General features: G+C 40.2%; 9 protein-coding genes across 17 annotated transcripts; 4 read left to right on the forward strand and 5 right to left on the reverse strand.

Annotated features, from left to right (window-relative positions):
• Positions 1-1,716: 1,716 nt before the first annotated feature.
• Positions 1,717-12,416, reverse strand: mettl4 (methyltransferase 4, N6-adenosine; the record flags this gene model as incomplete). The annotated part of the gene is made up of 8 exons (XM_080514826.1): positions 12,178-12,416; positions 10,498-10,563; positions 10,065-10,419; positions 8,105-8,174; positions 7,353-7,527; positions 7,169-7,275; positions 6,334-6,425; positions 1,717-1,898 (listed from the first exon to the last, which is right to left on the reverse strand). Exons 1-8 carry the CDS (start codon positions 12,394-12,396, stop codon positions 1,717-1,719), a joined length of 1,266 nt encoding a protein of 421 aa, XP_080370952.1. The 5' UTR covers positions 12,397-12,416.
• Positions 12,417-12,545: 129 nt separating this feature from the next.
• smchd1 (structural maintenance of chromosomes flexible hinge domain containing 1) lies at positions 12,546-33,528 on the forward strand. Of its 4 annotated transcripts, XM_080514753.1 has the most exons (47): positions 12,549-12,765; positions 14,773-14,848; positions 15,508-15,666; positions 15,754-15,836; positions 15,913-16,046; positions 16,153-16,267; positions 16,356-16,475; positions 16,548-16,714; positions 16,800-16,893; positions 17,013-17,226; positions 17,320-17,437; positions 17,836-18,019; positions 18,470-18,667; positions 18,747-18,860; positions 19,314-19,420; positions 19,537-19,619; positions 19,717-19,830; positions 20,886-20,957; positions 21,054-21,170; positions 21,260-21,404; positions 23,058-23,160; positions 23,302-23,365; positions 24,005-24,144; positions 24,330-24,458; positions 24,585-24,809; positions 24,947-25,086; positions 25,479-25,564; positions 25,642-25,760; positions 26,268-26,429; positions 26,523-26,651; positions 26,739-26,818; positions 27,270-27,427; positions 27,513-27,628; positions 27,721-27,782; positions 28,500-28,587; positions 28,695-28,826; positions 28,940-29,095; positions 29,184-29,304; positions 30,005-30,124; positions 30,355-30,440; positions 30,548-30,670; positions 30,756-30,937; positions 31,723-31,832; positions 32,315-32,385; positions 32,816-32,984; positions 33,068-33,220; positions 33,305-33,528. In XM_080514753.1, exons 1-47 carry the CDS (start codon positions 12,610-12,612, stop codon positions 33,388-33,390), a joined length of 5,880 nt encoding a protein of 1,959 aa, XP_080370879.1. In that variant the 5' UTR covers positions 12,549-12,609; the 3' UTR covers positions 33,391-33,528. The 4 variants fall into 4 exon arrangements, 2 of the variants coding, with proteins under 2 accessions (XP_080370879.1, XP_080370878.1); XM_080514752.1 differs by having other exon boundaries at positions 15,508-15,836; XR_013937035.1 differs by lacking the exon at positions 33,305-33,528 and having other exon boundaries at positions 12,548-12,765; positions 15,508-15,836; positions 32,857-32,984; positions 33,068-33,204.
• A 384-nt stretch (positions 33,529-33,912) lies between these two features.
• Positions 33,913-45,747, forward strand: emilin2b (elastin microfibril interfacer 2b). Of its 2 annotated transcripts, XM_080514794.1 has the most exons (9): positions 33,913-34,092; positions 34,269-34,394; positions 35,465-35,646; positions 35,747-37,525; positions 43,142-43,351; positions 43,439-43,492; positions 43,573-43,623; positions 43,697-43,813; positions 44,288-45,746. In XM_080514794.1, the coding sequence occupies exons 1-9, from the start codon at positions 33,971-33,973 to the stop codon at positions 44,617-44,619; spliced, it is 2,973 nt and encodes a 990-aa protein (XP_080370920.1). In that variant the 5' UTR covers positions 33,913-33,970; the 3' UTR covers positions 44,620-45,746. The 2 variants fall into 2 exon arrangements, with proteins under 2 accessions (XP_080370920.1, XP_080370921.1); XM_080514795.1 differs by lacking the exon at positions 43,439-43,492 and having other exon boundaries at positions 44,288-45,747.
• Positions 45,649-55,399, reverse strand: LOC308143858 (phosphatidate phosphatase LPIN2-like). Its single transcript, XM_080514796.1, has 19 exons — positions 55,205-55,399; positions 53,863-53,958; positions 53,401-53,699; positions 53,211-53,327; positions 52,944-53,067; positions 52,436-52,856; positions 51,858-51,957; positions 51,503-51,690; positions 51,104-51,197; positions 50,926-50,995; positions 50,752-50,835; positions 50,442-50,521; positions 49,629-49,785; positions 48,709-48,857; positions 47,639-47,725; positions 47,378-47,530; positions 46,233-46,347; positions 46,013-46,116; positions 45,649-45,927 (listed from the first exon to the last, which is right to left on the reverse strand). Exons 1-19 carry the CDS (start codon positions 55,394-55,396, stop codon positions 45,783-45,785), a joined length of 2,775 nt encoding a protein of 924 aa, XP_080370922.1. The 5' UTR covers positions 55,397-55,399; the 3' UTR covers positions 45,649-45,782.
• A 10,602-nt stretch (positions 55,400-66,001) lies between these two features.
• On the reverse strand, positions 66,002-90,431 carry myom1b (myomesin 1b). Of its 4 annotated transcripts, none has more exons than XM_080515418.1 (37): positions 90,290-90,429; positions 89,747-89,947; positions 87,880-88,014; positions 87,583-87,757; positions 85,949-86,106; positions 85,719-85,811; positions 84,339-84,427; positions 84,035-84,076; positions 81,954-82,115; positions 81,684-81,845; positions 80,459-80,600; positions 79,892-80,091; positions 79,058-79,111; positions 78,812-78,936; positions 78,502-78,685; positions 78,128-78,302; positions 77,928-78,049; positions 73,272-73,468; positions 73,059-73,185; positions 72,103-72,287; positions 71,895-72,009; positions 71,655-71,811; positions 71,468-71,574; positions 71,301-71,345; positions 71,047-71,183; positions 70,782-70,926; positions 69,844-69,903; positions 69,554-69,621; positions 69,346-69,459; positions 68,856-68,943; positions 68,731-68,769; positions 68,530-68,635; positions 68,105-68,268; positions 67,954-67,990; positions 67,792-67,814; positions 67,554-67,609; positions 66,002-67,208 (listed from the first exon to the last, which is right to left on the reverse strand). In XM_080515418.1, the coding sequence occupies exons 2-37, from the start codon at positions 89,896-89,898 to the stop codon at positions 66,948-66,950; spliced, it is 4,401 nt and encodes a 1,466-aa protein (XP_080371544.1). In that variant the 5' UTR covers positions 89,899-89,947; positions 90,290-90,429; the 3' UTR covers positions 66,002-66,947. The 4 variants fall into 4 exon arrangements, with proteins under 4 accessions (XP_080371544.1, XP_080371546.1, XP_080371545.1 ...); XM_080515420.1 differs by having other exon boundaries at positions 89,747-89,943; positions 90,290-90,423; XM_080515419.1 differs by lacking the exon at positions 89,747-89,947 and having other exon boundaries at positions 90,290-90,431.
• Positions 90,432-95,500: 5,069 nt separating this feature from the next.
• myl12.1 (myosin, light chain 12-1) lies at positions 95,501-98,645 on the forward strand. The gene is made up of 4 exons (XM_080515447.1): positions 95,501-95,602; positions 96,966-97,168; positions 97,681-97,842; positions 98,082-98,645. The coding sequence occupies exons 2-4, from the start codon at positions 96,985-96,987 to the stop codon at positions 98,252-98,254; spliced, it is 519 nt and encodes a 172-aa protein (XP_080371573.1). The 5' UTR covers positions 95,501-95,602; positions 96,966-96,984; the 3' UTR covers positions 98,255-98,645.
• A 1,826-nt stretch (positions 98,646-100,471) lies between these two features.
• fastkd3 (FAST kinase domains 3) lies at positions 100,472-103,441 on the forward strand. 2 transcript variants are annotated; one of them, XM_080515413.1, is made up of 7 exons: positions 100,472-100,540; positions 100,817-102,311; positions 102,397-102,482; positions 102,631-102,805; positions 102,878-102,947; positions 103,037-103,151; positions 103,281-103,441. In XM_080515413.1, the coding sequence occupies exons 2-7, from the start codon at positions 100,847-100,849 to the stop codon at positions 103,377-103,379; spliced, it is 2,010 nt and encodes a 669-aa protein (XP_080371539.1). In that variant the 5' UTR covers positions 100,472-100,540; positions 100,817-100,846; the 3' UTR covers positions 103,380-103,441. The 2 variants fall into 2 exon arrangements, with proteins under 2 accessions (XP_080371539.1, XP_080371540.1); XM_080515414.1 differs by lacking the exon at positions 100,472-100,540 and adding an exon at positions 100,543-100,695.
• Positions 103,442-103,569: 128 nt separating this feature from the next.
• LOC308144149 (charged multivesicular body protein 5-like) lies at positions 103,570-106,728 on the reverse strand. Its single transcript, XM_080515207.1, has 8 exons — positions 106,579-106,728; positions 105,744-105,848; positions 105,329-105,375; positions 105,126-105,219; positions 104,983-105,054; positions 104,697-104,805; positions 104,015-104,130; positions 103,570-103,923 (listed from the first exon to the last, which is right to left on the reverse strand). The coding sequence occupies exons 1-8, from the start codon at positions 106,645-106,647 to the stop codon at positions 103,876-103,878; spliced, it is 660 nt and encodes a 219-aa protein (XP_080371333.1). The 5' UTR covers positions 106,648-106,728; the 3' UTR covers positions 103,570-103,875.
• Positions 106,729-109,770: 3,042 nt separating this feature from the next.
• On the reverse strand, positions 109,771-113,006 carry LOC308144233 (kappa-type opioid receptor-like; the record flags this gene model as incomplete). The annotated part of the gene is made up of 3 exons (XM_080515291.1): positions 109,771-110,297; positions 110,578-110,930; positions 112,912-113,006. 3 exons carry the CDS (start codon positions 113,004-113,006, stop codon positions 109,771-109,773), a joined length of 975 nt encoding a protein of 324 aa, XP_080371417.1.
• Positions 113,007-142,562: the final 29,556 nt, after the last annotated feature.

Genomic DNA, 142,562 nt, shown 5'->3' on the forward strand with positions numbered 1-142,562 from the left:
TACAGAAATGACCAAACCTGTATACTGTGAACTAAATTTGAGAAAATTAATCGGCTACTAATTCATCATGTTGGACAGTAACTTTGATTTCAGTTCTGTTCTTCACTTGAATGATTTTTTTTAACAGCTTTTCACATTTACTTATCTCATTCAAATTAGGGACCTTCATACTTTGACATGCCCACGTCTCAAACCGATGATGCAGATTTTTTTTAGATTTTGATCCGAAAGGTATTGAAATTGTTCCACAACATAGCATGCCGTTTTCTACTGCACACATTGAGTGGTACAGCAGATGTCTGAAATGACATTGCTATTTATAGATAAAGGGTGAGAGGAGAAAAATAGCGTACTGTGCAAAGATCAAAACATGTTTCTAAAAATATTTGATTCAGTTTGAAGTTAACCGTGTGTGGTTTCAAAAAGACAAATTGTGGGAATAACTGAATGATGTGCATCTTCAAAGAGACATTGGAGCCATGACCTCCTTTGTCATCACGCAAGTTTAATTCCACACATATACAGTATATATCCTCGGAGTTACCAATACGGCGTCTCCATGACAACTTGACAACGTAATGATGAAGGTCAACAGATGTTTCATAAAGCAGTGGGAGAAAAAAAATGAGGAACGACACTGAGGGGTTTGTCAGGAATGAAGAAAGAAAAAAAAAACAGTGGAGCTGTGTTCGGTTTATCAGTTTATTCCAATTTTTGATTAAATTTGAAAGACTAAAAGACAGTCATCAATGAGAATGGTGGGGTCAAAGTCTATCTCTCTATCTATCTATTTATCCCCAATATATAAAATTCATGCATAACGTGCATGCTTAAGAGAGGGAGACAGAGAGCAGACGAGGTAACGTGTAAGAGATCCTGCTGGAGTCATGCTCTGGCTTCATTAGCTGTGATGTGTACCGTGCTGCAGTGGCCATAACTCATCCTCCACATCCACACAACACCTCCAGACTCATTAGAGAGGCCCCACCCAACGGGACATGGCAGGTTAGCCAGCTAGAGGTGTGGCACTGGAAAAGTTCGTCTTTCGGTGTGAACAAAGGAAATTCGGAGACGAATGGAAGGACAGGACTGGGTGTCCTTGATCACACAAAAGCAGAAAAGAAGCTACATCAATGTGTTGTCCAAATGGAAAACCTTAGAAAAACTTCTTAAAAAAAAAAAAAAAAATGGATAAGATATCCAAAATGGATTTTTATATCAAAGTATTTCTTTCATTAGGATTGGGGAACATTTTGTAACTCAGCTCGAAAGAGCATAAAGTAAATAAAAATAGAAATACTTTGATCATCCTTAAGACGCATGTTGTGCCAAAGATTACTCAAAAGGCAAGTTTAGAAAAAAAACAAAAAAAAAACCTCGAGTGTTGTTTATGTGATTGCAGTGTGGGAAGTTGGGTTAAGAACGGCTGCACAGAAATGCACTTTCATCTCTCCAAGTGCATCATCAGACTTGTGTTTCAACCTTAGTGAATGTGCCCAGACCCTAGGAAGAAATCAAAGGTCTCACATGCATGAAAAGTACAGATCAAAAGAAGCTTGTGAAGAAATATTTCAGAGCCGAATCATTATTAAAAGGAAAGAAGTAAAATAGTTGCAGGTGTCAGAGTTCAGTTATTGGTAGAGAGTGGAGGGGCGGCAATGAGGAGGTCAGGTTTTCCCGGGTCAGCTGAGTATCCGTGGAACTGTGGATTGACAATCAGCTTTTGCTGTTGTCTTGCGAGACGTCTGCTTGATCATCTGCAGGCGCCGCCAAAGTAAAATAGCTTGTGTGCTGAAATTTGAGCACTTCATTGCCCCAGCTGGTCCATCCAGGTTGAAGACTCCGTGCAAACAGCTCCAAGCACTTGGCTTCAGTGCCGACGTATGGTTTCAAGACGTCTGAGAAGAAAGCAAAGGAGGGAGAGAAATGTTTTTTTTTTTCAAAACTGAGGGTGTGTGTGTTCTGTCATATATTTATACATCTTAAATAAAGTTGGTACTTGCAACAACTGAGCTGGATCTTTCTAAAGTAAGTCCATTAAATCAACTAGCATGCATGTAATCAATCTGCATTAAACCTACTTAAAATGACGGCTCTTCTATAAAACCGGCCTTTAAAAACTATGTGCTTATTTCCAAAGATCTGCCCAGAAAGAATGAAAGTCTCAGGTTTTTCAGGTCTCAGCTAGAATGTCTCAAAACACCATCGATCAGGGACAAATGGGCGGTATGAGACATGATGGGGCTGTGACTTATTGATTATCGCAAGTCAACCTATGAGTCACCCTTTTTTTTTGTGGTTCATCTGGCAGATTAAGAAGCATCTAAAATATCATGCACCACTAGGTGACACTGTGCGACAATATAATGCTACTTGACTGAATTCGCAAGAAGTGCAAATGTTTAAATACGCTATATGTTTAAGACCTTGGAGTGTTTGACAAAACCTGCAAAGAATTGGCCAAAAGACAAAGACGAAGATAAACAAAGAAGGCCAATCGTGGGTTAAAAGCTGAATGACCAGAGCTGTGATTCACAGATGAGTTCTCAAACAGCTGCTGGCCAAAGTTTATCAAAGGCGCAGTTAGGTATGCTCTTGGGAAAATAAACACATCTTAAACATCATTTATATGTGCTTTTTTTTCCCTCTTTGCGGCATATTTTGTACTGTGACTTATATTCAAGTGGGAATTGTAATGCAAAAAAAAAACACAATAGGTGAATTATTTCAGTTACTGGCTATGCAGCAGGGAGGATAGACACTGCAGAGATGATTCATGATTCACACCCCCAGTTACACAATAACCACTTCAACACATATATATTCAGAAATTTCTTCTTTTTTTTTAAATACTAAAAACAGTTAAAATTTAAATGATTGAAATCATATTGATTTTAGTGAAGACATTTAGATCTTGCAGTGAGAAGTTTATTATACTATCAGTCTTACAACCTGAATCAATGTGTGTTTGACCTGCCTTTCATATAATAGGTTGGATAAAGCGGGTATAGAAAGGTGCGGCTCTTTGAACAACAACAAAAACACACTGAATGTTTAAACGGACTCAAAGTTAGGCTGTAGCATTATTCATCCAAGTCTTCAGCGAGCACTTGGCTTGCTACCCTGTAATAAGCAGAGAGACGGCGTTGGCAGCTGCCCAGCTCCTTCACACCACAGCAGAGATTTTTCTGTGTGGAGACTGGCAGTGACCTTGGCTTTATAAGTGATGATATTCCAGGAGAGGCCCACCTGACAAGGTACGTTTCACTTTCTCTGCCCTTCTGCTGCTCCATCTCTACTCTTGTGCGCGCTCAAGCCACCCTGACACTCGTCTCAGCCAACACTTGGAGATTTAATGAGCTCAAAAGCCTGCACCTCAAAACAATCCAACCTGCACAAACCCCCCCCCACTTTTTTTTTTTAATGTGAACGTCAGTGAGACACAGCCATGGTGTGGAAAGGCCAAACACGCATCTCTTCCACTAATTCAGTCCCAACTGGTGAGTCAGCTCTCAAAGTTGGATAGAGAATAAAAGGTCTAATTGTCTCCTTAACTTTGAAACGGGACAGCGAACCAGACTCCTGTCAAGAAACACTGGAGGCAAAGGAAGGTGCTATTTAACTACTCTCTGGACAAGTCACAGGCCCCGCTCGAGTCCCAGCCTTACAGGCTCTTCAGATTCTCTGCAGGTTTATTCAAGTCAGAGCAAACTCATTTGATTCCACCATCTCAATTACAGTTCAGCAAACAAATTAACATAGAAACTTTTTCATGACACACTCATCGGAATGCAACACTTCTGTATTAGTTTTCCATTTAAAATGGGCACTTTAACCACAAAGGACACGTTTATAGCTTTTGAATTACAGCACACCATATATCTCGGTAGAGTTGGTTCTATAAAACTATCTTATTTTGAATACTTATGGATACATGAACACTACTGCACTGATGCTATACACTTCTTAAGTGCAAATGTTTGCTTTTCACCTTGCGTCCTTAAATGTGCCAATTCTTAATTCCATTAAGTGAGAGTATAAAAAAAACCTATAGACGTTCTGAAATGTACTCAAATACAAAGGTGAAAAGTTCTAATAAATTACTCATGTCCAGGATGTACCCTGATTTCTCTTTTAATTAGACGGACTGGCTGCAGTGCCCTCCCACCCTAAGCGGCATGGTGCATGGATGGATGCATGATAGAAAGCATAATTTTTTCTAATTAAAGCAAACTTGCCTGGAGAATATGTATATATAAAAGAAAACACAAATTTTGCTCAAAACTTTACTCATTTAGAACTTTATAAAAACAGGAAGTCTTGGCATCAAATCACTATTGATTAAACTGTCACTGTGGAATTTCTCACCTTTTGCAGCTATTGGATCGATAACCGTTAACATCAGTTGCTTTGGGTCCTTTAGTCGAACTCTGACTCATCCTCATAAAGGTAAATACTCAGGTACGATATGGAGACCTTAAAAAGTCCTTTGACAAAGTACACCATGTGAACGTAAAGGAGGATTTAGCAGCAAGGGGATTTATTTTCCTCAAAACAACATAACCACTGCAAATTTTGCAGAATAAGGTGTTTATCTGATGATCCTGCTGAGTTAGCTGGTCTTCCTTATTATTTATACACAACAGGTGAACATATTAATAATTTTTTTTTAAAAGACACTGTGACAATTTTTCAATTAGCCTGCAACAATTACATCATTTTTAGACCATCCTTAAATGTGGAGTTGATCCTGAGAGTTCAAACAATCCACAAGCAGCCTCTAGTGGCTGTGCTGCAACTTGCACCCAAATACAATTGAAACAAAAGGCTAAAAACAAAAGGTAGCTCCACCAATGATGATCCAGAGAAAACACTTCTGTTTTAAAGCGCTAAAACTTTATTGCATCTGCAAGCGACAATCTCTGTAAGGACCCAAGTATCTGCTATATGGAGACCCTTTATCCTTCCATAGCAACCAAGCATGTCAGTGACAGGAGCCCCATCTGAGAGAGGAAGTGAAGTGGGTCAGAGTTCACTGCTGCCGTGGGCTTGAGGGCTGCAGCTTCACGCCACCGTGGCTGCCCACTGACTCGAGAAGCCCTGACACGTTCAATAAGAAAAAAACAAAAAAACAAAAAGAAAGAAAGTAGCTTCACGCTTAAAAGGGATGATGGCTTGGAATGAAAGAAAGAAACGTCAGGATGGATGATGCCAAAGGTCTCGGGGAAACATTTGAAATTCCCATCAGTTGCATCTATTACTGGATTGAAGTAGCAGTTGCAAAACTCACAGAAGGAGAGGAGGAAAAGAAAAGCACATCCTCCAGGTATTAAATCATCATCTGAAATGAATTGTTGTGAATTTATGACATCTCTGCAAGAGTTGTGTCAGTGGCCTCTAATATGTCACGACAGACTGCGGTTTATACAGCAGTCAAACGACAAATAAATACTTAATGTGTGCATTGTAAGCAAATTGTAGACAAAACTCCAAGTCCAAAGTCTTTTGTTTGAATAAACCAGTTCAGGTTAAACCAACTACGAGGATTTAATGTGGACAAAAGAGTCACATACGACAACTGCACATGATCTGCATCTTAATCTGCTTCATCTCTATAGTATCACAGCTCTGCAATGGAGGCATTACGATTTCAATCAATGTATCCTGCTTCTTCCATATTCTTCACACCAACAAACACTGGCTGCGTTTCGCTCCCCATACTGCACAATAAATCGCGTTCCCCTGAGAGCAAGTGAAATGACGTCAAGACTCTCTTCTTCATAGTCCCTGCATATTCATTGTCAGTGTCTTACACTGATTCAAGAAGCGGAGTGGATGTTGGGAGTCAAGGCTTGTTAAACTGCAATCAGTGCAAATAGGACAAATTTGACATTTGAGCAAAACTGGTCTCTAGTCTGACAACTTAAACTCATTATGGTTTGAGGATTCAGCTCCTTCTATTATAAAGAGAAATAGAACTGATGCATGTTGTACTTAAGCAGTTTCTTTTGTCTTCAAAAAATCATTTATATGTGTGAAATAAGTAAAGTATGTTTAATGAATTCACACGACTATTTCAGTGCTTAATCTTGAACTAAAACAAAGTATAGTCATATATATCAGATAAATGAACCGTCATCTTCCATAAGATCAGGGCAAAGCTGTTAAGACCGTCATTCATATAAACTTCAGAAACTTCAACACCATAATGCCTTTGACAGCAGAATGTGAGACGATTTCAAGGTTGTCAGCCAAAGTTTGACAAGATAAAAATCTCTAGTGTTGCAGCATTGCCCTCTGGTGGCAGATTATAACACTGCTCTCAATGTTTACCTGACAGTGAAGGCTTCTGGGAGTGCAGTGCTGAAGGGACGCTGACGATCAAACGCTGGTCCTCCACAAATACCTCTGATGTCCCCGATGGGCTGGAAACCGTTGGGATGAAGGAGTCAAAAGATTCAGTCACGTGCATTATTTTTCCTTTGATCTAGTCCTTTATTTAGTTAATTTATTTCGAACAAGCTAGATAATATTCTCTTTATCTCTAACACACACACACACACACACACACACACACACACACACACACACACACACACACACACACACACACACACACACACACACACACACACACACACACACACACACACACACACACACACACACACACACACGGGACAGAATGCAGTGAAAATAAATAGAAAATCTAGAATAGTTGGTTAAAGTCCTTTAAGGCAAGGGTGTAAAACATATGTGGCCCAACAGGCCAAAACCCACCTCCTACTGGGTCTAATCCAACCTGCTGCATAATCTGTTCAACATGTAAAAATATCAAAGACATCAAACTGAATTTTTCTTCTCATAAAATTAACGGTGTTTCCTGATTTGTGAACTTGAAGATGGACCATTGAATTAACAGTGGTGATTGCAAGACATGACTTAAACAGACCTGACCAGCAGATGGCAGCACTGCTTGTAAACAAAACGATCAATCCTTTTAGTGTTTTCAAATAGTACTACTTCAAGTGTGATTGTTCTCACATTTTAATGCTCAGGCCCAGCTGAGACTGAATTTTGCTCCTAAATGTGTTTGACACCCCGGCGTTAAGGGCTCGCTCACGAAGGGTGTGCATAGTGGCACATGGAGAACTGAAACAACCCCTACCTTGCTGGGGTACCTGCAGTGGAACGATATCGGCCAAGCACGAGCACTTCATACGGCTTCTTGTGCTGTGAATCCAGTGGAAACACAAACTGCCCAGATGTGGTGACCTGGGAGGGGCAAAGAGCAAACCTGTGAAAAGTCTGAAACGAACACAGCAGGTGACGCTCCTGGACAAGTTCTTCACCTTGACCCAGAACCATTCGGCCAACACTTCCACCCCCCAGTGTGGATAGAGCTCGTCGCGGACGAAACGCCGATGGCTGGGCCGGTTCGTTACCCAGGTGACCACTAAACAGTTTGGAGATGCCAGGAGGGGCACTGGCAGTCGTTTCAGCTGGGATGATGGCAATGAACTGTACCTTCATTGGGGAAACATTTGATTAGCATGAATGCAATAACGATCAATCTTTTTACTGTTATCAAATAGTTCTGAAAGTGTTGATTGTTCATAGTGAATTATCTGAATGCCCAGAGGAGAAAATCTAATATGGATACTCAGGATAAACAGAGGAGAATAAAATGAATCTCCCTGATTGAACTACTTCAACAGATCAGATCTAAATTCCTCAAATCGTATCTTAAGAAACAATATAGAGCAATGATGTCTCCTCTCACACATTCAAAAGAGTTTCAGTTTTCACACTTGGAAAACCTTTAATCAAATTATTCTATGTATGAAATTCAAAAGCAATAGCAGATAGGTGAAAGCACCTGGACCACAATGATAAGACACTCCCTATCCTGAACAGTTAGAAGGACACAGAGACACAATTCAAAATATTACATTAAGTCTATTGTGCAACACTGCTCAGGGTAAACTTGGTCTTTTAATATCCGACATGTTACATATTATCTGCTGTTAATGGAGATTACGAGTGATCCAAAATACAACTTATTGCATCCTGTTATTCATAACTTGTACTTTTTGTAGTTTACCTGCGACTCCTTTTCACAGACTTGTTTTCCCACGGTGGATCCAGAACTATGAGATCAAACGTTGCTCCACCTGGGTGAGAAATAAAACAAACATTTCAGGTCAATCAAAACAAATGAGCACGTTCAAACTTGCTTTTATAAAAGTTGTGACAGAGTCATGCTTGAACAGCACCAAGTCCAGGGAGGGACACCATGTTAATGTCAATTCAAGGCCTATTGTTATCACAAACCAGTTTTACCATGAATGAATTGAACAGCAACGTATCTGGGACATCGCTTCCTCCTATCTGAATTCAGATCTTTGGTCCATGCTTCCCCAATTTGTTCTGAGGACACTAAAATTGAAAAAACATTTACAAAATGTGTTGCCAATTGCGTGGAATCTGGAGAGAGCAGGAGATTCTCAATAAAAGAGTGAATAGTGGGTGAGGCCTCATAATGTGGACAATTTTGTTTAACATAGTGTCAAGCCTGAAGGTAACAATAAAAATGTGACTTATGGATATTAAACTTAGCGCTTAACTGCTGAAATGAGACAAACTGGCCATTAATGTACAAGTCTACAAAGGTTTTAATGCCACTCTCTCTCCAGACTGTGAACACTGCATCTGAATGTCCAGGTTTGAATTGATTGTTTTGACAGATGGGAGCATAAACAGAAATGCTAAGGGTCTGGCAAGCAGTTTTTATCTGGTTTAATATTTTTAAGGAATTCTTTAATGTTTCTGAATTGACTTATCTATTGAGGCAGGACTGGAAAACAAGAGGGTTTCTAATTGTAGCAATGAGGTGCTGTCAGTCGTTGCTGTCTCTCCAGTAGACAAGATCCCTGGAGTTCGCCGCCCAATAAAAATGTTTTACGACAGGTAGTCCAAGAACGTCTTTTTTCAGGGGTTTGTGTATGTGAGCTTTAGCCATTCTATGAGATTTATAGCCCCACACAAATGGTAACCTTATGGAATCCAACCATAAATTTAAAAATAGGGGCAGGTTTTGCAGAAGATATAAAAACTTGAGCACAGCCACCATTTTGATAGCATTAACTTGTCCAATCATAGATAAGGGTAGCGTCTTCCAGGATTCAATGTTGGCCTTCAGTTTTTTTAACTGCCTCTATGAAGTTGCATTTAAACAGATGCTTCGAGTTCCTTGTTCATTTTGATCCAAGATGGATAAAACAGTCCGTCACCACTTTGAAAGGTAAATGTTTCAGAAAAGTATCTGGGAATTGATCCACGAGTGGCATGAATTCACTTTTTCCCCAATTTATAACATGGCTAGAGGATTTTGCTAAATAATTTATGTAATTCAGTAGAATTGGGACAGAGACTGTTGGGTCTGCTAAACAGACCAGAAGGTCGTCCACATAAAGAGCCAAACTTGTCTCCACACCACCGAGCCTGATACCTTTAATTTCTGGGTACTTCCTGATACCAATTGCCAAAGGTTCTAATTCGATGTTAAAAAGCAAAGGAGACAATGGGTGCCCTTGGTGAACGCCACACCACCGAGGAAATGGGCTGGATTGATCTCCATACATAATATAAAGGACTGTGGGTCAGTATATAATATTTGAATCCATTCTATGAATTTGTCACCGAAGCCAAACTGTTGAAGTGTCGCAAATAGATAAGGCCATTTAGTCATATCAAATGCCTTCAATGGGCATCCAGAGATAATATAGCAGGTGTTTCCCCTTTGCCATTTTCAGCATAAAGAACATTGAGAATTTTGCCAACATTACAAAAAGGAATGTTTTCCTCGGATAAATCCAGTTTGGTCTCAATGGATAACAGCTGCTTTCCTGGCATGTTTACCAGTACTCTGGTTAGACATTTTTATTGCTTTTAAAGCTTTCATTTCTGGTTCAGTTGCAGCACGGTGACGGTAAAATGTTTCATATCTACTCCACATTACTTACATTCACTTTTAGATCATCTTTGAATGGTGTTGTACTCACATTGAACGAGCGGTTGTATTCGTGTGAAGTCGGAGAGCAAGAAAGCTGTGTGAGGTGGTATAACATACTCCCCTCCCATCAGTGTGACCACTGAAGCCCGGCCTGAGCGGTTCTCCGTCACGCGAGAGAACAAGTCGACGTGCGACGGGCAGCCGTCTTTGGTGACAAGTGGCTGAGTGGCCTGCTCCTCACCGGCCACTAACGGGAGTTCTTTAGCCATTCCGCAAAGAGCCACAAGGTTGCACTCATGGGAAGGAAGAGGCTCTTTTGATGGGTCTGCTTCCCCAGTCAGGTATCCGAGTGATCGGGCCGAATCCACCAAGGAACGGGTTCCCTCCAGAATAACTGACCGGATCTGCATTAAAGTACATTAAAGAGTTACTCTGTATGTATGAATGAAAGCATGGATGCATGGATGGATGATTAAATTTACCTTCTCGTGAAAGATTTGAGAATCAATTTCACCCTGGTTGAGTTCACTGTGCTTCCGTTTCCTTTTCTGAAAGTCAAAGTGATAACATCAATATTCCTGTTTGTGCGGAAGTGGAATCTGCATTATTTCATTGCTGAACATGGCTGAATGCTACATACAGAGTTAAAATAGACGTTTACAGCTACTCAACTTTACCAACTTTGAACAAACGTTATAAAGTAAACATCAGAATACTTTAATTCCACTGGGTGACATTGTAGGGTGGTGCTCCATCCATCCAATTCATTTGAAATTATATTTCAAGTTATGTCAATCTCAAATCAAAGTACAGATGTGTGATGTTTCAAAATTTAGGGGCTTTTACTGACTTGCTGACGATCACGGGGTGGTTTTCTGTAAAAGTTCATCTGCAATGAGTCTGAGTGGAATCTGAGAAGTTTCAAGTAATTTCTTTTTGGAATGAGCGTGGGATGTTGGTTCATGGTTCATAAATTAGATTGAGTTTATTTGAAAAACACCACAATGCCTTCATAGGGTGTCGTTCTGTTATGTGAACAATATGTAAACAATTGTACAAATACTGTAAATTGATTCTCACAGTTTACTAAAAATGCATTAATTGACCTTTTAAACCATACAATTTTATTGAATCACAATGCACTCATCAGATCATTTTCACCTAAAAGTGTTTAGTTTTACAATGTTTAGGGGATGATTGGAATGAATATTGGATGCATGTGGTCAATTGATCATATTTTTTTTTTGAAATTGTCCCATGCCTATATTGTGTTGCCCCATGTATGTTATGTATTATTATAATGTAGTTTCTGAATTATTTTGCTGGTCTCGTCTGTGAAGACGTGACAACTTTTGCATTTATTTAAAGGCTAGGTGACTAGTGCCTGTGAGCTAATATCACACAGTTGTACTTATGCAAAGTAAAGAAAATATACTAGTTTGCCTTGTAAAACTGGATTGCATATATTAAAATCCTATCTTCATACGATCCCCATTTTATACCACTGGAAGTAAAATTAAAGTTAATGACCAGTGGCATCTTAAAGTTACGTTTAAGAGGGTTATTTGTTAGGTGTAGCTGAATTTATCTCTATTTATTACTGGCACATTACTGTTGGATCATGGTTCATAAATTAGATTGAGTTTATTTGAAAAACACCACAATGCCTTCATAGGGTGTCATTCTTTGTTGTACGTTTTTATACGAGTGTGGGACATAAAGGAACATTTTATATTAGTTCATAGTTCCTTCTGCTCCCTTGCATTCATAACTTTGGAAACTTAGGTTTCACATTGTATCCATTTGTTTTATTTTGTTAATGGATGTAAACAAACTAAACTTTTAACAAACTAAAGAAATATAGGGTAATCTCCAACAAAAATGGAAATCACTGATGTTTTTGGAATTGTTGCTCTATAAGCCGTTTCAAGTAACTTTTAGTCATAATTTCTAATGTCCTGGTAGGTCATATTCGGGGGTAGCTCTATCTATCTGTGTTTTTATTATAATCTAAAAAGCCTAATGTTTTGAAAATGCCAATCAAATTAGTTTAGGGAGATGTTGTAACTCATGGGAAATCGAAACTTAGTAACTTTCCGAGTTCCCGTCTGAACTCATAGTGAATGTGCTTGTGTGCGCTGGAATGCGTCAGCTTTGTTTACCTTTGAGGGTTTGACTGTTTCTTGCAACATGTTCGTGTTTCCTCCGTCCACAGTGGCATTCGCACTAAAATGACTTTTGGAAACCTGGAAACACTTGAAACGACAGTCCACATGAGACTTCTGTGCATCTCTCCATCGGACGCATCGCGAATACGCGTCGAGGAGCGGCGGCCGTGCGTCCAGGACGCAGCCTCGGCCGCTCTGCAGCACCACAGACATGACGGGGTGGAAGCTTGCAGATACGTTTGCACGCGCAGTCCAAACAACACCGATTCCGGGAAAACGAAAGTAGCAATGTTCCTTCCCCTGAGGCGTTCGCTGAAGAGGCGGCGCCCGCTGGCTTTAAAAGCCAGCGGAGAGATAGTGGCGGGACATCTCCGGCAGGGAGAGAAGAGAAAGCTCACGTGTTTCAGACGGTGAAAGTGTGCAGCGATGCACAGCCCTGACTCTCAGCGTTTCCCTGCAGGCGCTGCGAGCCGCAGACGGATCAAAGTGTACGATCGCCGCTCCGACGCGCGCCCGAGTGAGCCGAAGATCCTCGAAACAGCTGGACTGGACATCAATGGCTTTCGTCGACTTCTTCGCAGGGTGACGCTACTTTATTCTGCTCCAGACCGCGTTTCTAATGCTTTACTTGAAGCTGCTAATTCAAACTTGACGCCTAGAGCAAACTGAAGAGCTGTGAATTTATTTTATCGGTTAACTCTGATAAGGATTAAAAGTTGGACAGCTGTAATTTGTATTTCTGTTCTTTTTCTTCTTCTTTTCGTTTTAAGGTCGTTTGCATCCATAGGTGCTGCATTACCGCCATCTACTGGTTCTATTACTCTGTCATCCCCACTGCTCTATATTTTCCACATTAAACCCATTTAAGAACCCGTTCAGACATTTCCTGCCCCTTCCTCTTTTTCCCCACATCACTATCTCTCTCGCTCCTCTTCCTTCCATTCCTTCTCTCCATCATATTCCTTCTTTCACCCCCATACTTTCAGCAGTTCACCAGCACATGCTCCACTATTCCTGGCTCCTGCCATAGATTACGATGGCCTGTTAGATGTTTCCCATTATGTAATTAGTGATGTAGCAGTTCCCCATTGCTTTCCTAGTGGGATGCGCCTCCCCGTGCGACAGTTATTGTCGGTGAAAGTCAATTTACTTCAGTTCAAACTCTCCAGTCGCTTGACAACACTTCCTGATTACATACTACGTCATCAATCACGTGTTTCGGTTGACCAATGAACAGGTATATCTGAGGCAAACGTATCTGAAATTTAAGGAGGCAGATTCAACCAACCAGTTAGCGCTTTTCAGTGTATATATGTAAATATATCACAACATAAATATGTGAACAATTTTACAAATACCGTAAATTGTCCCAGTTTACTAAAAATGCATTAATTGACCTCTTAAACCATACAATTTTATTGAATCACAATGCACTCATCTGATAATTTCCACCGAAAAGTGTGTTTAGTTTTACAATGTTTAGGGGATGATTGGAATGAATATTGGATGCATGTGGTTAATTGATCATATTTTTTAGAAATTGTCCCATGCCTGTATTGTGTTGCCCCATGTATGATATGTATTGTTGTAGTGTAGTTTTTTTAATTATTTTGCTGGTCTCGCCTGTGAAGACGTGACGACTTTTGCATTTATTTAAAGGCGAGGTGACTAGTGCCTGTGAGCTAGTATCACACAGTTGCACTTATGTAAAGTAAAGAAAATAGACTAGTTTGCCTTTTAAAACTGGATTGCATATACTAAAATCCTATTTTCATACAAGCCCCATTTTATACCACTGGGCGTAAACTTAAAGTTAATGCCCAGTGGCATCTTAAAGTTGCATTTAAGAGGGTTAATTGTTAGGTGTAGCTGAATTTATCTCTTGTTTGCTTCCAGGAAATGAAGAAAGTAAGGTGAGTTCTTAGAAACTCGCTTTATGCACAGACGGACAAGAAAACAGCAAGAAACAAAGGATTATATTTTCTATTACATGGGAAACCTCACCCAGATTTCTTCTAATAAACATTCCTGACCATCTTGAAAGTACAGCACCTGTGTGTTTTAATGAGATGTGACAGCTTCATAACTGTTACATTCACTTTGATTGCATAACAACAGAATGTTGTGCTGACAAACAACATGTAGGCAACTGCCTCGGACTTTGATTTCTTACTATGCCCTACTGGTGATAAATGGCATGCCAGAACATGTTATATTAAAGAATGTGTACAGTGGGTGTAGAAGTTTATTAAAAGTGAGTCATCTTCTAATCCCGAGGATGGTGGGTTGAGTTTATTTTTCAAATACCCTTGAGCAAGACACTGAACCTCAGGTTGCTCCCCGTTTTGCTCTATTGGCGAATGAATGTGTGTGCAAATGAGTGAATGTGACAGATTGTTGGGATTGCTGCAAATTGCACCTGAAAAATAAGGTAAATTTGCAGTAAGATCACAATATTGAGTGGCATTGGATATCTATCTACCTCTGACAAACCTTTCGTGATGATGGTCGTAGATATTGGATGTTTCTCTTAATTTTTGAACATTTTTGAACAAAGAATGACACAATGTCTTTCATTTGTTTTAACAGGAATTTTCACACAATGGAAACGAGATGTATGAATTGGTCACGACTGACAGGATAATTGTGGACTTTGACAAATTTAGTAAGTACAACTCATCAGAATAGAAGAGAAGAGAAAGGGCAATGATTAACTGAACAGAGATGGCTTCAGTGTTCCTCACCCAGTCCAGTTTATTGTCAGCATATACCCCCGATATTTATACCCCTCCACAGTGTCCAGATTGGACCTCTGGATTGAAACAGGAGACACAGTCACCCTATTCTTGGTCTTTTTCCCACTGAGCTTCAGATAGTTCTGCTCACACCAAGTAGTGAAGTTGTGCACAGCCAGGATGTAAACAAGGTGAAAAAGTGGTTCAGCTACTGTTCGGCATGCTAACAAAAGGCATGTTGGTTTGAGCAGAGTAAAGCTCATCAACACACAGGGGAAGAAAGAGACCAAAAGTGATGAAAAAAAAAAGTTTAAATAAGGCAAAAGGAGAGAATGAATTCAAGAGCGAATGCGACAAGCAGCATGTTTCCAATAATGATCTGTGAATAATTACTCATGAGAAAACTTAAGCACTGATGCAATTACATACTTAAATGGCCAGGTTTTCTATGCAGTTTTTTTTTTTAATGAAATCCATATAATTTTATTAGATTTACAAGCTTTTGAGATTTCAACTATATTGTTTTTGTGCATGTGATTAGTATTATATCACCCAGATAACATTTTCTTATTTTTTTTAACTATTGTAGATGAACTTCAGGACGGCAGCACACTCTACTTGGTGCGAGACAGGCACCAGCAGCTACCAGGTACAACAGAGGAGTACATCACGTATACACCTCATTATCATACGCTGACCGAGGCTGGCACATACGAGTACCACGCGAGTGCAGGAAACAGAGCGTTGTGTAAGTGGTTGCCAAATGAAAGTAGTGTACTCGGACTGAAAAAACATAAAGTTCACTTACAGCTTTTAATTGTGTTTGTTTGTTCAGCTGGTGCGCTTGCTGAGCTGATTGACAATGCTCTTTCAGCTACAGCTAAAAACAAGGGAGAGAGGACAATCGAGATACGAATGGTTCGTTTTACTAATTATTGTCATGTGAAACCTGTCAACAGCGAACGTGAGCCTTATTCTATTATTTATTTGTTAGATGTTTGATAAAACTATTGGGAGACATGCACTGATTGTCATGGATAATGGGTGCGGGATGACAACCAAGAAGCTTAAAAACTGGGCAGTGTACAAGTTGTCCAAATTTACGAGGGAAGATTCCGCCTTTTCAAGGTTGGTGGTTATTACTTCAAGGCCTGATCGATCCATTGTACATGTGTTTATTAAGGTTAAACATCAGTGTGAAAATAATTGGATCATGCATATCTTTTCGCCACAGTCAACAGGAGCACTACGTTCGGCCTGATCCTGTCCGACACAGTCTCAACAGTGACATATCCTACTTTGGGGTTGGTGGAAAACAGGCCATTTTCTTCATTGGCAACTCAGTCAGAGTGAGTTACACTGCAGCATTACTAAAGTAATGAGGAAAGTCTGAAGAAAAATGCAGATAAAAAAAACATCCATTGCCCGAATCATCAGATGATCACCAGATCAACAGGCTCTCCAGATGTTCACGAGCTGATTCTATCAGAAGAAGAATTTAAGACAAAAGAGGCAAACAAAGAGGATATTTTCAGTGGCTTCATCATAAACAGAGCGGTAAATACTATTTTCTTTTCCAAAACTGTTTTGATCTGGATTGGTTACAGTAACCAATGTTGTCTGTCGCAGCCTGGTGAGTCCTCGCATGTGACACGAAGTGATGAACAATTCCTTCATAATGTCATTGCTGAGGAACATGAGAAGGAAAGCTTCACAGCCGTGATCATCACAGGACTCCAGGCAGACCACATCGACTTCATGATAAACGAGTTTGATGTGCTGACCAGAGAGCTGGCGTGAGTCCACTCATTCCACTGATGATCCAAACTTTTGACACCACGCGTATTAGTTGTGTTTATTGGTTTTACGTCTTGACTCCAGGCACATATATCACTATTACATTCATGGGACTAATGGAAATGATCTGCGTCGCCAGTCAACATGTTCAGACCAGCACAATAAACTAGAAATTCAGGTGAGGGGGTTTGTTTTTAAATATGGCATACTGTATCTGTGATTAGTTTTGTTTCATTTTTTAATCTGTTTTTAGTTCCACTCGGCTTCAAGGTGACTGAACTTCTCAATTTCAATCAGGTCACTCTGCGGGACAAGTCTCCAAAGTTGCCCCGTGCAATAAATCTCAGAGAAGTTGACAAGGACATGCAGACTCTGTACATTAACAGTGCTGCAGACACGTTTGAGTTCAAGGCCACGGTACCAGATGAGGCAACGCTGGAGGGACTCATTCGATATCATCCTTTCCGCTATTACAAAGAGACTTACCCTCAAGACCCAAATGCAGAGCAAGGTTATTCAGACTCACCATGAAATGAATAAACCCAATTACATGTCACAATGTCAGACTTTAATGAACATCTTGTTTTGGTCTTTTTCCAATCAGAATCAACTTCTGATGAAGATGATTTTGATAATCATCAAGAGAATATTGGACGAGGAAAGAAAGCAATCTTCGAATGTTTCTGGAATGGACGCCTCATACCCTATACCACAGTGTCTGAGTAAATACTTTCAAATATTGTTTTAAATATAGATACTTTGAGATATCATTTTATATTGTATATTATTTCTTCAGAAAAGGTTGTTTTTCTATGTTGAAATGTAATGCCCTGCTTTAACTTTTTTTTTTAAATCAGCAGTAAATGACTGTTGTATGTGGGGCTATATGAATAAAGTTGAATTTAATTTAATTTAATTGGATTGATGGATGCTGATGATTAGCAATGCTTTACTGATGGGCTGATCAATCTGTCAGTCACATTTCAACAATTTCAGAAAATATATATGAATCCACAGAGTTTGTTTGATACAACATGTTTGCAAGAAAAGAGGCAAACCTTTTCAAAATGTCAAGCTTTAATTCTTTCTCATTTTTTATTTTGGTTTCTGCTCATTGCAGGTTCGATTGGTGCACTTGTTCCAGAAGATCTGATGGGCCGCCTGCAGAGTGTTACAACCGGCTTTCAGGGGTGCTCTTCACTGACGATGGATTCAAAGTGACCCAAAATAAGCTCACCTTCATGGACCTGGAGCAGAAATTGAAGAATCAGGACACACTTTTCACAGCTGTTTCCAATGGACAGGTGGTCATTTGGATTCTCCCAAGTTCATAATGATTAGAACAAATTTCAGCTTCATTTGCTATTGGTTGGATGGATGAATAGTAAACGCCCTCGAGTGTGAAGTGAGGTCATCTGATATTTGACAATTAGGAAGATGAAACAACATTTTTGATTCTCCAATAATAATTAAACAATACTACACAGAGCAACAGATCAATAGACAGAGGACACAAAATTAAAAAGGAATATATTTCCCTTCATTTGGTTTTCATGATGTGTCAGGAGAGTTTTGATATTCACCAGTATACAAACTGACTCATTACTCTTGTTGCTGAACAAGAAATTAATCTTTATGGAATCTTTATTTGCCCCGAGTGTCAACATTGTCTCGACTGAGGTTATTTCTTAAAATGAAAATCTGAAGTTCCTTGTCAAGCCTCTGTGAAACTTTTTCTTTTCAATTTCCAACAGAGTACACCAAGGCGACGAGATATTAAGAGTCACTTCAATCAGTGGCTTTTAAATTGCCACGAGCTTTATGACAAGCAAGTGAAGTTTATGGGCCGCAAGGAGACGGTAGAACGGCAGGACAACAGGAAGAAGATGGACACCTGGACAGCCTTCTCCAAAATCAAATGGGAGCCGAAATCATTCAAAGCGGGCGATCTTGTAAGCTTTTTCTTTCAAAACACAATGCAAATGCTGTCAGTGTTTTACATTTGACTCTGAATAATTTGTCTGCTTGCAGGTGAAATCTCACAAAACACAGTCCATCATTTATGGTACTGTGGTTCATTTCTTGCTTCATGGAAATCACAACAAAGACGTCTTTGGCGCTGGAGGACTGGTGGTAATCACTCGTGTAAGAAAGAATCATGACGCCCCGCTTTGCTATGTTGCAGCCTTTTTCCAAAATTCTTTTTTTCCCTCCTCAAAATTGTACTGGCAGTACCCCATAATGACAATGTGAAAAGAAGGCTGTTGGAATGTTTGCAAGTTTTTTAAGAAATGAAACTGAAGACATCAACAATTCCTTTAATAATTTGACAAAAGACAATTCCGATAACTTGGCCTGTGGTTTGTGCTTTGACCAGCACTGTGGCCATGAGTTCTAAGTTTGATTGTATTCTACAAAGTTTCTAAATAAACCAATGATAGTAACTGATAGATACTTTGAGAATGACGTATCTCAAAAGCAAGAACATAAAAATGAATAGTGACATTATTAAATTCACATTATTTTCCTGTCACTGCAACAACCTTTTTCCTATTTATTTATTGAGAGGATCAATGTATAATCAAATCTGTTTTCCAGGAGCCGAAAGCTCTCTATGATGAGACCAAGACCATTGCAATTTCCAAGATTGACAAGAATGCCACTGATCATGCCATCCAAACAAAAATCAACAGTGATCTTCTCAAGTGAGTGAGCAGTTCAAAGAAATGCTGCTGCAGTTTAGTGTTCCCTAAATCCTTTTCCTTTATAGGTTGATTCATTGTTACTTTAAGGTTTAGGGGTGGCATTTTGTATGTTCCAGAGTTCCAAAGAAGCTGAAAGTGGAGTGGCCTGAAGGGAACCAATGGCCCAACAGTGATCCTCTCCCCGCTGGGAGTGTTTTAGGTCAAATACTAGTTTGATGATTGTTTTCACAACAAACAAGCTCACACAGCTTCTCATTGATGTTAGTGCTCATCCCACATGTATTGTATTATTTCAGGGCCACTCAAAGTCACCATCCTGAATGGTAAAGAAGAGTCAATATCCTGTATACCTTCAGGATCCGTGGGGGGCAGGACAACAATGAATGTCAAATTCAGTCTGTTCCACCAGAGTAAGACTACCCATTTTACTAAAGATAGACAAAGCTGCTTAGATTCACAAATATTGAATCAAATATCCAATCATAACTATATGCATATTTAGAATATACATGTAACAGAGCTGACAAGATTGAATATGCATGACACAATCAATCTCAATGTTTTGTTTAAAGCACAAACATTCTCTCAAAGCTAATGAAATATGAGAAAGTGTATCTTTTTTCTGATTGAAATGGTAAACATACAGTTAAAACAATGGTTATTGTATTGATTGTATGTGTATGTGTGTGTAGTTGGGTGTGGGTGTGTACGTGTTTCTATTTTTCTTTCTCTTTTATGTGAAGCACTTTGCATTGCATGTATGTATAAAAAGTGCTCTATAAATAAAGTTTGATTTGATTTGATCATGCAGGAGGCAAAAGTAGTGCGATTATCGCAATAAAATGATTTGTGCCCGTGCACCTATTATTCTGTTTTATATGTGTGAGTCTATAATGAGATTTGTTGGCATGTATGTAGATTAGAATTACAATTTATACATGTGTACGTGTTTAGTGCTCTTTGCATGTATGTGATTTGTCTGTTGTCTCAGTGTGTGTACTGGTACCAGTAACTATTGTTCTCGGGTTGCACGTTATTGAATATGTGTCAATATCGGCACATATACGTATCGGCATTGTTGCAAGAATGGTGAAGCAAAGCAGGCTCAGCAATAAGCAAAAGGCTTCACAAGTTTGAGACTTTGTCTGTTTACAAGCCATATTTTAGTTGTCACTGAGTAAAGTCTATTTGTAAAACTGCAGGAAAGGCTTGTCTAAGTAAAGATGGAGCAATTTACTGCTCCTTTAGAGACACAACAAAGGTATTGCCCATGTATAAAATGTATTGTGTACAAATGAATCTTTTTTTCACACACCAATGATTATGATATACACACACATAAACAGTTTTTACCCACACTATACTTGAATTGATTATAAAGTATATACAACAATGAGTATATGAGCAATGAGGCAACAATTTACCAATTTCACTGAATAAATAATTTTGGGTATTTCATTCATAGGTCCTGGAGGAAAGAAAACAGAACATATTGCTCAATATTCAGCAAAGAATGGTTTCTGGTTCAAAAAACATGGTACATATAATTTGTATTTACCATTTTTTCATAGTATTTACCCTTCTCTTGATTTATGTATTCACTTTCATGTTCTATGCCCCTCGTCTGACACAGACATGGTCAATCTGGGAAAGTACACACTGTCACTGAATGCCATAGTCAGTGACACTCAATCCACTATCTTTGGAGGTACAGAGCTTCCAAGCTACACACTCAAGTTCAGTATCACAGGTAAGACGAACCGTAGCTCAGAGTGTTTTATTCTCACATTTAAACTTTAAAATTTCCAAATAATACGCTGGTTTGTCCACCTGTTCTAGCTGGATTTGGAGAGGCCTTCACCATAGATGAAAAAAACCATTCTGTTCGTGTTGGCGTGCCGTTTGACATCCCTCTACGGATAACAGACTGCTTTGGCCATGCAGCAGAACCTCCTTTCCAGCCCCAACCTGTACTCACCTGCAGGTTGGTCTTTTACTTGTTAAACATCGTCCTATGGTTGTGTATACCTTTTTCTTTTTCTTCAGTTGATGAATAATTACATACTTTGCAAGCTTTAGGATGCATACAGTTGCACACCGGTGATTCACCCAACCTCCCTTTAGTTCCTCGTAATACGATTAGACTTGCTTCTTCAAATCAACAGTTGCTTCTCCTTCGTTCCCTTTAGTGAATTTAGTCTGAATGGTCAGGGTGTGTGTGTGTGTGCGTGCGTGTGTGTGTGTGTGTGTGTGTGTGTGTGTGTGTGTGTGTGTGTGTGTGTGTGTGTGTGTGTGTGTGTGTGTGTGTGTGTGTGTGTGTGTGTGTGTGTGTGTGTGTGTGTGTGAGCTGAGAAGGTAGGAATGCAGTAAGATAAGATGTTCCCCCGGCCCCACGGCCAGAGACCTCGCAGACATCTCCGAGTGGTACTGCCGATAAGTCTTCCCGAGAATACAAAGTATAATGACTCGCGGCAGGTGTAAAAACAGCAAACAGTGATTAACATAGACATGCGATATGCAACGATAACTTCAATATTATGGGTTTGATGGGTTTTTTTTTCACTAGTGTCACTTTAATTTTACACATGTATATACATTTTCTATTGTTGTTTTTACCTTTTCTCCTGTACAGCACTTTGTGATTTTTATCTGTGAAAAGCACTTTATAAATACATTTTACTTACTTACTTACTTACCAACTTCAACTATACTAAGCAATAACGAATAATAAAAGTACAGTTTTTGCCTATCACACCCATCCTCCCATGGACTCTCAATTCAATGAGGATGATCTTCTTTGCCTCGTTGGACCACAGTGCCACATCTGGCCTGAGAGTAGCCTGGATAACCTGGGGAAACAGCAGCTCTCTTTCCATGACCACATTCATTTGCCAAGATTGGGCCTTATGTAGCATTCTGCTTCTTGTTGTGTTCATTAGCTTCTGTCCCTCTTTTATGAAGCTAATCAGTGCTGGTGTTTTCCCTTGTGGTTGGCATTTCTTGCATGTCTCTCACTCTCGAGGGTGTGTGAGCTGTTTTACACCCTGATGAGATGTGTGCCAGGAATAAGATCTGGAAAAGCTCCAACTTGCATAAGTCTCTCCATGTGATGCTCCTCTTGGGGAGGTCACATTTGGCCCAGGCTCCATGGGATGCTCCCTCTACAGCCCTTGGTCTTCTCCATTCTTGTAGGTGGGAGGTTCCAAAATCCTGCCTTCGAATGCATGCCATTCCTGTTATGTCCTGTAGCTTCAAAATACTTTCAGCTTGTGCGACACACAGTTTTATAATCAGTCTTCAGTGTCTTCATCCTATTACCCCCATAGATCTGCGTTACCCGTTTCTCACCTGCTATCATTGTTGCCATGATTCAGTTCTGTTGCTGTTCAGTGCTGTCGTTATGCAGAAATGGGTATACTACTGGAAGCGGAATAACAGGTCCTGAATATAGGAGGACCTCACTTTTTCAGGATAAAAAGACTTTTATTTTCCAACCTGGGATCAACCATTCACCGACTAGTCTATTGGAATGTTTAGCTTACCTTCAAATATTTATTTGCTCTGGAATGTCAGATAAATTGTAGTTCTTATTGTCATTCCTCTTGTTATTCTTATATTTCTTGTTATGATTGTTTAGTGACCTGGAACTGAGTTACATGACAGTGGACAGCAACAAGAGCACAGTCACCATCCGAGGTGTCAAAGCAATTGGAAGAGTCCTGAATCACCAGGAAATGAAGGTTAGAAAACATGATCTATACAGGAAAAGTTAATGTGTATACTCAGGTTGAAATACATGAAAAAATACATATGTTATTAAAGAAGCAAAGCAACACTTTTCCAGGTTCTCAGATTTTTGTCAATATACCGTAACTTTTCAGATTAAAGTGACCCTCCCCGGACTGAAAAAAGACACTCAGTCAAAAAAGATCAACCTAAATGCTGGTGAGATTGCATTTATTTTTTTCCTGAAATTTCTCTTTCACACAGCCAAAAGTATTGTACACACAGCACAAGTAATGTGATCAAATCTTTTTTAATCAGTATTTGCAGTTTTGTTTCAAACAGACATCATTTAACCTCATAGAATTATTTTAGCACTGTTGCAGTCTTTAAGCTGCAATGCACTTTGTGACACTTCTCTCTTCCAATAAATTAAACAGGCTCCACTAACAGTGCTTTTAAAGAAATGTGTATTCATCATCAGATGAGTAGATCTTCAAAAGGCCACCAATCTACACTCCCAAACAATCTTTTTTATTTCACTTCAGGGAAAATACATGTAAACTTGCATATAGCAACAAGGCAGCGATTGTTGGATTTGCTTTATAAAATAAATAGGCCACTGACTTTTGTCAACCATGACATTTTAGTTGAAGCCAACTCATCATATCCCCTACTCAGCAGTTATGTGGAAGGATTTGTTTGCAAACATAGGTTTTTGTTTTTGCACACGAGTCAAGAGTCAGTTTGAAACCGATATAAAGACAAGACACATACCAATATTGCACTAGCTGTGTTTCTTAAGAGTCCTCTTTCACAAGTGAGGCAAATATGTTCATAATCATTGCAGCTTTCTTTCAGGTCTTCCACATTCCATCTTTGTGACACCAAAAGAAGACCCAATCAGAGTGGAGAATAGAACCCCGGTCACATTTCATGTGGAAGTTCATGATGAAGCTGGAAATGTTACAGCTAATCCCAGACAGACAGTTCGGTGTCGGGTATGGATGACAAGTTCCTTTTCTTCTTTGAGTTCCTGAACTTTTCTGCTAGTAATTGACTGTTCACAACAAACACCATGTTCAAACACAAGGGAGCTCATGAGTATCCTCGGTACCAGAGATCAACTTTGCTGTTGTTATTTGGAAGAAATCTAAATTAGCCATTGTGCTCTTGCATGTGTCAGGTTCCAGGTTTTCCACAGCAGATGACTGACTGCAGCAGCGCGGGAGCTGGCCAGCTTGTGACGAAGCCCATAAACCTGAAAATAACCAAAGGAGAAACACAAATCCTCCAAGTTTTATTTGAGATGCCGGTACATTTATATATATATATATATATATATATATATATTATTTTATTTTATTTATTTATTTTTGCATATCACTGGATTTTAAGTTTATTCATACTATTTCAAAATGTTTTTGTGTTATTCTGCTAGACTCATAAGGCTGTAAATCCGGTGACGCGGGACCTGCTGGTGCTTCCCAGCACACAGGTCGCAGCAATCGAGCTCAGTGTCAACGACGAATGGAATCTGATACTGAAGCCCAATGAAAAGATCGAATGGCTGGCGGGAGGCTTGTTGGAAAACTTGTTTTACAAACTGTTTGACGAAGCTGGAAGAGAAGTGGCACTGACAGATGAAATAGCATCCAAGATCAAGGTATATCTCAGTTATTTAATGTATTCTGTTTGAAAACCTTTTTATTGAGGGAATAAAAATTCAAACCAGTCAAATGTTTCATTAAATAAGACAAGGGTTTCTGAGTTTTGATTTTTTTTCTCTTTGCTGTGCCAAAGGTTAGCTGGACAGGTGTAAACGTGGGAGATTTGGTGCAGGGGAAGCTGCCGGTTATACCTGTGGCCAAGCAGGTGCAGGACGAGCACTTCTACGAGGTGTCCTATCAGGAACAGAATGTGTCTTTCTCCTTCAGGATCATGTAAGCCAAACTCTCCACACCAAATCTCCAATCTCTGAAAATCTCTTGCAAATGATCTGGTATTTTGAGAAAATGACCTTCCTATTGAATCTTTAAGAAAATGCAGTCCATGTTTCACTTTTGCAAATATAAGCAGAACTGGACTGAGCAAGTGACAAAATGAATGATGTTTCTTGATTAAATACACCAAACATGTCAAGTTTTCTTACTCGTGTTTCCAAAGTGTACTACTTTACATATTTTTTAATACCATGTTTCTTTTGAATGAAATTTTAAAACACGCTCTGAAAAGTGACATGTCTCATGGCATTTCTCCTCTTGGAATATTTCTTCTGGAAACTATATTTTTGAAATCTGTCTCATTTCTTGTTTCGTCTTGTGTTTATTTGCAGGCCTCGTCCAGATGAACCCCACAAGCTAAAAGTAACTTTCATGCAGAGAACACTGAAGCTTGGAGAAACTCTGTCTGAACACATCAGTTAGTATGACCCTGGTTAAATATTTCAATGTCTCCGTATTTTTTTATGGACCCAGGCATAACTTTTTCTTCCTAAGGTTTGGAGCTTGTAGACAAGTTTGACAATGCAACCAAAAGCCTGACCCCGAACTGCTTGAACCAAATGAATGTGGAAGCTGAAGGTTTGGACAAATCAGCAGTCACCTTTGCATATCAGGTGGGACAAAGAGTCACACTTAACTTACTTAGCACTTAACTCCTTAAGTTTTTAGACTTATTTATAAAAATCAAAATCAGGCAAATAAAATTGGTCAATTTTGCTGAGGAAGCAACTGGTGAATCGGTTTCATTTTTACATTGCATTTTATCCACTGCTTCAGCAGTTCCAAAGTCACACACACACACACCCTTTCACACACCAATCATAACAGCTGCCCTGTAAGTCGCTCAAGGACACTTTGACATAAGTACAAGAAAAATTGCCACACCCAAGACACACATTCAACAATGCAAAGAGTTATTGAATACAAGTCACCGAATCACCTTTTTGAATGGATCTTAAACATTAAATTCTAATTCTTGTTCCCACTAAACATTCAAATACTCCTGTCAAGATTTTGGATTGGGGATTGTAATCCTTTTGTTCAATGTTGAACCAAACCGTGTTGTGATTCCTTTCTGATATTGATGAGCCACTAAATCACTGCTTTGTGTGTTGTGTCAGGAGTCCAGCAGCTCTGTTGTCGTGACCGGCGTATGTTTCAAAGCCGGCACTCTTGGCCCCAGAGAGATGAGTTTCACCTACCAAAGCTTCATGGAGCAGGTCATAGTCAAAGTGACTGCTGGAGTCCCTACAAAGCTGACACTGGTCAGCTCACCTGGGCAGGTAGAAGGAAAGCCATACCAATAGGTGTTGTTGCTTGTACCAAAATAGTTGTGACAGCATGTTTATATATATATATATATATATCTTTTCAAGCATTTGCAGTTTTTAAATGGTACGGGGAGCTCCACACCGTTTGTGATCCAGCTGTCTGATGCGTGGGGAAACCCCTCCGACGACCAGACAGCTGAAGTAAGAATAACATCCTTTCCTCCTGGCCTGACGGTAAGTTTGACAAAGAACTCAAACAAGCTGAACAAACCACTTGGGAGCAGATCAGAATACAAAACTGAATTATTGTTTTTATTTTAGGTGACGACATCGGGGAATTCCCATCATGTGAATCCAGAAGGAAAAGCCTCTTTCCTAGTTAATAGTGTGTCCGGCCCAAAGTAAGTTACATGATCTATTCAATCAATTTGAAGTAATCAAAGTAATTGGCAGACAAAAAAAATACTTTTAAAATCTGGAATCTGGGTAAAGCAATGCTATCTCCATTAAGAGTGCAGAATTAAATCAGAACTCTGGCTTTTGTTTGCTTCATGTCAAGTAGTACATTGTCAAGCTTAATTGAATAAAAATATAGGCGAAAGTAGTAAAAGGTGAAACAAGTGGCTTAATCTCAAAGAAGCATTTCTTCAGTGCACCTTATTTGTTATTGTTTTATATCAATGCCTGCATAGCATTCATTCTCATTCTTATTAAAAATGTGTATTAAATAATTTCCTGCACAGAGGAAGAATATGACACTATCAGTGTGTCTCATCACTACATGTTTCCATCATATCATCAACCTGAATTCAAACTCTTGAACTCATCTTTATTGCGCTGTTCTTCCACCAGGGGGTACTATCAGCTGACGTTTGGAGGTTCCTTCAACAACAGACTCATCCCCGGTCCATCGGTGAACCTCACTGTCATCCCTGATCCCAACAAGCCTGTCAAGCTGTTGGTAGAATACGACAAAAGTGCCAAGCTCCCCGCTGGACGAGTCTTCCCAGGTTTTAATCCGAATCCTCACATTTTCATGAGCTCAGTGTCCGTCCAATAAGCTGAGGTCTCCTCTTTCTTTCTATGTGTGTTCAGTTTTTTCTGTGACCGTGGTGTCTGATGAAGGAAGCCCAATTACTACTTTTGAGCCCTCTGCTGTGTCCATGCTGCTGTGGAAGAGTGAATCCTCTAGAAATGCACCTCCAGACGATGTTGAGTGACCAACTGAGCTTAATTTTTTATTTATATGTTATTCTCTGAACTGTTATTTACACACTTGTATTCTTCTCTGTCTCCCATTCAGGCAACTCAGATGATGTGTAGCATGCCTTTGAAAAATGAGAAAAAGGAACGTTTTTACTTCAGGTAAAATATGTTCACGTCCAGAGTGTTTCTGCTTTCACCGACTTGATTTGAGATGTTGTAAATGGGAAATCTTTATGTTTTGAGAAATGGTCTAATCAAGGATTAGTTGACTTCATTGCAACAATGAGGACCTCTGATGGTACCTGCAGTATGTGGTGCTCAGCCCCATATGACTGAAACAATCTCCCCCTCAACATTAGAGTCTCTTCATCATTCTTTATGTTTAAGTAGCTTCTGGCTTGTTGATTCAATTCAACTTTATCTATATTGCAATATGAATAGAACTATCCTGTGCCAGTTATACACAGAAAAACCCAACAACCCCCCCCATGGATGGCAAGTATAGGTGACAGAATAAATGAAACACTTTCTGCTGCAGCAGTTGGGAGTTGGTAGGAGAGAGGTGAGAAAGGTATGGGATGGAGATAAATAAGTTGTTAGGCAGCAACTCAATTAATCAATCCACTTGCTGCAGATGGGGTCAGTCGGCATACATCACAAACTCTCAGTTCCAATGTCAGATATCCTGCAGGAAGGTAAAGAGAAAGAGTCTTACACCGACAAACTACTCACAGTCTGCACTTATCAGTTATTGAACTTATTGGTAATCTGAAGTACTGCCACTGTATATTATGTACCTTTGGTGTCTCACAGTGTAATTGACTTTCACTAGTTCATTAAATTTAAATAATGTACTGTTTCTGTGCCTCATTGCAGAGACAAAGAAATCCCAACGCTTCTCGGAGGATATATTATCCAATTTTCTCTGCACATCAACAACGATGAACTCCTGTTCAGTGATCAGGTCGGTTTGATACAATGAAAGCTCCACCAGACCCCCACAAAGTACAGGTTGTAATTGGAGCTGATTGGTGGAGGGGACACACCTTCACCACTGTTTGATGTTTGTAGATTCCTGTAAATGTAGTGAGTGACGAGCCAATCAAACTGGGACCTGTATCTCCACCACCAAACCCGGTTGTTTCCTACAGTGAGGACAGTGCTCACCGAACACTGCTGGAGCACATGACGCTGGCGATCATGGTGAGAGTTAATACTGATAGTCTTTTCTTTTTTATGTTTTTCTTCAAAAGCCATTTTAAAGTTTACGTTTTCTCTGCAATTCAAGTGAACTGAGTTGATTTAATTGATTCCAGGATCGTCATGAAAACCCAGCCGGGCAAAACCTGGATGGAAAGGTGGTAGCTTCCATCATATGTGCACATGCAGAACAAAAGCAAAACATCCCTCTGTTTGAAGGGAGGATCAACACAATCCCGTTTGATTTGGTCCAGGGAAAGGTCCACATCTCTGTGAGTTACAAACTCTCATGGGGCATTGGGGCATTGGTCTATTACCAATACATACACATATGATCATTTTATGCTTAATCGTCTCCAGAGACTGGCTATTATGAAGAATAGTCCCGGAGAGAACGGCAGCTCGTACATCCTCCTGTTCAAACCTGAAGTGGTTTCGACTTCGCTGGCTCCTTATAAGCTGTCTTTCCAATTCTTCAGTGGTATGCTACAGTAACCTATTCATTATTGAACATCTTCTGCTGACATCAAATTGGTTCATCAATTTAAAAAAAACATCTGCGGACAAACAGTGGAAGTTAATATGAAGGTTATTACAGATATCACATCAATAGAAGTACAGTGATGTAGAAGTCAACATTAGTTTCTCACAAATAGGTTTTATTGGGAACCATTTTCAAATCATATTACTGTATACATATGTTTGTTTTTTGTTGTACCTTACTACTATTGTTCAAGCTGCATTTACCAGCCCATGGCCACGTCTGTCTGAAACAAACAGTGTGAGACCCATTATGGTTCAAAGGCCACATAAAAACTAATTTGCTGTTTATTTGGCCATAAAAAAAGAATCAGAACATGAAAATGTCCTCATCAAAATCAGTACAATCAAAAATCTGCTGTGTGTTTCAGATATCCAAGGTAAAAACCACTGCTTTACCAATTATTGTACATTAAATTGAAGGTTTAGTACCTCACCAGCATCATCTGCCTGGCAGTATGGAAAAATCAACTCCCTGTGAGATGTCTCTGGTTATAATTCACTATATGCAATCATATCAATGTTACAGTTCAACTCTGTAAACAATCAAAATTAAAATTATTGGGATTTCAAGAATGTCAAAAATCTGACCAAAACATCAATACAATCCTGCTTAAACTGAGGTTTTGTTTTCAATTCAGATGCAGAGAAGCAACGGAAGGTGTTGGAGCTGACCAAGAAAAAGACTGAACTCACCACTGCTCTTATCACATATACTGACCTTTTCTCTGCTTTTACTGAACTCCTCAAAATGCTTACAAGTAAGATTTGTTTGTTAATTAAATTATATGATGTGGCATGTAAATGTCGGTGTTTCTAGAAAATGTCGCACAACTTCTGTTGAATTCCAATACAACTCTTACTAAAAGCAGTAATTGGATAGGAAACCCTTGATTGTACTTCAGTCAAATTCCACAACATCCAATGTTTCACTTTCGTAATACAAGTACTAAAATGCTTGTTTGAAAATGTGATTTTTCTGAATCATCAGTTCAGAGAGATGATGCAAGTCAGAAAGAGGCCAAAGTCCGAGATGAGCTGACAAGGAAGAACATAACAATTCCCCAGCCAGTGTCTGTAAGATATTATTTTATAACTAGTTTCCCTTTGCATATACAATCTAGGTTATATGTACAGTATGTTTCCAGAAGTGATATTTGTGAATTTAACTTAGTTTTTTATAGATTTCAGCCGTTGACACTCTGATCAAGGAGAAGACTGACGAAGCTGAGCGCATTGAAAGAATGCAAAGAAGGACCTGCAACATCTCTGACCATTTCAAAGGGCGGCAGGATGTTTTGGGAAAGGTACATTTCAAAATCACCCCAGAACTGTAAAGGCAGGATCTGTTTTTTTTTTTGTTTTATTTTATCATTTGTCTTCTGAATGCAGGTAGGCCATTTGGCCCAGCTGCAGGACGACGATGCTGCGAGGGTCATCTCCTGGACCCTCGGTGGCAATTTGGACTGTGTTGTCACCAGAACCACAGAAGCTGCACAGATGATATACAGCGATACACGGGGCCAGCAGCAGGTCATGCCGCTTGACAGCATTCATGTGTCACCAGGTAACAGGTACGACAGCGAGTTTTCAAAACTTCAAGGCTTTTTTGTGACAATTTAGTGACTTTTCAGTTTCTGCAGCGGGAAGGAATTTTTTTTTGTTATTCAAACCTCACATGTGGGTGTACATTACTTTCTGTGTGTGTGTGTGTGTGTGTGTGTGTGTGTGTGTGTGTGTGTGTGTGTGTGTGTGTGTGTGTGTGTGTGTGTGTGTGTGTGTGTGTGTGTGTGTGTGTGTGTGTGTGTGTGTGTGTGTGTGTGTGTGTGTGTGTGTGTGTGTGTGTCCATCTATTATAGTCTTTCATTTATAAGCCCTCTCCCAGCCTAACATTTACAGAAACAGTAATTTAAATACCTTTTGGCAGCTCCTTGTATGACACTCTGGAATCTAAAAAAGAAAACATGAACACTTTTAACACTTGAATAAAGTGCAGAAATAGAACATCCTTCATTATGACAAGCCACATTATCTACACTGTCTTTCATTGTGGCCTGCTTCACAAATAATGACTATCTATGTATAGAGCCTCCTTCACCGCTTTATTGTTTGTGTGCTGATTACCTTGGCTTAAAGCAGGTCATTTCAACCCAAACCCCAGAAATCAATCACAATGTGAGAAGCCATTTTTAACACCTTCAAATCTTGAAAGGAAAATGGAGAGAGAAATTCTCAATATGATGACTCATCACACAAATGTGTCTGTGTGTATAATGCAAAGTTGAGAAGTGAGCATGCATGGTTTCATTGTGCTACCTCAGGAGCGAAATCTCAGATAATGGATCTGAATTGTTTGCAGACCGCTGCCACACATACAAAGAGGCCGGGCGCTCTTTGATCCCCCCGGGAACCCGGTGCTCGCCAGAGAGCTGCTGATTTACCCCCAACATGAGGAGAGCTGTAAAATCGGTGAGCTACCTTTAAAAAGATTTTGTCTCCTTCTCAATGGAACGTTGCTTAGCTTTTATCCTGTTATTGCAGGATTATACTTAGTCCATGTTTCCAAGGTTTCCAAGGTTGATTTTTTTTTTTTTTTTTTGGGGGGGGGGTCCTTGTCGCCCCCACCTCTCCTGTAGAGTTTCTGTAAGTATTTCCACCTGGCACACAACCTGAGAAGATGAAGGGGGTCTCCTCACTTGAAACACTGTGTCAGAAGCTGCTCATTTTAAAAATGTATGAATTGATAGGTTGTTTTTTTTTCCATGAAGCTAAAGTTTGTTGCAAATGTTCATGTCCTTTATTGATTGTTACATGCAGTGTATGTCAAACTGATCAATGCGTATGGTGCAATGAAGGGATGTCATATAAGATATAAATAAAAAATAAAAAAAAGTGAAGGTTTGTATTTGTTACAAATATCATGAAGTTCCCAGCTTATGTTTCTCTTGTAGTGTTTCAAAACCTCCTTGGAGATACGATCCTGATCAATGACCTCGACTCTGCAAACCAATACAGAAGAAAGGTAAATGATGCTCAGATGCAGCCAGGACTGCGCTATGTCAATAATCACAATAAACACATTGCAAAAGGCTTACTGAACTGCATCAACTCATGCTTCCTTGCATTTTGTATTCATAGTAAATCATACAATCCTGAAGTCAGAAGAACAAAAAAATGCTTCTAGTCGTGACTTTAAAAAGAGGACCTGGTTAACATTACTTCTAAAGACATGCAATAAAACCATATACTGCTCTCTTAATATATTTGCACTGTGGGTCTGAGAGGACCGGAATTTCATCTGGGCTGTATGTCACACATATCAGCACATTTGACAAATAAAGCTGACTGACTTTTTTTGACTTTGATATACATGTTTGTTTGTTCAATGTTTAACTGTGTTGTAGTGGCAGCACAGTAAACTCACTGCCCTCTAAATGAGCTGTTGCTTCCAGGTAGTGCAGAATAAGATCTTCTGTTCCACCATCCTGACCAGGCAGGGGGAAAGGGTCAGTGCTAAGGGTATCTTTGGAGGTGCACAGAATAAAGCCCCACAGATGGACAGGCTAAAACTGCTTGCAGCCCCACTTCCAGAGAATTACCACACTCTTATAGAGCAAAAAGGTAAGTGGTCGATTTTCACAGCTTTTCCGAGGGTGCAGGTATTTTAGAATTTGCTTTAATTTCTGCTTTGCTTTGTTGGACAGAGCTGCTCACTCGCTACCGCTCAGTTTTGCTGCTGAAGGAGGAAGCAGAAAGGGATCGACAACAGCAGTTGGATGGAGGAAAAGACATTGAAAGGCAAAAACAAGAGGTGGATGACATAAAACAGCAGCTGAAAAAAATTGACAGTCAACTTGGTATGTTCGTTGACCACGCTAAGCTTTTTGCTTTGTTTCTGTATTTTATTTTATTTTTTATTTATTAATTTTCGTTTCTTCTAGCATCCCTCCAAGCAAAAACAGCAAGACGAAGTGTCCAACACGCCCCTGGCACATCAGGCATCGCTACAAAAAGAGCAAAGATGTAATCGTGTCCACTTTTTTTTAAAGAAATTGGATTGTTGAGTGTAATTTCATGTATTTTTTTACTTTGTAATACTTAGTATTTTAGGACCAAAACTACAGATTGATATTTTTCTTCCATATTGTCCATCACCGAACGTCATGCAAAGCACAAAATGAAATAAAACGCTTTGCCGTGGATCTCTTTTTGGCTGTGTTATTAAACCTACCCAGGTATGAAACTTGAAAAATGTTGTGACGTATGTGGAGACGCATAACTGGAGCAGTTTCACGCATGAAAAAAAACCGACACCCTCTGATATGTAGACACTCATCACTTAAATGTAGCTAGATAGAATTAATGGCAGAATTTGTGTGCTGAAAGAGAACAGATGTCAGACCCTCAAGTGTGTGTACGAGAGAGAGAGAGAGAGAGAGAGAGAGAGAGAGAGAGAGAGAGAGAGAGAGAGAGAGAGCGCACGGCGCTTATTTAGATCTGCGCTCCAGACAAAAGGAGCAACTAGAGGAGCTCTGACTGTTCTGCACACCACACGCACCCTCATCAGGATTAAATTCTCTCTAAGGATTTAAACAACATTCACCAAGATGAGCGGACTGCAACTTCTTCTCTTATTCACAACTTTCCCTCTGACCATCGGGTCACCATATCATTACAACATATTTCAGGGAAATGCATATTCTGGCGGGGACACAAGACAAAGAAACAAGTAAGTCAATTGGAACTTAGTGATTTATTCGTTGATGTGGGTTTTTGGAAGCTTACAATCAACCGTTTAGCTTTCTCCTTTTTTTTTCTTCTGTGCGTAATTGTAAGCATTCAGCCGCCCATGCAGTAATTGCGCACCCAGAACATTAGAGGCGATTAACGACTACATTTCTGCAGAAACTGGTGCGCCTATGTTGTGCACAAGAACGTGAGCTGTGCCGTGGTGGGAGGCACGGAGAGTTACCCCCAGCCGGAGCTTTTACCTTGTCCGCCGGAGATGCCAAACTGTGCGCAACAAGTCATGTAAGTTCAAGAAAAACCTATCCTTTTGTACTATTAATACAGAAATATAGTCATTGTCGTAGAATCAGCACTAATCAGTAAAAACGTGCCAGCAATCTCAACTGTGGTTAAGTTACTTAAAATATACAAAAGTTCAAAAAGCTTAAAGTAACGTCTTAAGCAATTTTAGTCGCATTGTTGATGGCAGGAACTCTGAATTTACTGGGATGTAATATAAATGTTAAAGCACATCTATCAGACAGGGTTTAAAGATATTACACTATAGTGCTTTAATTTGTAAAGAAAATTAAAAGAACTCGTGTCTAAAAGTTCAAATCTAAAGATCTGCTTCTTATTCAAAGTGGGAGTTCATATGCATTTGAAAGAAGCATAACGGTTCGTAAAATGTCAAATGAAGTTGGTATGACTTCAATTACACACCTAAAAAAGAACAAGTGCACGATTACAAGTGCACGATTACACATGTATATTGGTAAAAAAGTACAACTGATTAAATATATTATTCAAAAGTTAAAGAATTAACAAAGGGATTTAAAAAAAACCATTTCATAAGTACTAATCCAACTGTGATCGATATGTGGCTGGATCTAAAGAACTTGGTTGAAAATGACTTGATATGTGGCTGGATCTAAAGAACTTGGTTGAAAATGACTTGTTCTCAATTGCTGAAAGAGACCAGCATCAACTGGCAGGGCTCACACTTTCCTTTTTTGTTGCCTTAGTGCTCATTGAGCAACAAATAGACTCCTGACATGTCATGAATCATTTGGCTGGCAGAAACCAGCAAGCTGACAGTCCTCATGATTGGAAGCTGTGGAAAGTATTAGACCACTTCCTGCCAACTGCTCCATAAATTAATTACAAATGTGACCAACGTTTATTTGGGTTTGGTTGTCAGCAAACACATTTCATTGTAGTTTTACATTTCACATCATACTGCTGGGAGAGATAACTGTGTAAAACCCTTCTTTATATGTAGAAAACATCAATATTTTTCTACAGGTATTTCGTGTTGATATCCAATATAACATTATTGAATGCAGTTGTGTGTTTGATCTGTGTGTTCATAGATACAGAACACACTTCAGGCCTACGTACAAGATTGGCTACAAGACTGTAACAGAGCTGGAGTGGAGGTGCTGCCCAGGCTATCAGGGCAATGACTGCAGGGAGGTGAAAGACATTAGGCTTCACCAAGTGGACCGTTTTCCTCATGCCCCTTCAACCTCTAGACATTTTCCCGTCCCTCAAGGTAAAATATGATAAAACAAGAAATGTATGAAGATATACCAAATTCAATCAATCAAGTGAAATTATGTCAATTAAAAGTTCCCTTTCTTTGTAATTTCTAGGTTCAAACCAGCAGACACAAGGTCATAGAAACCATCCAGTGGGAGGGGAGGGACAGTTCAGAGGTCACGCAGGTCACAGACCTCTCGAGGTTGTCGGAGGATCACAACACCTGGAGGAGGAGGTGCAGCGGCTGTCCCAGATGGTTCTCGACATGCAGGCACGCATGACAGACATGTCATCCAATCTGAGACTGGACTTCCAGGAGGACGCCAGTAAAATGCTGATCTCGCTACTGAATGACCACAAACAGCCCGCCAGCGCTCATGCTGCAGAGGCTCAAACCGCCCAGGTGCAGAGTTTCTCGTTGGACCACGGGACAGCTTCAGTGGATGAGGTCATGAACAAAATCAATCACTTCACATATGACTTGGAGTCTAAAGGCAATACACTGGATGACCTGCTGGAGCGCGTCAACCACCACGATGAAAGAATCCGTCTGTTAATGGAAGCAGCTCAGACTCCACTTTCTTCACCCCTGCCAGCGACTCCAACAGATGACACAGACCTGCGCGCCTACCTAGATGACAAAATCCACGCTCTGAGAGAGGAGTTAATGGAGGGTATTGAGATCAAAATGGCAGATTTAAAGAGTTCTTGTGATTATAAAATCGTGTCAGTTCAGGAACACTGTGAAGATCAGGAAGTCAACTACCTCAGTTTGGCTGAGCTCATGGACTCGAAGGAAACTGACCTCCGAAAGGAGATCCAGGACCTTGAGACAAAACTGACTAGAACACCAAAAGATGACGTTAATGTACTCGACTCCATTCTGGCTCGTGTGGAACGCATTGAAACTTGTCACAACTCTTCTGAAAAGACATTGGTGGCACAGTGCCTTTCTCTAGAAGAGAAGCTGCGTAAAGAAAGAGCAGAGGCCGTCAAAGACCTGAGGAAATATCTGGAAGACAGCCTGAGCTCCACAGAGAACAGGCTCACAACCATGTGGATAGACACAAGCTCTAACACTCCATCCGGTGGTTATCCAGACAGATCGGATGCTCTATGGAAAGATATGGAGTCTCTGAAAGGCTCTGATCAAACTCAGGAGGAAAGACTGAATACTTTGGAACATTTGTGCCTAAAAGACTGCAAAGCTAATTTGACTGTTGTCGAAAAGCTTCATCAAGACTTCCAGAGCTGTCGAACAAAGGTAGAGGCAGTGGAGGCTACCTTAAAAGAACACATAAGTAACACTAGACCGATAGATGGGAAACCCCATCTCAGTGGCAGTACTGAGATCATACATGAGGAGTTAAGTGACCTCAAAGGTCGTGTGGGTGAACTAGAGGACTCTCTATCAAATATCGTCCACCAGCAACCTCAGATACAGAAGAGTCTTAACTCAACATCAGGAGAAGTTAAAACAGGCACTGATGGGGAGGTTAAAGACCTTCTGGAGCTCTACAGAACGCAACATGAGGACCAGAGACGTCAGCTGAACCAGCTGGGCAGGGAGGTGATAGCCAACGTCGACCGCTGCAAAGAGAAAACACAGGTTGTCAGGGAAGACATTTCCAACATGGACCGCCGCGTCATCAACGTGGAAACTCTGTGCAGCAAGTTGGATCCGATCTCCAGTAGCCTCCAGAGGATCAAAGAGGGGCTGAATAAGCATGTCACTGCATTGTGGACCTGTGTGAACCAGCTGAATGGCACAGTGAGATCGCACGCCCAGGACATTGGCGGACTGAGGGGAACCTCTCAAACCCTCCAGAACGCCGTTTCAGATATAACCAGAGACCTTGAAGCACTGATGAACAACTCTCCTGGTAATGAAGGTAAGGACTATTGGTTGCTATCCAAATAGAAACTACATTTTCATTGCTCGCCAAAAAAAAAGAAGGGCAGAAGGACACACATCCTTGTCATCCGCAGTACAGATATTACATCTTTAAGGTGTATTTGCTGTTCTTTGAGCCGATCAGTTAAAATCAATCCATTTGTCTTCTGAATCATTTTGTCCAACTTGAGGGTCACAAGTTGCCTGTTCATCTCCAGGCCAACACAGAGACAGACAACTGTCATACACATTTTGAGTCAACTCATACCCTCAATAATTCCACATTAATGTGCTGATGACTGGACAACCAACTGTAATATTTATCAAATGTAGGTTAGAGATGTAGAATGATAATGTTGATATTACTATCATACTCTTCCGCCGAGTTAGCCCCCCCCCCCCGAAAAAAATGTTTTTTTTTCCACTTAATACACTCAGACGCCTTGTTCTTACATCCCTACTTGGTCTGGTACCATACCTGCGCTCTACTTTTAGCTTTGCCATCACCCTGTAAAACCTACTATTTATAGTTACATCATCTTGATCTAATTCCATTTGTTTAATTTTTTTTTTTTTTTCATCAGGTTAGATTTATTGCCCACCAAGGGCTCACCACTGAACACACAAAATAGTTGTAATATTTCCCAGCCCTTTAGATCACGGCCTGAGCTGGAGCATATTACTTTATAGCAGAGTGACTGTGTTGTTTTTCAAGCTCCGATATTGGGAGTGTTTGAGAAACAGGAAGTTGGATTTTCATCTCAGTTTAACCAGGCAGGGTTGATTGAAGACACATGCTCGACTTTATAAAACCCTGATCATGTTGAGCAATGTCTTGGCATCAACAAATATTTTTTCACAAGCTTTATTTGTCCATCCAAGTGTTCATTTTTGTGTGTTTGTCTATAAACTACATACCTGTGTTTACTTCAGGGTTGAATTTGGGTGTGAAATCTTTACTTGATAGTAAGAACAACAATTTAATTTTTTTTTATCATAACACTTGGCTTTATTTCCCAGAGCAGCTTGAGCACAGATTATATATTGGCTTATATTAGTGCATATGTTGAGTCTGCTCAGTAATGGCATGTACAGTATGTGATCAAGCTGGACTTCACCCACTCTCACAGTTGTAAATGTGAACTCGAAGCACGCCCATGATGTTTACGAGCCCAGGTTCTTCCTCTGGAAGCAGCTCGTTTCAGTTATTGCTTTATGGGGCAGGTGATGTTGCTTGTAGTTTTTGTCCACAGATATCAAGACGGGTGAGCTGAAAATAAATGGTTCTTGTTTGAGATTAGTTTTGCGGTTCTTGAAAACTAAGACACATCGTCACTCCACTCTATTATATTTGCCTTAACATGGCATTTATTTAATCATTGTGTCATTGCAAAATCCTGCCAATGGGATCACAGCTATTCATGGTTTCCACTCAGAGTGTGATTGGCTCCTGGTTTGTCTTTGCTGTGCGAGCTACCTCATCCCATTGTCTCCTGCAGTTTATCAAGTGAAACTGGAAAATTCTGCATGTAGGAGCCCATCACAGATAAATCTGAAACAAAGCTTATTAACCCTCTCCATGGGCCAACTTCTAATTTCAGAGCTGCCGTTTTAGCTTTTAAATTGCTTCACCAGTGCTGTTATGAGTTGTGCTCACTCACTTTCCCTGAGTCCCATTTGCACTTTTCTTACTTCCATGACTGAATTCTTGTTCTACTGAGATAAACACTGCAAACACTCAAAGCTGCTCTGAGGTCCCAAAGGCCCTCCGTCAATATATTCACCATGATGTCATAGCAGTTGCTGACCTTCTTAAAGAGGAGGGCCAGGAAAAGGACCAAAGGAGCTATAACGGGTGCTTACCGCACAAACAATGTCTTTCTTGTATCAATGTATTTAGGAAAAAAAAACATAGTGATCTCATAGTTGGATTAAGAAGGACTGCGTGGAGCTCCACTTGTTAGTTTGGTCTCAGTTTTATATTGATAACATCTGCAAAAGAGCATGCGATTCTGTGGCAGAAGAGGTTACATTTCCTGTGTTAAAACAATAATATAAGTGGGGAAAAACATTCTTAATAACCATTTCATGTTTCCTTTTTTTAGTTTAGCTATTTTTTTTACATTCCTTTGGCCTGTTTATACATTACTAGAATTAATCCTGAAATTAATCTTTATTAATCTCTTTTGTGATGCAACAAATTAATCTAAAACAAAGTAAAGATCAAGCAATTTAACAGATCAATAAACCCTCTTTTTTCTTCAAAGATTTAAAGTATACATCAAAATTACTCTACCATTGTACAAGATGACAATTATAATTTTTTAACTTCATTCTTCTGTTTAGTTTAATGTAAAAGCATTTTCTACCAACTTTCAACAATTGACTGACTTCTCAAATAATTGAAGGTACCCAAAGGAGCTTTGGACCACCAGTAGCACTGCTGAGCAATGTTTTTCCAAGAGGGCCTCTCCAAACAAGGACAATCTGTATCAATACAACTTTTTTGACCTTTTTTATTATTTTTACTATGCTCCATATAAACTTTAAAAGGAAGCGATAAAGACGGCAAGTGAACCTACGATGACGTTTATTTTTGTGAGCACATAATCAGACGATTGTCTTTTTAGTCTACATGATTGATATGCAGCTCATTTGAGTTATATTGGGGGTTTAGTGGAGCTGTTGTTTGTCTCGTTGAGCCAGTTTACATTAATCTCTCTGTACATCATGTGTTCACATTTGATTTTAGTAATTGTTTTGAAGCTTTTAACATGTATGTTGTTTGGGCTCCGGATAACGTGTGGAGTTCCTCAGTTTGTCAGTGTTTGTCTTTAACCCGTATGTGTTTCCTTAATCCCATCACGTGCGTCAAAGCACATCACTCTCATTATGTTTGACAAGGAGGCCTCATCTCGCTTAAAACAACTCTGAAGAGGTCTTTTCCGGAAACCTTTTGAGATAAGGAGACGTGCTCTTCTGCCTCTGACAATGCTCGCTGCTGAGGCTCATACGCTAATGGCTTGTGAGAGATAATGCTGACACGCTCTGGTCTTTGGTCAAACATGATAACCCCCGTGGACCACAAACAAGATGAGACCTGACGGAAAGCCTTCAGAGCAAAAGAGCCTTCAGCATTCTTCTGCTCACCTATAGTCTGCTCTCCATTTGTTATCTATTTTTATCTGGATTTATAGACTCCAAACTTCCTATGCGAAGATATTTTCTTTTGTTTTTGTGATTCATAAGGTGAACTTTCACCAATGTATGTGATATATAATCCAGAAAATTGACAGTTTTTTTTTTAACACAAAGGTCCGTCACCTATTGGAGTTGCAGTGTCAGTGACTCACGACAAAGAGTTTTTCCTATGCCTGCTTCATGGAAGAATGCATATGTGTGGTCGACAGCGGATCCAGCTGCATTTGTTTACGGCTCACCTCTTTCATCGGGACAGACCCTCTCGCATGCCGACATACATCCTGCATGGCCTTCTTTTCATCCCCATTGCACTACATCTGAAATCGGGTTGGAATAATCACATCAAAGACAGCACTATGGACGACATACCTTGCTTTTTTTTTTTCCTATGTGGAGTGACACAGCTGAGAAAGTCAGAGCAGTAAAACCTGTGTGAAGTCGCAGACTTACCCCCTGTGCTGTTTTACTACTACACACCGGCCGCTCTGCACATGTTGCATTTAACAGGCTTCTAAACTAAGTGACCCTTTTCCCCTGGGTGAATGGGGGTGGATTGGGGGGGGGGGGGGGGGGGGGGGGGGGGGGGGGGGGGGGGGGGATTGAACATGTGGCCGTGCCTCAATATGCTGCTGGTATGCCTTTTATGTGCTGGTTTCCCTTTAGGAACGGTTAAGTTAGTGCCTGTTTTGTTGTTGCAGACCAGAAAATAACAGCCACAATGTCCTCTCGGCCCGAGGACAAGATTTGTTGATAGATTGCGGGTTGGGTCTCAGCTGTGGCTTTCAAGAATGCAGTAGTCTGGGAATCGTAACTCTATGTGGGCGGATGGAGGAACAACCTGTGATCTTCTCCATTTATATCCATGAGAGCAGGTTTATGTAATTGCCCTCCGTTAGGCTGTTAATGAGATTCAACAGTAGTCATGCTATTAAGTTGCATGTTTCTCCTCAAAGTTCGTCACTTGATTTGGGGAAAAAAACCCAACACATTTTCAGTTAAAACATTCCAGCACACTTTAATTTGGCCAAATGTGGAATGCAGATGGACAAAAGGAATAAAACAGCACCATCCATCCATCCATCCATAAGCAAGTAATATAATAAACTGGCCAAATAGGTTTTCACAAAAAACATAAATGCATTCTCTGCATTCCATTCTATTCATTTCCAGATGCAGAGAATATTGTTTCATCTTATTTGAGAGGAGTGACACTGCCGAGCGTGACCAGTTTCCTTTTGCTCTTCTTTAAAAATTCTTTATATATCAATCTGTCAACTTTTTGTCACTGAGCACTTGACAAATAATTCAAGGATTGAAGGATTTTTATTGTCATACTTTTACACATTACATGTCCTGGTACAAAATTCTATTCCTGAGGTTCCTTACTCTTCTTTAAGACTGTAACCAACATCCCGACTGATGATCAGCTAATCAAGTGTATCGTCCTCAATGTTGTGAATGCAACAATAATGTTTTTAGAATTTTTAATTTACATTTCATCTCTGGTGGTGCATCGAGAGTTTACCTTGATTGTTGGTTACCAGGTTTTGAATCTGGGTGCAATGATTTGCTTTGTGAACCCTTGTAAACAGGAGCAGCCAAACAGACCCTTATTTTCTTGGTAATAAGCAGCATTTTTTTAATATATATTAAAAAGTGACTTCCAGCCATCCATCTTCTGTACCACTTTGTGATTTAGATGGACATCTTTTCGTTGAGATGTAAGAAGTGGAAAGTACAGATTTGTCTTGATAATTGTGCATCATAAATAAGTAAATTATAGATGCACAAATCATCAAACATGAAAATACTGTTCACGGCTACCAAAAATACAATTTGCTGAAGAAGTAATGTGAGATGAAAATTACAAAGTTTGACAGAACTCAGTCTCACTATATCATTAGGTGTGTGTGGGTGTGTGCACATTTGCACTATAAGAAATACCATTATTTGGATCAACAGTGGCATTCTGGCATGTCAATCTGTCTTTTCGTACTGTCTGTATTGACATTAGAAAGCTGCATTCCACTCATTGTGTCAGTTTCTGTGGTCTCAGTTGCATAACCATGTCAAAATGAATGTCGTGAGATTGATTTACTGAAGAAAAAAACAGTTCAATTACAGCCACCGCAGCATTGAAAAGGAGTTAAACATAGTGACCTCAAGCCTCATTTTTAAAATTACAGTCACATCTTTATTCCCAGATGTGATGAGAATCAAGGCATTGAAAACCAAAGGTTTAATAAAAACAACTAACACATTTGCTTCCTATTTTTAGAAGCTGGAAAAATGCTGAGGGTAGCAAGAACTTTTAGTGTTCGTAAGCACCTGGTTTTCTAACCTTTGTAACCCACATGGCATTTGTCTCCCTCCGACCTGAAGCCTCACGCTCATCACTCACATCTTATCTCAGGTGTTCAGGTTAGAGCGGAGGACGTGACGCTTCCTCAGGGCCCGAGAACGAGCCTCACAGTGCCGCTTGGCCCCGTGGCTCCACCACTCCCAGGGCTGCCTGTGATGGAGGCCGGAGAGGCCGGCCCCCCCGGTAAGAGGACCACCTCCAAGTTGCCTAGAGGGACTGACGGCAGCACGATGCCGGTTAAAGGTTTTGCCGGCGCTCCCGGTGAGACACGTCTGCGTGCGACACGCACTCTTTTCCTCCATTTCCAGCGTGCTTTTAAATATCTAAATGTTATATTTCACTTCATAGCTTCGTCACACAAACCCTCTGACCCCATGAAGACCAGCATGCCCGTCATCTTGGGTAAATGTTCCTTCAGCTTTTCTGTGGCGTGTCCTCGGAGCTCTCTGATCCTAACAAAACTATTTATAACTGATCAACAGATATGAACATTCCCCACAGGCCTCCACCACAGAAACCTGCCATGGCTTTAGGTAAAGAGTTAAATCATGAGGGTGTCGCTTCTCTTTTAGCCCCGTTTGCTCATGCGTGATGTTTCGTCTTCAGGTGAGAAGGTGTCGTTCTCAGCCGGCCTGACTCTCCCGCCGTTCGAAGGAGACGTGGGAATCATTCGATTCAACAAAGTGCTGATTAATGACGGAGGACATTATGACCCTCACACAGGTAAATGTAACGGCTATCTCAAAGGCCCAAGCACTTCCTGGGATATACACGGGGACCGGGGGCTAAATGGCTCATACTACATGTAAAGAGAGTAATTTTTGTCTGCTGAACAACCAGTTATCCATTTTTAGATTTGCTAGGATGTGATGAGTTCTCTTTTGGCATCACTTTTGTGACATGTCATCACTGTATATGACTCAGTCTTTTGGAACAACCCTGCAGTTACTAAGAACACATCAAGGATACGTGTTTGGATCTTCTCTGGTGTACACCCTTTCGAGCTGCTTGTTGGACACCCCTGGTTGGAAGATACTCTGCTCATCACTCCTTTTAAAATGTTAACAATTTGCTTTATTGCTGTAGAATTGACAATCTAGTAACTATGGAAATGTTTGAGTCCAGACCAATAGCTATGCTGATCTCTACCAGATCTATTACAACATGAAATTAACACACAATTTGACTTTTTTTTAGGTATTTTCACGGCTCCCTCCGATGGTCGCTATCTGGTGATGGCCGTGCTCACAGCCCAACGAGGAGCGACGGTCGAGGCGGTCCTGTCGGTGTCAAACCGCAGCATCCAGAGGCTGAACTCTGCAGGTTTCCTGTCCGGAGTGGCAGAGCCGCCCTCACACGAGCAGTGCAGCTGCAGCACCTCCACCTCGCTCAGCCTGGTGGTCTCGCTGAGGCGAGGGGATCGGGCGGGACTCGTTATGACCGCCGGAAAGCTCGCCATCTCCGCCTCGCCCGAGATCCTGTCATCGTTCAGCATCGTGCTTCTTTACCCGAGCCCTTCCAAACGGTAGCTTCTTTACTTTTAGAGACACTCGCTGAATAAGTGGACTTTAATCGACATTGCTGGTGATAAATTAAAGCTCCCTTGATGTTATGTCATAAGAAAAAAATACGATAAGAGAGTATCGCTATCATGAGCACTAATATATAGTTTCATTTCAATATTCTTTTTAAGGTTGTTCCCCCTTCCCTTGTTTCAAATATTTGCTTCAACACACACGCATGTGCTTTCACTGTGTTCTTTTTATTAAAACATTCACCATATATCTTTTTTCAACTCTTCATCAATACAATGCTTTACATACATTAAATGTTCTATGCATTGTATATGTACAGTAGATCTGTAGTTTTGACACTATAAAGTTCAAAGTATTCATTGAAACCATTTCTGAAAAAGCAATCCATTGTGCTTACATGAATACATCCTCATGTAAACTGGATTGCCACGAGGGAATCGCAACAATTTGCGGAAAAGACCTGAAGCAGCAGGAAAAGGTTCACAAAACTGGGAAAACACTATGTGTTCTGCTCAAACAAAGTCTCACTTTCATAGAAAGGATGCGGTAAAGTGTGTCGACTGCTGTTATTGAGTGAGTAAAAAAACAAAAAGGCTTAATATACTGCTGTTCTCGCAACAGCAACATTTGCAGCGGCTCAAAAATAGTTGTGTGCTCACTAAATCTCTATCCTGAAAAAATACTTAATAAATAGCAGCCGCACTTATATTTCAGTCTTTTTTTCTTGCTAAACTAAGCATTTTAAGTATTAACAAATCTATGACATTTCTCCTAACTTTAATCTTTGAGAAAATATAAGTTGAATAAGTCTCATAAACAAATAAGGCCTTAAAGAGACAATGACGTCGATCTTTTAAATACACCATGTAGCTGGATAATTGGTCTTGAATAAGACAAAGGAGCACAGCAGCCAGTATTCTTGTCTAATATTGAATGTTTCTGCACAGTTCAAAAAACTCCATCACTCAAATACGTGCATAGGCAACATTTATCTTATTTTAACAAAATAAAACTGTGCAAATGTTAAGATTAATAATGATATATAACACCGAACGACTCTGCATACAAAAACTAAACCAGGAGACTACGAAACAAAGAGACTCAGTAAAGTCACTGAGCGAAGCGGATTTCAAGTACGTGATTGGAAATTATTGTATTTAAAGCAGCTCCTGAAAACACACCTGAGCGATCGGCTCCCTCCAGTAACAGAAGGAGCTGAACTCCGGGAAGCAGAAAGTGGCGCTGTTTTGTGTGCTTCGTAAAGGAAAGACATGCTCCACCAGCTCACTCAGCCGACTGTATCTGCACAACAACAACAGTGGGAATAGTAAACATTTGTGGGAGAAATTAAAAGGGCACGGCTGGAAAGTGATGCGCCATTACTCACGACGTCTTATTGCCTTTGGCTTGCTCCAGGATCAGCTCCCCTCTGGGATTCACTGTGAATATCCGACACACGGGCACACCCACTTGCTTGTAGGAAGACACGTCCTTAAATACAGGAAAGAAAAACAGCAATAAGGATCACAGCTCTGCCATGGGTTAGGTTTTTGTTTTTTGTTTTTTATGAAAAACCACAAATACAGAAAGAAAGACGTCACACTCACACTCTCTCTGTTTCCAAAGGCGGCGTAGAAAGGATTTGTGTTTGGGAAGAACAGGTTCTTGATGTCTGTGAGACATTCAATCTTGAACTTCTCGGGCTTCTTCTCTATGACCTCTCTGACAAGAGGATTTGAAGACAAGAGGATTACAATACGACCTCTGGCCCGCTGCTGCTACCGCGAGAGTCGCTTCCTTCTAATTAAGCTAATTTGTTCTGACTGTTCATGTCATTCATGACCAACACACCTCATAACGAGAAGCCGAGATGAACAGCATCACCATCAATGTGATATTTTACTGATTTGCGTGAGACAGAAAGAAGGAGCAGCACTACTGTTTCATGTTTCATACTTACTGTTTTTTTTGGTTACAGTCAACTTATTTAAAAAGTAGTGGATTTACCTTACAGGTTGCTGAGAATATTAATAATTAACTCATTTGTTTTTAATTGTGTTTCTTTTTTAAGGCACCTTAATAGTGTTGTATTATTATACTGTTGAAGTTCTGATGAAGTTTGTTGTAAGTCCAATGATGGCATTGCTGTAAGGGGAACACAATTTCCAGCATTTATGCAGAACTTTGCATAACACCTACTGTTCAAACATAGCTAGTAATGAACTATTGATGACATGAAAAACAGTGGAGATGAATTCCCGACATGCAGACGGGTAATTTAATGGGAATCTCATGGTTATCTCTGGCTTACAGCAAAAAGCAACGGTCACCTCAGTGAGGAGGATGGAGAGAAGAAGCAACAAACTGACGGGAAACTTCAGTAATTGTGGATTACTTTATTTTCGTTGAGATCTTTGCATGTTGCCAAAAAAAAGTAGTGCCGTTTCTGTGATTCCCACTAATATTTTATCTCAAGTAAGATAAGCCAGTCTACTGAAATTGACATCATAATGAATGGCTTCCTCCAAGTTCCTGTTTCATTCGCACTGTAATTTTCTGGAAGTGATGTATCCGAGTACACAGCTAATGGCATAGCTCCAGCAAAGCTTCTGCAAATCTCCCAAAACATTCATTACTAAGAGATTGTGGGGGTAATAAAAAAAAAAAAAGTCAGCCATAGTGTGTCTCACCTTCACGCCGCTGTAGACTAAAGAAGCAGAGCAGTGGGGCAGGGAGCAGGGGATTACCTCACCTGTGGAAAGCAGAGAAAAGGCTACTTGGTGAGAGCATGAGGGGTCCCTGAGGCAGGAGGGTCCCTCTGTCGTTCACCCAGTGCAGATACCCGCGGGTCATGTCGGCCATGCCGATGGCTCGGGCCGAGCAGTACAGGAACTTGTAACCGTTCCTGTGGAGAGCAGACGGAGGAATATTTCATTTTTCAAGCAAAACATTTTTTTTTTTTTGCTTGATGTGTTTGAGTGTACAGAGAACCTGATGTTGATCTATGTCTTACTCGTGTACTGAGTGGTACAGCTTAGCGATCCCCCGGTGTGTCCAGTCTTTACCGAGCTGAGGCAGAATGTGGCCAAACACGTCGGACCTGAGTTAGGAAAGACAGGGGAGGGTGTATAAAAAAAAAAACATTTATTTCTTTTCTTTTTTAAAGCTCAATAACTTTGTGGGGGGAAAAAAAAATCAGATTTATTTTGCTGCATATTGATCTTTTTTGCAGAAAATTTTAAATCTTCCTTTAACTACTGCCTCCGTAAAATGAGTCATGTAATCACTTGCTGTGAGAATAAACATCTGGCAAAAACAGCTGAAAAGGCTTCCTTTTTTTGTTTACTTTTATTTTAAGAGGTGCTCAACATTGTCGCAAAAACCTCGCTTCAACAGCTCTTATCTCACCATCTGAACTCAGACATTGACAGACTTCTTCTATACTTCTGGAGGACTACTGCCTCAAAAAGAATTCTAATCAGAAATATTAGGTTTTCCTCACCCTCCACCCCCCCCCCCTCCCCCCCAAAAAACAACAACAACAAAAAACTTGAGGAATTACTATGTCCTGTTGTTCAAGGTTATTTTTCTAAATAGACGAAAACCTGTCATAAAAACCTGTGATTGACGGTCTTGAGTTCTGTAAACTACTGAAACCACAAAATTTTGATTTTATGGATAAACTGAAAACTGTGGCATTGCATTTCACTGACGTGATCAAACAGTTCAATGTTCATGAGAAAGTATAAATAAGAATGCAAAAGTTTGCAGCGCTCCTTCACTGAGTCACACAGTACTTGTGTAGCAAAATAAAAACCATCTGTTGAACATGCAAGATGTTCAAAAACGATTTTAAATACATCTACAAAGTCAAAACAAGAATCATCTTGACTGAATTCCCTTCAACTGGAGAAAATTAACCACAGTTCCATGTCGTTACCGTGGAAACAGGCTCATGAAAACAAACTGCAACACATCATACAAAAGTCCTCCCAAATAACAGTCTGCACTACGATGGGGAAAATTCACTCCCATGCTAAACTCACACATGACAAAATAATGTGTTTTGTTATTTTCTCGTACTTGGTGATGGTGCCGTCGATGTCGGAGATGATGACCTTGTCATCCCAGTTCCACAGGTAGATGGTGCCCTCGCAGCGGCACGTTCCCTGGTACTGAGTGGTGATGCTGAAGGAGACGTCGTTGGGGCCGTCTCTCAGCTTCAGGCTGGCCTGTCAGAAACATACAACGCATCTAATTGAGGAATTTAAGCTCCGTGTAATGGTTATCTGAAAATATTCACTGAGAGCACCTGGTAACAAACACCTTTAAGAAAAAATGAGAATATCATTGGAAATTGCATTGTTTTGCCAGTTTTCTTACACTCAGAACATAAAAAGGTCATATAATTATCGTTGTGACCTCGCACTGAAAAATAGGACAAACAACTTGACGTTGTGGAATATTCAGATATTTTAAAATAAAGTACAAATTTTTACACAATTATAAGGAGTAACTCAAAAAAGCTTGAGAAATTTCAGTTAAACATAAAATATAAAAATGTTTTATTGTACATTTCCACAGTGGTTAATTTTTTTATACATTATCAAAGATCTTAAAAAGGGTGAACTTCATATTTCTCCATTAAGTCATGGCAATCTGCTTGAGAGTTCTGAGATACATCCTGAAGCAACAAGATGTCACCAGATCAGATTATTGAAAAATTTAAACCTTTCACTCGTTACTCGTGATCACTGTGACATTGGAATTCTTTCTAAATCAAATGACTATAGAGGTTTAAGAAATACTCCTCAGTTTGTTTGTTCTCATTCACATCCTGACATGCAGGTTTGCATGTTCATACTGTGTTTATGATAGAGATATTTGTGATCTGAAATGCAGGGAAACACTGATGTTTTGTGAATAAAATTTGTAAAAACTTTCCTCCTGACTGTTCAGCTTTTTGTCAATAAGAAGCTGTAATGATAAAACTGGCTCCTTACGATCTGTTCAGACGACAGGCGGAGGGACTTCTTGTAAGAGTGACACGGGGCAGGGGGCGGGTCTTCTGTCTGCACGCGCTCAGAAGGCACCAGAGCAGACGCAACTGCATTCAATTCTCTCGTCTCATCATCACTGGACCACTCTGCCGCTTTCTGCCTACAGAGGAGAGAATATAGCACCAGCATTTCCGTAGTTTAAAAAGGTTGTTACTGAAGGAATGTGCAAACTGAAAGTGGCAATGTAAAAGTTGAGTTGCAGAATTTGTATGTCATAAATGATTTTTCATACACAAACTACAAAAAACCTTACATTTCCTTAAAAAAAAAAAAAAATCCATATTTGTGCCTTATTACATCAATAGCTGCAGTGAGAAATTATTCTTTTAATGCTACTTTAATCACATGTCATGAGCATTATCACTTGGAAAAATGCCAAAATACATTATTATCTGTTATGGTGGTTGCAGAGTTCACTTTCTACATTGAATAAACCGAGCATGCAGTTCTTGACTGTCACCAGAGGGCAGCACACTTCCTTCTCTCCAACACAATATGTTTTATTTCTTCATTTACACAAACAAATAAGCACCACCACTGATTTCTAAAAGTGAAAAACGATTGTCTCCTTGTGAAAATAGTGGTGAAAGTATAACCCTGTGGTTCTTAATGAGTTTATGAGTCATGAAATGAGAGCACTGCTTGCTGACTAACATGCTAATCCAGCCTCTGTGGAACATGTTTACCCAACACCGATCGTGTTGGTGTGCGAGTGCGTCGTGTTGTGAGGAAGCCGGAGCGCTGCTGCTGACTCACTGTGTTTCTGGGGCCCGGCGGAGGGCAGGGCTCTCACTGGTCAGAGACTCCTGCCTCTCCAACTTGGTCTCCAGTGACAACTAAGAAGAGGAAGGAACATTATTAACCTGTTTATAGCAGCATGTCAATATTTACAAAGAGAAGTGGTACCATTAGTACAGAAAATGTTTTGGTTTGGTGTGAGGAGTACTTATGTAATAATAAAACGATCTGGCTGCGGATGCATTTAGAATAACCTGTTTACATTCCCTAAACTCATTTACAATGCAAAGTTACTCAAACTGTGAAGTAGTCCCCCAAAGCGTCACACCTGTTTCACGCTGCTTTTTCTCCAGAACCACCAACGTCCAGACTTCTTTGGCATTTTCTCCTTCACCCAGGCCTCTTCTGTAGCCTGATATTGAGAGATTACATGAAATTGAATACTCAAGCTTAACATGCAGAGTACGGAGCTTGGGCATGTTAATGTTTATCAAGAAAATACCTTTGGCAAGTTCTTCTGGAAAGCCTGCATACTAAGTATCAACGGCGCTGCCAGTGTCCAGTTGTAATACCTTGAAAATATATAATTTTGGGGGAGTTATGAGCAAATTATACAAAGTTTCAAACCAATAAAACGTCATAAGAAAGAAGCTATTTTGTTGGAGAGGACGACGACTTGCCTGTTTGCGATTCTGACCACCAAATTTGGATTGTCAATGAGTGCTGGATTCTCTGCAAATTCATTGTAAGTGATGATGTGCTCCATGAATTTCTCTGCAGGAAAGTTGGAAAAAAAAAAGCATCCTGATTATTTAATCGTCAGATTATAGAAAGAAATGACACAAGCAGTAAAATACACAGTGATGTGCATCGAACCAAAAAGATATGTACTGAAATAATCAGCAATATAAATACCAAATTAAATGTAAATGTGTCAACATGCAAACTTAAACTGAAAGTAACCATTCTGTAAAAATCAATGTACACCCATCAGCCATAACATTCTACTTCTCATTATCTCTTGATCATAGCTGCCCATTGTAGTACAGACAAATGATTTACAAAGGAGAGTGAACCACCTTTCGAGATCTCAGAGTTCTCCCCCACGCCTCCACACAGAGAGAGTGTGACATCAGGCAGGTCACCAGCAGAGTCGGACAGACACTCGGTGCCGCTATCTGCTGCTGCGCTGCCCACCGACTGGGGCGACTGGGATTCAGACCGATGCCCCGTCTCCACCCAGTGTTTCGGAACTTGCTCAGACTCACTGAAATACAGACATGAGGTGGGGTAAACAAATTCTGTCAGATTCATCTGAGCCCGAATTATATATTACTACTACTTCTGAGGCCCAGTTTACATGGAGTGCTTGTGAATAAACAATCTTATATGCATTAGAATGTCTTTATTCTGACACGACCTGCAGCCTTTTACCTTTTTGGGAAGTAACGGGCAGCAACGTCAGGCTCAAGGGCAGTCAGGTCTTCCAGATAAATATCTTCAGGACCCTGATGTTGGCTCCTTTTTCTCACACCTTAATAAGAGCAAAATAAGAGACACCCTCAAAGAAAATGCTGATGTCTCTTTTCACACTTCCCAGTTTCTCTCTTTTTTTTCTTATTATTTTTTAACTTCTGCTTGTGAACACAGAACAACTCTCAGACACAAGAGCATCAAGCCAGGCACAAACAGAAACCACATCCTTCCTGTTAAGATTCACACATTGGCACTGAACTACCATGACTGATAGAAATACAGATAAACACACACAAAAAGAAACTATTTTACTGGCACCACCCCCCCCCCCCCCCCCCTTTTCTTTTGCATGCACTACGTATTATCCTCGAGAATAAGGGAAAGTGAGGGAGGACCTCGCTTTGTAACACATCTGTTGGAGGAGCTGTATTTTGGAGAAACTAACGTGTTTGAAGACACATTTGAAGAGACTTTTTGGCTGTACAACGAGAAACGAATGACTGGTTAAGAAAGATATTTTCAGGAGGTCTCGTTACCCCTCCTCTTGTTTGAGGAGTCGGTGGTCTTGGAGGAGCCCCTCGCATCCGGACCAACAGCTGCATCATCTTCGGCCTCGTTCGGAGCAGCTCCCTCTGCAGAGCCGCTGTCCCTGCGGTTGGGTGGTGAAGAGGTCCATCTGGTCTTGCGTACATTTTGTGTGTTGACGTCAGAGTTACTGGGACACGACTCAGAGCCAAAGCTGCCCGACAGTACATTTGAAAGTGTTGGCTCCGCTTTGGTAGGGTCGTGTTTGATTGTCCGAGGTTCTGGTTTTACAATACTACGGACGGCGTCTGCCGTTTGCTCGCCTCTTGAATCTTCCTCCATGGCTTCAGAGCTCAAGATGACCCTGAAATGTGTGTTCTCGGAGGGGGTGATGGTCAGTGTCTTTAGCCCTGATTTTTCTTTTCTGCTGACCTGGAAACAAAACAAACCTATTACATACCTAACGACTCTGGCAAGCCTGCAAATGCCACCTGCCTGTGTTTATGAGCCAATACATACCCTGGTGGGTTCTGGAAACTCCCCCCAAGTCCACTGCATGTGCGACTCGGCCCTGAGCATGCTCTCAGCCGGCTTCACCATCAGCTCCGAGTCACTCTTTGGCGACATGGGTTCAGACACGTCCCTGGTGTAAAGCAGAAAACCCACTTGAGTCAGCTCTCTCAAACACTGCGGGAGTGCTTCCCCCAGCCCTGTCTGTTTTGATGAAGTGGTTTTTGCCTTAGTGTGTCTCTCTGCTGGTATGAGCAACGTAAATATTTGACATACATGGGGCAGGGTGACCAGTCTCCGTCAGAGAAAGGGTAGCTGTCCCATTCAAGGGTGGTGAGTGGGGAATGCTGCCTATGGTCCATGCTGTCCTTCAATAGTGATAGCACAGATGCTCTGAAGGAAACAACCAAAACGTCGATCAAATGAAGACAATATTATGATTGAGTCTTTAAACGCTTCCTCTTACCGTCCATTGTGTGTGTTTGGCTCTTCATCTGAACTGAGCTCACACAACTCCAGCTCCCCACAGGCGGAAGCTGCCGTTTGGTCCTCCTTGCGTTGCTCGGCTTTGTGCTTCCTCCTGCGTCTCTTCTTCTTTTTGCCGGCGGGGTTGGAGCAGAGATGGAGGTTTCCAGAAATCTGCTCTTCAGGACTGAGAGACTGACTCGCCTCTGCTGTTGATGGTCCATTCCTGGGGTCTCTGCTCCTGAACAGAGCCTCTTCTGTGGGGATGGGCGAGGTCACGAGATGGGCTGGGACAATCTCCTACGTTAAATAAAAGCATTTTTATAACAGAGCAGTGAAAACCGGTAATGTTTGGGCAAATATAACTATCTCTATAGCTATCAGAGGCTGTCAGGTTGGTTTTCTTTTATTTTAAGATCAGAATCTGCTTTAATTTTTTCTCATTTCAGTGTTCAAAACTCACATTGAGCTGCTCCGTCTCCTGAACAAAAAAGGCCTCTCCGTTGTCTCCGAGCTTCATGTGGAGCTCCACGGGCTCTCCATTGATCTCGATGTCAATCTGCAGAGTCAAACAATTTTCACACTGTAGAGAGGTTTACCGTGTACCAGGTCACTACGTTCTCCTCCGATGGCCTCGGGTTTTAAACAGGCACTAATGAGGCTTAACAGAAAAGTACAATATGCATGTTTACAAAACAGCTCATGAAACCTGTGCTTCAGATTTACCTCAAGCATTAAGAGTTCAGCTACACAGAGAAAGACCTCATTTGGTTTAAAAATCCAACAAAATCGACCCTGTGTACACCATGCTGATATTTAACGGGGGAGGAAGAAAACTTTTTACAGCTTTTTTATTGCCAGCACTTTATTGTCCACATGATTTACAGAATGATTGAAGCCGTCTTCTCCGTCAACCGCAGACGACTTCCTGCAGTGCACAGTGCTCCTGTATGTCTGCAGTAGACGCCACCTGCTTTATGAACAGGATTCAACTTCACAGCTATTGAATGACGCTGAGCGAGGGCTCAACTGACTGCTACCCTGCTTGTGAATAGCAAGAAAGTGCAAGAAGGGTTTGTAAAATAATGGATTGTGTGGTATCAGAGAAGGAGAGCGTATCTTGACAAGCACACAATGCATTGTGCAGCTTTGCGATTACACAAGTTCAATCTGCAAACACAGAAATCAAGCATTTTTCAAATAGTTGGTGTTTAGGTCATAAAAACCGTGATACATTGCAGTGAATTTCCCTGTTTTCTTTTCATTTTAAGATGAACAACAATTTTATTCTTTCACTAATGTTGAATGTTGTAGTTTTTTTTTCAAAAGAAGCACATTATCACAAGTACAAGGCTGCAGTTTCAATTTGCTTCTTGTTTCTCTGTTCTTAAAGGTACAGTACATAAAATGTAAGGCACTTTTGTTTTTGCTTTGTCAGTTTGATTTTCAGAGATTTACATGAGCTCCACTTTCTTTTATGTTGACTGCTAAATCTAACTACAGTATCCATACAACACAGAGAAATGAAATGACCTAAAACCTGTTCATTTGTTTTTATAGCTTATTTTTAAGCATATCAGAATAAGATGGGATTAAGAACTATTAAACCACTTGGATAAGAGGCGAAACATCTTCCAAGACAAATGACAAAATCCAACTGACCTGATTCAAATGTATTGAAATATCTCTCATCTGGACAAAATAACATATACACAGGCACATTTCTGGAAGTTTGAGGATGCTCATCCTTGAAATGTCAAAGACAAAAATCTGAATATATACAGAGCCTTTAGAATGATACTCACCACTTTCTCCCTGGAGCGCAGCACCCCAAGTTTTCCGAAGCGAACATGGAAAGGGGAGCACTGGAAAGTCCCGTCAGGTTGTCGGACAACAATCACGTCGATGCAGCCGGACAGCGTGGCCTGATTGATCCCTTTATACAGCTCCTTCACTGTCACCAGCACCTGGCCAGCCAACTGCCCCACATAGTTCATGGTGTCCGCCTGCCAGTGAACACACCACACATTGTGTTATGAACACCACTTTTATGTGATGTAAAAACACACCGAGCTTCTGACCTGGCCAAAATTATCTGAAGATCTCTTACTAGGCCACCGTCCCTGCGGTAAGGCTCCTGTTGTTCAGAATAGTCTGCAAAGGAAATGCAAGCTGGTCCCTAAACACAGTGGCTCTGTCCCATTTTCCTCAAAAGAGACCTGAGCTGATCAAGACTTAATCAGGGCCTCGAGTGCAGCAACACGGCAGCAGCAAACCGGGAGATGGTGTGTTTCTGTCTTCACAAGAAACATCCGCCATCGTCAATGGGGACAAAAGTGACCCACTTATAGTCAGATAAGTACTCTAGCTTTATTGCTTTAATTTTTTCAATGTCCCATTCATGTACAATAAATCTTTGTATTTTGTGGCCATAGCACTTAGAGATAAAAGGATAAAAGAAGAGAAAATATCTCAATCACCATCATTGATGTCAGTTTGGCTCTGCTGCATGTCTGCTTCAGGAGTTTAATAAATGTGACAATTAATTCCACTACTCCCAATTTCTTCTCCATCTTCTTATCTGTCTGCACTTAGTACTCAGAAACCATAGCATCACCTTCTGTAGCCTAGAATAACATCCTTTCTATTCAATATGCGTCATGTGCTGTTCATAACTCCAAATAACTTAAGAGGAGAAGATGCTTTTTCTTCACCTTGATGGCTCAAGAATAGCTTCACACTTGATAGCCGCTCTATTCTGACAACTCCAACACCACTATGCTAACATAAGGCGGTTGAAATGTGCATCTTTCAGTGAAGTTGTGCAGATAAAATCAATCAGTTTCTGTACACTGAAATTATATTACAAAAGGAATATCATTTTCAACTCGGGCTATAACCAATAACCAAATCCTCAGTCAGTGTTTGTCGAACTGGGTCAATTATGAGCCAGATGGTTTAGATCTACTGTGCGGTCATCAAAATGATCACAAGGATAACAAACAGTCGGGAAACAATAAACTTGTGATGTACCCAACTTCAAGTTAAGAGTCCAATGGGACCCACAACCAAATCTCTTTAATTACAAACAATGAACAGACTGCACAGAGGAGCTAAACAGTCAAGTGATTTGTCATTTCTCTGTTTATGTGTGAAATCTACCGAACGTGTGTAAAGTAAGTAAGTAAGTAAGTAAAACTTTATTTATAGAGCGCCTTTCTCAGACCGAGGTCACAAAGCGCTTTACATTTTTAGTAAAAAATAAAAGATAAAATAAAACAGGAATAAAATGCAAATACAGATTTAAAAGGCCAAGACAACACATTGATATACATAACATCCCTAAAATGACTAAGCGAAAGCCCGAAGAAATAAATAGGTCTTTAGTTGACCCTTAAAGGAATCAACAGACTCCAGAGAACGCAGAGAGAGTGGGAGATCGTTCCAAAGTTTAGGAGCAACAGCCTGGAAGGACCTGTCTCCTCTGGTCTTGAACAGAGTGCGCGGAACCATCAAGAGGTTTTGATCCACAGACCTCAGAGCCCTGGCTGGGGCGTAAGGCTGGATCAGGTCTCTAATATAAGAAGGAGCCTGACCATGCAAAGCTCTAAAGGTAAAAATTAGAATTTTGTAATTGGTCCTGTAGGACACCGGCAGCCAATGAAGAGCTTTAAGGACAGGAGTGATGTGCGTCCTCCTGTTTGTGCGGGTCAGGATTCTCGCTGCAGAGTTCTGCACTAACTGCAGGCGAGACAACTCCTTCTTGTTAAGACATGAGAATAGACTGTTACAGTAGTCTAAACGCGAAGACACAAACGCATGGATAATCACCTCCAAATCATTTTGTGAGACCATTTTCCTGACTTTGGAGATTCTCCTCAGTTGGAAAAAGCAGTTCCTAGTCAGCTGTTTACAGTGTTGCACCAGTGACATGTCTTTGTCAAGAAAAACACCAAGGTTCCTTAGGCTCAGTTTAACAGACTGGCCTAAGTCACCTAAGTGCTGGGTTATCCCTGGAATTAAATCGTCAGGGGCTATAACCAATGTTTCTGTTTTGTCTATATTTAATTGCAGAGTGTTTTCACTCAGCCATTGCTTGATTCCAGCTAAGCAATGGACCAAGGAATCAAGCCTGTGGAGCTCAGTTGGCTTAAAAGTGCAGTAGAGCTGGATATCATCGGCAAAGATGTGGTAGGAAACATGACAAAAACTCTGGATGATTTTCCCTAACGGAAGCAAATACAACAAAAATAATACCGGACCTAAAACAGAACCTTGAGGGACTCCACATAACACGTCTGCTGATTCAGACCTGATCTGGTTAGCTGTCACACTGAAGCTGCGACCAGAAAGGTAAGAAGTGAACCACTGAAGAACTGATCCTGACAGTCCTACTTCGTCCCTCAGTCTTCTCAGCAGGATCTGGTGGTCGACAGTGTCAAAGGCTGAGGACAGATCCAGGAGAACAAGAACAGTGCACTTTCCGGAGTCAGCAGACATCATGATGTCGCTGGACACTTTCAGTAGGGCCGTCTCTGTAGAGTGATGTTTACGAAAGCCAGACTGAAATGTCTCGTGCATGTTGTTTAGATCCAGGAATATTGACAGCTGTTCCGAGACCACCTTCTCAAGGATCTTGGACAAAAAAGGGAGCTTGGAAATAGGCCTGAAATTACTGAGCTCAGTCGGGTTTAAGCCTGCCTTCTTAAGTAGTGGCTCTACTATGGCATGTTTAAAGGCATTAGGAAACACGCCTGAGGAAAGCGAGAGGTTCACCATTTTGGTGACCCAGGGGCCAATTACCTCAAAAACTTTACCAAAAAGCCTGGATGGGAGGATGTCAGATGAGCAAGAGGATGGCTTCATTTTTGTCACCAATGTTGAAATGTCAGCAAGAGACACAGACTTAAAGGAAGACCACAAGCTAGGGGCCGGCTCAGTGACAGTAGGGGGACCCCTCAAGACGGGAGGGATATTCTCCTTGATCAACTTAATTTTCTCAGTGAAAAATCTCAAGAAGGAATTACTGTCCTCCTCTTATACCGTCAATTCAACATGTCGCCAAGCAAACTTTAAAATAGACAGATAATGCATCGAGACAAGTTACACAGAAACAGTGAAAAGTGATTCTTTATTATTATTGAGAATCCATAAAAAAAAAAAAAAAAAAGGATGAGGAGGTCTTTGGCATGTTGTTATTTAAATCTAAATAAGAGGTGGGACACTTACTGCTTTCGGTTATCATTTTCCAGGTGACCCTTAGGTTATCAAACATTTTCTCAGCTGACAGCACTGTTTTCACCACTCCGTCTGGAGGCCGCTTGTCTTTTACCACTCGTCTTGACTGCTCCTCGTTTCGTCCTCACAGGACGTCAACAGCAGCCATGTGAGGGTCATTATGAGCTTTCACCTTGATCAGCAGCTGTAATTACACATGCTGACAAAAACACTGTGTGCGTCCATATGTGTTAGCATTCTAAACCACATCCATCATACAATGAGAGATTTTCCATGTGTGTATGGCCAGAGCGGGGAGAGCGTAGAGTTGTGTTGCAGGACAACAGTTTATTGTGCTTGAATCAAAGCTGCATACCAGCTGGATGGACTCTGACACCATTGAGCCTCTGAAAGTGGCAGCCACTGTGCCAACTCACCTCCAACACATGCTGACAGTAGAAGAAAAATGTGCTTATCACAATCTTCTGATAAATTAATAATAAAAAAAAAAAGAATGAATAAGCAACAATGATAAAAAAAACATTTCTCATGTCTCTACAGTTTATCAACCACCGATTCAGTATCAGGTGACACTCTTGATGGTACAATAAAACGTATGCATTAAGAATTTCATGTTAAAGCCAATAAAATAGTATTCTTTTACAGTATGAATACTAAAATCATTGAGCTGACCAGATTTTTTTTTTACAGATTCTGGATTTTTAACTAAAAACATGAATATTGCAATTCTCTGGAATTAATGAACTGAACTTCCAACAAGGTCATATCACTGACTTTTAGACTTTATAATCGTGATAGCTAATCACAGCAGATACTAAATAAATATACTTTTACATGCACATCACATTTACAATGCAGACAATCTGTGTGAAGGTGGTTTGCAGATCACACTATAAACTGGAGTTATTATGAGGTCAGGAGTGGTTTACCAGACCAGAGATACTCACAGTTGGTTCGACTGAAAGAAAATGAAGAACCTGAATCAACAGTTCCTGGTAACAACTTCCTCTGTTTGAAGATTTGCCGTTTTCTCACTCATACATACCAAAGTAAACTAAAATAATTGTAATTTTAGGTAAATTATTCATCTTTTGTACCATTTATAGAACTTGGGGTCGCAGGGTGGCAACGGGCGAAGGCAGGCGACCAGCCAATCACAGGGCAACCACAGAGAAAGAGACAATCGCAAAGAAAAGCCAACTCACCAGAGTCCAGGGGGACTTCAGGTAGAGCCGCCGGTCCTGCTGTTGTTTTACAGGTAACCTCCCTGAGAGCACCATGTTACTTCCACAACATACTCAAGCTGAGCTGCAGACTTTTTCTCCCCCACCCCCTCGTCCCCGGTCAGCTGGCTGCTGGACTGTGCCATGCACCACAGCTCCTGTGACCTTTCCACAAGTACTTTGAGAAAAAAAAGCAAAAAAAAAACACATAACCCTCCAGCCTGAGCTCTGATGTGCTTACGTAAGCCATCTTAACACCAGCCCCCCTGCTACCACCATTCTGTGCTCAAAAATATTGATAAATACTGAAAATAGCTTGAAGGGAACAAGTGAATTTATGAGTTATGATACAAATGTTCATGTCCAAGCATGATAGATTGAGTTTGACTTGCTGGCTGTACTTGACTGGCTGATTTTCTTTTTTTAAACCTGAATGAAATGTCACACGAGTCCATCCAGAAGTTGATTAAATGTTTACTGTGATGCAGTGTTTCCTGCAACACGCTGTTGCGTTCCCTTCAGCCAAGTCCTGCACGTTGTAGACTGAAAGTGCAGTGCTCATTAAATGGACAAAGCAGAAGAGTCTGGATGATAGTCATCAGGACGTGACGGCAACGCTGCACAGCCAGATCTCCCCAGCGAGCAGGCGACCCGCTATCTGCATGACCTACACACAACTAAATTTAGCATGGGTTTCTGTCTTCTTCTCTTTTTTTTTTTTAATCCCACCAAAAAAAAAAAAAAACCCTCTTCATTCAGAAGCCTCTGTTAAGAACATGAGTGGACATGAAGCACAGCGATGATGTTCAGTTTAGTTTGGTGACACGAGCATGACTGTAACTACTCTGTGTTGTTCAGAAAAGAATCAAGATCAGATTACCAACAATGTTCCCAGTAATTTCCCATAAATGAACTAATCACAAACTGTTTCAAGCTCTGATTATAAAGAACCAAGGAGAACACGAGGCAGGAGAGCTGGAGAACAAGTGAGTAAACAAAACATCAGAGTACATTGTTTTGTCAGCTCCTGTATCCAATGTAAACAACATCTTGTGGCCAGTTTTAAACAAGTTACACAAGAGAAACAAAGGCCTTTTGAATGAAGCCCTACAATGTTTTGAACTTCTTTTCTCATTTCTGGCTCAGAGTTTGGATGTTGTTGTTTTTTTTGGGGGGGAAACTTTGTTTCAAGGGGGTTTCTTCACTGTATTTCAAGACGCCCATCCACTTCTCATCCATGGCGTTCTCTCCTTGCTGCTGGGTGACAACACCTTAAGAAGTGTTAATCCTCTTTACAAGATTAAAAACAAATCTAGCTTTCCCTGTCTCTGCACGTTTGTCCCGCTCATTACGTCTGAGGGTCCAACGTGATCCTGTGTCCGCCAGCATTGTTTTGACCACCAGGCTGTGGCAGATTATATACTAAACTCGATGATCCAACTTTGGCTTCCTGTAAGGTTACAGTTATGCCAGAGTTCAAGATGATGCAGTGGTGTCTTTGGTTTATTGACAAAAAAATATAAAAATCAGAATGTTGGGCATTTACACTAATATGTAATTAAATCAAAGAGTATTATGACATCAATGAAATCAGCAAGTCTAACCTTATTTACAATGTTGTTGTTTTTTAACAGTTTACCAATCTTACTGTGCATGACAAATAAGATCAGGCAAGTACATAATTGAAATCAACACCACAGTTGCATGGATTAATGTTAACCGTGTTTGGGAGGGTATCCACCTGTTGATCATTCTGCAGCATTGTTCTGAACAATAAGTGTTGCTGCGTAGCAGTAAGGCACAAAACACTGTGGATTTTAATTTCACCGGAAACGTATATAGGTAACCTTTTAAATAGCAGCACGTGTTCCGTTTTTAATAGACACAAACTGAGAGAAAGTCCGTGTTTATCATTCATTTTCTGCACCGCAACACTTGAAAGGCGACATTCGGTATCAAACGAGACTCACGCGTTTACAGCCACGTGGCTCCTCAAGGGCGAGACATTTCAACACATATTTCTGCCTTAGTTTTTCTAAATGAATAAGAAACAAGCGTGGAGAAACCATCCTACCTGCAGCAGCAGCCTCAGCCGGATCCTGCGCTGAGACTCACTGTCGCGTCTCTCGTCAGCTGCGCGCTGAAGCCCGACGCGTCACGTGACCCCTGCGGCTCGCACACGCGGCTTGTTGTCCCCGAGATGTACGAGGAAGGAAGTTCACGCAAATTATTAGGGGACCTGCTTGAAGAGCATATGGAGATAAATGCTAAAAGACGATAAACTCACAATAGATCTCATCACGGCATGTCAAAACTATTATCTATGAGTTTTATGTTTAAGGGTTATCGTTGATGATAATTTGTTCTGAATGCAATGAAGAATAAGAAAAAAAAATAGTATCCAAACAAGCATGAAATACCTCGAGACACAAATGACAAAAATACCACAAAATAAACCAATAACATAAACAAGCATTAATTCTTCTAATCCTGTACAGCAGGTGTGTCAAACATAAGGCCTGTGGGCCAAAACCGTCTGCCAGAGGCTCAAATACAGCCTGTTAAACCACTATGCAAACTGTAGAAATTTCAAAGAAAACATAGATTATTTAACTAATCTCCTAAGCGAAGCCAACACAACACAACACTGAGACCCAGAACTGAAATATCAGTGATGCTGTCATGAGAGATAGCTGCCTTGTTGCTATGAAACTAGCCTCAAAGTCATGCTGTCAGGGTGAGTTTATTTAAACCAGAAATTGCACCAGAGGTTTTCCATCTGTATGTTGACATTTTAGGGCAATGGGACTTTGAGAGACAACCCATGCAATCTACACAGAAAGGCCCTGACCTGTATTTGAACCCACAACTTTCTCACTATCAGGTGACAGCACTAACCATGAGGAACATAAAATGGCTACAGAGAGACACTGAAGGGCTACACGGACAGGAACAAGTTAAACTCTCCTCTCTTGTATAGCTGTAATGATTACATTGTTGACTCTTTCTGCAATAAAACGTCTGCTGACTATGGCCACGTCTTGGCACGATGCTGATAACGGGCTTTGTAACTCCCTGTTTCCTAAAAAGCATCTACCCACCTTGTTCTTGAGGTATGAACTCATGTGAGCTCAAATAATTAACCTATCTCTAGAAAATGACCCCATTGTGATATTTCTTCAGTCGTCTCTGTACTGTCTTGGCTTTAAGTAAAACTCAAACTTAAACCTTAACATTTTTAAAGTGAAAATTCTTCTAACAACAAATACCAAAGAAATACAAAAACACCAGAAACAGACCCGATTCACATTGAAAAAGAGATTCCCACTGAGACACAAAATTATCACAAAATTAGAAAAGATTACCACAAATAGAAGAACACTGAAGACAAAAACAAAATGATAACAGATACAAACATTAGATACTGACTGACAACACAATGATAACAAGAAGACAAAGAACAATCACGACAATAAAAGGTCACAAATAAACCACCACATAACCCAGAAACAAACAATTAACGCAAATAACAAGTGACAGAAAAATTATTAACCATAATGACAACAAGGACAAATAAACTGGCCAGAGAGAGAGGCAGACACAGAAACACAAAATGATCACATTGGTAAAGACACATATCACAAACAGACAATACCAAATCATAAAGCAAAATAAAACAAATGAGAAAAGAAAGAAATATATAACAGTGAGAAGCGTCACAACAACAAACAACAGACACACAACAGACAGACAAAAAAAAAGACAATAGAGACACCAAAAGACCACAAAGATATCGAGCCTCCGACCAAATCGTCCAAATCATTTGGACGATTGGTCTCCGACCCAGTGAAACGATTCAAGTTCAAATCAATTGGTAAATTAAAACTCTAAAAGTGACTCATATGTGTGCATGTAAAGAGCTGCAGTTCTGAGTGCGTCATCTTCACTGGACCCCTTCAACATTTACACTTGTTGATTTAAATTCATTCTGCTCTGTTTCACCCCAAGAATTTCTCATGTTTGCTTTGTTCTTCTCTCCAGCAGGAGAGCGCTCGGCCTCTTTAAGCCTTTAAGCCTACGTCAGTCTGTATTCCTGAATCTTCCAACACAATGCACTGTGCAAAGACACTCACAAATTAAATCAGCAGATATTACAGCAGCTGTTTTATTCAAACAGGTATGATCAAAATGATACACAGATAACATCCAAATCCAGAAAGGCAAACAGTAAAAACAGTGAGTTATTGTTATCGATACTATCATGATTGTTAATGAAAAAACTAAGTTGTGTCCACAGCATACCTATTGGATAATAAATGCAGTTCTCTGTTTATTCAGGCTGTATCTCTGCCTGTGGCTCAGGTTCCTCTGCAGGGTCTTCAAGCTGCTCAGGAACTTCCAGTTCAGTCGAATCTTCTGTTGCATCTTCTGTTTTCTCAGGATCTGACATTGTGGATTCTGGTGTAGCAGCATCTGTGATATCACCATCATGTCTATCCTCTTCCAACTCATTGCTCTGGTCCTCCATCTTTTCTACAGGAAGTGTCTTTGCAACTGAATCTGCAAGATGAAATGGGTTTTTTTTTAGCTGTCCTATAAATAATTTGGATAAAACACTGTTTGCAGAACTTTAATTTTCATATTTTTTACTTTTTGGTTTCTGCGTTTGCGTTCCTGTGACTGAAGCCTTCATCCTTTCCTTCGGTGTGTTTGGATCAAATACCACATTTCCTTCCGTGTCCGTCCAATATGAAGTCACCCCCATGTCAGGTGTCCCCTCTGTCGTCTCCAGCTGAGAGCAAACAAGTTGATGTTATTATTTCAACATGAAATAAAGCTCTGAAATCAGAATCAGTATATTCAGTACTTACCACAGAGGTTCAGTGATGTCACACAGGCACCATTGTGCAAATTATTATGTTATATAATTATTCTTATTTAGTTTATTTGCAAGTATATTTGTGTCTGTGATCAATTTATTGGATAAAACATATAAAAAATTTCCAAGTAATATATTTTTTTAATAATACCCAGCAAAGCTTTGAACATAATGTGATGATCACATCAACATAAATGGGATTTGAAATTATATTACATCCAATCTGCTGTGTTTGAAATGTAATTTGCTAAAGGGAAATATTTTCCATCTTATTCACTGTTTAAATAATGAACTGATTTTTTTCACTGCAGTCGTGGCCATGAAGACTTTTCAGATTTCTTATAATCTTGTTTTATTAAACCAACGTTCTTGTCCTCATGCAGAACCTATGGTGGCCATAAAACATGATCAAAAAAGGTGCTGTATCATGATAATACTAAATCCATGGCGACATGGACAAAAACATTTGCCATGTTAATATTCAGGATTCATTCTAAGGTTATATTAAAAAAATGGCGCTGGCATTATTATGCACCAACATGCACGAACTCAATGAAATAATTAATTACTCTCAGTGGATCTCTCAAATCCTGCTCATTAGCTTCTTATCAAATAAAAACAGTCCTTTAACATACTAGTGCAGTACTTACCAGACACGAGGCCTTCAAATAATGTTTGTATCAGTGGAACCAAGATAGAAAGCAAACATTGACATAATCTGAACTATCAAGTCAGCAGGTTGATATAAAAGAAAACTTAACAAACATTTGTCCTCTTAAATTTCTGTGTGTGGATATGTAAATAAAATGACGTGTTCCTTTATATTTTGGGGTGCTCATAACAGTCGTGTAAGTCAGTTATGTTTAAAAGTTATCCTACTATGTATCTCTGAAATATTCCTTCCACAGGATGGATGATGAACAAGCAAGGAAAAGCCTCATTGCTTGTTTAACTTCGGTATGTGTCACGTGTGATTGTTTTTGTTGCTGTTAGTGCGGCATCATGTGAAAGTCACATTGTCTTTGGTTTCAGAGTACCAGGGGGTCGAGCACACCTTCAGCAGCTATTCAGATCAGGGTTGGGTTACATTACAGGGAGGTGGGATTGTCTTCATGCTGGATGTTGATCTTCAAGCTTTCCAACACGACAGAAAAGTGCAACTGGGAGTGAAAAGGGTGAAAAAGAAACTGAAACAACAGAGGTGAAAGGTGAGGTTTGAACCGAGGTAAGAGACCTTATAAAAGAGAAGAAGGAGGAGGAAGTGGGGGAAGTACATGCTATTTTTTTATTAGTCTCATCACATAACAGGGGAATTGAGAGTGAAGCAATCATCTATACTGCTGGTGATATCACAGTTTTCATTGCATTGGCACCAACATCATAAATAAAGAAGACAGTCATTAATGGTAGATTGTGGAGGAGGTGTCTTAAAGTGGTGAATGACATCAAAAACAACGACACGCTGGGCTAACATTCAGTGTTCACTACAGGCAGTGAGACAAAGTGACGCCACAAAGTGAATTTAATGGAACAAAATGATGAAATATCATCTGTTTTAAAGCATTTGCTACCAATTCTGTTTACTTCTAAAGCAGCAGCCCAAAGCTAAACAGGTCTGTACTCACTTTTTTCAGTTTAGGCATTTTGATATATAATATACTTTTATGCAATTAATTTATTGACAATTTAACAACTAAAAAAAGTGATTCATCTTTTGTTTTGTTTAGTTTAAAGTCAGGGCCAACATAATTTGTAGCAAATGTTAAAACATTTGTATTTTGAATAGACAATGCAGTCGACATCAAGGCTTTGTTTTCCAGTGAGTTGAAGTTGCATCAACATACATTTCAGTGTTTTGCCTTTCAATGTTAAATAGGTTTGATTTCCTTTTCTGAAACTTTTCTACATGCCACAACTTTACACAAACAAAAAGTGCACCAGTATTACTGAGTTTATACGTTGTTACATGTAACCTGAACCATATGTATAGTGAGATTTATTACTCGATCCAAGGTGTGTATATATAATTATATAATTCAAGTTACAAATCCAGATTTATGGATGTTGTGTGTTTGAACTCAGCACCTCTAAGGTAAATTTCATATTCTACATAAAACATTCAACATATCCTCAGAGCCTTCGTCTTAAACTTTATACCGTTTCCATTGTGTGTCATTTGTACATATTTACGACAAGATTTGGACCGCTTCATTTTTTCTTGCCGGCCACCTCTTCGTGGATGAAGACACTTACGGTGAAGTCTCCGCTCTCTGTGCCGTACTTGTTCTTCACCAGGATGCTGTACTTTCCGGTGTCTGACGTGTTCACGCCCGTGATGGTGAAGCTGGCAAACTTTCCTGACTCGAACTTCAGGATGCAGTGCTCGTCGGAGGTGATCTCCTTGTTCTCCTTCAGCCAGGTGACCTCTGGCACAGGGTTGCCCGAAATGTTGCAGGTCAGATTGAGGGCCTGAAAGGAGAGAAACACACACACACACACAGCAATAATATTTGACATTTCATATTAATATCCCAACTTAGGGTGTTTGGGGGGCTCGAGAAAGTTCTATGCTTTGAGGTGAGAGTACAAACCATAACACCTCCATGAGATCCTGATTGTCCAGAATTGATACACAAGAAAAAAACTAATATGTGAAGATGTCTAATATGCTGTTTACATATTAAATAATTCAAAACATTTAATTTCTTAAATGTCTGCAGGAATAATGTCTGTTTCTCATGAGTATCATCATTGCAAAACTCTGATGATCGCGTCATCTGTTTTGGGATCATCAACCACCAGAATGTCATTTACCTTCCCCTCCTGTATGGTGACCACATCAGGCAGACCTCCTGCTACTCGGGCACGATCTAAGAGAAACAATAGGCAGTTTAAATAGTTTAATAATTTACCAAAACAAATGGATCTCAAACATCTTAGGGGGGGATTTCAGGGTTATAATAAAACGAACTGCAAGACTTATGTCAACCCTTCATGATACTTTTTCTAAGAAATTTAAAACTAAAAGACACTCTAAACTGTAAAAACGTACTTCTCTCAGCAGTAGCAGCAGCTCTGGGGAAGTAAAAAAAAAAAAGATGAACAAATCAGATCAAAATTCATCCACCTTTAAATCATAAATGGCAAAGAGAGATTTTCCACAGTGTGAAATGTGCTGAAAGCACAATTATTTTTTGTGAAGTCACAAACTCACTTGAGTCGCTGGAATTCTGCAAAAGCGTCATCAAACGCTGCAAAACAAAAACACGTCTTGAGAATTTGAGGAACAATAAATGTATCAAGGGCCAAACGGTCGTCTATGTAGACATTAGAACCTGGGTGATTGTATACGTCATTGGTTTTACCTTGACCAGAGAGTTCCACAGTCCTCCTCAGACCGCCCTTCCCGTCGTTGAACTCAATGGCGTATTTCCCCATGTCCTTCTCGGTAGGCTCTGTGATCTGAAGCCACAGCTGCTCTCCCACCACACCACTTTTTATACGGTCAGAGAAAGCGATGGCTGCATCCCTGTGCGAGAAAAAAGACATTATTATTAATGCAACATTAGAATTACATTTCAAGGTCAAAACACTCTTGTAATTTATCTTAATCCTGCTGTACATATAAATTATGATCGGATCTTCAGTTATAAGTGTCAGTAAAATGTATTGAGTTAATTTAAAACCTGTTGCGCTATTACATGAAAGCATTATTGGTTAGCTTTCTTATTCATTCACACATATATTTGCAGAAGACATTATGTCCATGAGTTCGGTAAAATTAACTCACTTGTAGTGCCACGTCACTTGGAGTAAATCATTATAGAAGCTGACGAAAGTGTAGAGTCGAATGCCCTCATCCGTGCTTGTGATCTTTAGTGGAGTGGAGGAATTGGCTGCAAAGATAAAAACAAAAACAAAGTTAAAATGCCATTTCATTTTTGTTTACTGTGAATCAGGTTCATTATTATCTGTGAGCATCTGTTCTTACCGATAAAACTGAAAACTTCGTTCATCAAGTCTTTGAAACCTTTAAAAGAACACATTTTTATAATTTTAGATGATTTAAAGTGTTCTGTTTCAAAACCCTTTTAGTGCGTGATGCTGTGAAGTTACCTTGATCTGTCAGGTTCAATTTGGAAGTGTCTTTTCCTCTGTCATCCTTCAGAACAACTTCATACACGCCTGAATCTTTCTTTGTAATCTGACAGAAAGTATATACAACTTTGTAAAAACAAAAATAGTTTGTATCCATGTGAAAATGTGAACTTTTGCTTTCCGCTTCAGCTGCTGAAGAAAACACGAATATGACATGAACCAAAAAGAAATGCAACAAAAACAGAAACCCTTAATAAATATACATGTTACTCACTAAAACTAAATGCAAAAAAATGATGCCTCGAGTCCTCGAATTTCATGATGGGTCTATACATAAAAAGACACTCACAGTCATATGTGCTAATGAATTCAGTGATACATTCCAGAAATATGCAAGTATATGTGTGTGTGTGTGTGTGTCTATATATATATATATATATATATTTATATATATATATATATATATATATATATATAAATTCTCACACCACTAGTCACACATTCTCACCTGAGCAATTTCCAGTTTCAGCACTCCCTCCGTGAAGCTCAAGCTCTGATCTGATTTGATTTCATGTCCGTCTTTGTACCATATAGCAGAAGTGTCCTTCTTTATGTTGCCGACCTGAAAAACAACATAGCAGGAGGACGGTTTCAGGACGGTTTCAGCGCCAAGATGCACAAAGATGTGTCCAGAAGGCTCCGGGGTTCAGGCTCACCTTGCACTTGAGGATAACGCAGCACTCTGGTGTCACTTCGTAACTCAAGTACTCAATGAAGTGGGGACCTGGCACAAATACAGTGGTCGCAGTGAGAAGAGAGAAAAACTTACAATGCAGTCAAACAACACTAAACTCTAGAAAAGTTGAACCATCTGTGTTATTCTTGGGGGCAAAAAGCCAATGTTTCCAGCTTGTCATGGCTGATTTTCTCATTATGTGCTGTTGCTTTTTAAATAGAGAACAAATGAATCTTTGATATAATGTTTAACAATAAATACACGTCATACCTTGTTTTCTGACCCATTCTTTACTCTGAAACTCTGATTCCTTCTGCAGCTGCTTGAACACTGGAGATTAAAACAGCAAAACACATATTTAGCAGTTGATACGTGTTGGTATTCATTAAATTCTTACAAAACTAAATGTACTTTGTGCTGCCGAGTTGCAACATAACTTCTTTACTGTTATTACTGCCCTCTCGTGCTGAAACAGAGCTTGTTCGGTTTGTCAGGCTGATAACATAAGCACGACTTTCATTTTTGGTAGCCACCTAGGAATCCCGGCCTGAATCAACACCCACGCTCTAAACCATCTTTCAGTCCATGAAAACGTACTCTAACAATCATGTTTTTAGTTATGAGGTCCTTCATAATTACAGTTTCTCTTCAAAGCTGTAAACAACGCTGTAATTTCTGCAGAGGTAGAAGCACCAGAGCAGTTCAGGTGAAAAGCAGTCTTTTAAATAAGAAATAACTTATTATTATTAATAATATTTTCAATTTAAAAAATAGAACTCAGTTTATATTAATGACTAATTTAACAGACAAAACAGCTTCTTGTGTCAAAACAGAACGTGTGACAGTTGCAGATGATACACAAAGACTTACTAGACCTTTTCATTTCAAAGCATCAAACAAGAGAAATCAGTGTTATTACCTACGAATCCCAACAGACATCATCCATCAAATGTTACGTGAGTCCCTGTCGTCCAAAAACTCCCTCTTGAAATTTGTGATTTTTGTTTTTCAATTTTATTGTGACATTGGTTTCTGAATGTAATTAGTTTAAGATGTACTTTACATTTCTATATAATTATTTTACTTAACATAATTTAGCTTTTATTTTACCTTCATTTTACCAGGTGAGTTAGTTTAGAGTTAGTTCTCATTTTTAATAATGATTTGATTAAGACGCAACATACAAAAAGATAGACAACAAATCATACCATCCCCAATGAGCACCAAGCTGGACTGGTTAGTAGCTTTTCCATCCTGCAGCTGGAAGCTGTATGTTCCCTCATCTGCCGGGGTCAGAGAGTCCATGATCATCTCAATCACACCAGTGTTCTTGTCGAAATTCATCTTATATTTCTGCAAAACATGGACGGTCATTAGTACAGAGTCGGATTCATTTGAAAGTTACCTTGAAACCCCTGCCGGAGCACAAAAATGAAACCAAACAGTAATGTCTGGATCCGGATTGTCACTGACCTCCCCTTGAGAGACGGCATTATCGTTGAAGATGTAATCAATTTTGCCATTAGCTGACATATTCTCGGCCTGCAGCCAAAAGCGAACTCTGCCCTTCTCAAGCATCTCCACGGCCAAGTCTGACTTCAGGGGAATAACTACAGTAGAAAAAAAGTGGATGTGGAAAGAATGAGAGCCAGCTCAGGAAAACTCCATCCAGTCATTTAAAAAAAAAAAAAAACAGGGAAAAAAAAAAAGACTTTTGAGTCACTCACTGGGGAATTTGTGGTCATGGCTGATTTCCAGCAGCTTCTTCAACTCTGACAAAGATTAGATCCAGAAATAGACATGAATGAGCAACAACTAAATTTCATTAGGAAGCTTGATAATTGTACATAAACACATGTTTTTTTCGTTGCTCGCTGGACTTGAAGAAGCCGACCTTCATCAGAGAGATTGAAGCTGGACGAAGCACCATCAGAGTGGGTGACGATGCAAGAGTAAATGCCAATGTCCTCTTCGCCAGGAGTGTTGAAAATAATCTTAGACCTGCCGGGGGGGGGAAAAAATGTGATCAGGAAGCATTTCCACTGATACGGACTCAGTGTAAAATGTTTCTGTTGCCTCACTTGTTTCCTTTGGTCTCTTGAGTCACGCGGGCGCTGTCGGAGAAATCCTCGTAGTTCTTGGACCACACAAACTTGGAGTCAGGGCTCATTTCGCCACATTCAAAATTCAGAGAGATGACACCGTCGTCATCGACGTCCACAACAATCTCCTTGGTGCCTGAAAACATGAGAAAGTGAACCATGGAATACGGTGTCGCTGCTGTAATAAGCAGGACGGTGTCCATCCTCAGTCGGTCCCACCTGGTTTGGTCAGAGCAGGGACGGGCTCCGTGACGGCTGACATTTTTCCAACACCGGCTTGATTCTGAGCGCGCACTCGGAACACATACGACTCGCCTTCGTTAAGATTCTTCACCTGTAAGACGAAGTCAAATAACCACATAAAACACCAGCTGCTTCCTCCTCATATGTACTCAGATCTTTGAAAGAATGGAGTCTGGGCAACGACCTTGAAAAACGTCTTCTCCGTGGCGTCTTTGTTGACTCCTCTCCAGGCCTCCTCTGGCGCTTCAGCCTCCTTGATGTCAACGTAGAAACCGTTGACTGGATTGCGGCCCTGGTACACAGGGGGTTTCCATAGCAACACCAGGGAGTCGTTCCGCACCTCCCGGACCTGCAGATCATGCGGGGGTCCTGGGATGGGAGCAGACAGACAGAGACATGATGAAAACACATGCACCTATCCAACTGCTCCATCAATCTTCCACAGGTGCAACAAATGACGTGCAAAAAAAAAACAACAACCTGTCATTGCATGGGATCTTAGGATTAATTTGCTAGAGTTTCCCAAAACATGCTCCACAGTACTGAACGGTGTGTCCATAAATCTGGACTTTGAGTTTTACAAGCCCAACTGATGTAAATATTTTAACTTGAAGGGGAAACGACACTGCGTCACATGAACTAGCAGCAACCAGTTACGCCAATTGGCTGAGCAAAAGGTACAAACACAAAAACAGTTCATAGGACTCACGAGAATTAGATACCTTAATTATGCCAATGCAATATTCTGAATATTGGTTCACTTTCCACATTTCAAATTGTTTATATATTCAAATTTTCAATATCAGTCCTCAATCCATCATTTCAAACAGTGAAAAAGTGAAACACCTATATCTGATGTCTAACGTGCCCGTGTTTACACAATTGTAATTAGTTTGTCTCAGTATAGGATACATCCATTAATTTTTCCATTTGAGGATTAGAATTATAATGAAATTGATCCCACATTTATTTTTTACATACTTACCGTATTTAAATTTTGTCTTTATCGCATTTGTTTAGAGTCAAAGTATTTGTTTTGAGATGAAAAAAAAAGGTTAAAAATAGCAATTTTCCCTTTTGCGTGAAAATGTCCTAAATTGGGCTTTTCCATCGCAGCGGTTAAAACATGATCTAACCCACCTGGTACAGCAATCGTCCATTCCTCACACAGGAAGACATCACTGGGCAGCGACGGGATGCCGACGCCCGCCATGTTGGCTGCTCGGACCTGAAACTGATACTTTTTGTTCTCCTGCAGGTCACACACCTGGAGACAAAAAGGCATCGCCACAAGGCTTGATTCACAAAACTGTTCCTTGAACCCAGACTGAAAAGTGTTTCATGTGAACTCACCCTGTAGGCCCTTTCGCTGATAGCCCGGACATTGGCCTCATGCCACTTCTCCGGCACACCGTCGACCACCTCCCGGTAATCCACAAAGTAGCCGGTGACGTCAGCGCCTCCGATGAAGGTCGGCTGCTTCCAGGCCAAGACCATGGAGTCACGCACGCACTCGAGGATGGTGATGCCATAGGGTGGAGCGGGGGAGGCTGAGACACAGGACTCAAATCAACACCACACAGGCCCAGCAAGGGAAACTGATGTAATGGGAAACTGAAGCATCCAGATGAAGTGATGCTTTTCATTGCCAATTTTCTTCTCTGCAGCACATCTGCTGTGATTCATAAATCATCTCTTCATTTGTAAATTTTGGTAAACCACTGTTTTATTTCAGGAACATGTGAACGGTAAGTGTTGAAGCAACACACATTGCTGCAAAGCCAAAACTGCCATCACTCAACTGTTTATAAGTTTACTGTGTGTGAATAATATTACAACCATGTTCATCGACACATTTAATGTTTTTTTAGACTTCATTTTTAGATTTTTTGTCACATACTGTAGTTTCCTTTAAGAATTAGATTGATATCTTGACAAATACACCTCTTTATGTATATTAACTGTACATTAAAAGTGCCATGCTATTTCTTTACATAACGTGTAAGATACTTACAGTATATAATACACATTATATAAGGTAATAAAAGTTACATTAACTACGCTGAACAGAAGTGAGCAGAAGGTCACTACAAAAGCAGGATCATGTAACGTAGTGATAATAAATGTTGGCCTGCGGTGCACAAACAGTTCCTTGAACTTGATACCCTCCTCTATTGGTGTCAAGAAGGTGGATGTCCGAAAACGTCCAGGGCGAACTCCTAAAAAGGCCACAGGTCACAAGTGTCCTGCTCTTGTGTTGCTTGGATGACCCACTTCTCAAGTGCACAGTGTGATTAATTGGCTGCTACCACAACATTACTGTAGGTGTGTTCGTGTGTTAAAGTGCTCGGGGTATCTCCAGGAGGGGGGAGGGTGGCGGGTCCAGACGGGACGACTGTCACCAGGCCACCAAGTCAAGAAGTTGTAGGGAAGTGGGAAGCGTGACTTTGATGAGTTAAACTTAAGATATCCAGTGCGTACCAGTGACTTACCTTAAAATGATGACTACCAGAGGAACAATTCACTTTCTGTTTATTTTTATATAGTGTATTACAGTAATCACATTACTGCTTAATTTGTCTGTTAATCAAGTTGTAATGATGACAAATTTTCTACTCCAATTATTGAAAACCTCAATATTCTCCTTGTGGTTGTTGATTTTGAGCAAGAATCAGCAATTCTAAATGCCTTCTATGCATGCTCATGGTGCATTTAACATCCAGCCACATAATTCTGACAAGAGTTCTTGCAGGTTTGTCATGTCACCTCATGTTGATCACAAGTGTAAGAATGTGATAGAAAAGCAACAGTGCGCAGGCAGGTGATCTTTGTTTTTGCTGCAACATCTGCTTGATGCTTTTCATTCAGCAGCTTTGCTTGATAGAAACATCTTGCACATGCCTTTCCTAATAGGAATGCGATTTGTGCTCATACAAGGATACAGGAAAAGTAATGCACATATAATGCAGCATATCATCTTTTGAAAAAAAAAAAAAAAACAAGAAATCACTCGTATTCATTAGTGTGTATGAAATATAACACGTATTGTAGAATTGATCCAAAATAAACAATTCCTAAGTTACTGCAAAGTCAGGAGAGAATAACGGAATAGAGTATCGCTTTGTGATTTAATCTAAAGTTCATCTGTCTGTGAATTGTGCTCACCTTCTGACTCTCTCCTGGGCTTCACTCTCTCCCGATTGCCAGAAGCATCTACAGAGAACTTACGTGCTTGCGTGGCCTCGGGCTCTTTAGCCGCCTCCACAGCCTGATCCTTTACCTCAGCAGTGACTGAGTCTAATTGTGCATCTGTGATTTTGTCAGTAAGTGGATCAGAAACTGAGCCTGACACAGACTTTGGCGCCATGTCTTTGGCCAGGTCAGGGGCCCAGGTCACACTGCCTCGCTTGCCCCCCTTGTTTTTACTCTCCGCAGGGTCCGGCCCTGTGGAGGTTGAATTCGCAGCCCCGGCCCCCTTCCTGGCTTCAGTGTCAGCCTGAGCTTTATTGCGCTTTTGCTTAGTGTCAGGGGGGAGCTGGACAGTTTCATGCGTTCCCGTCCAGCGTGGCCTGTGCTCAGTTAGTTGGCCCACGTTACCCCCCGGCCCCGTCTTCGACAACACACCATGTGGGATGCCGCCCCCTACGGGTGTTAGCAGAGAAGAGCAGAAGAAGTTTTTTAAAACAGGCAAAAGATTTATTCACAGCTCATTTCTCTATCACACTACTCAAGGACAGACAGGCATAAAACATATCTGTGGCATCCATCTATCTGGTACCTTACAATGTCTTCATCTGACTGGGAGTGAAAATGAAGACAAGATGACCAACAAGAGACATCCATGTGAGAAGGATTCATTTAGGATTATGAGAGCATGCAGGCGTGTACAGCGGAACATCCACTGAGTGTGAGTGTGTGGCTGTGTGCCGACATTGCATGAAAAAACTCTGGACCTTAGTCAGAATGCCAACAGATTTAATCATCGCTACGATCTCCACTCAAAAGTTGAAGTAATAGTTGTGATCTCACTTGTATGAATTTAGGCTCCATGCCTTTGTTTTTTTTTGCCCCTTTTTGGGGTAATTTTGGATGTCAATGAGACATCAAGTTCTCTTTCACTTTCATGACAAATAAATTGGCATTCCTACAGAGTTTGTTTCATGGAAACAGAGCACGCTGCTCCGCTCAAGACATTGATGAGTGAATGAGTGACATCCGAAGGCTGAAAACAGTGTCAGTAAATGTAGCAGATTGATTTACAGGAACACATGCAGGAAGAGCAGAAAGACCATCTTTACTCTCTATGACAGTGGCATTGTTCTGTTCATTGTGATTATTATTATAGTTTCTGATTAATCTAAATAACATGAACTTGAGTGAAACAGACCACCACCCCCCTCGAAGACATTCACACTGTCCGACCATAAAAGAAGACCAGCTGCATGTTAAAGGACCCCACCCATCTAGGATATAACCCGTCATCTGTGCTGACATCTGGAAAGAGATCCAGGCTCTTAAAAACCTCTACAACTAGACTGAAAAAAAAAGCTCCACCAGCATTTCACCGAACCCACTTTGTTTTCTATTCTATTTCTTTTTTTTTTTCAATTTCGATCAGTCTTCCATCTTCTACACCACTTTATTCAACACACCTAACTCAATGTACCAAGTCCATCACAGGGCAACCACGACAACACAATGCATTCTATTCTGTTTCGTTTACACACTCCAACTGAAATACATTCACATAAACACACAAAAAATTTGCACTCTGACAAAAAAATGCAGCACATATTTCCAAACAAGGGGCGTCAGCATTGCTTTAGGATTGCTCTGCATTCTATATGAATGATGTAGAGTTTGTGGCTGCTGTCCAGCTGAGCTTACTGTTTCTTCACTCAAGGGTCAACAGTGACGAAAATATCAAATGGTTCCAACACCATCTGTTCTTTTGTCAGCATTCAGCTTTCAGTCAGTATTCAACCAAGTGTTGAAATCATACAGAAAAAGCATTAAAGGGATCATAGCTCCTGCAAGAACCAGCCATCCACTTTAACTTGTCATTATAAAATGAGGAAAGAAAAGTTGTTGTTCATTCCAAATGATGCAAAATGGCTTCGAATGCACAGATTCTGCTTTATCGGCAGCAGCAAAACTAAGATTTGCGATTGGCTTTGGCTTTCTGCCTGAAAGTTATAACATGTGTGCCCCTCCCCCCAGAATAAAAAAGATTTGATGTGTGATTCACAGTGACATTCACAATATGGAACAAACCAATGCCACTGCAGGATTAGCTGCTCACAGATGTTACAAACAGGCAAACTCTCAGTACCAGTGGAGTGGAAGCAGGCCATGTGTTTGGTACCTTTAGCACCATGTGGGGTTGCCGACACATCTTGTGCCCGGGATAGGTGAGGGGAAATGTGGGGTGGCTAGTGATGGTGGTGTGTGGGATTGCACTCCTTTGTAACAACCAATGAATTGGATCGCATTGACCCAAATTAGAGGAAGTCTACAAGTCCTGACCCCGACCCGCCTCAGGCTGTGCAGGAGAGGAGGAGGTGGCGGCGGGGTAGGAGGTGTAGCTGAACAGGAAGGTGGGGAAGCTCACTCACGATAGTGAAGAGGAACATGAAAGGGTGGCAAAGTGGAACAATGGTGGAGAAAATGTGGAACAGATGATGTATAAAGGTGAAGACATGTTCCAAGAAAATATGAGTATCCTACAATTCAATACATGTCATGAAAATAATCATTTACTGTTATTGAAAATACAATTTAAAAGAGTGCAAATTTAAATCAAGAATATATCTGTGTTTTCTATAAATTCCAGTAATATGCATTTCTATACTGATAACACTGATCTCAAAATAGACTCTGAAATGATGCTACAGTCACTGGGGACTTTTTGTGTTTTTTAAGCATTTCAGAAGAAATAACAAATCTCTTCCACTTAATCTTATTACAGTCACATGTGACATTTTTTTTCAATTCTTTCATCTTACTTACCTATAGCAGCCTTCACCTTCACAGGTTCTGATTCTGGGGAGCACTGGCTGATCCCAGCAGCGTTCACTGCCCTCACCCTGAATATATATGTCTCTCCAGTGATCAGTCCGTGGCAGATGAACCTGTAAAGAAACTAGATCAATCAGTGATGGTGAACTCGTACCTGAATTCCGTTCAAATAAAGAGCGGAGTCATTTTACCTGGTGACCTTCACAGGCTTGTTGTTGCATGGTTCCCACACGTCGCTGCCCACAACACTGCCCTCAATGTAGTATCCCACCAGGTCCGTAGCATCACGAGATGCTTCCCAGGACACCACAACTGATGTGTCTGTGTTTCTGGTGGGAATAACTTTTCCTGGGGCAGATGGGATATCTGTGGACAAGTACATTGTTAGGCACTGCTGTTGCACCAACTGTTGTGTTTTTCTTTTCTATTAGGACAGTTCTACATGACTCTAGATGCATGTTAGGGGTTATTATCACACCGCAGAACAAGACTAATCTGAATCTTCTATGGTAGTATTGTGAGAAATAAACTCCTTAAGCGTCTGTGTTTGTTTGTGTCTCCTGACCAAGCTTGTCGCCAACTGTGGTGGCTTCAGTGGGGTCAGACGGCTCGCCGACGCCGGCAGCGTTGCAGCAGCGGACACGGAAGCAGTACGATTTCCCCTCAGCGAGATCGAAGAGTGCAAAGCGGGGAGACTTCACTGGGATCTCCGTGTTCACCCTCTGCCAGCTGTCTGTGTCGGAGACACACTGAGAGACAAGAGAGGAAAGGTCAAGATGTGCATTCACAAAAACTCATTTGTGAAACACAGTGAGACACAGAAATTGACGGTTGGTGGCTTGACATTTTTGACAACAGTGAAAGATGTGACTTACCTTCTCCACGTAGTACATGACACCCTCAAGGCCTTTCTCTCCAGGAGGCTTCCAGCTCAGCACCACGTAGTTCTTGGTTGCTTCTGTCACCTGCAGTTCAAGAGGTCTGCCAGGAACGACGCCCTCTGATGGTACGAAGATGAAGCATTAGATCTCGACACAAGGTGAGCCATAGCAAAATAAGCATATATGACACTAATCTTACCAGTCGGTTTAAATCACAATATCAAAAATGGGATTTCTCACCTGCAGGCTCCTCCTCAGTGACTATGATTTGCCCGGTCCAGGGAGCGGAGGTACCTGCAGGGTATCGTAATGTTAACTTCAGCTACATTATTATGACATAAAGGTATTAGAATTTATTCTCATGTTTTTAATGTGTCTTGCTTCAGTGTTAATCTCTGATTAGCTGGCTCTTTTCAACTTAAATACACTTCTGTGACCAAAGTTTCACATTGTAAAGTCAATATGGAAGCTAAAAAACATCATGTTCACAAAATAATTAATTAACATAATATCTAAATAAGCTTTTGGTAATTCTCGAATAGTCTGACTCTTGCCTGGGAGTAGCCAACAACTTGTCCTTGGGTACATGTTCTGCAAATAGTGGTCAGTACAGACAACATGGTGTAAATGTAATCCTCCAGACGCTTGTATGAGTTTATAATGAATAACCCTTCACATCACTTAATATCCTTGAAGTAGCTCTGAGAAAGACTGATGACCACTGGCCTCTCTTTGGTCTCAATTTATTGCTGTTATTCTAACACACTGAAATAGATGCACGTGTAGAGCTGAGGTTATTAAAGACTTGGGAGGGTCTCCCCTGGGGATAGCAAAGACTTTCATATGATCCATGGAGGGTAAAATCTGGGGATCAAGAGGAGGCCATATAGAATGAAAAGACTAGTACATCCAACATTCAGCAGATTGCGTGACAGTTGTGATGTGAATAATGTGGTTCAAGCTGTGTTACGGTGGGCTCGTCCTCCCACAAGACGAGAACATCTGCTCTGCTCTGATTCACTAATGTGCTGAACTTTAACTGAACATTCAGGAGATCAGATTTTCTGACTGCACCTCTCATGCGGGCACGGTCAGCTGGGTCCATGGCAGCGACCGGCTCAGACACTCTGGACGGATGGCTCATGCCACTCTGGTTGACAGCTCGCACGCGGAAGACGTAAGACCGGCCCTCCACCAGACCAGTGACAGGAAAACGGGCGAATTTGACCGGAGTGTCATTGCACTGCACCCAGTGGGTGGTTCCAACCTCACACCTGTGTCCCAAAAATCAAAAAGCAGATTTATTTTGATCTGGAACAGATGGGTAATTTGTCCTGTGATAGAACATGCATTCTTCAGTTTTTTGTTGTTGTTGTTGTTGTTGTTTTTAATTGTACGAGACACTATTTTCCATGCCAGGTCCTCCCATTGCATGCCTTCATATCTTTTTCTGTGTCAACATAGCATATTTCAATAAATAGATCTTAAAGAATCTTCACAATACCTGGTTGTTTGGAAGCAGGTGTGTTTGGACAGAGGCATTCAAAACAAGCAGTGCAGGATTGAAAAATAATAGAATATATACTGATAATCCTTTAACATCTTGGGCAGATGTGTTTCTCAGACTAACAGGCAGCTGACCTATCCACAAAGTAGCCCAGAATGGAGTTGCCGCCATCAACAGCCGGCTGTTTCCAGGTGACAATGATGTAGTCCTTGTTGGCATCCAGACAGCGGACATCCAGAGGAGCTCCAGGAGCACCTTCAACTTCAGCGTCAGCATCTAACAGATACAGTACAAACACCATCAGGACTACCAGTATAAAGGAGGGTTTTTTTTCCTGCATTGTCAACCCTCTCACATAAGAATATGTGCTTCTTTGTGTTTGTGCCATAGTAAATGTGTGACTTGAGCAGGTGCAGGGTGTGTTGTTGATAACTAAACATACAATGGGACAGCAAGAGCCAGTGCTAAAGTGAGATGTGATATAAGAGATAATTTTCAAAGAAATGTAACATAGCATACAGATAACCTTGCATAGAATTCCATTTTTTCAACTTCATATCATAAGTTAGGATCATTTTCAGGGATGTGATTTATTCCATTTAAAACTAAATTATACCTTCATAAAACTGAAAAGAATGAACAGCAATACTGCATGTGATGGAGCAGAAAAAGTTGCCTTTCGTTTCTTGTTGAATCAGATTTTTCCAGTCCTGCACTCAGAGTCTCTCTCATTCCATGTCTGAGCTCTCTGAAAATAGCAACACTTCTGCCAGAGTCGGTTACCATTTAGTCATGGAGACCTTACCTGGCGTATCCCCTGCTGGCCGACCCTGAGCTGCAGCAGGACAACAACGAGGTCTATATTTTCCTTTCATACTCTGCATGGCTGGTGTGTCAGATAGTCTTCAAAGACATTAACAATAGGTGTCATTGAAGACTATTTCCACTGTATTCAAACAGATCAGCTGCCACTATTTCCCTTATTTCAGGCCATCAGTCACATTCAAGTCATGTCCAATCATTGACCTTGGCTTGATGAGACACTTGATCCAAAGAAAGCTGAGGGAACTGGGCTACATTTAGCACTTGTTCTCTCCAAATATCGGAAGACAGTACAGCATTGCAGAGAATTACAGCTCGTTAGTGTTAAAAGTGGAACGATAAAGGTTAGAAGAATTACCAGCAGGACTATAAATAAGCTGAGATCATGTGAGAATTAACACTTTGAAGGCAATATGTGAGCATTATGTGGATTATATACGCCATGAAGGCAATTAACATGTCACTTGTTGTTGGGAGATGTTTAGTAATAAAACCATAGATTTGAGAGAATGACATAAGCAGGTTTCAAAAGCTTACCTCTGACAAAGACATAGGCTGAGTAGGTTTCATATCCTGACTTGGTGGTGACGCGCAGTGTGTAGAGACCCTCATCCTCTTTGTTGAGGTGTGCGAGTGTGAGTGTGGCTCGGTCTCCACTCCAGTGCATTTGGTGCCATTTAGAGGGGGACAGCAAAACATCTGCAAAATAGACCAGTGAACGTTCGGAGATCACATTGTATTAAAGGACTTTGAACCTTTGACCTCACAGGACCCAGGTTTAATTCACTCGTCTGTACTAAAACATACCATCTCGGTACCACTGCACCTCTGGCTGGTAGCGGTGCAGCGCAGGGTAGATGATGACCGTACATCCCAAGCTCATGGTCTCGCCCTCTCTCCCAAATGAGACTCCAAACATATCGACAATGTGAGTCTTGAAGGTGATGCCGTACTCAGAAACCGGGCCATCTATACGTAAAGCACGAGGCAATAGATTCAGAAGCCTTGGCTGGTGATGTCATTTTTAATCACTGACATGTAAACAGTGTTTTCAGGAAGAAGAAAAAAATGAGACAAGTGGAAAGACACATCTACACAAATAACATGGATGAACAAATCGCTGCACTTTGAGAGACAGATCATCACATCAAGAATCAAAATTGTGAAAAAGTGAAACATAAACGGGTAACTTATAAATACTAGAAGGTGAAGAAATGAGCATGTGAAGATGAAGGACAGAGACACAAATACAGATCAAAAGACTGAGTTCGGCACTCACATGAAGAACAAGGAAAATACAAAAACTTGTGGACATGCAGTGAATCACTCGAAAATCTATTAAAGCCTAGTGATAACATTAAGCTGCTGATCTTGATGAGTAAGAACTAGACTATCATTTATTGTATTAATCAGTCGTGATTAAAAGAAATGTCTAGTGTTTGCAAGAAAATAGGAGCTTAGTGCTTAAAACAGTACATTTTAAAGATTAGGATCCGACTATTATAGCAACATGCTGTTTTGCTATTTCATGGGGAAGAACATTTCTACAGAGTAGCTGCATAAAATCACTATACTTTGCAAAAATACCATTGCTCCTTATAAAATAATTACCTAATCCGTCAACTTGTATTAACACGAGAAGACAATTACAAGGCTGCAGAGTGATTTTATCTTAAAACCTTGTCAGTTTTAAGAAACAAGCTGTGAACTAATTTTCGAAACCTTCACACAGACGACAGGTGTGGCCATGCAGGGACACGGAGAGCCAGCGGAAACATCAACCTCACCAAAAATGTGTCAAAACCCAGATCCTGTGACCCTGTTACCTGATATTTTGGCCCCTGCATTGTCGCCGCAGCATCAAAAAAACAAAGAAGCTGTTAGTGCAGTAGCACACCTACTGTTCCTCCACCCCACATCCCACCACCCCCCACCCCCCACTGAGGTCAATCCTATATGTAAAAGCAACCACAACAACCCAACATGAGTCACATTACTAATTGTTTTTAGATTAACTGATGATACAATTCCAGTTGCATTAGTTTAGCACTGAATGAAATGGCTACATGCAGTTTGAAAGTAGAGTTAAACTTTTTTATCAGTTAATTATTTTGTTAATGTTCTTATCAGAATAGAATAGAATAGAATACAATAGAATAGAATAGAATAGAATAGAATACTTTATTGTCAACGTTATAAATTTCAGCCAATGTCAATGAACATTTGTTAGCGGCTTATTATTACGGTTTAGTTTTGTGAAATCGATCTATTTATCCCATTCTGTTACATCTGCAGCAGGACAACTTGCTGTTTTATCTACCTCTTTTAAATCAGAAGCAAGTAGCCATTTTTCAGTTAAAACAGAGCAAAATACATGCCCAGCTCCAAGAGTCTCATTGACTCTTTTACCTAATTTCTTCTTTTATAAAATAAGGTAAAAGTGTCGATGAGACCAAAATTGCAACAACATACAGTATCAGAGCAATATTTAACGAAAAGAAAAAGAAAAAAAGCAGCACAAACTTAGATTTCTGTCTTTTGGCGATGAATAGAGAATAAATACTTGAATTGAGATGAAAAAAAAAGCTAAGATAAGGATAATAATGTTCAAATATGTGGAAAAGAAAAAAAAAGATTTTCTACTCATAATTTAGATTTGTTTAAATTGTCCTCATGTGCTACTAAAACACAGTTCAAACAACTGAAAATAATAGAGTTTTCATTATTCCACTCACCAGAAACAAACTGTAAATTACTTTCAAATAGATTACCCTTGACAACATTTCAATTAAAGTAGCAATGGCTTGAAACAGGTTTCTACTCCCTTTGTGGGTCAAAATACTCATAGACATTACAAAAATCAGAACAAACTACGAATTCATACTTACGTCTGGGTGATGGGAAGAACTCGTCAACTTCACCTTTGTACCCTGCAGAGAACACCAACAGTTGCTATTAATGGACAGAAAACATACATATACAGTGTTTAATGGCACTATAATACTGACTGAAACTACTGTGTTACATCCAACACTCAAGGGAAGAGTCATATATGTCTTATTCGCACATACGCATCCACTCTAAACATTTGCTGTGAAGAGGGTACTAACAGTTGTTATTTCTTGATTTTGGAAATGTATTGATCATGGGAGTTATGCGGAGTGAAGGGTGTTGGGACTTGCTGGAACCTACTCTTGACAACGACCGAAGCGAATGCAGACAGCTCTCCATTGGAGTTCATGGCGGAGACACGATACTGCGCTGTGTCATCAAAATCACACCTGAAAGAAGAGAGCATCAGCTGATCAACGTCCGTGATGTGCACATTCTGTTGCTTGAGTACGGCACCCTCCCCCACTTCTACCTCGGCCTCTCTCAGCCATGTAAATAACACCAACTATGTGAGCCGGCACTGTAAAGCGTTCCAACACTCATGACCAGGAATACTTGGGCAATAAATAGACACCGCTGGTGATGTCATTTGCACCAGGTGTTGTGGGTCTCTGTACTTGAGAGTGTCTGTGTGACAGACCATGAACTTGACTTTGCCTAACGTGCTTGAGTGCTCCAGACAAAATCTGTTATTGACTGTGTTGTGATTGGCTGTTGTTGCATGTTCAGATATGAATCCAGACTCTGCTGTCGGTACATGAATCGTAGGGTGGAAATCAAGGAAAAGCTGGATTTGGGGCAATACATTTTAAATACTATGAACATTAAAATGGACCAACAAGCCCCATGTGAAAGTGTTGAAAATATGGATTAAAAAAATTAAAAAATAAGCTTATCCCCGTGCAGCCGCAACCTCTTTCGTCGGTATACTTTGCTATTGTCTTCTTACATCTGTTGTGTATAAACCGCACCAGCAGATACACAAGAGAATTGTCTTTTTTGTGTTGTAGTTATTAATTACTGTTTTTGATTATTTTCCATTCAAAGGAATAATGGTGGAAAAAGTACTCAGAAAGGCACATAGTCTTCTCAAGAACAAATTCCTGGCAACTACTGTACTGTATACTCAAACACACAGACGATGTAACTTTTATGTATATTGTTACATCCCACTACTGTTGAGTGTCTTATATCAATGGATTACTTGATACTTATTTGGATAAAACTAGCAGTTGAAAGATGTGTTTATTTATGCTGTATCAACTTGCAATCCCAGGTATTATCAATTTAATTGATATACTTCTAAGAAGGGTACATGATTGCTAAAATGAATGGTTTCTAAATCATTGTCCTGATAACAGTCAACACAGCTACATTATTATCCCACTTCTCCACTGGGATGAGAAACTGTCATCAATATTACTTCGGTTCTTTTCTGCAGATTTTCATCATTGTTGTTGTAATTCTATTCCAGGATTATTCCAGGGAAAATAAAGGCTCTATTAGTGTGTTTATCTCAATTTATAGACCAAAAGATCTATAGTTCTGAATTCGTATACAAGCAGTATAAAAAAGGCTTCACTGGATCTACAAAACACATGATGGTGATGAAATGTTATTGATTTTGATCTTTGACACATGATATTTCAGTAGCACTGTGGATAGAGGAGCTACACCTACCTGTTAATCTCCAGTGAGTGCACGCTGTATCTGCTCTCAAGCTTATACTTGCCAGGGCTGACAAGAGAGTCGATTGCCACATTGTTTTTGTACCTGGTAGTGGGAGGCAGAGAACATAAAGGAAAATCTTCCTAAAAGACAAACACTCTGTGGAATAAGCAGGACACAGAGGGACAGAAAGGACCGAGTGGAGACAATGTTGGTGTTTGTGATTCGTGATCAGCACCTACCAGACGACCCGGGGGTCGGGCCAGCCGCTGACGGTGCAGTGCAGCCGCACACATTGCTTCTCCCACACAGTGTGGGAGCGAGGTTTAATCACAAACTCCGGAGGGTGCATCAGGCTGTCTTGGTTCATGCGCTTGAAGTGCTCCTCGTGTTCATGGATCTAAAAACGGCAGATTAAAAAAAAAATCACAGAGGAAAGTTTTCCTTTTCCTTCCGGAGCCAGATAAAAATATTTAATCAAGATACATTCTTGCAACAAAATCCCAAGCTGTCTTTGTTTGTTGTGCACATGCAAGATGCACTTTAAAGTTGAGTGTGACAGGAGACACGTGTTGAGACTGCGAGGGTGTGTTGTACATTATATTCTATAAATATCCGAGGGAGTCGAGGCCTCGTAATACACAACATTTCAGTTCATAATATGACAACACCACAGGGACACTGCTTCCCTGTGTCTCAAGAAACAGGATCGCCTCCGGAATTTGTCACTCAGCCACTGGCAATCTGGCAGAGTGGCGACAGATAAATGCAGTGACGGAGTAACTGGCTTTTAGGATGCTCATTGAATGGCTGGGTAGTGCTCCACATAATCACCCGGCGACATAAATAGCTCTCTTGTGTTGGGGTAGTAATACCACCCACTTAGCCACACACAACTGGAATTTCAAAGCACTACTACAATTAATTAAGATCAGTTACATTACTGTAAAAAATTATATCACTGAGATGTCTGCTTTGCATTTAAAGCAACTGATATTTTCACATAGAATATACAGAAGCTATACCATTACATTAACTACACACATTTGTGGAAGGTGGAATATTATTTCATTGGTTCTATGAGGAACTTTGGCCAAATGTCAGCTGGAATCCCTAAGTTGGCTAAAGCATTTATATGGTTATTATTCATTACTATCAAAAAATATTGTAAGAGTTACAAGGCCTCTTTTATAGAAGGAAAATCTATGACTATCCTATGTCATGCTAGAAAGTATTTGTGTTTGAGATACAAGTATAACGTAATATAGCTTTTTCTTTTAATACAAAATGTATCAATAGTCAACAGGTAAAATTACTTTATTGACAAATTGGATTCATAATAAGTCTTCTCAGTACACACTATTTCAGCAGATAAATAGATTCAGTTGTAATACAATTGATTTTGGAGGTTACATCTTTATTTCTCCTCAGGAGGAGTGTATCCATACCCTCAAACTAACTCCATTAATTTCCACTTTGAAAAATGTGCACATGAATGAATGTAAATCCAGTTAATTATATCATCACTGACTGAAATCCGATTATCTCCAGCCGTGTCTGCTGTGTACTTAATCAACAGTGAAATTGAGGGCAATAGACTCCTGCGATCAATACAGTTGTTTTGCTCACACAATGTCAACTAAAATGAGATAATGATATTAGATCATGTGCACTACAATGCCAGATGTTTATATACGAAATCCATAAGGCAATTTGATGTACACTGACACCAGTCTTTTAAATAAGCAATCTTAAGTTTGTTGTCAAGGGAACACTACTAATGCACAGACACTAAGACCCAACTCTGTGGCCTTAAACACTTGTCCTTGTGTGTGATCGCATGTGATCTCTGAACAGTGAGAAACCCTCCACTGACCCTTTTGCTCATAGAGATGCGATTGGCCGACTCCCGCATGGCCTCCCTCCTGGAGATCAGCTCTGACCTCTCCATCTCCAGCCCACTGGTGAACAAATCCCTGTGGGCCATGTATGCGGCAGAGTCCCTCACTCTCACGTCCTCTGTGTCTGAAAGTGTCGCTCCAAAATCTTGACTACGAATCAGAGCAGAGCCCAGGGTGGACGTGATGAGGAGGGCATTGCAGGAACACTGACAAAACTTTCAAGACGTTACTGGTCATACTCTGTCAGCTACACATTGTGAATAATTCATTACCTGCTCCTGAAGATAGGCACTACATAGCCGATGATTTGGTTCTCTTTGTCCACAGCCAAGTAAGTTGGCTTGGCTCTCTTAGGTATGGGGCTGAGTCTGCTCTCGTCCAGCCCAGAATGTGAGGACACGTTAAGTCTGAGACATACAGGATACCATCAGCCCGGCACACAGCTTTACAGTACAACTAAAACCATGACATAAATATGTGGGGATCAAACCAAGGCCAAGAGATGATGAGTTTCATATTAAGAGGTAAATGATAGAAATGGTTTAGTTGTGATCACGACGTCTTTATCCCTCAACACTTCTCAGATTTTAATAACAACAACTGCCAGTAAACACAAAAAACAACATGGTGACTAATGACAATGGCAACAATTTGGACATTAAAGACACAGCAACAGCTTTTCTGAGAATTCAAATGACAGCGATAGACTGTCTATCACACAAGCAGCCAAATACCTGAATCTAAGAGTATAACTGATAGAGCCCAAACAACATTTAACATTGTCAAACCCTGATGCATGCCATAAAATCAAACATAAATCAAAAGATCTTTCCCTACTTTCATTTCCTGTTTTTGTTTTTTTGTACCTTAGCCTATGCACTTTGATTTTTCCATGAGGCCCCGTGCTGTATCTGGCAACTCTGGAGATTTAGCAGTGGGCATTCACGGTATGAGATAACTAGAACTCGATAAGCAGGCGGGGGCAAGAAGGGTAACGGGGCAGCTGTCCTCATTTTTCCTGTATCTATCTGGGTCAGTGTCCCTTTGGCTCTGGCCACAAATATTCACTTGACTCTCCAGGATCGTGAAAGGGGAAAAAAAAACTAAATTAAGAAACCTTATAATCTAATAGCCTGTAAAGTCATGGCTATCCAACCTAATGTGAACGATGTGTGACCACATGAATCAGGACTGTCTTTACAGCAATAATGTAACTCCTGAGTGTTAAATCATCACTACAAACCTAATCCGCCCTCTCCTCACTTCAGGGCAGAATTGGGTGCTGGTGACTTGCCCAGCTATGAGTGTAAAGGCAAAGATCAGATGGTGTTAGAAAAAACCTAAGCCCTCTGACCTGTTCGCACAATCTAAGGCAGTGCTCCTATCTTTTACAGGCCCTGTAAAATATCAGTTCACTGTGCAGAACGTGCTTTCCTATTCCTCTAGAAAGTTCAATTCGATATGCTCCATTAAACTGAAGTGATGACAAACCACTGACACTCTGACCTTGTATTTTATGTAATGTATAACAACTGTTCACTTGTCTATTCAAAACAAAGGGAAGCCAGTGCGATAATAATGTATGATCATCTACTTAAATTCAAGCTGGAGTCTTCAAGAGGACAGGACTGATCCAGCACGTCTTACTTTCACTCCAGCATGGTATGCACAGGTCAAGATGCTATTTCAGTCAGTGCTCTGTACCATAACTCGGTTGTTATGCAACCGTGCATTTCCGCATAATTTATTGAACGGTTATTTTTTGAACCAAGTATAGATGAACCGAATCCAATGACAAATGTCACTTTTCACGATTGTTTTAGTTGGTATGACTGTTACAGGTGCAGAAAAGCATGCACAAAATATCATGCAGCATTCAAGGTCTGTGTAAAGCGTGATAATCCTTTGTTGTGTGAGAGGGACGATCAAAGAAAAGAGATAGATGGTTACTTGGTGTCAAGGAAAAATGATCCCAAAGCTGAGACAGGAGAAGTGATCCAACAGGGGTGATGAAAGGGAACTTGATCAGCCCGGTACGGGTAGATGGTGGTGTTAGGGAGGAAGCAGGGCTTTCCTGGGACAATGAAATGGACTGAGGAAGGTATGAGCCTCCATCCTCCTCCCCTTCCTCCTCCTTACCCCCTGCTCCTGGTGGTGGTGAAAGAGCCACTGCCAGCAGTGTATCTGTTGCTGGATTGGTAGTGGCTCAGTTTGGACACCGTCTCCCTGCTACGGTAGTCACGGTCATAGTGGCGATGGTGCTTCTGGTAGAACGGTATAGATCCAGACATTCTGCAGGCCTCTCCTTGTATATGCTTTGATTTTTCTTCTTTTTTCTGTCTTGTTGGTTAGTGTGCAAGATTTCGCTGTTATTATAATATACTGCAGATTCATAACTTCATTCTACTTTTTTTTGTTGTTGTTAAAATAGATGCATAATCTTGTTTCCCAAAGGAAATCAAACTGTATTAAATGTTCTAAATAGTTCCATGATGGAAAAGAAAAACCTAAAGGAGCAGCATCCAAATCATCATGAAATCTGTAAAGTCAAATCTGCAACATCAGTTATCAAGACATGAAATTACTTTCAGGCAATCAAGCACTTTCCCATCATGCTTACACAGACAAATGCAACAATTAAAACCTGGGATGTCACATCCTCCATTTGCAGGGGCCACTTACCCCCAACAAATCCCCTAAAACTCCAAACTTTAAAGGAAAAGATGGTCCAATTCCACACTCCAAGCTTGATATCCCAGCAAACCTACAGGCAGGCAGGTGTGTACAGGGCTGCGGTCCACACAACAAAAATAATGTTGGCCCCTGCCAGAGTGTCCCAGCAGCAGTCACAACCTTTTATGGTGAGGGGGGGAGATAAATATAGCTGAGAGAAGAAGTGGGGTGGCGAGTAAACTCCCATGGTGCAACACATTCATGGGTGAAGGTTTCTGCCACTGAACACTGCTGAGTGGTATGCAGGTAAACACAGGATCGTTTCTCACCACTTGTATTGACATTTAGCATTGTTGCCAAATGTTTTAATGTCGTTTTTGGGGGGGGTTGTTTCTTACAATTGTTTTATTTGAAACACCTGTATGGATTGCATTGAATGTTTTCAATGAGTTTTTAATTATTTCCATGTTTTTGTTCATTGATATTTGCTTGTTTATTCCACTGAATAAAGGTGTAAGACACACACCTGTCCAGCTTTTAAAAAAGGAAATGCATTAACGTCAGATTTTATTTTATTTCTGCTGTATTAAAATGAGTTGATTTTATTTCTTTTTTCAAATCTAATTTTAACTTCAAAAGTGATCTGCTTCTGGTTAACCTCAATTTATTACATCTTGTGTTTCCTCTGAATCACTATCAGCTGTGACTGTTGCTAACTTTAGCCATGCTATTGTTACTTGTTTCACATCCAACAAATTCCAGTTCCGGTCTCTTTGTCACTCTCTTTTTCAGTGTCACTCTTTGCACGTCCCCTGTTGTCCCTGCTGGTCGTAAACAGCTGCTGACATAACTCACATCAACTCGGACGGAGAGTTCTGCATCTGATTGTTAGTGATGCCGATGAAAGGATGACAAATCAACACGCATGCTGTAAATTTTCACGGGTATAAATTACTTTCCTGTGAGAATATATCATTCTTCAGAGGCTGTCGTTGTGGAAGATGTCATTCACACAAACACCAGACAAATTTTCAATAACCTTGTTGAACACTTCTGAAGCATTTGCATTGATCAAACTGGGATACCAACGGGTGCAGGTTGAGACAAACTGACATCTGACAAAGTGCAGACGATTCTGCGCTGTAGTCATCAAGGTGAATGACTCTGGTACTAGAGGGAGGTCTGGAGACAGAGGTTTAATGTTACACATTTATGAGTCAAGCTGCTGGACCAAAATGCCTCAAAGCCACCATACCAGTTTAAAAAAAAAAAAAAAAAAAAAAATCACATAACTGCATGCACACCCACAATAATGAAGGGCTTCAAGAACAATCAAACATCTAAATGTAGTTTTTGTTCTGCTTCCACTTGATCCACTGCGATTTGTTTACCACTTAAACCACTGCAATGAAGATACGTTTTCCACTTCACTGCTTCTGATTCAGAACACCATGGGGAAAAGGACACTTGTGCGGATGCTGTTAAAATCAGCTCAGCATTTAAGATCTTAATCCTCCCAGCAAATAGTAAACACACTGGGCCAACTTGGACTGAACACCACAGTCTGCAACTGGATATGGATCTTGTTATGTGCAAGTCAGCAACAATACATTTTCCACAATCTCACTGCCTACTGAATCCTCAAAGGGATGTGTATAGAGCTCCCTTCTGTTCACCTTGACGATCCACAACCCTTACTCAAGAGAAAGAAAAACCATCCACATCATCAAGTATGTGGACGACACAGAAGTAGGTCTGATTAAATACAATGAGGAGTGTACTAAGAGGGAGATGGTGAGGCTTTTAGGTGACCTGTACAAATACAACAATCCAAATCTGAATGGTGAAAAACAAACAAACAAAAGAGATGGTCTTCGACTTCATGAAGAGACAACTTGAAATAAACTGGATTCGTAAGACCAAAACCAAAGTGTTTCACAAACATCTGAACACTCAAAAATGCTTCCAATCAGTCATCAATCTGTCCATCCATTTTCTAGACTGTTTTGTCCAGTGTGGGTGTCGAGGAGCGCTGGAGCCAATCAGCTCAGGGGAAGGTAGGATACACTCTGGAATGGGTCGGAAGTTCATCACAGAGCAAACACGGAAACAGACATCCACAAAGCCTTACTGGCATTTACGGTCACTGATTAATGTCTATTGAAGGTTTGAGGAAACCACCCCACATACCTCCATCTCCATATAACAACAAGAAGAACAGGAAAACGATATGACTTAACAATGCAGGTGAGCGCGGACAAGCAGAGAGGAAACACTATCACTTGGAATGCTCAGCAAGGGGAGTCTATCACCACCTCTGACAACCCAGGCGCCAAACAAGAAGCTGCATCCCAACCCCAGACAAGGGAAAGAGACCAGCGTCACCACCAAAAGGGAATGTCTGGACCTCCCAACTCGTAGATAATGGGCCATTGCCACAGTAGTCAGAACAAACACATAACAATAACACATAAGAGCATAACAATGGTGAGGAATACATTTTATATTTCTAATAATGGAACCCAATCTCAGTGGAAATATATCCAGAGAGATGGAAATGGGTTCTGAGCTCGAGCCCTGTGGAACCCCATATGTCAGAAGAGATTTCTGAGACAACTGCACTATTACAACAAGGCGGCGTATCCCCATTGGTTGATCCTTTCAGAAAAAGGTTCTATTCTTGAATGATAGTGGTTAACATTTCATTTTATATGTTGGAAGAGCGGGATGAAGTTAAAAATGGACCGTCTCTTACATCATGTTCTGAAACTTGTTATATCTCTTGTATCTCTTATTTATGATAGAGAGCAACATTTTGCTAAACATGTCTTTATATATTTGTCTTGCAATAAGCTCTGGACATAACACTGATGGTGCTTTCTTGTTTGTTGGCACATGATGCCATAAAGATGTATGTTCTTTTACCAATAAGTCCATGCAACCACCTTCTATCCAACTCTGGGGCTGATCTGAGCTTAAAAGGTGTAGTTGGAAAGTTTAAGTGGGTATGTAATGACATTAGCAAAATCCATCATAACCTTTTTTTCTCCAAAACAGTTATGGCAATAATGTATGAGTGTGAATGTCAGGTTGATGTTAGTATAAATTGTGTGCTTGCTGTGTGGATAAAGATGTGTTTGAAGTTGTGTAGAAGTGGCTTTGGTTGCAAAATGTTACAATGTGTACATGCGCTTGTGCCCCACTATAGTGGGGCACAAGCGCGGATGCGATACTTGATTGTGATACTCTCCAAATATATATATTTGGTGAGTATCACAAAACACATAAGTCATTTTAACTGTTCAAGCTTCACCAGTATCCACAGTGAGATGTACTCTATCATCTAAACTTAACTTATTACGACAGTGATCACAGCTCTATTGTTTTTGTCTTTCAGCTGCTCAATAATCCAGTGGATCTCTAATGACAACCTTCAACTCTGCACTGCAAAGAATTGTTCACCTTTTCCCACCATCTCAGGAAGGGTTTGGGGGCAGTTAGTTGACTGATTGTCACTCATTGTTTGATAATGAAAAGTATTTATCTTTTTTTTTTTTTACCAAATAGGAAGTGACTTTATTGACTCCCCCTCTCTTAAACTTGGTTTAAATACAGATTCCCATGTTGACAGTAGTTTAACGAGCTCATCTATTTCAGGCGTTTGAACGGTATAGAAGTCCATGGGGATCTATGGAGACTATCCATGTTCTTTTTAGCCTTGGCGCCATGTGTTAGGGATATTTGAAGTGATACACGTTTGTTGAGTTCGAACATAGAACCGAGTTACATGTGGTAACCAAAACTATTACTTACCGCGACAGAGACGGCGTCAACCCTGCCCTGCCTTGAAGAATAAATTAGAATATAAAAAGTTTTTTTTTTTTACTCTCAAAGAGGAATTCTTGTTTTAGATGTATCTCTTAACACACTGAAATCTAAAGAACAGTATTCTGAGAAAATGTAAAGTTTCATGTGAAAGTGGCACCCTCTAGAGATTAAAATGAGGACGACAATCCTCGTACTGCTGTACATTGGTCTCACTGTTTCAAAGGTTACTGATAAAGAGCCAACATGGTAGAGTAATGCAAAGACTAGAATGATTATAATTGCGCCAGTTTATTCAGTTTTTCCAGAAATAAGTCAAACTTAAACATGAAAAGCTTAAGATCAAGCTTTTTTGAAAACATATTTACAGATTCAATGAAATTAATTCATTAAACTGTGTATTCAGGTTCAATTACATTTTTTTCATGCAATATACATCACTGCATTGTTTCCTTTCCTTATCCTTACTAATTCACAATGATAACCCCAAGGAGGAGTTTTGGAATGTAACCCTCTGTCTGAACACACCATGAACGCAATTTTCACTTTATAGAAGATCTATATTGTTTGACTCCAGTCATGTCAATGAGATCAAATACCACGAATAGCTATAAATACTGTAGTGCAAATAGTTCACTGTGATGGCAATGTGAGAGACAGCTGGGCCTTGTTTTAACCTGTGACTCAACAGTTCCATTTATTGTTTTTGAGGTCCTGCAGCAGTAAGGCTCTTCTTACTGCAATGGCCACAGTGCTAAATGTCGTCCACTGACAGAAACTATAATTATCCAACCTGAAAACATTATTTTCCTTTGTTGTTTTGGTTGCAGTCAAGTGAATGAGCCTCCTCTGGTCTGTTTTAAAACTTTACTGAAACAAGTCAACGCATGACTGGAATTTGTTTCTTAATTTTAGTTCAATTCCGATCTGGAATGTAAACAATTAAAAGCTGTAAAAGGGTGTTGACATGCGTTATTTCTACCTTGTACACAACTGAATCAAAAATAATAATCAATTTAAGTGACTTGTTCTGTTTGATCCAAATGAAGACAACGCCCATTCCCCCCAGGGATCACTTTAACTTCACCTTCCATGAGGAGCACAATGCCAGGGAGGATGCGCTCTCTCTTCCCTTAAAAGGGCATATCCAGGAATGTCAGCACAAGCAAGGAAGTGTTTATAGAAGCTACGATTGCTCCATTAAAGGGATACTTGGATTCATCATTTATTTTTGCTCCCCAAGCTAAAGACAATAAGCCATTATTTTTTAACATAAATTTATTAGGAAGGCTCAAATGTGGCGTTAAGGTCAATAAAAGGCACGGGTTGTTTTTAAGATGAGTAATAATTATGTCATATCCGACGACCGCCCCTATTTTTCCGAGTTGGTTTGCTCTGGTGTTTCACGGAACCCGTCAGTGTGATGAGGAAGTGAAGGGCGGTGGTTGAGAAAAGAAGCAGCATCGGGCTAGCCGACTATTTTCCGTTCGTTGTCAGGTAAGATCGCGCCTTTTGTGTATTAGTTTACATTTTAAGAGCGTTGTTGCGTATACACCGAGCGATTACCTTTAATTTTGTAGCTTTATGCCCGTGTTTTATGACTCTGCTTTTATTTTAATCACATCGGAATGTTGGAAACACGGCTAACCTTTAGCTCCCGTGCTAACGACTCCATATGCAGTATATATTACAGATTTAAGTAATTGAAAGCGACCATCGACCAGGTCTAAAGTAGATTCGTGTTGTTTTGGGGGAGAAATGTTCTCGTTTATACTGGTATACTTATCAGCTGCTCGACACTGAAATGTTTGCAAGGTAGGCCGCAGGCGTTAAGACGTCGCAGACTCATGATGGTGATGCTTCTGCTGGCTGCCGTGAATTAAACCTCTTAACTTTACTGCTTTAATGATTAAATCACTTTTATAGAAGTGCAGAATTGGCCTTCATCCGTTAAAATGTTAAATGTTTTGGCTCAGTTTTCACAAACGTTGATTTTTGACCATTTTAGGTCTTTGTAGCCAGATATTTAAACTGAATATAATAGTTATGCCCCAAAATATTGTAGAGTTGGACTGAATTTCATAATTTAACCATTGACGGTCCCCTTAACTTATCATTGCGAGTATTACTTGGTTGTCGTTTGGGTAAGCTTATTGCTCATTTTTGTAATAAAGAAACTATAATGATAATGTTAAAGTGCATAGTACATCCTGCCTAATCTCATCGGTGTGTATCGATGAATATACGCTCATCATTGAGGCTCAACTTTCTGTCCAAATTGACTCGATCAATGTTCCATGAGTACATTACAGTGAAAGTGTCTTGTCAACATATAGATGTGAATGCAGGACAGCCTGCATCCAACACATGACCTGATAAGGGCATCTGTTCTCACATCGGTAAGTTTCCTGCCCTTAGTGAAGGCAGCCGGCTGATCAAGCCGTTAAGATGTGGAACATTTCCATTTATAGCTCACTGAGGGACACCACTCTGGGGATTCACTGCCAGAGAATGAAATTACCCCCCCCCCCCCAGTTGTGGACATGACGAAATCGTATTTTCAGCAATAGCGTAGCCTACTTTACCATTGTGTCCTACTCGATCATGAATTCTTCTCATATCTGCTTTCTTATGAAGCATCTGTTTATTTACTGAGTCGTAGTTGCTAATCAGATGCCTGACCTCACTCTTTCTGTAATATTCTGATGATTATCTCATGAATAGTGTTTATTTCCTTCAATCGTGTGCTTTGTACACTTGTATTTTCCATGTTCTATCAGTAATAGACCTGATTTTGAAACTTTACTGATGCTTAGTGCCACAACACTTCACCTAATTCATTATTTATTCCTGATTGCAGAAACCACTAAACACTCAAGATGTCGAGCAAAAAGGCAAAGGGAAAGACCACCAAGAAGCGCCCTCAGCGCGCTACCTCCAATGTCTTCGCCATGTTCGACCAGTCTCAGATTCAGGAGTTCAAGGAGGCTTTCAACATGATCGACCAGAACCGCGACGGGTTTGTTGACAAAGAAGACCTTCACGACATGCTCGCCTCACTGGGTGAGTACGAGTCCCAGAAACTGTTAACGTCAGCATGAGCTCAGAATGAATCAGGACTAATTTTGTGTAAATGTGTATGCTATAATCACATGGGTGTGTCAACCTTTGGAAACGAGTTTTACCAGCAGGCATGTTTGCATTTTTCATCGGCTGCTAATGTCACCTTGTCATTTAAAGCTTTCTCCTTAAAATTCCTTTAGGTTTAGAGAGGAATTTCACAGCTGGATGCAGTTGTTTCGAACATCAGCTGTCTTTTTCACAGAACAGGGAGTTTAATTGTTAAATGTTTTTTGTGTCTTGAATGGTGAATCTCCTAGTCCTCACTGGGTTCTCTCACTGCTTTGCAATGTGTTAAATGAAGATTTGGGATCATTGAGTTTTTGAGATGTTAAATGGGTAATAAATGTGCATATCTCAGAGCAGGCAAACTGTTTCCATTATGGTGAAAGTCTATAAATAACTTGGGCTATTAGTCAATTCTAAGTCCACCCTACCTACTGATGTTCCTACAGGAAAGAATCCAACTGACGACTACCTGGAGGCCATGATGAACGAGGCTCCCGGACCCATCAACTTCACCATGTTCCTCACCATGTTTGGCGAGAAGCTGAATGGAACAGACCCCGAGGATGTGATTCGAAATGCTTTTGCCTGTTTTGATGAGGAGGGAACAGGTACATCAAATTTGCTTACTATTACAGAAAATTTCAGGAGTGCTTCGTGTATTGGAGCGAAGATGTTTTTTTATGCGACGACGTGTGCACCTCTGCTGGTGACGTTCTAGTCGGGCTTTATAAAGAAATGTTTTTCCAAACATGGTGAATGTTAGAAGGTTTCTCCCAGAGGCCGGCCTCATGTTGATTCATGCTGCCTTTAAGCTTCTTTTTCTGATCCGACCGCTTTCCTCCGACAGGTTTCATTCAGGAAGATTACCTCAGAGAGCTGCTCACAACAATGGGTGACCGGTTTACGGATGAGGAGGTGGACGAGCTGTTCAGGGAGGCCCCCATCGACAAGAAGAGCAACTTCAACTACGTGGAGTTCACACGCATCCTAAAGCACGGAGCCAAGGATAAGGACGATTAAAGCACCATACCGGCATCCTCCCCACCCCGTGAACCCTCTCCGCCTGTCTCCCGTCAGCCAGACCACCGTGCTGCATATCTCAACCCTCCAGTACAAACCCCACTTTAAACAAACCAAAGCAATAACTATCCAGTCTGTTTGCTGTGAACTTCCAGTGTTGCCAAAAGTACACATCTGCTGAGAAGAAGAAATGGGAGTGGCTTGTTAGATGCTTTGTCATGTTCTGATGTTAAGTGGCATCACTTAGGAAGCTCTTATGGGATAAGTCTTTGCAATCTATGTGATCGGGTTTAGCTGAATTTTTACATTTTATAATATAAACTTTTTAAATAAAGCCCTCTATCAAGTTGTATTTTGCTGTTTCCCTTCCATAAATGAAACTGAAAAACTTTTTTTTTTGGGGTCTTTTTCTTTTCGAGGGTGTACAGCAGTACTTGAGTGCCGTCCTGTGGAGTTTATCAAGTCTGCTTCTTTCAAAACAAAATTCATTCAACATGTGAGAACTCATTCCAGCTAAATAGTTTATTTTGGGTTTGAATGCGCAGATTTAAAGGGACTCTTATGGAAGCATGTTGCAGGTGAAGTGAGGGCGAGAAGACTTGGTAATGTTGGAGGTGGCAATATATGAGGTGAAGAGTAATCGCATGTTGTGCAACAAATGTTGCATAACAAAAGTGAGGACACTGAACGGTCGAGCATGCATGATAAAGCTGAAGCTCTCTTGCTAAAAAGAAACGTTTCACTTGGTTCTCCTCATTGGACCTCAGTTTAGCCTCTAGTAGTTTTTGTGCTGTCATATTTCAGAAATGAACAGCTATAGTATTCCCTGTGATTCAATGTAGATATGCTGTATCCCCGATGACATGATTTCTGGGGACAGTGTGGCCACTGAGGTTTCCTTTCAGGAATATCATGGAATCAATAAATTAATGATCAATGATGACACATTGTATTTATTCTATCCATTTATACCACTTTATCAGCCATTGTCATGAAGGGCTGGAAACGATCCGCGGCCATGGGATTAAAAGAATACCTAGAGAACATGCAAACCCAGAAAGACCTCTAAGCTCTGGTTCAAACTGCAGATGTTATCACTGAGTGTTGAGAAACCTAAAATGACAGGCTTATCCACATAAAATACTTCTCTGTGCGTTTGTATTACACATTACATTTTGCACAACCTTTTGTGTATCCTTTCTAGTGAACAGTCATGGCATATATGCATACGAATAATACATGAAGGAATTGTTTTCCAAGTAAAGTGTGTATAAATAATATATAGGGTTATAGAAAGAATATAAAGATAAACACATTACCAGATTTGTGCTTTTAAAAAAAAAAAAAAAAAATGACACTGCTATTTGGATCACAGTTTTATTTTTTTATACTTATTTTTACACGCATTATACCACAGAAATTTGTAGTTAGATTTTATACTATCGCAAACAAGGTTTGTTGTTTCCGTTTTCATTTCACTAGAGAGTAATTTGGACTTTCAAAAAGGTTATTGTATTTCGTTCCTTGTCGGACATAATTAGATCAAAACGATCGATAGAGCATTTTAAAGGAATGGAGAGAGAGAGAGAGAGAGGGAGAGAGAGAGAGAGAGAGCGAGACTGTTCAATTGTAATGTCCAAAAATAAACCAGATAATATACGGTAAAAGAGTTCTTTGCATCATTATGAGCCAACCTGTATATATATATATATATATATATATGTATATATATATATATGTTGATTTATTTATTCTTTTAATAGACTGGGTTTTTTTTCATAATCATAGAGTCATTGTGTTGACGACAGGTCCTAATGAATATTTACTATTGGACGGTGTTGCCTTCCAGTGCAGCAGGAAATATTCACATCCGGTATAAACTCGGGCCTTCTTTCCAAAGTGAACGCGCTATTTAATACATTATCGCTGTGTAAAACACACACGATGACAGCTGTTCACAAATATTCAGTTTTTATCTGAATATCTTTGCAGAGTTGTAAGATTGTGGGTCTAGATGCGTGGTTTTGCTGATCTCATTAAAAAGGAAACAGCTCTTCTTGGTCAGTTGTATTTGTTCTTCAGGAGTTTCATGTTTTACATTCGCTCGGTATAGAAGAAGCTGTTGATTAAAAAAATATATATATTTCTTCTTTATTCGAGGTTTTAAAAATAGAAGTTAAAGATTTCTGAGGGACCAGGAACGTCTCGCGCCGGTTACGGAACCATGCTGGAGAGCATCAGCAGTGGGAGCGCAGCATGAGCGCTTTCCGCCCCTAAAGACCTTTGGTTTGACATTTAATGTTTTTCTTGTAATAATCACTTTGAATTTGAGTTTCCGATTACGGTGGTTGTATTTTCACAACTTCTCAGACCCCATGTCCACTCCGGGAGTTAGCTGTTAAGATGCTAATAAGAAGCGGCTAACGTTAGCATCTCTCAAGGTTGGTTAGTTAACAGGAGACTTACGAAGGAGAAGCAAAGTGCTTTACTGCTGTCGATTGATTATACGTTTACCTGTATTTTTCTACGTGTTAATTTGTTTCCTGTTATGTTCCTGCTCAGGCTGAGCTACGGAGTTGTGGACCAGGGGTCATGGCTCTGAAGCTGATCCAGAGACTTCCCCTGCTGGGACACTTCAGGATCCACTGTCGCCCTGCAGGATGTTTTCGTCCCTCCAGGCTCCAGATCACCAGCAATGCGGTTCAGTCTACGCGTGTTGCCTGTCTATGCACATCAGCAAGTCGGTGCATCCGCATCCAGGGCTGCCTGAAGTTCCAGCCGGACTTCAGGATCAACAGGAGCCTGACCACTATAGTCAGAGAGCCGTCTTTTGTCGCCAGCAGCTCCGTGGGACTCCACAGAGACTCTGTCCCCCGCTTCTGTCTGACTCTGCTGCACCGGCCCACGGCTGAGGAGGAACACAGCTTCCTGCAGCGTCTGGAGACCTGCTCCTCTTCCAAGAAGGTTTTCAAACTGCTGTGCTCGGTGGAGATTCTGTCTGACACCATGGCTGCAGCAGCACTGCACCGTGTGGCTGACTGGGAGCAGGAAGGCAAAGCTCTTCGAGATCCAGCAGTGCTCGAAGAAGACGCCATCAGGGCACTGTGCTACCAGCTGGAGCAGGATTCCGGGCGGCTGACGGATGCTGGGTTGGTGTCTGCTCTTCTGGCCTGCACGCGCCTCTACTTGGATCCCTGGAGCACGCTGATGGTGCGGCTGGTGACGGAGAGTCAGCTCAGACTTGATCGTGGTGAGATGACCGTAGATCAGTTGTGTACCTTGGGGCAGGCAATGCTGGCCATGCAGGGTCCAGAGTGTGTGATGCTACAGCAGGTGATGGAGCAGATTCAGAGGCAGCAGCCTGCTCAGTGGAGCCTTGCGGAGCTTGCGTCTGTTTACAGACTTCTGCAAGGTTGTGCAGGTGAAGACGGGAAATACAGGGACCTGCTGAATTGCATGCACACCCACGCTGTGACTGTCACCTCCCACATGGATCCTACTGCTGTCAGCGGGCTGCTGAGTGCTCTGGTCACCCTGAATCAAATGCAGGCCATGCCTCTGGTGATCAGTCTCTGTAAGCAGTCTGTAAGACATGTACCTCATTTCACAGATGAGGAGCTGAATCATGTACTCTGTGCATTGATGCACTTTGGTCACAGCGATCATTATTTTGTGGAAGCAATCGAAAGATATATTCCCACAGTGGCCTTCACTTCACACCCAGAGACAATATCCAAAGTGATGCAGTTTTTAGGCCGGAGGAGAATCCTGTCGCCGACCATCTTTGATGCCGTTGCGGAGAGCTTCGTGTACCGAGCAGATGAGTACACCACCAGCCAGGTGGCGAGGCAGATCGCGGCTTTCGGGAAGCTGGGATACCTCCCACCCAACGCAGCCAAGCTGTTCAGTAAAGTAGAAACCATCCTGCGCACACGTTTTTCACACTTCCAGCCGCGGACGCTGCTCAACCTGCTTCACGCCTGCATCCTGGTGGAGCGCTTCCCAGTCAACTTTGTGTCGAAAGTTTTCAACAGCTATTTCCTGCAGCAGCTACAAGGTAAAACGCGCTGTCAGCTTTAAAACTCCAGGCATGTGAGAACCAACACAATGATGCTGATGCTGTTGAATGTGTTGTGTTGCAGAGCAGGATATGAGAGTCAACCGAGGCATGCTGGCACAGCTAACTCAACTCTACATGACTATGACGTTGGAGTGTCCCTTTTATGAGGTAAGAGTATTTAAAACACAAGAAAAGTCTGATATGAGCAGACTGGGGGTACCTATCAATTTTAAAACAGAATTATTGGTAATTGTTCTGTATGTATTCAGTATGTATCCTCAGTATTAAACCCCATACTTTGTGTCTGTCTTATTAGGGTCCCAAGCTCCCTTCAAAGTACCGCGTCAAGTCTTTTCTGCTCTTTGGCGGCTCACTGGAGACACCAGTCAACCAACATCTGTACAACTTGGTGAAAATCGGACTGGTGGATTTACTCGGGGATCGTTTGTATTTTGCCTCGAAAGTTCTGACTCCATACTGCTACACTCTTGGTAAGTTTTACTTTGATCATTTAAATGTCGTTGGTATCGACTAGTATTGTAATTTTCATGCATCTGTTGCAGATGTGGAGATAAAACTTGATGAAGAGGGTTATGTGCTCCCTGCCCGTCACACTGATAACGTATACAAAAGGTAAATGATTAGAGAGGGGCAGTTTTTGATGTGACAGTTGTGCTTTGGCTCCGGATGGTCAAGTAGGCGGTCTTCTGTTCATGTTGCAGGATAGCTCTTTGTATTGACGGACAAAAGAGGTTTGCTTCAAACACAAAGCAGCTGCTTGGAATAGAGGTAATCAAGCAGCGTCATCTGAGGCTCCTGGAATACGAAGTCGTTCAGGTCAGACTTTCATCTTCACTCGTGGTTTTCTGTCAGCTTTTTCTACATTCAGTCATTTAATCTACGTAAACTTGACGACTTAAGTTCAAACTTTAGCAAATAACCAAGATTGTCTGCGTTTTCTTGTAGATTCCCTTCTATGAATTTGAAAAACTACAGTCCAAGGCTGGCATGGTGGAGTATCTGCATAAAAAAATCTTCCCTCACACATACAGGCTGAGCTGGTGACGCCAACAAAATGTGGTTGGAATGTTGACTTTTTTGTAATGGAAACAAATCTATTTATTTTTTTGCCGACACGTTTTGCCAAATTAATGTTTTAAGTTATTGCTGTTGAAACACCCCATAAATAACTTTGACCAATAAAACAACTTTTGTACAAAACCTGACATTTCAGTGACTTCAGTATCCGCCTCAGTTCAGTGTTTGAAAAATAGATAATTTATTTGGTTCTTTGTTGCAGAAACTGTACAAAGGTAAGAAAACCCCCCAATTCCAAAAGCCATTTCAAAACACTTTAGCTACAAGCTCCGTCAGGAAGAATGAAAATCACCACTTGGGTTAAAAATGTCATATGTCAGTTTCTATCGTCGATTAGATAAAGAACACTTTGGTTTTTTGTTGCTGCGCTTGAAGGCCGGAGTGTCGGCTGGATACACAGAATAAAGAAAAAAAAAAGCTATGATACATATAAAATGAGCCACATCATCTGATTGCTCCTTTGCTAAGCCGGAATCTGAGGAAGGCCAAACTCATCCACCATAACGCCATCCTGAAACACAGGGGAAAAAAAACATGTTAAAAGTAACGTGAGCATAGATGAGAAAATTCTGATTGATGTAGAATCTAAAGCTCTGAAGTACCCTGCTGGTTGACTTCTCGCCAGGCAGGCCCTCGGGGATGGAGGGAGCAGACGAGGCCTCGTCGAGGTACGAACTGTCCTCATCCATCAAGAACTCGTCTCCCAGAGCGCTCAGCTCTGCAAACAGTTCAACAGGGAAAATGTCAGTTTACCACCTCGGAGCTATAAAATCCAGCCACCCAGACTTCTTGCAGCTTTCAACCAGCTCTGGTGCTGAAGCCAAGTTAACAGTGGCAGGTCATCAGTCCGTCATGGCTAACCCAGGAACAATTACATCAAGAGACAATTCAGGGTCTCTGCTCGTTAGATTTTAAGTTGGTGTGAGGCGTTTTTTCCTGGAGACTCCTCTACAGCCCAACAACACACACATACTTAATAGAGCTAATTAACTTAAAAATGGCACAACTTATGAGTGTATGTGATTATCTCAATGCCATGTGGGATAGGCTTCAGCCACACCTTAAAGGAAACCATAACATCGCACACTCTATAGTTTCGAGACTCTAGAATCTAGAGCAGAAAAGGGAAATATCACTGCTTAGAAGAGTCTACCTTGTTATGTTCAAGAAAATTGACATTTCAGTCAGCATTTGGCTTCACAGTCATGTTTTGGGAAATCAGACATGTCTGCCTCTGTTCTTGTGCGTTCTATAAAACTAATGAAACATCAGTTTTCTGCTGACCTGCTTCCAGGTCGTCGTCATCGATCTCAGGCGTGCCGTAGCTCCTGCTCAGCGCCTCCTGGATCTCATTTGCGTCCTCCATCATGTCCTCCAGCTGATCTTGGATGTTCTAAATATTCAAGAGAAATAGGAGGATGCACATTTTTGTCCTGAGGTATCCCCGATGTTTCATTACACATGAAGGCTGAAGATGAAAATATGAACTGGATTTGTTTGAATTAACCATAATTATAAGTAACAAATCACAGTAGGTGTTGCCAAGTTATCATTGTTGTGAAACACATACGTCCACTTTATTGATGTCCACTTTCTTGTACGCTTTCTTCATTTCTTTGAGGCCAACTTGCATTGCATCGACCTGAAAAACAACCTGATGTTAGACCCAAAACAGATTTCTGGAGCATATTTTATCATTTCCATGAATCTTACTGTAGTTTTAGTGTCCTTCAGGTTTTGGATTGTGTAGTTTGCTTGCTCCATGTTGAATGACTGCTGCGTGAGGTTATCTCTCTGGCCCTCATACCTGGATGATACAGTGAATTTCGATTTTAATTTCTCCAGAATGGGGAAACTGAAGCCTTTATGGTTGGACCTGTTCAATTTAACTCGGTCTGGAAAGGAATTCTACTTACATTCTCTTCTGCTTCAACACTCTCAGTGCCTTCTGTTTCACAATGTTCTATTGAAAATAGAAAGATCAGGAATACATATTTAATAGACAAGGAACTTAAAATGATTACTATGAAGAATGCATGACTTAAGGAATTTTATATCAAACATGAATTTTTGGAGGGTATTTCAGAATGCTGCTTTTGTGTTAAAACAGCAATACTAGTCGAATAAAAAATGTCTTGTTCAAACACTAGTCAATATTTTTGACAATAAAAAAAAACACGATTTAGTTTGTAAGGGACCATATTGGTATTATGAAAATAGAAAAAATGACTCAATGAGTAACAGTAGTCTGAACACTGATGCTGTACATTTAGTAAAAATCCTTAAGAAAAAAACTGTTAGTGAAAAACAGAACTGGACAGTAAAAGTTACCTTTGAAGGTCCATCTCTCATCTTTTTCATCTGCTCCTTGTATTTCATAAGCTCGGCGTCCAGCCTGGCGATTTTCTTGTCAATGGACTCCGCTCGAGAGTCGACCTTGAGTCATGAAACGGAAAGCAAGATATTACCTTTGGTTTGACTACTGACCCTACCCAGGCAATGCCACAAAATGTACACAGTAAAAATATTAGTATTGAAAAAATATGGGACAATATAGACAAACTGCAGCTTTTTCTGAATGTGTTACAAGACTAACAAATCCATTTAAAACTGTTGAAATAACGCACTAAAAACAGTACAATTTACGAACAATCTCAGCTGTGAAAATAGTGTAAATAAGTTTGTTTAATTGATTTCACTGGATGTTTTTAGGGAGTTGTTTTGTCTCTTTTTTGTCCCCGAGCTGGGTTTCTTCTAAAGAAATGTCCCTCAATGTCATACAGATGCATATTAGGGCCAATTGGTGCCCATTAAACATTCCAAAGCCCTTCGTCCTCCTGCCAGGTGGCTGAGAATAGTTCTGCTCAGAGAACCAGTAAAACAGGTTGAAGTCGGTGACAATACGTCATGGCTGTCATGTGGGGCTGACATTATTCTGATTCCAAACACATTTAGTTTGAGTCATGTGTCAAACTCCACTGTGTCAGTCACACAGAACATTATACATTAAACAAACTGTTCGTATATCCACCACGGGGCTTGTTTATTGTGACAGAATATCAGTTAAAAGTGTCGAAGCGAGCTAAAGATTCAATACCCGAGAGAAGGAATCCATCTTTGTTTACTTCGTTCGACTAACAAAAAGTGACGTTAAGAGGATACTTACATTCCCAATGCAGTCCGACAGGTTCGGTGGCGGAACCTTTCCTTTACCTTTGCCAAATATACGGTTCATTTTGAGAAACTTAAAACTTTAGAGTGTAGAAAAAAAACAGCGACGCTGACTGACTCGAGAGTCCACCGAAACAAATCACACCCGGAAGAGTCTCAGAGGTGACGTAAATTGGATCACGTGATCACACAGCCACGCCCCTCCAGGCCTATTCATTGTTTGTTTTGTTTTGTTACTTCCTGCTTGTTTTTTTGCTCTGACTTCACTGTCAGGTGTGGGGCATTATACAAAGCATAGATATAAACACATTTTATATCTATAATACAAACGGTGTGTGTCTTTCTAAGTCCCGTCCAATAAACTGAATTTACCACAAGTGGACTTCAATTAAACTGTAGAAATATCTTAAGGATCAGTTTAAACCAGATTCACATGAGCTCAATTGTAAACTTCACGGCAAACACTGTGACGTTCAAGTGACTTTATTAGTTTGTTCTATTTTTTTATTTTTTATTTTTTATTTTTTTTTTATCTTGAAAATATTTTCAAAAAACCCTCTTGTGGGGACCAGTTTGTGGTTGGAAAAAAGTTAATCCATTTTGGAATAAGGTTGTAACATAGCAAAATGTGGAAAAGGTGAAATGCTGTGAATACTTTTTGGGTGAACTGTAATGAAGTAGATTGCATGGTGAGAATTATACTTGAATTCAAGGCAATATGTGATGGTTTTACGTTAATATTTTGTTTGTATACTATAATTACATTTCATTCAATAATTAAAAGTCTTGTTTTAATAGCCTAATCCAGTATTTTACCCACACTATTTGATCTGATGTATTTTCATTGAAAACATCCCCCTTGTGTTTTTAAAAGAAAATGTCTAGTGTCTCTTCCCCTATTAACACTTCTGCTGATGGATGCTGAGAAGCTTCTGCTTGTGCCAAGTTATGTGATAGCAGCTATCAATCAATCATTCTTCTTGACTTTAGCATTATTCTGGTAATTGCACTATTCTTCCTCTTGGGGGAGCAGCTGGTTTACAGTGAAAATACAGCGACTGTAGTCTTTACAGAACACTCAATCGTGTGCAGGAAAGTCTCGTCCTGAGGTTTATATGAGACACTGTAAGGGCCTGCGTTTCATTTTCAAACAAGATGTTTTCAAAGATAATGATGCAGAGCAAAGACAGAGAGAGATGTCTCTTGAGAGAGTAACCCCCCCTCTGTCTCTCTCTAAGTGGCTTGTCTAGGCAAGAGAAAAGAATCAATGTGAATTTGTTAAACTTGCTTTAATATTAAGCATGTCACAGACAAGGATGTTTGGATCAATACACGTCCTACTCTAATGACAGCGGACTAAAGCCAATATACAGCAACAGATTTAAACAGTCTGCACAGAAAAACGAAAACAAAAAACAGCAACAAACAAAAAAACAACTCATTGGTCACAGTGCATTTCCTTAAAATGTCTTCTTTTATTTTCAACCTTATGTCAGAGTTGTGCTTCACTAACTTTTATGTCTCTATACATGTTTTCAGCAGCCTTTTTAAAGCAGGTTATATGTATTGGTAGCTCAAGTTTGTTGTTTAATTTAATAGATTACTTTATACCATGAATTTTCTACATGTTTCTATAATACAGAGTATATTTGCTATACATTCAAAATAAGAACACAGTCAATCCAGCAGTATGGTTACCTTCACTATTTTAGCCATGGTGGTTGACATGCTACAAATATTGTATAAATACGTCTGTGCAAAGAGTCTTCTCTTATAATCTATACAAAATAAGGTATTATACACATACTGTACAGTTGTCAGACTAATGCGTATTTTAATAACTGCACAACTTGCTAACCAGTTTAGTCTTCAAATTGCACAATAATGACACAGTATTTCAGCAGGACTAAACACACGGTGGTGAAAACCACATACTGCAACAAGTGATCATTCATTTTAGGCAATAAAATTAGCAATGTATCTGTCTGGAAACGGTTCCAGAATTAATAAAGCTGATAAAGAGCCCTCTGTCAAATTGTAAATGCACATTCAAGTCCAGGATTTCCCCCTTAGCGTCCCTCAATGATAAACTGAACGTTTCCTCTTTTACCTCCCACTGACTCTTACGCAACTTCAAAGTCCACCGTGACTCAGTCCCGTCACGCTGCTGCAGTCCACACTGCTCACACTCCTCTCAGAGGTAAAAAGGGTTTTTGGCACATTCCCCTTGTCAGTGGTTCATGCAGCTACCACTGATATATCAAGTAAATTAACAAAACAAATACATATTTTTTGTATATTAAGTGCTTCTGAACCACACTCAGTAATCGTTTCTTTTGCTTTTTGCTGTTATGTTATCCTGGACTATTAAAGGCACCAATGGCAATAGAAAAAAGAAAGAAAGAAAGAAAGAAATAGGATTTCAGAGAGACACAAAATGGGATCTTGTTTCCATTTCTCTGAACAAGAAAATCCTTACATGCAAAAGAAGAATTTGTCAAATTTATCCAGAAAGCCTAAACCCAGATTTGAGCCAGGGATACCTGCTGTGCAGCAAGATTCTTAACCACTTCATTTTGCGACATCTTCAAACTTCACTGCAAAGTCCAAACTGTGTTGTATTGTGCTTGTACACTCAAGATTGAAGTTTGAATGTCACAACTTGAATTTTGGACCAGGATTATCTTCCAGACTATGTATCATGCTTTTAAGCGCTCTCACTTAACTTTACATTTTACAATGAGAACATTCCTGCATCTACAGATGAACATGGGCTCGGTTATCTTGTGTTAAACAAACATATCATTTTGTGGGCTGAAGCTCCAACATAGGAACAGGAACAACAATGCTGTTTTGATTTAATGGGGTGTTACAGATTTTCCTTGTCATTGCCTATGTATGTCAGCTGGTATGAAGTAAAAAGTGTAAACCGTAGAATAAAGTAGAGACAAGCTTTGAGTGGATTCATTTTGAATTAGGAATACAATTCATATATATATATATATATATATATTCATTTTTAATTTTTTTTTTATCAAGTGATCCTGAGAAGGATCACTTGATTAAAAACACCAATGGTTGTAATAGTCGCAATTACAGTCTACATTGTTGATGTGATGTGGGTTAAGCCCAGGTCATGTGAGTCTTCTTTTCCAATGTGGGATATGGACGACAGTTCCACTGCTAGTCATGTGGGCCTTCTGGTCCCGTCCGGGTTCTCCAGGGTCATGGCCTCTCGGACGCTGCTGGGAAGCTTTTTGCTCCCTGACCCCTTCTCCCCCTTCAGTCTGGACGACAGGCAGAAGTCCTTGAAGCAGCGTTTGAAGTTCTCGTCCAGAAAGGCGTAGAGGACGGGGTTGAGGCTGCTGTTGGTGTAGCCCAGAGCCACGCAGAAGAAGTAGGCGGCCATGATGGCGGTGGTTTCAGGCACGCTCACCAGAGCCTTGACCAGGATGAAGATGTGAATGGGCGTCCAGCAGACCACGAACACAGCCACCACGACCACCACCAGCCTCGTGATGCGGCGCAGGTTGCGGTCTTTCTCCCGCGAGCCGGATAGCATTCGGACGCTCTTCAGCCTCAGGACCATGAGGGAGTAGCACACGGTGATGATGAGCACCGGCACGACGAAGGCAAAGACAAACACGCATATCTTCATCAGGGTGTCCCAGTATGCGTACGGCTCCGGGAACTGTAAGGCACACTCCGTTATGTCTGGGAAAGAAGAGGGCGAAGAAAAAGTGTGTTAAATGACAGAATGCGTTTTAAAAGAAATAAGACTCCACTCTGCACCTTCCTGCTTTCAATTTATCAAACTGTAATAGAACAGTTAATATGCACTCACACCGAGACGTTTTGCTCCGAGCTCTTTTCTTACATCATCTATATGCATAATTGAAAATGTTTCTCTGACAGCTGGACTTGCCAAAATCCATTTTATGCTTTAAAAAATCTACGGAATTTTTTTCAGAACTTGGTGAAAGAACCTCCTCACCGCTGTTTGTCTGGGTGCCCCCCAGGACAAAAGCCGGTATCCCCGCTGCTGAAGACAAGATCCAGATGCACACGTTGATCATCTTAGCTTTGACGGGCGTGCGGAAATCCAGGGCTTTAACTGGATGGCACACGGCCACGTAGCGGTCCACACTCATCATGGTGAGAGTGAAGATGCTGGTGAACATGTTGTAGTAGTCGATGGAGATGAAGACCTTGCAGACCACCTCACCAAAGGGCCAAGTGTTCAGAAGGTAGTCCGTGCTCTGGAAGGGCATCGTGGTGGTGACAAGTGCATCGGCGAGCGCCAGGTTGAAAATATAAATGTTTGTGGCTGTCTTCATCTTCGTGTACCTGTTAAACATGCAGAACACAACGTTGCTTTGTAATTACAGAGAGAAGCTGACTGCCTCGGCAGCCGTTTATTTCTTGTCTGGCTCAGTCCAAGATCTTTCTCCTGATCTCATTGTGAATTCAACATTTTCCATTAGTCCACAAAGCTCTCTCAAATCCATAAAGCATTTCCCCTCCTGAATTGCATCTCATTGTTATGCGTAGAAGGCAGCCAGTTTGCTTACACATTGTTATATTTTGACAGCAGTTTTTATACAGTGACACAAGTTTAATTTGAAGCTTCAGTTTCCACTCCTCGTGGCAAACTTTATTTTCTTTTCAATACAAGCCAACCTCTAAATTATAGACATTGATTTTGAGCCAATTTGCCACCACGAGTATATGCATTTGCTTTTCGTGTTCATGCAGTTTTTAAACACTGAATGGTTTAATAAAAAAAAGGCACACACAAAAATAGCCCCTCTGGTAACTTTTGAAGAATCTTTGAGTGAACTTGGGTTCACTTTAATGCCACTAGGGGGAGATGCTGCAAACTGGAAACCAATACTGACACTGATCTCTGTGATACATCTGTTGAAGAATAATTTACTCCAAATGTCAAACAGACATGAAAGTAACAGGCTGCGATGCTTTGGAAGATGTTTTTCTGACTTCCAACATTGCAGAATCTACTTTAACTATTTGGAGAAATAGATAGGCAAGAAAGAAAATCAAAAAGATAACTTTGTGAGAAAAATGTAAATACATTCACATAGATTGCTGAGTATGTGACATAAAAGTGGATAAAATCTGTATTTCAGTATGTATTATTTTTTTCTTAAACTGACAACAGACAAGCTTTATTTATTTGTGCAATGCATGTATGAATAGTCCAATATTAGAGTTTATTATTCTTCATTATAATTAAGTAACTGCAGGTTGTTTATGTAACACAATCCCTGTTCAAATACAAGTCAAACAAAATTACTTTTCACTTCTGTATTTGTTGAATTGGTGCACATTCAACAGCTCAAACTGTTCACCTGGTGCTGCAGGAGAAATCAAAACAAAACTCTGGTCAAAAAAAGCCAGATAATGAGCGGAACGGTGGTAATTATAAGTCTGCATCAATTACAACTGATACTCAAAGTATCTGAAGCAGTAATAATGTGGTGGAAAAGATATTGATGAGTGAAGCTTTAATAATAAAACCACCCAGGCAGTGTGTGCTGCCCTGCTGAACACCTGTTTTGAGGCCAATGTTAGATTTGTGAAATTCAACACTCGATCAAGATAAAACCTATTTTCCCTTCAGTTGGATTGTCCTCAATGGGGCAACTACACAGTAGAACCAATACTATTTTCTGGAAATTAAGCTATAAAACAGGCATCATCTGACAGGCGATGCAGTCAATCTGATTCCAGGTCATTCTGGTCTAAGGACCAGTGTGGTGTGGATGGTCTCTGCAGCATTTCACTTCACATTAAACAAAAATTTGTTGCTCTCACAGACCATAAATTATGCACAATGAGGTGCATGGAGGCTATCGGTTTGACGAAGCACCACTGGTTTCAACTGTAATTAATATCACACGCACAAGCCGTGGATAATTTATGGAATATTGTTCTTGCATTTTGCCAGAGAGTTATTAGACGCATAAAACGTGCCACTGTGAAGCATTCAGGTATGCTCCACAGCCACCAAAGAAGAGAGAATCACATCTGTGTTGTTATCCCTGAAGTTGGATGGGAAATGACACCATCCAGGTTAACCCTGGCTTTGCCAAAATGCAACACGCACAGCTGATATGGACTGCGTTTCAGCTGTCATAGCTTTTTTTTTGTGTGTGTGTAAAAGGTCTTTAAGCTGCAAGACTACATGGCTTAAAGGTCACTGGAAAGTCTTACTGACATTTACGGGGGTCAAGAGGACTTTCTTTTATAACTCTCAGTCACCTGCATTATGTTTGTTTTTCATATGGTTTGAAGACTCTCCTTTTACCTGATGATCACATACATGACGAGACAGTTGCCCAGCAAGCCCACCACAAACACCACGGAGTACACTGCAGTGATGATGGGGATGATGGGAGACATGCCCTCCTGCTCCCAGCTGTCGTTGTCCTCGGTCCCATTGCGGCTGTCAGAGTATCCGGACACCCAAGCAGAAGAATTCATTGGACAGTCATCCAGCAGTGGGGACAGGCACTTGTTGTCTTCTTTGAAAATCTCAGGCGGAATGTCCATTTTTCTTTTGAATCCTGTTTGTTAGGTTGATGAAATATATACAAATAAGCCTTCAGAGTGATCATTTCAATTGTTTAAGTCCACAAATATCTTAAAGATGGATGAACATCAGTGGGAATGAGATACACAGACGCACTTAATTTCCAGTGGAAATAAGGGAGAAAAAAGTATTTTCAATGTAATGTCAAAACATCAGAAAACGCTCTTTTGCTCACTTGCAGATCACGCAAAACATACTCGGAAATAAACCAGTGCGACTGGAGAAGGAAAAACGCGCACAGTAAAAACACGCACAGGATACTCACCTCTCTCACAGTCAGCGACGCACAGACTCTTTAAATATGTTTCTTCTGGAGAAAATCCCCCGTATACAATAGTTCAGGTCGTATTTGGTTCGTTTTGAGGTTTCAGCTCATCAAAGTTTGCGGACGCGTCTGAGCGCCTGGAGAGGAGCAGCAGCAGCACCAGCAGCAGCTTTGCGGACAGTCGTGCACACGCACGAATGGAGAGGGGCGCGCGCACAGTCAGGCTAGACATCCCCCCCACCACCCACCCACCCCTTGGCCAACCCCCGCGCCCCCCGCCCCATTACATTCACAGGTGCGCGCGCACACGTTCACGCACGCATTCACCCAAAAATGTGAGATGACAGGGCGATGACAGCAAGCTGCAGAGCTTCCCACAATCATTATGTCACAGATGAGAAACTGTTGAGCATCATCCGGCAAGGCAGCCCTGGTTTGTCTGTGTGGACTTCTCTCAAGACAACAACCAAAAAAAAAAAAAAAAAAACTAAACAAAAAAAAAAAACAACAACAACAATCTGAGCTCAAGCTACAGAGCAACCTTCAATTGAAATTCAGTGAGCCAGTTGCAAATGTAAGAGGCATGAGTCTGGTGGGGGTTTAATCCTGGGTGGTTGCAATGATAAGGGGTCATAACCACACTCACTGGACACAGCACAGCACAGGGCATTCCTGCTTTGGTGTTCACAATCCAGGGACAGAAAATGGGAGAAGATGTATGAGCAGGGTCCAACAACGGCATAACTCAAGACGCTCAGGTAATATGTAGAATGACACATAATTTCACCTCTGAGTGTTTTTTTTACAAGGAAAAGTCTCTGATGGTAATGTTTATTTTTTGGGTTTTTGTTTTTTGTTGCTGTTTTATCATAGTGGATTGGTAATCTTGAATTTTGCAAAGTGTACTCATTTGACAATCTCATTTTTCACCCTGTTCTGGAGTCCCTGTTGCAAGATTAGACTGCCAAGATTTAAAGAAAAAAAAAAGATTTCTTTCAAGGGTTCACGCTCACACTAACAGTAAGTTAAACAATATATTTAGCCAAGGCACTATTTGCCGGTGCACCATCCACATTAAAGGTATGCTTGAAAAATAATGCGCACATCCACAGAATAAATAGAAAAAATAAATCCATGGAGGTATGCTTGTCAAAAGACTAAACTGCTTGTGTTACAGTGAATCTTTATTAGTTGCTGTGCCTGTTCCATTTAAGGTTTTACAGTTTTCTTGATGACCTTTTTCTTCATTGTATTTACACCTAAAAAAATTTTTAAAGCATCTTATACAACCCCCTCCCCTCTGGTTTCTTACAAATTGCGCTTGTATGATTTGTGAACAGTGCCAGGTTTACAGTGTTGCCTTAAACTCTGTAGCTCTTCCAGTTTAATGTATTGATCTACTCCTGAAGGTGTCTGAGCCAAAAACAGTGCCCTTCTTTATCCTGTGACACTGGCACCACAGGCTTGTTTTTATTCTAAGTGTTATTATAGCCGGTGAATAAGATTCGATGGAAGATTTCCCAAATGTAACAGGTGCTTGTGTTCTGATAAAGTAGCTTTAATGCTTCAAAAAAGTATGATTGAAGCAGTTTCATCAGAGATAATGAGAAAAACCTGCAAAGCCCATTTAAAATTGATGAGGCAAATCCCAGTTGAAATCATTCTTGTGGAGTCTCATTTACTTCATAAACACAACTGGAAAAAAAGAGATTTCCATATATAAAAGTTTTGCAACAGTTTGTGTCAAACTGATCATTTAAATATGGCCCGAAAAGGTAATCTGCACTGGCCATTCTACTATGCTGCAGCCCATATAATAGGATGTAAAAAAGTCTCATTTGTTGCACCTTTGGGAAGCTATATTCATATACATAGCTTCACCATAATTACTGGCAGAAGCTGAGATGTCCATGGGCATCTCAGCTTCTGTCGGTAATTATGGTGAATCATGACAAAGAAAACCAATGAAATGTCAGCAGTTATGAATGCGGAACAGAAAGGGTAAAGATTACTGCAGGTGCCTCAAAGCGTAATGAATCAGCTGATTTCTACTCATTTTGCTCTAACTGCAATGCTTAATGGTATGAACTGCTTAACTGTATGCTCATAACCATATACAGCAATTCTTGTTACTGTTGTTTAAAAAAAACTCTGTCAATTATCAAAGCATGTTCTTGTTTAAGCAGCTTTTCAATACCAAGTCTTAAATGTGTGCCTCGTTTCTCGACCCAGCTTGAAAGTGACAAACGGATCCTTCAGCGTGCTGGATGGTAATGAAAACACTCAATTACAATGACGGCTCAAAATTAACATCTTGTGGCCTTGAAAAGTCATTGCTTCATTTGTCATCCTTGGAGCAGATGGTTGTACATTTTGACTTGTCAGTAGATGGAATTCACAGATGATTTTTTTTCCTCCTTCACTTGTAGTTTCAGGCAACAACTGCTGGTTTGAACCTGTCCTGGGGGCACAAAAATCAAGAACCGGGTCTCTGATTGTTTGAAAATGTCTCCACAAAACCCGGTCTGCAGTGTTACAAGATTCTCAGAAGAGAGCACAACGAATCAGGAAAATATATTTCTCACCTGCTGCATGCCAGGTTTGACTGTCGAACTGAATGAAAGGAGCTGGTATAGAAAATCAATGCACGAAAGAAAAGGAACCTGGGAGCTCAGATGGAAACGGCCTCTGTCAGGAGGAAAGAAGCAACAGTTACTTTACATTCAGTTTGAGCAGAGAGTAGTTTTCTTTGTGAAACTACTTATTGTGCTGCACAAACATCCAATTCCACAAGATTGCTTTAAAACTTACATAGCTAGATTACTCTTATCATCTCACAGGATTTTTTTCTTTTTGCTATTAGAACATATCGATTAGCATACTTTCAACCATCTGAAATAACTTCTCACACAGAAACTAGTGTTCAAAGTCCTTTTGTAACATCGAATTAAGTGTCTAATATGTTAGTACACCTCCAGCACAACCTGATGTGAACACAGAAAATGTAAAAAAAAAAATACAAAAAAAACAATGGACTTGATTGCGCTTGTTGAGGCAACAATGTTGAATATATAGGGGACTGATTAAAGTAAACATGAGAGAAACAGGGATGGAGAAAATATATTTGCGAAATTGCACCTGATTAAATGAAAGGCCTTCATTGGGGCCGATAGTATTTTGGCCATCAAAACCTTAAATGATGTTTCAGAATGCTTGCGGGGTTCAATTGACTTTTCTGACTTCATTATAATGGCATTTATTTGGTCTACTAAAAAACTGCAGTCTGACAGAGAGAAAAAAAGTCAAAAGATTAGTAAAGTCATTGGGATTCATCAACCATTGATGTCCTCTTAAGTCCACATAATATTTGTTTTTGATCGATTGGCATGTATTTCCACAGTCATGTAGTTACAATGGTTTAATTCCTTAAGAACTGCCTTGTTGATGACCGTACAAGGATATGACAAGTTTTTGTTCCGTTCCTCAGCTTCAAATCCCCGCTTGTGCCTCTTCTTTCTCTCTTTCTCAGCTTTACTGTGATGTTTTGCTGCATTTGAGGTCAGATGTCGGGTTTTCTGAGGAAATCTGGCCTCCAAGGAAATAAAAGGTTGGGAACCACTGAGGTTATGAACTATGTATCTTCACTTTATTAAGATTGTGTTGACTGAAGAGGGATTACTGTTTGATCTCCATCCTAGTATAAACAATGTACATGTGATTGTGAGAACTGTTGACAGTACGTTATTCCCTCATGCCTCTACATGACTTTTGTTCGTGCCTGCAAATCCTGCTTAAGCTGTATTTGGGGGAGAAAATAGCTGCCAAAGTGTCTCTGAGCAAATCACTGAAACTGTATTCCTGCTTCTTGAGCTGCCGCTGACCTTTGACCCCCGATTGCACGGGAAGGGACTCAGGAGAATTTCCTTTCAGCAAACTATACATCATTGATATTCTAAAATGATCCCCTCGCTGAACGGACTCATGCTCATTGGAGCGTGAAGGTAAATACTCATCTACTCTTGATGTGATGAGACACGTTTATCTTCAGTGTGTCAAAGCTGGATTAAAAGAAGATTATTTTGGAAGTTTGTGACCCTGTGCTCACTAACAAATAGCATCAGGTGTGATTCATGCATTGAGCTACTTTAAGAGCACACAGAGAAACATTAAATTCCATTTTTTAAATATGTATTGATCCAGTTTTAATCAGAAGCTGGTTTGATCTCTTGATAATTCACAGCAATGATGAGGACATTCACAATCCGGTGATAATTTGCAGTTTTTGTGAAAACAAGAACAATTTATTTGAATGCAAGGTCAGACAGGGAGCGCATCGTAAAAATCTCACGTTTCTTTCGCCGGCGCTGAGATGTGAGCAGGTCCGAGAGGAATCTTCAGTCTGAAGGTTCAGCCCGAGAAATTATGTAGGCGGAGTCAAATAATTACATTTTTGTTTTTCCTCTCAGCATTTCTTCAACAGCACAAGCAAAAATATTGGCACTCCTACACAGAAAGACACTCAAAATTACCAACATTAAAGTGCAATTACTGTTGTTTACTAAAATTCTCATTAAGTCAACAGTTCATTATTTCGATGTCTTTCTGCAATTACCGCACAACCCTGAAGCTTTAAAAATATAAAATGAAAAAGTCATTTTCTCTATGATCAACATAAAACTGGGAGACCAAATCGTTTAAATACATAAATACTTTTTTCCCCACGTCATGAGCTGCGTGGGCTCCTCTTCCAATAATGATTGTTTTGTTTTGTATTTTCTTTCTATAAGGCCTGATTATAAATCAGCTCCCACCTTGTGTGTATTGAAAGTATGTGCCTCTGGTGCTCCACTCGCAGTAACACAGCCCGAGAAGAATGTGTAGGTTCAGATGTGAGAGGATCTATTTCAGGCAGGAGGTTTTCCCTGTTGGATTCAAACCGTATCTGTGGGAATGTGATGAGCTGGTGAATCCTGCTGGTGTGAGTTACTTCACTTCCTCGAGTTGCATTTTATGGAACAAAAGAAAAAAAGATAGTCCAGTGATAAAGTCCTGCCCTTCAGGTCCAAGAGGTAAATACTACCTGCAAATAGCCTCCCTGTCAGCTGCAGAGTCAAAGGCTGCGACCGCACTGATTTGTCACTGAGAGGAGTCAAGTGGAATGGGAAGTGTTTGTAGCCAGCCTTGTGCTTTATGGGGATTTGAATGGGATTTTGTTTGTTTCGACTAATAAACATCCTCTTTAAATGACCCGAACTTCGGATCGGAGTCCAAACTCACTGCAAACACAACAGCTCAAAGCAATGACTCTTGAATGAAGCTGATGTTTACGTATCAGTTGAACTGTGAAAACAAGCACGGCCCGAAAGTACAATTTATAAAGATGGCGTAACCTCCAGACAGGCACTATCATTGCAGAAAAGCATCAACATCCAGTTTTGGGCATTACTCTTTTTTCTCCTGAGAGACTGCTGTCAGGAAGTGTGATGTGGATGACGGGCCAGAATATAGAGGCAGATCAGACAGATTGAGTTGTTTACACAAACCAGTGCAAGCTAGATTTTTTTTATTCATGGACTCATTGAGCCAGATGGGGGTATAGACAAGGGCAATCAAGAGTGAGACCACCCAACAGGCACGAAGTAGAAACAGACTCCTAAACAGACACTTGACTAGAAATGAATGGTAGTAATTAATAAGATATACAGTGCAGACACATTGTATTCAACATTACATCTGTGTCATCATTTAAAATCTTTTTTATTACACGGATTGACCATTGCCAAAAATACTATACCTTTAAATTGGAATGATAAAGGCATAGAACAATGGTTAAATCTACTTGTTTATCATTAAAATTTTGTAAAACTAACAACATTCTCAAATGACAACTCTAACCCCAACCAACCTCTGAAACCATTAAACTCTCCCAAGCCTTCATACCAGACTGTTGGCCTCAGACTATTGAAGTCGCAGTTATATGTCACTTTGCACACTGTTTTTGGGTTACTTTGTCTGTGTTTGTATTGTGAAAACAAATAAAAGACAATTCAACCTACGATGGTTCTCTGAGATCTGAGATAGAAATGTGAAATTGAGGTTTGGAAGAAAAGAAAATCATTTTGGTTTGTCTGAAATACACTTGGTGTTCTAAAAATTAATCGTCTTTCTTCCCATCCTTTATGTTCTTTTTAAAATCACAATCTCTTTATCAGTAATGACAAGCAACAAAATAAATCTTGATAGAAAAGTTCATGCCGACTTCCATTTATTCCTGCTGCTGCTCTCTACAGCGAATTACCTACATTAACAACAAGGTACTTTTTTGTTGGTTTGAAAATTATTCTTGGTGTTCTTGTCTTGAGTAAACAAAATGTATTTCAATGGTCTTTCAAATGTTCGTTATTATCACATCATAAGTTGCAGGACTAAACAATACTTCAAGAAGTTCAATTGTGTAATTCAGAGGACTTGTTGTCATTAATTAGTCAGTTAATGTGGAAATTATGCTGAAATTCCACAAATTACCTTCCTGATTGTGTTTTAATTGTAAATGTCACCGTGTTCTTCCAGAATGCTGACAAACAGAACAAAACACAGAAAGCCACTCGACTCTCCATCTTGAGTTTTGAGGCGTCCACCAATCTTGATTAGTACATTTTCAGAGTCAACCAATGATAACGAATCACCGCTGTGGGTGATTGAATCAGCAGCCTTCAGCAGAGGAGCTCGCCTGTCTGGTGACTGAGCTTTGATTCACATTACACCCTCATTAACAGCCTATTAAAAGACAGCGAGAGCCACAGCGACAACAGTAATCTGATAACTCTGCTGTAAATAATAGGCTGCTGAGCTCTTCGCCTAGTGTAGAGTCTTTGTGTTTCCTGGTTTTGTCTTCAAAGAAAAGCAATAGCTATACCCTTCGTGGTATTAAATCAAGGGCGTTGGGAACAGTGACACGTTTAGTTGACGTTGGACATGAAGCACAACGGAAATTCTTACAAGGGGACTGTAGTGTTGACGATGGTGAATGGCCCTGAATGTAAATAATAAAAACAAACATTGATAAATCACAACAGTGGATGAATAATGGCCTCAACAAATATCTGAAAGTCTGCGTACAGAAAACCGATGGAAACTGAAATATTCATAAGAAAAAGTTAGAGGTGGCTCCAGGCTGCAGGGGCTTATATAGCATACTGTAGGAATGTCTTGCCACCGTTGATCTACAACTCCGGGGAACAGCTGATCATCTCGAGAAATGCTGAGTGTGCACTGAAAGATGCACTGAGGACATTCACAATCAATGACTGAGCTATTGGACTGCACACAGACACTCCTCTACATCAAACCGAGGGTGAAGAAAGTTGGAAGATTTAGGACTATTTAGGATTTATGAAAAAGTTAGAGATGCAGCCAGAAGTGAGGGATGGTTTTAAAGCAAGGACTCATGAGCCCCATGACGACGAGAGGGTTTTACTGCAGTCATGTTATTATTCAGATGTCAGCAATAACTACTGTAACTTAAAATAACTAATGTAACTTAAAATAATCCTGTTAAAAAAAAAAAAAAAACGTTTTTAAAGTTGTAGAGTAAGTCAAAATAATATGATTATGAGCAAGTGAGCTATTGTTAAAAAGGAGTATTTCGATTTGTAGTTACACAATAAAACATGCTTACAATTATTATTTGCAGCCACGCATTCAAAACAAAAATATAATGTTACAGAAGTTAATTTTATATAATTTGATGAAAAAAAAATGAATCTACCCTGCTGATTACATTTTAGAATCTTGGGATGCTAGAATTTAAAACAAATTTGAGGAGAGACATTTGGTTCCTGCTGTAATCTCATGTTATGACTTATTTATATTCACTGTTCTTTGTCCAACTGACCAACTGACCAGTGTGCCAACACTTCTACCTAGTGGAAAGTGCTATGGATAATAGGGTACGTTATGGAAATGTCCAATGAATAATAGATACACTATGAAATCAATTTATAAAGAATCAGAATCATCTTTTAATCTAAAAAAAAAAACAATTTTTTTAAATCAACTTTTTAAAATCAGTTAAAATCAACTGTTATATGGCGATATGGTGAATTATTCTCTTTTGAAATCCCATTTGGTGCTTATTTGCACTGAAGTGAAAAGCACTCTCTCAACGTAATAACAACGACGAGGCCCTTTCAGTTTAAAACAATCAAACCAAGACTCGGATCACAAACCCACCGAAGCTTGATATAACAGCTGGGGAAACATTTGCAATCTCAGAGCGTCAGAAGTGCGAACTGTGCTGATTCGCCCCTTGGTCTTAAAATGGGTTCATCATGAGCAGCAGCCAGTCTGGAGGCTCCCTGAAGACACAGCGAAATGCTTATTGTGTGTTTCGCACAGGCAAGCACATACAGTAGCCCCCATGCATCGCACCTTTACGAGTTCACTGGAGATCTGATCCAGATATATTCGGAGGCCAGGGCCTGAGCTTTCTCACAGTGAGAGGCTTCCCGCTCCCCTCTGCATTACAAGTCATGGTACACTGAAGCTCCCCACCGCAATCCTCCATTTACAGTCACCGGGAAAAGCTCCAGCTTCGTGATGGATGCCTGCGACTTAATAAGAGGTGAGAGCTGTCAATAGACAAGATCAATAGGCGTGCTGATGCATATCTCAGCATCCTGAATTCATAGAGCCACGTTTTCATCCTGGAGCTGGATTCATGCAGTGCACTCGCATGCACGCACGCACGCACACACACACACGCACACACACATCGCGTATTGCTTTCAAGTACGCTTTGCCTTCCGAATAGTGTTCAATAATCGGAGGGCAATTTATTGTGATATTTCTCTTACGATTTGAAATAACCACATGTCAATATCTAATTTGTGTGACAATATATAAACATGCAAAATCATCTTTAATGTATTACTTATTGATAATTCTACTGGGAAAGAAGCTCGCCATGACACATGTTAGCACCAATTCTCAGTAGACATATATTTTTTTTATTGCGTTACTCCAGCTCCTGCACATTCAGTCCTCGTGTTTTATTGGTGCAGACAATTGTAGAAATAGCTGCTAATGAAACAAGACTTTTGCGTGACTCTAAACGCAAATATTTTAGCAATATTAATTACTTTAAAACAGATCGAACATCAGTCAGTGGCGTAAAATGATTTACCGGCCAGTGTCATAACAGGATAAATGCATATCTTTCTGCTCTGTGGTAACAGATCTGCAATATGAACTTGAACAAATGACCCACACAACAGAGATTGCTGCCATCCTATGTATTACATGACATACAAATATTAGTACAGTGTTGGGGATCTTGTGTGTATGTGCACTGTATGTTAGGGCTCTGTATCATGTCAGTGAAAGGAACAGATGGTTTGAACGATTGAAAACATCTATCACCTCTAATATGTGCAGACCTTACAACAGACAAATAACCGCAGCTCTTTGCATGCATGACATTAATCCCTTCCACAAAGTGGGAGTCAGGTGGTGCTGGGAAATGTTTCTTTACACACAAAATATGTGGGAAAAGGTATTTTTCGAAGACGTATGCAAGGTAATTACAATGGGTTCGTTGTGACCTGTTGATTTCATGAACCTGTTAATGTTGTCAGTCCTTTTTTCAGCTAATATCAGTCTCAATGGTACTCATGTACAGGAGGGTCAAATGTCCTGAGAAAATCCACATTCAAACCACTGTAAAGACACTCAATCATGATTTGGAAAAATTTCATCAGAAAGGCACAGTTGTGCATGTGTTTGATGAATGTGTGAGTGAGTGTGTGACTCTTTGTTTCTCAATATTTATCCTGTGAAGGACCAAGTTGGATAAGGAAGAGGGAATCTTAACGGAGAGTTATTCTTAAAATCAGTCTTAGGAGAAAAAAATGTCCTTCAGAAAAAACATTGAATTTTATATTATTAGTAGCATGTCAGAACATAGAAACCTCAAACAGAAGACACAGAACATCATTCATACATCTTCTAAACTGTTTTATCTTGTTTAGGCTCACAGGGCACTGGACTCCATTCTAGCTAACAACTTGCACTGATTAAAAACAGTAATTTAAAAGGATGTTTTTAAAATAATAGACATATGTCTGACTGTCTCAAGGGCCATTGATGCTGCTGGACGCACGCATCAGCACGCCCAATCACCAAAAACACCAGACGGCTGGAGGCTGTGCTGTGGTCTGTTTTCTACACAGTGAATCACATGTTGTGGCTCAGTCCGTCGCATCTGCGTTTCCTTGGCAACCATATGGCACAGTCATATTATAGTGACTGATGACATTTAATGAAAGAACATCGATAGATTATAATGACAAACTGTTTCGGAGGAGGTTGTGGTGGGAAACGTGGAGAGTTTACTCCATTAACAGCCAGTCACGGGTTGTTTGAGGCAAATAAACCTCGAACAAATTGAAAGTCAGACATGAAAATTACTTAAGCGATGTTTCTTACAGCGGCACTATAATTATTACTTTATAATCTGCTTAGTAATTAGTGTTCTGCCGCGTTCACTTCACAGCTATATGTGTCCTCGTTGGTTGATGGTTCATTACAAAATGAATCGCTGCATCAGAAGACTCCACAAGATGAATCGCTCAGCCGGCGATCTGCGAGGCTGCGGGCTGTTTTTTTTTTCCAATCTGCACTTAATAACACACGGCTGGAGGAGCACTGATTTGACTTTACACTTTATAATAGAGGTACTGAGGCAAACGCTGTTGAGCATTAGGGCAAGAGAATAAGTGATCATCCCAAAAAGCCACATCATTCATACAGTTTCATCAACAAGGCCGGTGATGCTCTGAGGCTGTCGGGGGTTTATTAGGGACTGTGAAACATCTCGGAGGAACTTGTGCGACTCCTTATAGGGGATGTGGTGGCCGAGAGGTTAAAGAAGCTGACTCTCGAGTTCACAGGTTTAAATCTCACAGCTGACAGGTCACCACTGTGTGGCCTTGAGCATGACCCCTGATGCTACTCCGCATCCTTGAAATAGAAAAAGGAATTTCCTAAAGCAGATCAATAAAGTATGATTCATTTAGTGTTTTAAAAGCTGTGACAGAGTGATCCTGATGATTTTAATGGTGACATTTTTAAACCTCACATAAAAATGTATGCAAATTTGCAAACATATATTGTTGTGGTTTTTTTTTTTTTTTTTTCTTTTCCCCAGATTTAGCTGTCAGGGATCCTTCAAGTTAAAAACACATAATGGAGCAAACCAATGATCCTTTTCACTCTTCGGATCATTAAAATTGCAGTTCAAAGCGCTTCTACATTTCAAAGGCACACAGTTTCCAAGTGTGACTATTCAGTCATTTTCTGGCAGACATGACACAGTTGGAGAACTGGAGGGAAGACGAGAGGCAAATATTATTAAATAAATCCGTCACAGAGAGCCACTGGAGTGCAGGAAGTGCATTTCTATTAAATCCCGTCAGCAGCACCTGAATAATCAACATATAAAGACGATCAGTTGAGCTCTGTGAGGGCTGTTCTGGTGTAGTTCTTGATTCACATGCAGCTTCACAATCACTGCAATCAAAGCACAAATGATGAAGAGATGTGAGTTGATTAATGGGATTCTTTTTTTTTGTTTGTTATAAACTTCTTTAAAAAAATCACTGACAGAAGTACACAGGCAGTCAAGGACTGTTTATACTTTACCATGTGCACGTCTAAATACCCTACACCAAAATGCTTTGATCATTTAATAAAAAACATGCAAATGATGAGATCATGCACAGCAGGACACCCATGAAAATAAAGCAAGAAAAAAAAATCCTACAATCAAAAAAGCCCGCAAGCACATTTTGTATTCCTACTGTGTCACAGTAAAAAAAAAAAGAAGCACATCTTGTTCTTGGGATATCTTCTTTAATTGTCGTCGTTGCACGATAATGCTCTTCAGAATTCAATGTCTAGCTTGAGGACAGAAGCGCCTTGCTCAAGCTCGAAGGCTGTGTGGGTGAAAGAGTCGTCCTGGTGCCTTGGAATATCTCCCTGCAGGGCTGTCAACCTAAAACCAAATTTGAGCCCTGTTTCCCTCACATGCAACCCTCTTACATCCTCATAAGCCTCAATCTGAGCTCTGTGTATGAAACTGATAAATCACAGCGAGCTACTCCCCGCCCCAGTGAGACAAATTATAGCGAGGGCATTGTGGAAACAAATAGGCTTCCCCTGAACTCCGGCTTGTCTGTCCGGCCGATCGGCCACTTACAGCAAAGTCAGACCAGAGCAGAAGAATAAAAACATTTAGTACTTAAAGGTCAAAAAGGTGCAGTTTCATATTAATGAACTGAATTCAACTTTTTCTTGTTTATTCTTCTCTGCTTGGTGCAACGCAGGAAGTTGGTCGTGGTCAATATTTTCCATTCTCTATCGGGTGTTTTGTTGGCAAAGCTTTGAAGAAGTGATGCCTTTAAATAAGCAGGAGATTGCAGGAAATATTTTCATCTTTGAGTGTAATCAGGAGAAATGGGTTGTGGGGAGACGACTGTTTTCAAGCCATCAGCCTCTAAATGTTTGCAGGAAAATGATATACGGTGGATGTATGTTCACAGTGACATGGCTGTGATTGCAATATCAGGATGGGAGAGTCAACGTTTACCTGCATGATGACTCAAATATATTGTCCTGTGTTAAAAACAACAGTAGCTCTGAGGTTTTAATGCAATGATTGTAGACACAAATCTTCACCAAACTCATGTCATTATTCAAGGATTCCATAGTTATCTGCCAATAAACCATCATCATAAATTACTTCATGCATCACCTCAACATGTGACTAATCCGTTTGCATGAGTCTTTAACAGGGACAGCAGCTAAATAAGGAATCTGCCAGACAACAGCTCCTTCTCTTGCTACTCTCAGTTCAGACAACTCGACAGGCTGTTTGTTCCTTTGACTCTGAGAAGGTACATAATGTACAAACAACTGCAACCTTATTTAATGTAATAATCGTAAGAAAGAAGAATAACAAGTTATGTAAGAAAATGGTCATGAAGTATGTTTCCTAAACCAAAAAATATCACATGACTTTGTCCATATTGCAACCCCAAGAGACCATTGTAGTTATGACAAAGGGAAAGTTGTATAAGTCAATGTAACATATTGGAGGAGGTGGATAAATAGATCTGTCTTAATGATTTGTAAATTGCGGTGGTATTGTGTTGCTGTGACACTGGCAGAGCTGTCGTCACTGTGTGGATCCATGCAATCACTCATTACATTTAGCTGAAGTAGTATAGGCGAGTTGGTGGAAGGGAAACTATAAGCTGGATTATTGTGGGTCATATAAAAATATAACAAGAATTAACAACAATGAGGAAAAAAAGCCAGAATGAAGTGCATTCATCTAAGGATGCTAATACCTCACAATGACTGGCACAGCAACATAATATTATTTTTACTGACAAACACATTTTATCCTGAGGAGGCATGAATTAGTCCAGGATTAATGATGCACTGTTTCAATACACATGAGTTTAGTGACATAGTGGTCGTCAGAACAACAGCTTTGACCAACACAAAAGCGAACAGTTGGCAGACCTTGACAGAAGCGTTTCAATGGAGACAACTTATCAGACTGACCAGCAGTAAAGTAAATTCAGCACTGTGTTGTTGTGGTGCAGAGGGATCTGAATCATGATCAAAAACTCCGTTGAGAGTTAAGTCGGTTTACATCCTCAATGTAGCAGGTTATGATTCCTCATAGGGGGTAAATCACACAAACTAAAAAAAGAAAAAAAAAAGCTGCTACTCCTCCACAATCTAGATAGATTATAATGTTGCTGGCCTGGCATCACTCAGTGTTAATTTAGACTGGTTCAAGTTGATATGGATGAGTTCTCCATATTCCTCTGAGCTGCGCTAAGTGAGAGGAGGATGAATTCACTGCAGTCCTATTGTGTTTTTGCCTGTCTTCAAATGGATCTGCCAACCTTGAAAAGTATATACAAGGCCACATATGGACATGCACATTCAACAAATGGTCTTGTTTCTTCATTTTCTAACTAACAAACAGCAAGTTCTGGGAAAATTAAGCTTTGTATAAATTTACAAGACAGATCTACTGAAAAGCTTTTCTCAGTCAACCATGTGTCGGCGGCTTATGAAAGATAAACAAGATCCATCTTTGAAGCACTCTCCCCCAATATACAGCGTCTATAAAAACTAACAAACTGCATTTCCACAGTCAGAAAGCATTTGATAGAACTGCTCTCACGTGTATGCACAAACGGTTTTATTTCACATTCATTACGATGAAATCTGTTTCGTTCAAATGCAGATAGAGGACAGTTTTTTCCACTAAAAGATAGGTAACATGTTTTTAGATTCATAAATGCAATCCTTAATTTAAAGGACTTTTAAATTACATTCTCTTCTTGATTTCAGAATTTTCCCTGTTTTGTTGCGATTAAAGAAGCTGCAGACATTCAACCCACCACAACATCTCAGCCACCGTCTGCTTTATACCCTCAGTCCAACTGTTTCAAGGGTTCGGGGAGGCAGAAGTGGAGGATGTGACTCGTGAGAGCACAAAAGGCACCAGAGCCCCAGAAACGCCTCTCCTCAGGAGGGGAGGAAGAGAAAGAAAAAAAAATATTCCCAAGAGTGTTTTGGTCTTTGAAGTTGCAACAAAAACAGAAAGCTCAAGCCTCCTGGGGGAAAAAAAGACCCTGCAGTGTCCTATACATTTGTTTATTTCAATATTTTCATCCAGAACACACTGAGGTGAACGTACATTGCCAATTTTGTTTTCAAATGATACCTGGTTTAGTTTTAACTTCATTCCCCCACACGTTTTTCTGGTTATTTATGGCGCCTAACAGGAAACATTAAACTTGCTCATGAGGGAAAAACAGAGGAATCGCCATCTCGGTCTTCATGCCACAGAAAAACTTTTCTGGAGGCTGCAAAAAGTCCAGTTTGATCTCGTCTGAAATATTTGCTGTCATTTCCCCACACAATGTCCTTTTCCAAAACTCCATCTGCTCCTACAATTAAATCTAAACATGGATTTGTTACGTCGGCTCCATCTGCTGCTGAGCAATGAGGGCTCCGGCTCCAGTAGTACTGACTCTAATTTGAAATGGCTCAAGGAGCTCTAAACGACCAGAGTGTTTCTGCAAGAACGGTGATGGATGCCGAACATAAAGGCTGAGTGTATCTTAAGACATGGGTACCGCTGCCGGTGTGAAAAGGGGTTTGAAATGTGATCTGAAACCCCGAAACTCCGCTCAGAAATCAAGCGAGATAAGGTTAGGAGGTGTTGATGTGGCATTTACACTTTAAGGGCAGAACATTTTCCTTACCTATGATAAAGTAGAAGTCGCCGTAAAACGTAAAGGATTGCTCCCCCACTGCTTGGTGACGTATAAATCTACCTCAAAGAAAGCCTTTTGCACAATATCTGTGTGGACGACTGCCTGATAACCGGATGGCTTCCCGTCTCCAACACTGACTGATTAACTGCCTTTTTCGCTTGTTTGGATGCAAAAAGTGAGACAGTAAATGCAAAGAAAGTGCTACAGTGCCGTTTAGAAAGTCACGATATCGATTGTCACTGCCTTGCCTTGGATAATGAGAAACTTGAAATAGGAGCTGAGTATATTTGGCCTGCTTTGTTTTTGTTTTTTTAATGCCAGAACACAACATGCAGTGAGGCCAGAGCTTGTTACCCTTACAATAAATGACTATTGACTGTTGTGTCCGGGTAAGTAAGGCTCACTTGTCAGCCAGCAGAGCCTGTTTTAAAGATAAACAGTGCTGTGAATGATGAATACATTAAAAAGTAGAATATGACTGTAACAGCACTACTTTTGTTTTGTTAATATGACAAGTTTAACAGCAAGGTTACAGGATATGCAAGGTGACAATGACCACAACTAGATTTATCTCAGTCCTGATCAGTCCCACTGCAACTACCATTATTGTATACCCACAGTACCAGGACACGTAGGGTTATTTTTATTAAGCAAGTCTTCATGTCGATGGTTTATTGAACAGAATATCCAGTATTTAGTGCATCTTCCTTCTGATGTATAATATATGTATTTAAACTTTTTATTTGCAGATTTTAATTGTTTTTCAATTAAATAAGTGACTACTTTTAAATTGTTTATAGAATGCTGCACAATTCTAATTTATTTCATGTCACTAAATACAATATTTACTCTTTACCAGCTAACTACTCCACAATATGTTCACCAGCTATGCATTTATGCCGTTTTACATTTCTTCTTCTTCTTTTTTTGCAGGAAATTGGTGCTTTTTGTTGGGAAACTTAATGTTACCAGAGTATCCAGAGTAAAAAAAAAAGTGAATTTGCAGCCTAAAATAAAGCAGCGATGTGAGAAAGCTCTGTATAGCTGAGAGATGATGTTTCAGATCCAAGTGAAAATGATCTGTGAGTTCATGGCTACATTTCCATTCACATGTACTCATCAGGTGATCTATAATTAACATGCATTATGGAGCTTGTTTAAAACACTCGTTCTTTCAAAGGTGGTTTTTCTCCTGTCTTCACACACACACCTCTGATATGTTATTCTTACTGGTTCCAGCTCAAGATCACACAACCAATGAATCGGTCCATAAACCCCCCCCCCCCCTCCCCCGATGAGCTCCTTCAAAAACTGCACTATAACATGTACTAAAAAAGAAAAACAAAATGCTGTTGGAGAGTCACGAAATTCTAATCCTCTGTTCATTAACTCTGCAATTTGTTATTTCAAAGAACAAAAACACTATTAAACCATCAATTTAGGAAAGCATTTCTTCCAAAACTGCCTGAGATTTTTGCCTTTACTTATCTCTTATATCGCTCGCAAGTTGTGGCAGAAATGTATGACTCATTGGGCTTCATCGTGCCTTTAAGCTCATTCATTGCTGTTTGATCTTAAACAGTAAAATTAAATGGATACTTCTAAAGACTGGTTGAAGTGAATTCATCGCTGTGAACAAACCCCATTTTGCTAAGTGTGCATCATAATGGCACATTACATCTATTTTTAACCAGAAAACACATTTATTCTGTTTTCTTCTTCTGTTTTGCTTTGTTTTTAGGTTTCTTTGTTGTTGTTTTTTTAATAATGTTTCCAATTCAAACAACATCTTACAAACAAACACAATCGAGGGCTGAAAGATGATAGTGGGATCACTGAGGGAGTAAAACTCTGAATCCTGTTTGAAATATATCTTGAGAAAACGGAAAGATTCCTCTGCAGTGAAACTAAATAATTTATACATGAGGAAAAAGTCCAATCCATCAACTTGATAGACAACAGGGATGGTATGTGTGTCACTGTATTCTGTGTATGTATAATATGTTTCTAACCGCCTGTTTTTAGGAATAAAGTGAACATTTTGGAAGCAGTATAACCCAAAAAATGTTTATTGGCAATGCAAGTCAATTGGGTGAATGAAGATGAATGAATGAAGACAAAAGTATCAGATCTGTCTGGATTGATTAAGTCATTCTGTACCTAAAGAAACACATCAAACGTCATATTTTCACCACAATGTATGCATATTTGTGCCTTCATATGTATTCATGGAACCTCCCCGGCAATCTTTTACCCACTTAACTTATTTCCTTCTTCCACTTCAGTGGTTTAATGGAAAACAGCTGGAGGTTCAGTGCCAGCAGTTGTTTATTCTGTTGCACCACCTCATAATATCCACAAAACAGCTCACACAATAATTAGCATTTCATTTTGCTGAAAGATTTTTACAGCATTTCGATTAAGCTTCAGCCTAAATACCAGCATACCCAGCACATCTATCAATCTTACACGAAAGAAAGTGGTGTACCAACGTTTATTTTGCCATTATTGTAAAAAGGAAAATTGGTAATTTTAAAAAGCACACACATCTAATGAGCCATAACAAGAGGGAAACATCAGTAATTGAGGTCTGTGATCAACAACCGAGAAGATATTGTATTTATTATTACCTAATTAACTGCAAACAGATAAATTTAGCAAGTTATTTCTTACCATTCAGCGAAGAATTATTTTCATTTTATTCAATTTAGCATCTGTGAAGCTGATCACAGCTAATTATAGGTCTCTAGTCCTTCATATTCACAGCTGAAGGCAATTCAGTGTCAACAATTAACCTCATACACATGTTTTTAGAAGGAAGGAAACCAGAGGAACCTGAAGAAAACACAAGCATGCACAGGGAGAACAAACAAACTGCACACAGTCCAGATTTGAACAAATGTGAGATGAGAAAACAGGAGCAAAACATCTCTAGCAATATTGAATAAAACATATCTCTTATAAAAACTGGGGGTTAGATCATAACGTGGGTCACATTTCCACAGTGGAGTCGAAGCAGACACATTGAAACAGAAGAATGCATTGGGTAGAGTAGAGGCCAACATGAAATGACACATTATAGAGTAGTATTGAGGGCGGCAGCTCTCTTCTGTCAGCTGCTAATGTGGCAGTGAGCGAGGAGGACACTGCAGAGTGCCTAATGCACCTCGTGAGGGGTAACAAGCCACACCTGCTTCAGGCTCCACACGTCTGCTGGAGGAGGGAAACGAGTGCCGAAATAGCTGGGAGCTATCTGCTGTATAATCATACTCCTGAAAGCATCTGATGTGTGATACGATGCCCGTCGTACCCTCTAAAGTATGTCAGTACATTATGAGCATTTTCTAACGCCTTGAGGCTTTTTATGTTCAAAGTCATGTTCACACATCACGCTGTGTCATCCAGAGCATTAAGAGTTAAACGATCAACCTGCGGAAGGTGTATCATACCATTCATCTAATACCAGATGGGATAGAAGATGGATTGATGAAATCAGGTGATGCTTTTGAATTACTTTACGCTCACTCCATATCTCAATCGTATTCTGCTGTTTACAGGATATGATCGAGGGGGTCCATCAGTGAAAATAAGGAATTGAGCAAAGAGTTTTCAAATATTCAAATGAGTTGAATCATGAGCTGCATTAGGCGTCGCGGATCCTTCTGTCAAATAATCCTTTGGCGAGATACTGAACCCCAAACTTTGCTCAATGGATGGACTGAACAAGGTCAGTCAGAAGGTCAAACACTGTGCGAGAAGGGATCAGAAGTAAATGTGTGTATTTTCCATTACAGTAAAAAGGCCACATCTATCAGAAGTTTCTTGATCACCTTGTGTAACTGCGTCTCGGAGATGATAGCTTTCTTTCATTTAAATGTGAAGATCAAAGTGTGTATTTTGGATTGGATTGTTGCAGCACACAGACTTTCCTGCAATATGTTGTTGACTTCTGTTTGGGTTTCGTCTCCAAACAGATTTGACATAGTTTTAAAAGTGACAGAGAAATCTGAGCAAAACTTCCCACAGAGCTGCAGAAAGTCGCCTCCAGACAGCAGATATCATTCTCACTAATAAGTCCTGTCAAAGTGGAGCCCACCACACATCCATCAGCTAATCTTGAACATCTAAACACACACGGACTGATCGTGCAAAACAAAATAAATGGTCTTCTACAGAACAAAGTTACGATCAGTTATTGCTGCCTGATAAGAAGTTGATTATCTTCTGATGTCCAAGAGTTTATTCAATTCAGAAAAAAACCCATTTATTTCAAACTCCAATGTCTGCTTTACTAAATGTAACTGTTCGTATTGAAATTCTCTTGGCTGAATTAACCTCACAATGTCTTAAGAATGATTTCCTACTCACCTCACCTCAAAGTCCTTCCATCAAACGAGTGTGTTTGAAGAAAATCTTATGCAGGTAAATTGAATCAAATGCCTGAGATTCAAGATGCAGTAAAACATGAACTGTTTAAGAAATATCTAAAATACAATAACAATGGTTGTTTTCAAATACAATTCATCTCCATGCCCACTTTTCTTCTCTGCATAAAACCCATGACATTATTGATGCTGCTGCATGCATAATGCAGATGGCTGACATTTGACCAGATATTGATTTATAAACACGCTTTTCAGGCACCATTCAGGTGGGACTTTGCCCTGATCACCTGTGGTCAGAAAAGAAGAATATTTGTGCAAAAAAAGACCCTGCGAGGCCCTAATAAATAGGTTAAACAAGGTGCCTTGTCAGGGGGACAGAGATCAATAATGATGTTAATGTCCTTCTTGGTCATGCATGCTGCAGCGTTTGGATCTATGGATCCTCTCATCTGTATTCAATCGAGGAGCAGAAATCTGCTGAGTTCTGCATCCACACATTAGAGGATTGTTTATTTCATTATTCACATCTGGATTGTTTTCTGTGGTGCGAACACACAATGAATAATTCAAAGGTATCAGCACTATTATTCACCATCACCCAGCTCTGTATTATTTGTAACCTTTCCCGGCCAAAGGGTGCTCCGACTGATCTGCTGGCTAATGGAGGTGACGTCGAGCGAGCACCCGCAAATTAATGGTCATCAGCCCGACAGGCAGCCGGCGGCTGTGTCCCCTGACCACAAGCCTGACTGACCCTACATGTTTTAAACTACAGCTTGAGGCAATTATAGGGCTATTACCGTTTCATCTGATGTGTTTTAGAAACATTCTTCATCCAGAGATACACTTTAGCAGGACAGTTGACATGGCACTTTTTAATAAGCATTGTAGTGCTGCTTGAAATACAGTTCTCTCCCTGCAGTGCTCATGGAAATATTATTTATTAGTTTCAAATATAGTGATGTATTTGCATTAAGATTATTTACACTTACTTAATTAAAAAATAAAAAATCTATTTATATCATGTTTAAGTCTGGTTAGTATAATATATGATAGGACATTCTAACTATACTATGTTTTTTAAAACTAATATTTATTTATCACTTCAAACCAAAAAATTTCATTCATTGAAGCTTTTGATTTTCTACATATTTTTATTTTTAGGGCAAAGATATAGTTAATTCAGACATGGAAATTGAGTCTTAGTATTAAAAATTGAATGATGCTTATGCAGCTGGGAACTCCGATATTTACCAGTTGGGAAGGTCGCATTTTAAATCTGCCTCCAGCAGTGCTGTGTTATTGCTGTCAGAGTTCAGAAAAACACAAATAAAGCTCATCATCACTCGTATCAACCAAGAGGGGAGTGAAAGGAAGCTCATTTGCACATTTGATGTACAGCTGTTACTTTGGTTTCTGCTGTGAAAGTAATTCACATTTTGATATAGTGTTGTAGTGACAAACAGCGTGCCTACTGTATATTTCGCTGAAGTGGTGGCAGGGATTGTTGTCAAATAAAATTAGGATAACCTATGTGTGTCTAGAACAACAACATTTCTTAACTTTTACCAAAACTGATGCTGTGTTGAGTTACATCAGTCTTGGATGTTGTGGGGTTTTTTTGCCATTTGGAAATGGAACCTTTCCTACCTCAGTGCTACTGTTGCAGAAGACCACATTTACATGTTCAAAGTGGTCATAGACAGATAATAAGGTTTATATCTGGGATTGGAAAAATATGCTCTGCTATTCTGAAAATAATTCAAAATGTTCAGGAATGGATTCAAAATATTTGATAGTAGAATAATGTCATGACAGCAAAAATATCCTGAAACATACTTCACAGCATTAGAATTTTTTTTTCTGGGTCCATGAAAAATGTTGCATTGCAAATTTAAATACAGCAACAGGCAACAGCATCAGTTATTCCTATAAACAACACCATCCATCAGCCTCAACATACTCCGATCAGTCACAGAGTGTTTAACAATCACTGCTAAACTGAGAGATGACAGCTTGTTTGTTTTTCAGTGTTTACTGGAGATGTTCTGAAATGTTTCTGTCACATTAAACTAAGTACAATTCAGATACTTGAGGTTATTATTATTGAAAACCATGCCTGCGTATTCTTGCAACATAACAAGCAGCAGCATTCTATTCTATATTATTCTACTTTATTCGATAGACTCTGTGGAGCCTTTTTTCTTTCTATGGAATTCCTCATCAATTTGTAATCTGAAGCTCTATCTCGGTGGCTCCCAGCCTTTATTCCCTAGAGCATTCCAGCTTTCCATCTACGTAAGAAAGATTGAGTTGAAATATATGCAAGCCTATGTTGACTTTAGAGCTGCACACAATTAAAATGATCAGTTTTTTTGTTTGTTTTTTGTTTTATTTTCAAATTTAAGTAAAAGGTAAGTCAATATTAAAGGGAATATGTCATTCTTTTGGTTGTTTTAATAGACCAATTTGTCAGTTATGGGAGTTTTCTTTCTCAACACTTGTGATTTGAAACAGTGGAAATGGGTGGTATCGTGGTAAAATTATTACAGTGACAAAGCTGCAGGATGCAGTTGCAGTTGCAGTACAATTGTATAGCTGGAGATCTGTCGGGAAATCTCAACTTCCAAGTGGAAACGTTCGCGTGACAAGAAGAAAAGGCAAAGAAGCCCAACGGCAATCAACAATGTTCTCGTCTCCCATATAAACCACATATGGTGAAATGATGCTTGTGGAGTCCATTTTGTTGTTTTGATACCTATTAGAATAGTTCACCTTCTTCCAGGCTTTCTGTAATTTTCCCTAATCCCAGTGGTAAACTCACATAAGTTTCAGCCTCACTCTACTAGCTGTGTAAGAAATAATCTTGAGCAAGTGACCCAAGCTTATAGAAACCCATCATTATGCCACAGCTTTGGTATAAGTCCTCAAGGGCGTGCACACTGTCTCACATTGCAGATTTAGATCAGCAGCTAAATAGCATTGCATGTTGAGAATACAATAACTGTAATCAATATAATATTACATGTGATTTATTATATTCTGTGCAATTTCACAAGATGAAATAATGATTGTATTTAAATAATATTTTTTCCAACGTTTTCATTTCTTCGAAAAGTATATTTTTAAAAATAACACAAACTGTTGGCGGTCTTAAACACAATCACTTTCACTTTCAAACCAAAGGTTTCCTTCAAACGTTTTCTCAGTTTACACTTTGTGAAACGCAGGAAGTGATTTAACTCCACACTACTTGATTTTCTCTCCTCTTTACTTTCCATCTCTGAGTTGTTGTTAAAATCCTCTCTGGAAAAGTCATCATCTGTAAAGGTGTCAAATGTACTCATACAGATGGAGGCAATAAATTATAAAATTGATGAAAATAAAAAAATGAATTAAAGTACAGACACCAGAAAGAGACGGGGGTGAAATCTCCTGTGGGTGCTTCACATAGATGAGTTTTGTTTTGTGTATCTTCTGCATTCGCTTTGCAATGTTGTTGTTGGGTTGATGATCTTCTCTTCATCCGGTACCAAATAAGAAGATAAATCAGAATCATTCAAAGTCGGACTGACTCGATGCTGGTCTTATTTTAAATTATCCACCTGACGGACATTTTAATCAGCAGCACAAGAAAAGTATTATTCCATGTTTGTCGTTCTGAAGGGTGTGACCTGCATACAGAAGAATCTTGTGTTTTATTTTGACATCTACCTTGAGTCAGCCAGGCTGCGTCCTCGATGGACTACCACCAGTCATTAACAAAATAATGACAGACACCCATTGAAGAGGTATCAAGGAAAGTCCTCTGTAAAGTAGAAACCTTTGTTCCGCAGTCCAAACACTAAAAACTGTTCCGATTAGATCAATAAACTGTGTTCTGCTTCCATGCTTCATTACTCCACCCATCCCGCTAGGCTCCAGCATTTCAACACCATCACAGCTGGCCGCTGTCAGTCATGTCAGCTTGTTTGGAAGTAATTGATGTTGACTTCCAAGGTGTGCTGGACCAATTACCCTTTACCAACTACAACTGAGAGCGAAAGCAAACTGCATGCTGGGTACGATGAAAGAGCGAAGCCTTTTGACACATCAAATAATTTGTGTTGTTGGCCGAGGAGGCTCAGGTCATTCCAAGACGCCATTAACTCCGACGGGATGTCACAAGTCGTCAGACAAAGGCCGACTGGCCGACTCTTGTGCCTTTTGTCTTTTAAAGTGGCTGCTTTGATGATTTTCACTCAATCTGTGAATTACTGACAACTTTGAATGTATTTGACTTGTTTCAAATCAGCTTGAATCTCGACACAAAGCTGTGCATTCTCTGCAATAAAGCAAAACGAAGTTTTTAAAACATTTAAACATTGTTCAAAATGGGTTCGCATATTCACACAGTTCACACACAAGGTGGATTAGAGCGGTCTGTGGTGTCATGGGGTTTCCGCTCCTCCAGAGAGCGTGGATCACTGTCGCGGTGCACGCTGCATGGGAAACTACTTTGAGGGTAAGTCAAGTTCAAAGGTTTAAAATGATTGTAAAGTTCTTACTATCACTTCTGAAACACTTACCTATATCTTTATACTCTGTGCTTATGACGGAACCTTTCATAATCTTCTATAAAAATGGAATCATTATTGTGTTTATTTACTTTATGTTATATCTATTATATTTCAGATTTATATGAAGTTAAACTGTATTTTCTTTCCTCTGGACTTCTGGGAAGAGTGAAACTGTTGAGCTGGGACCAATTAAACTAAGAAAAGTTGACTATTTGACACTGAAATGCAAAGATTCACAAATGCTTTATTTATGTATCTATCTATCTATCTATCTATCTATCTATCTATCTATCTATCTATCTATCTATCTATCTATCTATCTATCTATCTATCTATCTATCTATCTATCTATCTATCTATCTATCTATCTATCTATCCATCCATCCATCCATCCATCCATCCATCTATCCATCTATCTATCTATCTATCTATCTGTCTATCTGTCTATCTGTCTGTCTGTTTGTTGTCATTTTGTCAATTACAATTACATTTCTTTGAGCACATCTATGTTTTTTCAATGTTCTAAGCAGGAAGGACATTTTGAAATAAACATGGCTCCTTCAAACCCCAAGAGTCAAATTATATCTTTGAGCATTGAGCGAGAAGCCACAGTTGAGAATAATGACCCACCGGATCCTGCTTCCTCATCTGGTATTTGACACATCCACGAAACAAACCTCTCAGACGCACAACAGAATTAACAGGCTGAGAACCACATTGTCGCCCTGCGATCAACCGTTTCCTTTCAAACTGACAATGAAACAGCAGTCTGTCTCGCTCTATCAATAATTATGATAATTTCATGCTCTGCTGTGGCCACAGACTTAATTAATTGTGTGAAGTTGTGTTGATTCTACTTCTTTGAAGGTTATCCCTCAAAAACTAATTCTGATCTGATTATACTTACATCGCTCTTACATTATATTCAGGGGGAACATGAAGGTCATATTGCTTCTGCGCAGTCTTTCAACGCTTCGATCTCACAGGAAACGCTGATCAAGACTCATCCAAAAAGACCATAGTTAAATGTTCTCATGCTGCTTTCATGTTTCCTTCCACGTTTTTGTGCATTCTGGCAGCTTCTTCTGTAAATGACCAATGAAAATTGATCTGATAAAGCTGCTCAATGATTTCCAATTTTCTTGCACAACCAAGACAAAACGCCCATAGCATTTCTTTAAAGATGTTGTAAAGCAGCATGGTGCCTCATGGATGAATCTCATTAGCTGAGATTAGTCTCCTCATTTTAATTTTTTTTTTTTAAATGTAGCTCACACCAAACAAAGAGCAGTAAAATTAATGAGTGAACATGAAGTCCAACTCTGACGTCCCCCCTCTGGCTGTCGTTTTATTTTCAGACCTCTCAGTCGTAGTGAAGTAGTTTGATAGGCGATCTGATCCGCTCCAACGGTCCCTCAGTGGCAAACACTGTTTTCTCATGGTGAAAACGTCGAGGATGAGGATCCATGTGGAATTTACATGTTCTTCCTGTGAGTGCAAGTGGCCTTGTTTCCAAGATATGAGCATACTTTAAAGGCTAAATTCTATTAAAACTGCTTCATGGAGGTGAATATTAATTTGGACTGTAAAAGTACCTTGCAGGACACCGACAGTCAATTTTTATTCTGTGCACATCCCCAAGGGTGTGTGTGTGTGAATGTGTGTGTGTGTGTGTGTGGGGGGGGGGGGGGGGGGGGGTTCTTTAGTGGTTGTTATCTAAGGAAGGGGTACATTTCCACCATCACCACAAGTAAATTCTCCTCTGCTTCTTACTGGCATCTGTGCTGCAGGTTGACAAGATAATTATCCTGTTGTTTGTGGAGAGATTGTTTAAATGTCCTGAACAACTGTTTGCTTTCGTCTCAGGCTCTTGCTGATTTAGACTTTTTTATTTTTTTTTTAAGTATTTAAAAAAAATTAAATACTATACGCTGAAGAGGATTGCAATGATTATTCTGGAGTGACAACAATTCTGGCTATTGAATTTTTTACAACCTGAGCCATCTGAAAGTACTTCATAAAGCAAAAAACTGAAACACAAGATGATTGTGTTTTCAGGCCGACGTTTGTGACGTTTGTGACGTTCATGACGTTCGTGACGTTCGGGACTCAGCCTCCAGCCTCCAGGGGTTAAATCTTGATTCTCATCCTTCCATCCAGCAGGCAGTTCTGTCTTCGTACACCAGGTCTGCTTTCGTATGAATGTAGTTTGTGATGAGAGAATACTGCTGACTGAATTTTACTCCTCACGCTGGAGTGATTATTATCACCGGAGGAAACTGCTATTTGTACTTGTATTTCCACGACAGGCACACGCTGTGTTTTCTGGACATGATTGGGGTGTTATCCTGAGTGGAAGATCACAGTTTCATGAGAAAAAAAACATCAACAAAAAAAAACAAAAGAGTTTCAAATAGAAAGTTTGTGGGAGGAAAGCTTGGCTCCGCTGATAGAAAAATACAAACCTCTTTTCTTTTACAATGGAAAAAACTTCTAATATTACACATCTCTGTCTTTTATTATTCTGCTTATCGGACTTGGGCTAATTTAACTTGTGCTGCTCGCCATACAACAGAATACACACTCTCCATCAAAAACATCTGTTCTACAGCCAATTGGTGTCATTGTCATGTCTCTTTGTCTCGTTCAATAAGAGACATCCAAGGTCTTCCAGAGGTTCCTGCATTATTAGATTTTACAAAGATGGTTTGATGTTCATCTGACTACTTTGAATAGATGTAATTGGAAGGTCAAAGATCAAGAATGGATGGGTAACATGGTTTGAAATCTCCTTTCAAACATGAGCAAAGATGTGTATTCAAAGCAGTCATTTATACTCTGAAATTCACTGTGAGATGTGTCATAGATAAACTATTCAAAGAGTGTTTAATACTGGGAAATACTCAATCGTAATGAGTGAAACCACATTTTCCTTCTTTAACTCAATTTATCAGGAATGACTGGGACAACAGAGCAAAGATAAATATTGGATTCTGGACAAAAATATGAACTTTTAAATCCAAGGCAATTGTCATGCAGAAGGACATTTTTGGTATTTTAATAAAGGATGTACAAATTCTAGTTATTGGTTAAAGAATTGCTTATTATTAAATGTGAAGAGAGCAGATTGCAGGAAAGCAAGCGTCATAAATAGACAATTGTTTTGAAAACATTTTGGGCCACCGATGAGTAAATGACCAACTGTATTTGCGTGGTACCGTATCTGCCGCCCGTTGTCCTCCTGCTCCTTTTTGTCATCAACAAGTTGTGGGGAAGAAAAAAAGAGAAATGCCAACAACGTTAGCTGTGAATTACCCAGGGTGACGTGGGCGCATGGGATGATGCAACAAGGCAGTTTGCCAGGCAGCAGAAAGAAAAGCTGCCTGGTGGTGTGTTCAAATGAATAAAAGATCGTTGTTTGTGGCTTTAAAATTAATAATAATAACATTGTACATTTCAAGGAAGTGTTTTATCTATAACTATCTGGTTTGTTGCCATGACACAAAGTCAATGTGGGTTTATGAGAGTTACAAATCCTCGCAACGTATTTTTGTTTATGTTGTGTTTCCCTCTAATTTAGACGTGAAGCTTAGTTTTAAAAATCCCAAGACTTGCTGCATTGCTATTTCAAATGGCTGCCTTTGTATCTCTATTAACATTTTTTTTTTTGTCACAGAAACCTCATTATATGTTTTTTGCTGGAGGAGACATAGTGATCTTAGTTAGTGCTTCTCCCACAATAGTACATCATCCAGCCTCCAGTCTTTGTCAGCAGTAGAATTAAAAGGCTCACCACATGCAGTTGCCGTGGCTGTAGTACTATTTCTACCCTCAGCAATCAACAAATAAGATGGATACTTGACAAACCCTAAAATATGAGGCCAACGGTGCGAAGGAGACATTAGTTCTGCTCTTTACTATCTCGCTGCAGCAGTACATCAGCAAGCCATCAATGCCTCCAGCCAATTATTTTGGAGGAACATACCCCATCTCTCTCAACCTTCATTTTATTCCTGAGAGATCCCTAATTAGTAGCAATATTTTTCAAGTCGCTGTCCGCGAGAGAAGAGGTAAGCCTTGGAACTGAGTAATAGATGTGGCAGAGTTTTAAACGTTAACCGGACTCTCTGAGATGTATGGAGTCACTGCAGACCCGTACATGATGCATGAGCACCCAGAAACTGAGAGGAGCGCGATGTAATCCTTCAGTTTATCATGACAGCAGGACGACACGTCGGCTTTATGGGTTGCAAACCAGAGGGTGACCCAGCAAATGATTTCATTTTCCCAGACGGGCGAAGACAAACACATCAAAGGGCCGACGCCGAGTGGAAAATATCCACAGATCCTTTTGTGATGTTGTCTTTTTTATGACTTTGTTTTGTGTGTGCGTGTGCGGACACTGTTGCTCTTTGGAAGCAAATGAAGCGTGAATATGAAGTACCTCGGTGCTCGTCACTCCATTACCTGCTCTCTATGCTTCTCATTACTGCCTCCTCCCCTGGGAACGCGCTCTGACTGCGGGGCTATTGTACTGGTTTACATTATGCTACGTCAGGTGTTTTATGTTGTTCTTTCGCCCCCCGAGTGTACGCAACGAGCACTTTAAAGGATACAAAAGCACAAACAGCACATTGAAAACCATGTTACGCCATGTATATTTATCTATATTTTTTTTGTCGTTTGACATTGTATGAACTTAATTTCAACAATAACAAAAACCCCTCGAGGTTTGATTTTATACTGATTTTCCTCTTGTAGTTAGACAAAACAGTTCGCTTCCTTGGGGGCT

This window comes from Blennius ocellaris, assembly GCF_963422515.1.
Source record: "Blennius ocellaris genome assembly, chromosome: 19".
NCBI lineage: Eukaryota > Metazoa > Chordata > Actinopteri > Blenniiformes > Blenniidae > Blennius > Blennius ocellaris.

Coding starts and splice junctions, on each gene's coding strand:
- smchd1 (XM_080514752.1), top strand. CDS start 12,610: ATGCACAGCCCTGACTCTCAGCGTTTCCCTGCAGGCGCTGCGAGCCGC. Junction 18,861..19,313: donor GACTGGTGGTAATCACTCGT/GTAAGAAAGAAT, acceptor TCTGTTTTCCAG/GAGCCGAAAGCTCTCTATGA. Junction 27,783..28,499: donor AAGGAACGTTTTTACTTCAG/GTAAAATATGTT, acceptor GCCTCATTGCAG/AGACAAAGAAATCCCAACGC.
- emilin2b (XM_080514794.1), top strand. CDS start 33,971: ATGAGCGGACTGCAACTTCTTCTCTTATTCACAACTTTCCCTCTGACC. Junction 34,395..35,464: donor AACTGTGCGCAACAAGTCAT/GTAAGTTCAAGA, acceptor GTGTGTTCATAG/ATACAGAACACACTTCAGGC. Junction 43,814..44,287: donor ACATTATGACCCTCACACAG/GTAAATGTAACG, acceptor ACTTTTTTTTAG/GTATTTTCACGGCTCCCTCC.
- LOC308143858 (XM_080514796.1), bottom strand. CDS start 55,396: ATGAACTATGTGGGGCAGTTGGCTGGCCAGGTGCTGGTGACAGTGAAG. Junction 53,959..55,204: donor TGCGCTCCAGGGAGAAAGTG/GTGAGTATCATT, acceptor TTGACTCTGCAG/ATTGACATCGAGATCAATGG. Junction 53,700..53,862: donor AGGAGACGGAGCAGCTCAAT/GTGAGTTTTGAA, acceptor TATTTAACGTAG/GAGATTGTCCCAGCCCATCT.
- myom1b (XM_080515418.1), bottom strand. CDS start 89,898: ATGTCTGGATCTATACCGTTCTACCAGAAGCACCATCGCCACTATGAC. Junction 80,092..80,458: donor CTGGGCTACTTTGTGGATAG/GTCAGCTGCCTG, acceptor TTTGGGACACAG/GTGTGAGGTTGGAACCACCC. Junction 68,770..68,855: donor ATTGAACCTGACAGATCAAG/GTAACTTCACAG, acceptor GTTCTTTTAAAG/GTTTCAAAGACTTGATGAAC.
- myl12.1 (XM_080515447.1), top strand. CDS start 96,985: ATGTCGAGCAAAAAGGCAAAGGGAAAGACCACCAAGAAGCGCCCTCAG. Junction 97,169..97,680: donor CGACATGCTCGCCTCACTGG/GTGAGTACGAGT, acceptor ATGTTCCTACAG/GAAAGAATCCAACTGACGAC. Junction 97,843..98,081: donor TTTTGATGAGGAGGGAACAG/GTACATCAAATT, acceptor TTCCTCCGACAG/GTTTCATTCAGGAAGATTAC.
- fastkd3 (XM_080515413.1), top strand. CDS start 100,847: ATGGCTCTGAAGCTGATCCAGAGACTTCCCCTGCTGGGACACTTCAGG. Junction 102,312..102,396: donor TTTCCTGCAGCAGCTACAAG/GTAAAACGCGCT, acceptor GTTGTGTTGCAG/AGCAGGATATGAGAGTCAAC. Junction 102,948..103,036: donor ACTGATAACGTATACAAAAG/GTAAATGATTAG, acceptor TTCATGTTGCAG/GATAGCTCTTTGTATTGACG.
- LOC308144149 (XM_080515207.1), bottom strand. CDS start 106,647: ATGAACCGTATATTTGGCAAAGGTAAAGGAAAGGTTCCGCCACCGAAC. Junction 105,055..105,125: donor TGAAGGACACTAAAACTACA/GTAAGATTCATG, acceptor GTTGTTTTTCAG/GTCGATGCAATGCAAGTTGG. Junction 103,924..104,014: donor GCGAGAAGTCAACCAGCAGG/GTACTTCAGAGC, acceptor CCTGTGTTTCAG/GATGGCGTTATGGTGGATGA.